The 144,179-nt window shown below is 42.5% G+C and overlaps 2 protein-coding genes across 3 annotated transcripts in view; both read right to left on the bottom strand.

Moving 5' to 3' along the window:
* Nucleotides 1-38,344: 38,344 nt before the first annotated feature.
* Nucleotides 38,345-108,376, bottom strand: FAM53A (family with sequence similarity 53 member A). 2 transcript variants are annotated; one of them, XM_054632940.2, is made up of 5 exons: nt 108,275-108,376; nt 87,564-87,808; nt 80,741-80,795; nt 76,220-77,022; nt 38,345-39,546 (listed from the first exon to the last, which is right to left on the bottom strand). In XM_054632940.2, the coding sequence occupies exons 2-5, from the start codon at nt 87,639-87,641 to the stop codon at nt 39,223-39,225; spliced, it is 1,260 nt and encodes a 419-aa protein (XP_054488915.1). In that variant the 5' UTR covers nt 87,642-87,808; nt 108,275-108,376; the 3' UTR covers nt 38,345-39,222. The 2 variants fall into 2 exon arrangements, with proteins under 2 accessions (XP_054488915.1, XP_054488914.1); XM_054632939.2 differs by lacking the exon at nt 108,275-108,376 and adding an exon at nt 100,592-100,612.
* Nucleotides 108,377-141,715: 33,339 nt separating this feature from the next.
* Nucleotides 141,716-144,179, bottom strand: part of LOC129120576 (histone RNA hairpin-binding protein-like) — a 7,723-nt gene continuing 5,259 nt past the window's right edge. The window contains exons 7-8 of the mRNA XM_054633242.2: nt 143,403-143,487; nt 141,716-142,690 (exon numbers count right to left, since the gene is read on the bottom strand). Of these exons, the coding sequence (XP_054489217.1) occupies nt 142,574-142,690; nt 143,403-143,487 (202 nt within the window). The 3' untranslated portion in view covers nt 141,716-142,573. The remainder of the gene's footprint in view (nt 142,691-143,402; nt 143,488-144,179) is intronic.

The following is a 144,179-nucleotide window of genomic DNA, read 5'->3' as shown; positions in this document are numbered from 1 at the left end:
GTTCCCGTTTCCACTTGACAAGAGTCAGAAACCAACATATTGAACTGACAAGATGTGCATGTAAATAGTTGCTTTGCTTGTGTACTTGTAGGATAGTAATTGCTGTCTGGCTTCCTATTGTAGAAATTCACTGAGTAGCTGATCCTGGCAACTTCAGGTTGAATTTCACACTCCTGAGCTTTACTATTGATTATTCAGAGGGAGTCTTTGTTTTGGTGGCCATGCAAAGGAAATATGCCTCTTTGTGCATTTGTACATGTATTTTGGGACTGGATTTATTTTTCTTATATTTTTTTTTCTAAGTGTGACGACTCCACCAGGAAACATTTCCCAGCGCAAACTTCCTGACATAAATATTTATATAATCACCTGCCTTTCCACCTGCTCCCAGCCACTGGGTCAGAGGTGGGAAGCATGGATTAAGGGCTGGGGACAAGGGGAGATGCAGCAGGGAGAGAAGCTGAGGGGGCTGAGCCTGAGACAAGGGTACCTGGGGCATGAGAAAGGCTGGAGGAGTCGAGGGAGGGCAAGGCATGGAGCCATGGGCAGGGGATTTGTAAAAATATAACATAAAAAATTTCATTTGGGGCAGGATGGAAGCAGGCTTTCATTGGCAAATCTCTTGGTGTCCATCTCTCCTCCTTCACAAAGGAAGGGTGGTTTGTGGGTGCTGGGTTTTGTGCAGGCTGTGGGTCTGTGGCTGCAGGCATTGCAAAGCAACAAAGAGCCAGATGCAGCGAGTTTGATCAGAGTCAGATGGGGTTTGGGGGAATAAAGCACCCCAAAAGAGGTGGTCATTGGAATAGAAACAAAAAGAGAAATTGTACATTGACCCTGAATTCATGTGACTGAAAAAAAGGAATAAATCCCTCATTTTTCCAGCATGAAAACCTACACAGTTTTTAGAGACTAAAAGGCCTTAGATCTTATTGCTTTGTCTTTCTTACTGCTAGTAGGGCATTCAGGCTTAAGAAACCCATTAAGGATATGCTTTCTCAGGGTATCTGAGGCTTTTTTCTCTTCAATAACAGAGGAAAAAATGAATTAATATTATTCTGTTGGTTTCACAAACTGAGAGAGTGGACTTTGAGGTTTTCCTCTTTTCTAAAAGTTTTACTTTTCAGCTCTCAACTGCACCAAAATTACCCACGTTTACTGCAGACTAGCCCTGTCAGTGTGTAGCATGTATTTGAAATATAGAGGCATGCCAGATGAAAACCAGCAGTGTGAAATCAGTGCACCAAGAGAAAAAGGCAGGGATCAGCTCAGACCCTCTGGGCTGGCTGCTGGCAAGCCTGCAGCGTGTGTGTGCTCTCCCCTCTACTCCCAGTGCCCTTGATTTCTCAGGCTGCTTTGAAAGACAAAAAGAAAGTTGGTAATCATACACTGACAGATGGTTCCTTGGTTAGTTACTCTTTATTTAGATGGAAACAACTGCGATTCATCAGCTTTTGCCTTTTTTTTTTTTTTTTATTATAGCTACATCATGGTGAACTTTCAACTCCTAATCTATTTCTAAGAAGTATTGTGTGGCAAGTGTCTATTAATAACAAACCTTGGGCTGACTGGAAATTTCCTTTTCTCTGCTCATATTCCAGTTTTTGAGATGTTTTCACCCAATTTTGTTTCACTTTTCAATGAAAGAGCGATCCAGAAAGTTTTCCAGTGAATGTCATATTAAAGATACTGCTTACATGCCTATAAACAGAACATAGATATTTCTTTCTTATTCTTGGACTTGCTTTCTTTTTCTTTATTGTGAATTGATAGCTAATGAACTGCTTGTTTCCTTTTTTGATCATTAACTATTTTGATTGATTATTTGGGGGAAATATGCTTGTATCACCTTCCTAGGCATATCAGAGTTAAGCTGTATCTGTGAATTGTCCTTTTGAGTAGTATTTTAGAAAACTCTATATGCATTTAAAGTCAAGAATGTCCAAAAATAACGTGTCTAGATGAAAGTCTGAAACAAAGATTTAGAATGATTGACTTAAATTTGAAGAGTGGCTGTCTGCAATAAATGGAAAAAACTTGTATAACATTCCTGCTCATGCCTAGAGGTTCATTTTCCTTTTGGGTTGATGTAGAATTTCACTGCACGTCTTAGACCCAATAGTGAACAGTGATTTCTCCAGGATTCACTAATTAAAGGAAAATCCTGTTTAAAAAAATCCAAACAACAAGAGATTCAGATTCATTGGGGGGTTTTGTTTCACATTTCCTACCATCCATCATTACAGGCCTGGACCAGAATTACTGCAAACAAAGCTGCAGTTGTGTCCAAATTTTCTTTTACAGATGTAGGGGAGACTTTCACTGATACATTTTTTCCAGCAGCACAAACTCAAAATATCAGAATTACTCACTTTTTCAGGTATTAAAATCAGTTGAATTAAAAAAAGATTGCTACGTTGGTCTTTCAAAAATACATTAAATTATTTTAGATTTGAAAAACAGTTACCATAAAGCACTTAATGCATCTGTGGCTATTCATTTTTTAAGGAATTCATTCTGATTTTTTTCAGGGGAAAATCTCAGGGAACTCAAATGGTAAATTTAATGTCTTTAATTCTAATAGAATGCAATCCAAGTCTGTTCTAAATTATTTTCTATTTGGACCTGATCTACCTTGAAACCAGTCCATAGCTGACCATTTTCATGTCACTCAGTGCTATGCAAGTTCAACTTGGAAATTTTTCCCTTTTTCACATGGTATTAACACTATCAAATTTTTACCTCAAGGTTTGTTCTTTAACAGGCAAAGTGAAAGGAAGAGCTCCTTTTTCAGAGGATATACCCCACTACTGGCCTTCCAGACAAGAGCTGAGTACACTGCTAACCCATGAGGAATGGCATGGTGGTAGGAGATGGGATCATCACTGGCACAATGAACAACCCCCTCCCTTGTGAATTGCTGTCTTCTTCATCTCCCTTTGGCAAAAAGCTCTCATGGATAAACCTCAGCAGGCGAGTGGGCATTCCCTCTGTGCTATCCTCAGTTCACCTGTGTCAGCCTGAGCTGGCCCAAGTGCTGCTGGAAGGCACTGGGATGATGCCATGAGAAGATTCAGTGGGAGGTCCCTTGGACAAGCCTATCCAAATGCCAGGAGCACTGTTTCAAGGATTCATTTTGTGCACATCTCCTTGCAGGAGAGCTCAAGGCAACCAGGACTGTTGACCTTCTCCAGCTCCTCGTGGTGAGGAATGGTCACGTCCCAGCACCAGCTCAGAGCCCTGCCCTGCAGGCACCTCCCCTCCCCTGACCCACAGATCCTCCAGCTGCCCTCCTTCTCCTCCTCTTCCCCTCTTTGGCACTGCTCTGAAACCCCCATGGGTCACACAGTGGGCAACGAGATTAAGACTGGGGTTTATAAAGATGATGCCTTTTTAGAGAGCTTAATAGGCCAGATGCTCAGCTGAGGATCAGGCCATCTGTCCATTCAAACCCTACCTGTACAGCAGGTTATTGCTGAGAGAGGGAGGGTGACAATTTGGGACTGCAGCCCCAAAACCCAGGGACACAGCATCCTCCTAACACAAAAAAAAAAAAATTGGAAAAGAAAATGATAGATGATGTTCCTGGCTGATAGAGGCACTAGTAAGAGGGACACAAGCCCAACTGCATGCATGGCAAAGAACTTTGCTCTTCCAGCAGATATGAAGGAGCCTGAGAGTCAGCAAAACCCATAATTATGCTCACTTAAAAATCTTTTGCTCTCCCAGAGTAGAGTGAAGGGAGCCCCCCCAGAAATGAGAGTCAGGCCCAGTCTCCAAAGCCAGCTGCTGCTTTAGTGCAGTGATCTGTCTCCATACTCCCTGATAAGCAGTCTATGCCCTGTGACTTGTAATAAAAGGGAATGATGGTCCCTGCACAAACCCAGAGAAGAGGTATTGATTTGCAAATAGTTTAAAAGAATATTCAAGGGTCATGAGCTGACCCTTTTTCAGCTCTGACATTTTATATCAGGGGGGATCCCATTGAGATGGGAATTCATATCCTAGACATTGTTTTGTCCTGTTTCATAAATAAGTTGAATAGCTTAATTGATTGACACCCACTGCACTTTCCCAGCTTCCTCAGGCTCAAAAGTACACTGCTGTTTTCTGCCATAAATAATATGAACTTTCAATCAGCTGCCAGGCACAAAAAGGAACTGAAAATTCTTCATACAATAGCTGCAATCTGGCATACGAGGCACGGCAGGTCTGAAGGGAGAGCAGTGTTTGATGTCTCCAGGTACTCATTTTTTTCCTGTGGCACCAATAGCATTTTCCTACCCAAACGACCTCAATCCTAAAGAAGAAGCACCCAGGGGCCCCTGCAAGGAGGAAGACTGGTTTGTCCTGGAGCTGATGTGTGGGTTAAGAGCCTGGTTTGCAATACTGTGAGCACAGCAGGGAACCACATGCTGGACCATCAAGTCCAGTCCCTTGGAAATGCTGGTACAGCATCCCTTCTTCTCTCTTACATTCTGATCCAACTTCATCTCAACCTGAGTGACATTATTCTCCCCCAAGGGCCCCATTTGTCCTCAGACCTCACTCCTCTGATTATTACAAGTCTCCTAATTTTCAATCAATGCTTAAACACATGCTTTGTGTTTAACTGAGATCAATCTGTTCTCATGGCAAGTTTATTTTTTTACTTAAAAAGTTCTTTTCTTCCCTGGATATTTAGTCCCCACTGCTCTTCCTCAGTCCTGGTTGCACTAAGGGAAATGAGCTACACACTTTGCATCTCTTATTTTTAATACAATTTAATGGCCTTTTCAGCAATTCTGGTGACTTTCAGAGAGCTCTTGGCTAAGATATAGCCCACACTTTCAAAAAACAGATGCAAAAAGAGTGTGAAAGTGTTGAGGACTTCCTCTCAGGGAAGGAAGGTGTGGATGTAAGCACTTACCTTCAGTTGCCCAAGATGGAAAATGTTAGCTTCTGACCTCCCTATGCTTTAATTTCCTCATCTGTAAAACAGAAAGAACAACACAGACCTCAAAGGGCAGTAATTAAGTTTTCCAAAGTGCTCCAAGATCTTCAAGTGAAAAGTTCAGTTCTAAATGTGAAGCTCTTTAGTCTGTTGTTCTTCACTTGTTACTTCTCAAGCAGTGCAAACCCTGGAGTGAGGGCACTGAGCCAGACTAAAGCCAAGGCAAGTTCCTCCCTTGATTGCAGTGGGAACCCTTTATGCCAAAGGTTTCATAAGGGGCAACAGGCTGCTAAGACAGAGCAATAAACACTGGGAGAAAAAGAACACTGACTGAAACCATTGCAAGGCCAAGTGAGATCAGTAGTTTTTCTTTAGAAATAGCAGCAAACAGTTAAATCTATTTTTCTTGCTTTGCTTCAGCAGAAATTTTGCCAAGGATGATCACCATACTGCACCCTCATCTGTAATTAATAAATGTTTGGAAGGACACTTTCCCACTCAACATATGAAATTATAGATGATCCCTTAATTCCCCAGACATTTGCAAGCCTTGTCTTGTCAGAATTGAATTTACTACAGCTGATTACCCTGAGAATGCACTGACCTTCTTAGCTCCTGCTGTGGTCTTTATTTTTTCCATGGCAGATAATATGGAGACCAGAAACTGGGGACTTGGTAGTAGGGATTATATGATACTAATGAGACAAAGCTTATTGTTGATGTTAACTGTTATTACCACTAAAAAAAAGTGCACAACTCCAGACAGATGGACTTCACTTTGTTACACCAGGAGGGAGCGAATGCATTTTGACAGTAGTAGCATCTATTTAAAATCTGGACCACATCTGGTGCCTCTCTGAAGCAGACCATATCTGATCAATCAGAATTATGGCTCTTCAGTCTCCAGACGAGTTAGAAGAAATTCATTATCTGTTTTGAAGCCTGCTTCTCTTTCATCTATTAAAAAAAAATGAATTGTCATCAGATCCATTTAGCTAAAGAAGGAAAGAAAAAAAAATGACAGTAATTAAACTAACTAGCAAGCTCCACATCTGAAGATATGATTAATTCTTTGAAACACAGTGCATGTAGGTACTTGGCTCATGCTAGGCTTCAGTCAACAGTTTCTTAGCTGATGAAATAGATAGGCCTAGGACTTATCTCCATTTCTGGTTAATTCATAAACTCTTGGAAATACCCACATGAATTTCTCCAAACTCTGTCAGAAGTCAATATTTGTCTTTCAGTAACATTTAGCCCCTGGGCATGGGGCTTGAAAGTCACCACCTGGGGACAGCAGTGTCTCCATGGCCTCCTGCTCCCAGAGATGTCACCCCCCTCTCCTGTGTCCCCCTCCTGGACCAGCAGTTTCAAATGCTGAGAATTGACACTAAATGCTGTGAATTCTTCTGTGTGTGGTCTGCTGAACCCAGAGGTGGTGAGAGCCTGGGCTTAGCAATAAGCAGAAGCAGAGTGCAAAAGGATCCTGCTCTGGATCACTTTAATTCCTTCAGTTTTTTCTGATTACAGAATTTCTTCTTGCCTTTGCTGATGAACACAATCATCACACCAACTGGAACTCGGCCTCTGAAGTTATCACTGCTTCCATCCTTACCATGTTTTAATAGCACAGTTCAGAAAGAAGCCTTGTGAAAGCAATTGACTTCTATCTACCTCATTCACAGCTTTTCAAACAAAGCTTTATTAAAAGCTAAAGCATTTTATAGGTGTTATAACTGAAGTTAGTGAGAGGGTGGGGAAGCACAGGTTTCATGTGCAAAAGTATGGCCTTGGAAGAACAATTTAAAATGCTCATCAACATTTGTGAATTATCTCAAAATTCTTTGTCAAACTGTTGGTTTTAATTCCTGCTAATGAGACCTAGTGAAATTATCTACTTTTTTGAGTGAGGTGGAGGCAGTGATTGTAACCTTCCAGAGCAGCATCAGGTGTGCAAAAGAGACCAAGGCTGGCATTAATTTCTTCTGTAGTAATGATAGCTCAGGAACAAATGATTTTGACTGCTTGTTGATCACGTCCAGATGGGTAAAGCACAAAATGAGGTTATAATAGCTGCCTGCCTCAATGCTAAACCACCCTCAAAATTAAGTGGGGCAGCTCCAAAGCCATTTATCTACCATGGGTGCAGGACTGTCATAGGAAAATTGACTCAGGATGATAGATATCAAAATCTCCTGCTGGCAGTAGTAACTCCTCTGGAATTTCTACAAATCATGGATGACAATTTTCTAACCAAGAAATAAAAGCTAACGGTAACTAAGGTGGAAATGATTATGTTGGAGCCCTGTCTGAGCCAGTTAAAAACACATGGTCTTGAACACAACCAGGTTCACAAAGCTGAAACAAGTACAAGCCAGTTGTAAGGAAGGACTGGAGACTAAATGTGATATGTGATGCATGCAATGAATAGTTTAAAATTATTTAGCTAGATGTAAAAATAACAACAACAAAATGAGACTAAAACTGTAAGTAAGGAAGCAAGCATGGTCCAAAAATCTGGAATAGAAAAGGATGCAAAGCAAGTAATAATAATTGATGGATGTTTATAAAACAGATGTTGTAAACACTGAAAATACATCCTGGAGCTATACAAAATTAATAAGGAAGCAAAGGGATGCAAGGAAATATATGTGAACAAAAAGAAAAAAAAAGAAGACAGTAAGGAGCAGATGTTTGAGTCCATTGGGACCAAGAGTAACCCTACAAATACTGAAAGCCCATGAATAGTAAGAGCACCAGAATAGTCAGTAATAATGCAGAAAATCAGAAGTGTTTAACAAATATATTCCTTCCCTTCCCAGGAATAATCCAGGACATGTTCATATCATAAGAAAAGCATGAATATTTTCTACTCAGGCCATAATAAAAATGGAAAGAAAACAGTCACTACTAAAGTAACTTTTTAACAACCAGATATGTGGCACCAGGACTACTAAAAGTGCAGGTTAGCAAGTTCCTCTGGATGCTGATTTTAGTAATTCAGGCCCAGCAGTGGCAGAAACATGAGAGAAAGCAAATACTATTGCAATGTTTGGATAGGGTGAAGGAAATGATCAAATAAGTATAAATCTGTCATCCTGGCACTCACTAAGGGTTGCAATAACAGAAAATTTTTACAAGACTTAACTACTACAGATTTCAAGTAGGTATTCTAAATATTTTGCAATTTATGGAAAACCAAGCTTCTAAAATTTGCTGTTATAATCACTGCCAAAGACAGAGACAAATAAGACCTGTTGATTTCACTTGTTCTCATCTCCAGAAAAGATGGGAAATATTCTGCATATTCACCAAGTAGGAAATATTTGGGGTTTAGAAAAATGTGACACAAAATACAGACTTACTTTATTTGAAAAATAATTGTTATCAATCTCAGAAGGATGAAGGAGGTCCTAATTTGTGCTTGTACAATTTGACCTAATTTTTTATTTAAAATTCCCAGCTGTAATCTGTAAAATTTCTATTTGGTTGTGGTGATGAAGTAATAGTTTTTTGTCACTATACTGTTTTCAGAATGGTTTAAGGCTTTAAGGCAGTGCAATCCAAAACACCTGTAGACATCCACAGCTGATACAAAATACTCTTCTCTCTATTGTTACATAGGCTTCAGTAATTAACCTCTGATATAAAGAAATAAAGAATTTGTGAAAGCAGTGGAAAACAGTCAATTCCATCTAATTTCCACCCAAGTCAGAAACAGACATGAAGCATGGTCTCCAAAAATAACTGAAATGCTTCCTTTTTTTTTTCTTTCTTTCTTTTAAATCTGTCATTTCTTTGCTGAAATAAGGCATATCAATTCCTAGAGGTGAAGAGATAAATTCCCTTTTTGTCCTGAACTTTCTGAAATAATCCCTCTCCCAGATGGAGTGTGCAAAGGCAGGTTATGGAGTTCAGGGGATTCTGTGCCTCGAGCTGCCGATCGCTTCCCGCCGCGATTTCTGCCTTTCCCAACAGCCCTTTCACCATATGGAGAGGAAACTCACTTTCAGTCTCTGAACCATCACACCTGCTCTGAAACTGTCTGTGACTTGAGGGGTGGGATTGAGATCCAAGATTAGGACACGGGACCACAGCAAGGTGCCTAAATTTCCATTGTGGTCGGTGGAAATGGAATCGACACAGTCTGAGAGCTATTTTCCTGTAGAAGGCACTCACTCTTATCAGCAGGTTAAATTCCACACAAGTCCCTTTAACATCTAATTTTTTTCAGAGAAATTGATCCAGTGTTTTGCAGCAGGACAACAGAGCCCTCTTTTCCAAGGCAATACTTCAATCTATGTTTCTCTTTAATACAATTTCTCCCTGGAGTCATAGGGAAGACACTGCTTGCTTCTTTAAAGGAAATGCTCTTTTAAAGACCCCATAGTTCCTCAGCTTTTATAAACTCCTCTGCTTCACAGCTCTGTCCTCTCAAATCTTGGTGTCAGAGGTGCAGGTACACCAAGATTTTTGCAAGCACCATTCAAGAATTAGTAAAAACAAAGCTTTGCATTGATATCAGCCTGCTTTTAGTTCTCTATGAGAATTCATTCCTCCTTAACTCTAGATGTGTCCACTGACTCTCTTGAAGGGAGGCAAAGGACAGCCTCCTCCCAAATGCTGAGTGTGCCATTCCACCTCCAGCTGGGGAATAACAGCACTGGAGCCAGGCTGGCAGGGGCTGAAAATCCCTTGCACCAGGAGGGATTTGCTTCCTTCCTCAGACAGACCAAGCACAGCCACCCCTGTCCTGCAGCAGAGAGCCTGGCAATGACAGCAGGCTGTGCTCAGGTCACAGCCTGAGCTATCATAACCTTCAGTGTGAGCTCCCCCACTTCCAGGAGCAGGGTGGGAGATGCATGAGAATGCCTGAGGGAAGGAGGCACATTTGCACCACATCTCTGATCATCAAGATAAGCCGCCAGGAGACTGTTTATGGGTACTCGGTTATTGCATTGTGATTTGCAATATTCCAAAATACAGTATAAAAGAAGACCCCAGCCTGAGACAATGCCCCACAGCACCAACTCTGATGGTAGAAACAGATTTTCCACACCTGCTAGCTTCACACCCAAACCCATGTCTGTTTAATAAACAGTAGCAGGAATAAAAAATACCAGCTCTGGAGTTTCATCAACAATTAGAGTAAACTTGTTGTTATGTCCACAATCAGCTATTTTTGCTTGATGACTGTCACACACATTCACAGGAGAATGTTTCTGAGTTGTTCTTATTTGGGGCAAGGGCATGATACAGGTGACATTTTGAAAGCACTCAGATAACATGACATGGATTGCTCTTAAAGGACTCTCATGGTGGAACTCAGACACAAAGTTATCTTGCTCATACATGTGGTATCAGCATATTTTCATCTCTGATTGAGTTTGAATTTTAAAGTTAATTACATTAAGTTAGACAGGGTGAGGAGATTTTTAAGTGTGCTGACAGTCTTTTTGCTTTGCAAGCCATGCCAAATGCCAGTGACTAGCACCTTACAATCTTCTCATCTTCATTCCCAACATTTTTCTTCAAAGTCTTGTATTTCAAATTCTTTAGGTATTCTACAGAGCCCTACCTAATCTTCCCATATAATGTTGTTCACTCACCTTCCACACATGCCAAGCATTACAATGCTTGTTGACTTACTTAGCAATGCAGCCTTGCAAGACCCCGACACACTTGTCATAACAAGGTTTAGAATGAAAATACTCCATGGAAGAAAAAAGAAAACACTTGTATTTCTTTTTTCTTTCATTTTGCTGAAATACTTAATTTTAATTTGTTTATTTAAAAAAGTATTAAACACAAAATGTTAGCAGTTTTTATGGCTCACACAAGAATAAACATATTAAAGCAAGACACTGAGCTAGACCAAGTGTGCAACAAAGCATTCTAGTCCTAATTCCTAAAACCAAGTAAAAATTCAATATTGTGGAAGGAGTCAAGGTTCCTCCAGCTGATCATTACAGATTTCAGTAATCTGGGAACTGTAATGAACCTAGCCCAAACCCTTCAGCTGTTAAATCAGCCTACAAAAGAGAACCCCTTTGCCAGGGTCCCCACTGGAGCATGTCTGCCATCAGCTGTGGACACGTCCTGCTGGGCCCCAGCACTGCTGGGATGTGCTCCCCTTTCAAAGCCAGCCAAATCCATTTGTGTCACATGCTCTGCCTGCCCAGTACCATCCCCTTTCTGCCCCTGTGCCCATTTGGCAGGGCCCCCAGCCCTGCCTCCAGCCCATGCTCCTGTCACACACACAGATTGCAGCCTGAGCACGGATTTGGCACCTCAAATGCACAACACCTGTTTTGAAGGTTAACAGATAGTGACAAGTATAATCACAGCTTCTGCTGAGTTTGAGCCTGCCAGACAGCCAATTATGCTATTATTTTCAATAGTTTTTTTCTCCCTACACACAAAACCCATCACTTTTTCAAGGCAGTGCTACAGGCAGCTGCAAAATGCTCTGTTTTGGAAAGGTGGTCACCTTTCCTTAGACTCCTTCCTGAGGTCCAGCAGCTCTCAATGCCATTCCCCACCATGCCATGGCACTGCTCTGGGATGTTGTTCCTCAAAGGTCACAGTACGAGGATGCTCCAGCAGCTTTTCCCACCTCGTGTCCATCAGGTGAGGTCATGTCTGGAGCTCTGTCCTCACATTTCACCTTTGGGGCCCTGGGGTCCGTGGCCAAGAGCAGTCACGAGCTGCCCCAGTTGTGGTCACGCTGCAGGACTGGGACTGGAGCTGGGGTCACTGCCAGGGCAGGAGGGGGAGGCTCATATATCCTTGTCTAAAGGTTCCCACGGCCAGAGAGTTCCTCATCATCTCAGCACAGGGGGCTTTCATTTGTCAGCAAGCATGATTTGACAGAGGTCTTCTCCCCAGGCAGGCAGCTGGGCTTGTCTCTTGTGCAGGGAGGAAGAGAGGGAAAAGGGACTTAAAAACTGGGAGTGCAGTAACACCCCCAGCTCCCCCAGTGCACTGGAATTCAGCCCTGCAGCCTCAGTGAGGACACAATTCCTGGCCATTACAGTGTGAACAAAAACGCTGTCCTAAACCTTCATATTTTCAGCATTAGGCTTCCAAAAACTTCAGACTAGAAGCAATTATTCATTTTGCAGTGCACCATTTTGATTTCATCTTGGCACAGAGAGGAGAGACCAAGCGTTCTCCTTCCTTTCCTGGAAGAAGGTCTAAAGATACCAGCAACACGTCCAAGGTCCATTTCAAGGTCCATCTGTACTGCAAGCCCTGCTGACCTGAGCTGAGCAGCACAGACACAAGTGAGGATTCTTTCTTCAGGGTGCTTAGCACACTCTGCAATTGAATACCTGGGCAGAAAACAAACACTGGGCATGGTAGATGTAGCCTGGAAGGACAGGGGATGAAAACCAGGTTGTTACTTCATAAAACAGGGACACACAACTTTTTGAAAAGACCTTTATTTTTTCCAATTAAACTGAAAAATAAAAGAAGCTTTAAGTACTAATTTGAGGGGTCATTAATTCTGTCACCAAAAAAAAAAAAAAAAAAACAAATATAGCAGCATGGAAAACAGCCATGATGAGATGGCAGTCTGCAGCACTCCTCTCCAGTGGAACCCATTGCTTGTTTCCACAGGAGCTGATGTGCTTTCTGTAGGACTACACAAAATAGACAGTCCTATCCCCATCCCATGAGTGGGGACAACAGCCATGGTTAGCAGGTTTGCAGATGGTAACAGGGACAGTACTGGCATTTTCCTTGTGAAAGTCAGAGGCTCAGGATGTAGCAAGGAAAAAATTACATTACTGGAGCTTATGATGTGCCAGCATAGGGAAACTCAGAGGACTATTTCCTTTGGGGTGGGAAGGATGGATAGGGAATAAGGTTTTTCTCTTTGTTTTCTTCCCTTCTACCTGGGGTGCAGATGAGCATGGCATTCTCCTAGTTTTGGGGAAAGTAATGTTTCCCCTGTAACTTTCTGGCAAAATACCAGTTTGGGGGAATCCACAATTTCCCTGCAGACAGGAAGCTGATGGCAGCACAGTTTCCATTGCCCCCCTTACTTGCTGTGAGTTAGAAAGTTCACAGACCTGCATAGAGGGGGTGGTTGTGGGGGACCTGGAGTCATCAGATGCCAAAACCTCGTGCCAGCTTTTCCTGACCTGAGGTTGCACTGGGGATACTTGGAGGCATCATATCCCAGAAGACAAGCAGAGGGGCTTGGCATGGGAAGTGGAGCTGAGGAGATAAACAGCTGTCAACAACAAGCCCAGATCCCACCTGCCCTGGGCAGTGAGAGGGCTGGGAGAGAGCAAGGAGAACAGGAAGCTGGGATCAGCTCCTGTGTATTCCAGAGTGGCCTCATGGTGCAGTTGGCTTCAAGAGATGGGACATGGGCCTGTCTTACCTGGTGTATCTCCTACCTGGACCACAGGGTGGGAGGGGAATCATGGAACATACCCAGGATTGCAGATGGTGGTTGCCTGAGGAGGTTCACAGCAGTTCATGATCCACCTGCTTCTGGTGTGGGACTTCCCCTCTCCATGTGCTAAAATGTTGGCCACTATTGTGGATGCTAAGAAACAGAACAGCTCAGCAAAACAGTCTGCAGGAGGGAAGAGGTTATTTAAAGGGTGTTTGCCCAGGCTCTGCACCAGCAATGCTGCAGCCCTACTGGGGGGAGCAGTACGAGGTGAGGAGTTAAGTGCCAAGTTCTCATCAGCCTTTTCCAACCACAACACTGCAGCTAAATTTAAACAAAATCTGTTCCAGTCCATTCTGCCTGCTGTGCTCTCCCCTGTCACACACACAGAGACCTGAATTTGATACAGCCCCCCAGGCACTTATTTATTTATTTATTTATTTATTTTCAACCTGTTCACCTGGTGACCACCCATCCCTCCAGAACACCCCATGACCTCTGGAGCAGAGAGTGTGCCAGGGGCACCCATCCACCACTGCATGGGAAAGGACAGAAAAATGCAATAAATCTGCTGATGAGGTCACAGTCTCCAGAAATTGTTAAGGACCTGCAGGTTGTCCAGCTCTCAGGTACCTTGGGCAACCATGGGGTACCTTCTCCCCTAAGAGTAGGGCTTACAAAATCCAAACAGCTTAAACCAAAGCTGTTCCCAGAGAGAGGATAAGCTCACAAATGTGGTTTGGTTTTTTTTTTTTTCTGAGTGCAGATATCCTTGGCAAATGCTTTTCCTTTTTCTGAGAGAGACAGAGGAAATGTCTGCTCAGACCTCCTGTGTCCTCAGCTGCAGGACAGGTCAGTGCAGAGCAATGAAGCAGCCCATCAGCTGAGCCCCTGCTATTAAATTCAAACCAGTGATGCCACACAAGTTTTCCCCGTATCACATAATCAAATAAAACTGAAATTTCCATTCCTTTTCCATCCTGCAGTAATGCCACTGGAATGATGTGTAGGATAACACCAGGAAAGTTACTGGTGCAAAGTAATTAAGTTTTTAATTTGCACACTGCATGGGCTGGGGATTGTTACCCATTTAATACATTTCCTTTGTCATGTATCAGAGGCAGAACTTTGGAGAATAAAATCTGTTTACATACTGCCTATAACTAACACTGCTAATTAAAATATTTTGTGGTATATTGTTGATAGGATACCAGAAAAGCCCAAAACAGGAAGAACAACATTAACAAAAACATAAAGCATGTCCTCAGCAGAAGGAAGAGACAAAACACACCCATATTCCACAATGGTATCCAAAATTTTTCCATTTGGCAAAGACAAAATATTATCCTGAACACAGTACTTTTGAATTAAACCCAAGATGGGTGGGTGGGAAAATGCCAGACCCTTTTATTTTTTCTTCAAAAATTTCTGAAAGGAAATAATAATTTATGAAACCTTTCTTATTGGTAATAAATGGAAAGGGGAAAGGAAAGGAAAGGAAAGGAAAGGAAAGGAAAGGAAAGGAAAGGAAAGGAAAGGAAAGGAAAGGAAAGGAAAGGAAAGGAAAGGAAAGGAAAGGAAAGGAAAGGAAAGGAAAGGAAAGGAAAGGAAAGGAAAGGAAAGGAAAGGAAAGGAAAGGAAAGGAAAGGAAAGGAAAGGAAAGGAAAGGAAAGGAAAGGAAAGGAAAGGAAAGGAAAGGAACAGCAAAAATTCCTTATGATCCTGCCAAAGCAATTTTTGTAGTTACTAGCCCAGGAGAGACCTAGGTTATGAGTGGGGTTTCTCAGTGAGTAATTAATTAAAGTAATACATAACAACATTAAAGAACTTGTTTGTTTTGCCATGGTCAGTTATGACCTTACATGGGACCTGTGACCAAACTACCAGGACTTTCTTGTGTCTGGTCCTGTTGTGCTGGGATTTGGTTTTTATTAAGTAACTGCACAGTGTACAAGTGCTCTCCAAACAAAACCAAGGCTGTGAGCATTCAGTGCCACTGAGCACAATCCCCCTGATGTGCCCAACAGCTCCCAAACACACACCTGGCCCAACCCCTTCCCCAGAGATGACATGAGGACTCACCAGTTTTAGCTGGTTACATTTAAAAATAAAGAGGCTATTTGCTTTTCATAACTTCATTTTAGAGTCTACATAATCTCATAGACAGCAATGGTGGGCTCTGGGAAGATTTTAAAAAATCTCCTCCTGCTTTGGAAGTCAGAAGGGAGACTCTTTGGCACTACACATGCAGGTGTGCAGAGAATCCCTTTGATAGCTGGACCCAACCTCTTCTGCATCTCTACTTAACTGAAACTAATCAGCTAAATAATTACTGATTAATGCTGCTGTGTCAACCTACAAATGATCTATAGGAGCTACACAAGACACATGACCAAAGCCTTTACCCTGGAATAATCTGGAAGAAGGCTCATATTTCTGATTCAATATCTGTTTTTGCCACAGAGGATAAATTATTTCTGCAATACAGACTTGGAGACAGCTCTGCTGATGATAACTTGTCAACAGGGTAGCAGAAAGGCAAAGGCATTTGCCTTTCAGTCCCTGTGTATGGAAATGTGGATGGATTTCTGGGCTGCTGCTCAAGCCCAAATACCAGCTCTGCACTGTGTTTGGAGCACCAGATAAATAAAGCCACCTACATCACTTATGAATAACCAAAAATGGTGGACAGCAGGGAGCACATCCTCAGGCCTTCAGGCAATGGCCACAGCTGAGCTGAGGGCAGAGTCTGCTCCCTGGCACATGGCTGAGAGCACTCCCACAGCCCTGAGTCATTCCAGGGAAGTGGAATCCACCCCTGGTGACTTCCCAGGACGAGGTGACTCCAGCATGGGAGGTGGCACAGGGGGAGCATCCAGTTCATTGACTCTTCCCTGCACAACACTTTGCACCACAGAGCAGCACTGTGGGAGACACCAGCCCTGCTCTGAGGTGCAGCATCTTCCCCAGTCCCCAGCCATGGCTCTGCAGGGCCAGGCCTGCCCACAGCCACTCAGCACAAGGACACCTCACACACATTTATGTCAAACATAGAGAGGTGATCCTCTCCAGCGTGCAGCTCAGTGATGCTCAGCCAATTAGATTGATCCGAGAGTCCTCAGTGGGATATAGTCAGCATTTAAGTAGATCATTGACAAAAATAGAAAATCAGGAGGACCTAGGAGCTATTTTGGTCTAGCCTTTGACTGTAAATGGTGTGGCTGATAGCTGAGATGACTGGCTCCATTACAAGTAAAAGACCCATCTAGAGTAAACAGATGAACTGACTCAGACCAGCTTCTGTTTTTACATTTTTTAAAGCCTTTTCCTATGAGAAGTACTCTTAACAAGGTCTGCAGTGCCTTATCCCAAGGTCCCTTACAAGTGAAACAATTAACCCCTACTCTCACCAAATACCTTCTCTTTTTCAAGTGTATCCAGTTATTGATGTGCACAAACATTTTTAGATGACACCTTTTCATGCAGAACAACAATATCCATACATGAAAATACAGCTCCTATCTTCCAGTGCTATCAGAGAATTTAGTTTCTAGTAGATAAGATTGCTGCACTAAACCATGTTTGGGAATGCAATATCCAGCCTCTCATCTTTGACTGCTTTAATATTGGCTTCCCACTGTAGCATTTGAGAAATGTTAATGGTCTCTTTTTTTGAACAGCCAACACCTGTGAGAGGGAGGGAAGTGGAAATATCTCTGTTTTACAGAGGATCACTATTAGCAGAAACAAGCAAAGGTCAAGGTTATCTGCAATGTCTACAGCCCAGCCACAAATAGTTCTTCTGGGTTCTATGGAGGGTATTGAAAAGGTGAGAAAGTTGGTCAAAATATTTCTTGGAAACCAAACTTACCCTGGCAGTAGAAGAATGCTTAATCCAGAAAGAAATAAAACAAAACAAAAACCAGCAAATGAAAACAAATCACCAACACAAACCCAGAGGGTGGAAGCCAAATTAAAGCACTGAAATAGAGAGTATTTTTCCCAGCTGTGAGGATAACCTTACCACGATCTCCCAAAAATGGGGTACTTCAGCCCTTCATTTAAGAGTTTTAATTCATTGGAATCATTGAGCTTGATACAAAATGATGTTGTGTGGTTGAACCATGGGGGAGGTCAGACTGAAAGAACATCACAGTCCCTTCCAGCCTGAAAGTCTGTGACAGATCAGTGTCTTTCATATGGATAGCTCTTGCTCCAGGCAGATGTTGAATTATTTCAGCATTTAAGTGTTTTGCTGCTGGCTCTGATAGGATTCTGTGCTCCTACATTCTGCTGTCCAGCTCTTTATCTTCAGGAGAATGCCCTGCTGGTAAGGGCTGACATGAGCCTTGTCTTCCAGACACCATGTTATTATAAAAAGTTCCAGATCTAGAAATGGACTGACAATCCAAGATAAGAGAGTGGCAAAATATCAATTTACAGCTTCTTGCTGAAGACAGTCACGTCCCAGAAACACGAACAGGACACATGGACAGACTGCTTGTCACATTGCTCCACCATGCCAAGGATTCTCAAGTCTACGTGCCTGGAAGATTTCCAACAGTACCTGGGATGCCAGAACTGTGCTTTAGTAGATGACACCTCCTAGTATGTCACCTTGGACTGATGTCTCTTGTGGAGGAACCTACTAGAGTTCAGCCTAATTTCAAAATCATGAAATAATTTAGGATGTAAGGCACCTCTGGAGACCCCTATGCCAACCCTTGTTTGAAATAGGGTCACCTTCAGAGCTGTCTGCTCCACTTTTAAGTATCTTCAAGGATGGAGAATCCAAAAACTGAAACTATTGAAAGAAGAGCCATCAGTAATGGAAACAAACTCTTGCCAGTGGTAGAGGGTAGAACAAGAGGCAGTAATAAAGGGGAGCACAGGAGGTTCCCAGCTGCAGCTCAAGGCTCAGATTGGCAGCTTTGGGACCTGCAACTGGAGATGGGGTGTAAACTCCACCCTTGGAGGTTTTCCAGAGCAGGTGGCACAAAGGCTGTGCTGGCCTCACCTCTTATGGCCTGCTTTGGATAGAGGTTGGATTAGAGATCACCAGAGGTCCCTCCCAACCAGTGTGTCTGTGATTCTGTCAACAAATTGTTCAATGGATCCATCAATCAATGGAAGCAAACATGGTTTTTGCAAAGTTGTACCTCAAAATTCTATCAGATATTTTGGAAGGATTGCTAACCATGAGGGACAGAGCAGCTGGGTTGATTCACTGCACCTGGTTTTGAAAAACACTGATTATTGGTAAAGTCTCCAAATAATTTATTGTCATGGGCTATAATAAACTCACACCAGATAAAAACATAGGAAGTTAAAAGAAGAATAAAGGATGGTATGAATGCACACATACACATATGGCTCCATATTTTTGCATATATTTGTACATTCTGACATATATAACAGAAGAAGAGTTCTTGGAAAGCCCCCCAACACCTTGTAACCTGTGCTGGAATTTCAGGTGATTAGTGCAATCACAGTCATCTGGAAAGAGAATGAGTGAGGGGGGAAATGACCAATGATCAAGTATTAAAAAATTATCCAAGGTTTTCTGATCTAAGCCTGAATGGGAGTTATGGTGGAAATATGACAATGAATAGCCAGGCAATGAAGCCACAGTTAAAAGTCAGTATCAATAAACACAGATTAATTTATGTGGGAGAAATCATCCTCGCCATACACAGAAAGAGAACTTACATAATTCTGAATAATTGTCTGAAAATTCCAGGCCAGAGGCTTTGAAAAAGAGAGTGATAGCATTTATCAGGAGAGGGCAGAGAACAAAATTAAAAGTCCATTGCACACCCTCAAATTTTGTGGAGGGAAATGCTGATCAGAGACCTGGAGTGGCATTTGTGTGCCAAGTGACTGCATGAGCTCTGCAGCCTGCAAAGAGCTGATGGTGGGGTGTGTCCCCACATGCACTGACACCAGAAACTGGCTGCTCCATCTGTGGGTTGGCTTCCCCCTGACCTTGGCACAGGTTCCTTGCAAAAAGCATAACTATGCACAATTCATACCCAGGTGCACCCAGGTGCCACCCATAACATGTGCAGAAGACAGGACAATTAGCAGCCTGACACCACTTAAATATTTCATTCTGCATGGCCAAATTTCAAATGGGACAAGGTCCAGCAGAAACCCCCCAATTTCAGCCTGCAGAGGGACAGTGAGAGAAGGGAGGGAAGCAAGAGACAGACCTCTGACTCACAAGTGCTCAAGTGTGATAAGAATAAAAGAGAAATGGCTCAACATAAGTGGCTCAACATCTTTCACACCCACAGGCTCCATGATGGGACTGTAACAACCATGTAGTCTTCAAGTGGCATCAGGGACAGCAGGGATTCCAGTTCAAGGCCACTACTGTCTACTTATTAATAGTATCAGTGGGTGGAAACTCCTATTTCCAGTTTTGTAAGAGAACTAATTGCTCTAGAAATCTCTGCTCTCTGCAGAAAAAATAGTGTCAGGGGCTGTGGCAGGTTCAACAACCTGGAGGACAAGGCCTGGGCACACTATATTCCATGGGCCAAATCATGCCTGGTGCACAAAATTTGACTCACCTGTAACTGTTCCCAGGTAATGAGTCCAGGGAAAGAAAAGCTGTCTGCCTCTTGGATCATGAAGAACTTTCTCTATCTCTGGGCCACATGTTGCCCTAAGAGGCAGAGACCTGAACTGCCAAGTGTTTTTCTGAACAAATTTGTGTCTGATGGACAGCCCTTTCTAGAAAGATTTTCAATACAAAGTGCTTATATATACTGGAAGTTTTACAATGTAGGTTATTAAGAGCTAGGATGTCAAAATGGTCAGGCTTAGAGCTCCCACCCATTCTCAAACCCAGATTTCCAGACACTTTGTACAGACCCTTGAGCTCTTGGTGTGACAACCATCTTCCAGATGGATTTGGGCTTCTGCTCCTAGTATAACCAATGTGTAATCATGGATGCAGTAGTATTTTTGGCAGTGGTATTTTGACTTCTACTTCTTACAGAATGCTGTTACGGAGTCCTGCAAACCCAAGCAATGCCACTTCTGCGTTTTAGTTGTGCCTGACAGGTTTCAGAAACCAAAACTCAACCCCACAAAGTTTTGCAAGCAGAGAGTGTGACAGGAAAGTTGGCTGGCACCCAAGCCCATCCTGACAGGGGAAACTGGCTCAGCTGTTTCTGAAAACACCTACTCAGGTTCACCCATGCAGTGAGCAGTTTTACAAGTTAGTCATTAACCACCTCACCCCCACTGAGTATAACAGCCTTGGCTCTCTGCAGCCAAGTGTCTTGCAGATGTGTAATGGACCCAAATCCTCACACACTCTTTTGGAGTCTTGGGCAGGAGGAAAAGAAGGGGTCTTGGAAGGAAGGTCCCTTCATGGTTTCAGTGGGACTCCAGCTGATAGAGGAGTCAGGAGTCTCTGTGGGTGCAGAGCCAGGTGCTGGAGGTGAGTTACAGAAAGTCAGCTGAAACATTACAGAACCTGAGAAGCTGCAAGCTGCATTGTGTGACACTGCTTGCTGGCAGGAGCTTAGCTAGGGCATGAGAAAAGAGCTCTTCTTCCACCTGGAAAAGGCTCAAAGCCCCATGGTGCTTGGAAGATGTCTCAGAGACAGGGTCAGGGCATGTACCCTCACAGGAGGGAGCTGTGGGGATAGAGAGGGGCCAGGTGGAGAGAAATGAGACCTGGTAATTCAGGCATGCAGCAGAGCCCTCACTCCCACTTCTTGCTCACAACTTAAGGATATAAAAGTTGTGTATCCTTATCACTATCCCATGCCTCCAGTCTCCAGGAAAAATTCAGTACCACAGAATTTTCTCATCCATTCATATTTTCAGAGGCCAGTTAAATCTGGAAGGGATGGAACAGATCACACAGATCACACAGATCACACCTTTTTGCTCAATTTTGAAGAGAGTTACTTTGAGAGATCTGCTTCCTGCCATGAATCTTTGTCCCCTCAGAGCAGGACAAGCCTCATTAGCACAGGGGAAGGTTTCCTGACCACCTTCTGGTGCTCTGGGACATTGCAGTGAAATGCTGGAGAGAACATTTCATAAACAAAAGGCTTCCCTCCCCTTCACATCAGCAACATCACGGAAGGAAACGAAACAAAAAGTGACAGTGGGCTGAGATCCTGCCCAAAACCCCTCAGTGGCTGTGGGGGTACTGACAGACAGTGGCTGTGGGGGATGCTGACAGTCTGTCCTCTCCTGAGTGTGCCATTGCAGCCAGGCTGTGGCTGGCATGTCCCGTGTCCCCAGCTGGAAATGGGGTCCCACAGCCATGCAGGGAGCTGAGCCCCCCAAGCCTCCTGCTCACCTCAGGCCTTGCTGAGCCCCACCAGGAGCTCTGAAGGAAGGAGGAGTTCCACTTCCATCACTTCCACCTGGCAGCTCTCGGAGCAACAAATCAAGCAACACCTTGTTAGCTTGGAGACAAAAGGGGAGGGGAAGAACAAAAGGTCAGAGCAGGACTGATTTCCATCTTGTGGGCCTCCCTGTGGGTCTTTCCTGTTTATTGTTTATTTCTGAGGGCTATGGGTGAGCCTCCAGTGCAACCTCTGATCCAGAGAGCCTCAAGAATTTGGGAGAAGAAAATGACTCCGAACTTGGCAGCACAAGGCCCAGGTTTGCTGGAGTGTCCTGCCCTTCTCTGGGGGACAGAAAGGCAAACACCTCAGAGGATGCTTTCAGGGCACAGCTTTTTGCCACAGGCCTCCAAGCAAAGGCAAACACCCACTGAAACTGTGGCTCTTAAAAGGATGCAGGCGGCTCCTGTGTCCAGCAGAGTCATGGCTGTCGAGGAGCCAACAGCACATCTAGAAATGAGGCCCCTCTGCCATGGGATCACACGGGGTTTCTCATGAAAGTGACTCCAAGGGAATGAAGATCTCACCCCTCAAGGCTGCTGAGTTTGCTTGTCATGCTCATCTGTGAACACTTTTAGCCTACAAACCTCAGGCATGTGGCCAAATAGTTATGGAAAGACATTGCCCTGTCCAGATTGCATTGGCAAGGAGGCAGCATTTGCTGTGGCACTTGCAGAGCCCTTGTTCCTGCAGTAATGCTTGTAGGGCTCTTGTTTAAGATGATTTCTTTTTAAATAGGAGCCAAATCTCAGTTTGCAAACACAAGATCCACTTTTCCCTTGAAACAGGCAAATGTGGTTGTGAGGCCTAGCTTAGGAGCACAAGTGCAGATCCTACAAAGATAAGAGAAATAATCAGAGGAGACCCTGCAGGTTCAAGTGCTGTGTGCCCAAAGCATCCTGCAAAGGAAGGAGCTCATCCTTGCTGGTCTCACAGGCACACAGAGATTCCTCTCAAAAGGGGACAGAGTTACAGCTGCACTGCATGAAAGATGTCCTTTCCCTAATCAGCTTTTCAGGCTAATTCCTCCTTTAATTGAACCTCTTCCCCAGTCCTGGGCATTCAGAGGCTGCTGCCTTGTGGGGCTCTTCCCTCCCATGGTCAAGTCCCTCTCTGGCCAGAGGAGCAGCCTCCAGAGCAGCTGAGAGCTGGCACCTCATGGGCAGCAAGGCTCCCCTGGCACAGCCCAGCTTGTGCCACCCAGCCCAGGGAGGTGACACAGCCACAGAAGGGCAGAGTGTCCTTGTTCCCCAAAAAGGCAAACCCCAAAGGTGTCTCCTGTGGGCAGGTCAGTGCCAAGGGACCCTCTTGAGCTGGGGTGATATGTCCCACGTGGGCAGTGGCCTCCAGCCCTGCCAATGTGCTACAGGTGGCCACAGCAACTGCAAGCTGTCCTGAAACTGGAGCCTTTACAACTAGTTAAATAACAGATATGGTCCATTAGTTTGGCAGGCCGACAGGCCCCCGTGCCAAAAAGCCCATCTCTACTCAAAAGGGACACTGTTAACAGTAACTCAAGAGGATGCAACAGAAGAAAATAAACAACAGTTGAGGCAGTTGGTGTAATTGGCCAGCAGACGAAAATAAATTTATGCCAGCTTGTGAATACAGCTGCTGAGCATGATTCAGTGAGTAAATCGTGTGGCACAGAGCACAGGGCAGGCAGGAATAAAATTAAGGAAGAGACAAAAGCCAGGCTGCCTCTTGGAGAATATCACCCCTCCAAGCACCCAGCTTTTCCCATTTCTGCCCATTTCACTCTCATGTGTCCCTCATGTTATTAATGTATGGGTTTCCCAGCCAGCCATAACGTTTTTCAGGAGGGACATATGCTTGAACCACTGCTAAAACAAATACCCAAACCCCACAAAACCCAAGCAGAATTAAAAAAAAAAAAAAAAAAAGAAAATGTTCAGCAGAAAATCCCAACCATTTCAAGTGCTCTTTGAGCACCATACATGAATAACAAAGAGTGAGCCTGCCATTTATTCCTTTGCGGATCACTTTTAAGATCAGCTTTTGTTCTGTGCTTTTTAGAGCAACTCAAGTCCAATGGACAAAAATTCCATTCCCAGGAGCACACAAGAAAGAACTGGGAGCCCTGGGCTGCACATTTCACCTTTACTTTTTCATTCTATACTATAAATGTTCAGCATGGTCTTAACAAACTGAGCCGGCGTCTTCCTTTATGCAGTGGGGCTGACAGCTTGGAAACTGGAATTCTGCAAGCAGGAGAGGAGGATGGAGGCTGTGGATGATGTGAATCACCTAGAAAAAAGGAGACCTCAGCCAGAGTGGATGGGACCCTACCAAACATTAACATAACCTCTACTTTGCAGATGTTGCTTCCTGATTTTACAGCCAGCAGAAAAAAGAGCTCCCCTTTTCTCATCCTGGCCTGGATATGCAGAAGGCATTTTAAGACACCTGTTTATCTCCACTTGCTCTTATCAGCTCTCTCTGTGAAACACCAGCCTGCTTCTTTTTTTTCTTTTTTTTTTTTTTTTTTTTTTTTTTTTTTTCCCAGAGAAGCTGCAGTTCTCACTGGCACAAAGATGGCTTCAAAGGCAGCAGAACCCCAATGCTCATGCTGTCTTCCACCTTTAAAGCTTGTTGCCAGCTCAAGCCCATCCTTTGCAGACAGCTAAGGGTTCTCCTTCTTACAGAAACAAGCTCTTAGAAAGAGTTTTTCTTGTCTTTTTCCTCCAACTGATGGACTGCTTGTTTCCCCCTGGTTTATTCACTCTATCTTTTTCAAAACAGCCAACCAAATCACAGTGCAAAGCAATGAGGTCACTATAAACTCCACAGAAGATGTTATCACTGGTATCTTATGATTCCCTCAGTCTTTGCTTTGACTGCCTTGTTTTCCTGAGCCATATGGGAGGATAGTGCCTCTCAGCAAAATATAGACGTGAGAAGTCTCAAGGGCTCTGCCTCAGATAACAAAGACACCAGCATTTCCTTGACAATTATAACTCCAAGAAATACAATTTTTCCTCTTTTTAGTTATAGAAGAAATATTTGGGCCATATTTTCAAAGTGTATTTTAAATCTAAGGTAGGCACAGCAAATAAACAGCCTGGATTTTTCTCTAGATCCAAGAGGCTCTTTGAAAAATCAGGTTATAAAAGTGAGAGTGGAATCAGCTGATGGCAAAGACCTTCTACCAAACCTTGCCCTAAACAGCTTCCTGTGCCTACAGTCACTTCACTTTTCTGCCTCCCATGGAGCTTGGGAAATAATGTCACACTGGCAGCATCAAACAGCTGCAGGGGGCAGGGACCTCTGAAGTTAATGTTGTTAGGTACAGGTGACACATTTAAGCAGATATATTTTCATGCTCTTATAGGATGAAACCAAGGCCAGGAAGACCCACAGCAGGTGTCCAGCCTGGATTTGTATGCCCAGTACAAAAACCATTTCCTTTTTTTGAATATGACAAACACATCTGTAGGGTGGGCATCGTAGGGTGAGGTTAAATAATTAACAGTGGGCTGTGTTTGGTGCACATTCAGAACCACAACATTCCTTTAGGAAAGCTGTTGGTGGGCACGTGGGGCTGTGCACAGACACGGGAAGGCACTGGCTGCTGCTGCTCCTCAGCAAGGAGGCTCTGAAGCCTTTGTACTGCAGAGTCACTCATCCAAAGTCCTCCAACTGCCTTGCAAACATTAATTGTGCACTCCTGTGGTGGGGATGCAGGTAAAGATCAACTGCCCTGTTTTACAGACAGGTCGACTGTTGCATAATCTCAGCTGATGTCATTCAGAAACTAAAACCAAAAGGTCATTTTCTGTTCTAAGGACTGTATCCCTTTCCCTGCATAGCGCAATATTTCTTCATGTTATATAACCACTTTTTCCTGGTATTTTACATGTGTGTCTATTCTAAATTCTGCTGCCTTCCATGATTGTCTGTTCTGCAACCACAGATAAATGTCCAGCTTATTTATTGAAGATATTCCTTATCTGCAGGCTTTCATCACATGTTGGAGTCCCCAGCAGCTCCCAGCCCCACAGAGCAGCCCCAAGCCCCATGGGCAGGAACTCAGGGGGGCTGTCTGGACCCAAACCCTGACAGATCTCATTGAGGCAGCCTGTGAACCAGACACTCATATAGCTAATGACTGTCTAGACACATCTGGAAATCTGAAATCCTGCATCCAGCCTGGGTGGGAGGCACATCTGCCCAAGTAACAACTGGCAAATTTAAGCTGTCTCTGGAGGCTAATTCTCAGGGTTTGGCACACAAATTCCCCCTTTATTTGGAGAAATGCCAGAGTGATCAGAGGATATTCAACTCCCCAGACCTCCCTAGGGTGGTGGGTGTGTTAAACCACACCTCATAAAGGGAAAAGTTGTGATCTCAGGACAGACAGCTACTGCAGAGTGACACAATCACAGGGATGCATACCTCAGTTGTGGGGCAATTTCTGCTTGTATTATTGGGACCTTCTGCTGCTGCTTCATTATTGAAGTGTGCAATGACAACCAGCTTCAGAATAGCCTTGTTTGCAACAGGTGCAGCTCCAGATTTCATATCTCCAAGTTCATCTTTTGTTTGCTTTTCTCTTGTTGGCCAAACTTCTGGTAGAGCTCTGCTCAGGGTGACAGCACCCAGTTACAAAAGCTGGGTAGATAAGGAGCAGGAAATGAGTTTCTCTAATGGATGCAAAATTCAACATCCAGATATCAAGGTCAAGCAGAAAATGAGATTTTTTTCCCCCTCCATTTTTTTTTAAACAGGGTGAAACAAGAGTGATGTTCTTGTCACAACTGCAATGTAGCTGGTGATGAGAGACATGAGAGGCTGTACTTGACTCTCTGGTTTCCCATGGAGGATGTCCACAGGAAAAGAACTACCTTGAAGAAGACTCTGACAAAATATGCAGCCCAGGATGATCACCATGGGAGCAGCAGGAATGATTTCCCAAGGAAAGCCGTGGTCTGACCTAACTCACCCATCCACCTCTGTCATTGTCTTGTTCCCCTTGGACTGGGGCAAGCAGGCCTCACATTTCCTCTGCCCCCACACTGCACAAAGTTATTTTGTCATTCAAAATAACCAGGCAAGACACCAAGCAGCCTTTGCATCTTAGCATTCATTATGGAAGTTCCATTTTCATGCCACCATAGTGGTGGATCAGGCATTTGAACCCATATCTACCAACCCAATAGCTTGGTTCATATCTACCATATCTACCAACCCAACAGATGGTGCTTGAGGCTAAACCATCATCTTTTGGGCAAGTTAAATTCAGCTTTAAACTGATTCCTCTCCCATAAGGACAACATGATGTTCTGATGACAATGACCTAGAAAGGACCACAGTTCAGTACAAGTAAGATGAAGACTTGGTACCACTTAGGAAAGGTGCTCTCCCTGCCCAGCAGCAGTTAAAGTTACACAGCACCTTCTAGGTTTCCCAAAGGACCCTTTTACTCTTAGACAGGCCCTTGAACTTTTTTCTTTTTCTTTTATGCTGCACAGAAGGGAAAAACACCAGCCTTGCTGATTGAAAACTGTGTTTCAAGCAGTAAAAGCTGGCAATACAGAGAAGAAACATAAGCTCAAGGAGGAATTGTGCTCCAACGAGTGCCCTGTTGTGAGATAAGTTTTTCTTTTTCATGACGAATCAACATAATAATCCATCTGTAACACTAGATGTGTCTGCCTCTACTACAGCAAAGGGCCATCTGCCCATCTGCATATATGTTCAAAATGGTGCTGGGACAACCACGATGGTCTCTTAATGAAAGGCACTTGGCAATTAGTACTTCAGTGAAATCGTGCCTGGGTGGCTCCGAACCCTCATTTGTCCTGCCCACTCCAATGCAACAAGTGTCTGTAACTTTTTCCCTTTGTTTTTATTCCAGCAATTTCTCTTTAAAGCCCGGTGGGGAGGGGTGGACACGTTCTGATGCCTGCAACAGCAGGAGCTGAGGCGAGCTGTAATCAACATATGTCCTGTGTGAGCCGCGTGGCCATGAATTAGCGGGACAAACCGCTCCTGGTTTCCAAAATACCCACCTGCTCGGGGGCCAGGCTGCAGCACAGCCATCCACTGCGGGGCTCCATCTGTCTGACAAACAGCCTGCACATTTGCTGAAAACCGAGTCATTTTGCCTCTATTTACTTCCTTTCTTTTCCCCCCTCTTCTCTCCCCCGCTCTTCTAATTGGGGCTGGTTTGAAAGGTGCAGACACCCACAAAAACAATGCAAGCACAATGAGGCCAGGGCTGACGTTCGTTAAACTGCTCCAACTGAAATCCGCTGGGGCTGAGCGGGCAGAAAGGAGACAGACCTTGTCAGCCTCCAGCCAGAGCGGGAAAATTAAAAAATAAAATAGTCAGGCTACAAAACAGTGCAGAAAATCCATCAGGGAAGGCTTGAGTTACAGTTAGAGAAAGTGGCTGCAGCCAGGATGCCGAGGGTGCTGTGGGTCCTGCTGGGAGAGCCAGGGGAGAGAAAATGTCAGGTGTTAAAAGTGCTGAGGACCAGCTCTGCAGCACCACTCAGCAGCACAGGGGAGACTGAAGCAGCCTTGAGTCTGCCCCCAGCTCTGCTGCAGGCTCTGTCAGCAGTGTACAGTCCCAGGGTGTACAAGAAAATATTGAAAATTGTGTGCACTGGCATTGCAGTGTCTAAGCAGGCACAACCAGGAAAGCACAGCCTCTTGGAGGAGATCTTCCCTTGGTGTCCACAGCCAAGAATCATCCTGACAGTCCTGGGGTCAGAAAAATAAGCATATTTCTATCCCAGCTGCAAAAAAACAAATGATGGCCAGGAGGCTGAATTGCTCCCAGCCTGGAAAGCACAGACTGCTGCATGGAGCTTGTAGGCCAGGACATACTGTGGTCATGAATTTCCTTCATCTAATCACTTAACCTCATTAGGGAAAGGACAGATTTCTCCACTAATCAGACCTTCCATTTCACTTACAAAGGAAAGACTGAAAAAGGGAACTAATTGTGATTCTGAAAGACCTTTTACTAAAAATTTTCAACAATCTACCAGGCAGTAAAGACACATAATTTTCCCAGTGGTCTGGACTATCTCCAGAGTAATCTGTTGTGCTTTCAGATGGACTACTCACAAAATGCATTAAAATTAGACTGTAAAAGCCATTTGCAAGGATTATCATTGGTAGAAGCACCAACTTTCTGGTGAGAAAGTGAGACATGGAGAATGAGTCAGGTTTCAAACAAGGTTTTGACAAGTCAAAAAGGGTGTTTCTGGGGAAAGCACCTACCCTTTACAGATGATGGGGAGATTTTTATTCATTCTTTTCCATCACCTCATTGGATTCCTCCCTAGCACGGCACAGTGAGGATCTGAAAGATGCATCCAGTTAATATTTAGGACAGGAAGACTGTGGGAGAACAAGGTTCACTACACATCTGAAAGTGTTGATACATGCAGCTGATATTGCTGCCAAGCCCAGTAAATTCTCTGTGGCTTGCACTGCTCAAACCTGGCTCAATGTCCTTAGAGGTGGAACTCTTCCATGCTTTCTGCCTATGATTCACTCTTTTCCTGTGGCCTTGGAAACCCACATACTGACCCATCCAAGACAACCTTCCTTCCCCACAGACATCTCCCCACGATGAGCAGCCTTGCTCCAGCCCCCCATGAGCCCCCACTGTCTGTCTGTCCCTCCTGATTCCCTCTCTCCAAGCAATGCCATTTATCATTCAAGGACCCAACAACTTGCATGCCAAATTGCAGTTCAAAGTTTGCAGGAATGGATTTCAACACCTGAAACGGTGCTTGGCCTTCAGCCAGGTGAATTGTTGATCCTATTTTCCCAGCCTTCCTCCCACCTCTGCCCAAAAGGAGGGTGCTGAATTCCCTGCATCCATGTGCCTGGTGCCCTGGCTGCCCTGAGGGCAGAGCATCCCTGCCCCTGTCATCCATTGAACCCTGATGGGGGTTTGATGTCACTGTTGGACACATGGAGGGCTTTCCAGGAACAATTCTGCAGGAGTGTGTGTTGTGCAACCACTCACGTGCAATACAAAGGCAGAGGTGCTGCTGCAGCTCCTCCACTCCCAGGGGGCAGCTCTGGGGAGATTTGGTTTTATGGCTTCAGTGGGGAGAGATCCCAGGCACTGCTGTGTGTTTGCCAAGGGATGAGAAACACAATGACTGACAGGGAAGAGGGAAGGGGCCCAGCCCTCTGTAAAAGGTCTGTGAGGGATCCTGACCCTGCCTCAGCCCAGCCCAAGGCCGCCAGTCCCTGTCCCAGTGATGCTGTAGGGTGCCAGACCACAGCTCCTCACCAGGGACACTGGAGCCAGGACAGTCATGCAGGCTGGGGTCCTGTCCCATCCAGCCCTGTGCCTGGGCTGCCCCACTCCCTGCCTGGGGTCATCCAGCCCTTGTCCCCAGCACTGATGTCCAAGCCTGACCCCATTGCACAGCCCAGCACGGGGATGCAGCTGCAGATTCCCACACTGGAATCCCCCATTCCCCATTCCCTGTGGGAGCTGAGCTCAGATGGCACAACCCACCCACTCAGCTGTCTCCCAAGCCTGGAGCTTTCCAGCTCACTGCAGAACAAATCTGACACCAGGGCAAGGAGGAGAGGTGGGAAGAGCACCCCAGGAACCTGAGAGGGATTAAAACAGGGGTAATGTTATGGATGGATAATGAGGTGATTGGCTCTCGCAATTAAAAGATAACTATTGTGTGAATAGTAATAAAAGCTTTAGTGATGCATAGTTATGTTATTGTAGTTTAAATGTTCTCTGTTCTCCTCATAGTTCCCCTTTTCCCCCCTGTATTGTTGCCATCAGACAGCCTGGGCTGTCCAGGACAGGTACAAAGAAGCTGCACAGGTGTCCCTCGCATGGGGCAGGTGGGAATGGAAAAGCTTGGGGGTGCTGAGGGGGTGAGGCATGGCAACACCTGAGCTCCAATCCAGTTACAAGAAAGCAGTTTCCACTGATAAATGGCACAGAAGAGCTGACTGACAGACTTTGGGAGGGGTCAGGGCTGGCTGAGGCAACCCTCAGGTTATAAAAGCCTGAGCATCCAGCTTGAAGATGAACTGGCCACATGGTATCCACAAGGGCAGTTCCCAGCACTGCAGCTTTTTCCTTATGTAGTCCTTTGTTGTATTTTTGTTAAGGTTTAATAAACCTCTTTAAATGTTCAAAGTGAACAGTTGTTTCTCACAGCTAATAACAACATGGGACAAGCCAACTCGCTGTGGCAGAGCCTGGATGCTTGCTGAAACATCACAATTTTTCACAGCCCTGTGCCTAGTTTCAAACAAAACTTTTCTCATGAAAGAAAAAAAAAAACCTTTTGCATGGAAGAGATGAGGCTGGGAGGGAGGAGCAGGGGGAGTCACCCAGCCTGCTCTACCAAAGCAGGGCATCCAGCCTTGGGAATCCAGCATTCCTCCCCTGAACAACTGGAGTGTGGGGTATGCTGAAGGTAAACTCTCAGCAGGCAAACGGCAAAGCTCATCCCAAAGCACACAGAGCGGCCTGGCTAGGGAGCAGGCTCAGGATACAAATCCCAGCCTCCAGCCTCAGCCCTGGTCCAGCTGCCTCCCTGTGCCCTCTCCATTTGCATGACTATCCACGGGAGGAGCGGGGCAGCCCCGCAGCCGAACAGCTGGCCATTGGCAAAATGGATTATTTCACCCTTTTGTCCCCATGTCTGGCTCTCCCCGTTTGCATATTCAAGCTTTTTTCCCCCACCCCGGCATCTCCTGTGCCGGGAACTCCAAGTGCTCCCTCCCAGCTCAGGCTCTCTGCAGCGATTCAGTTTGTTCGGGAATACAAATATCCCAGTGGGGAGGATGGAAACATCCACTGGGACAGAGGGAAGCTGGGAGCATGGAAATGAGGTTGGATGTTACCCTTTACAAGTGGATTTAGAACAGGTGTAACTCTGAATACTGGAACCTCTGAAAAAGCAGCACTGCACAAATTAGACAAAAAGGTCAATTTTGAAGTTGCTCTTTTCCTGCCTGAGAGTCACTGCTACCATTCTGAACAGCTCGTGCTGTGCAAGATACAGGTGTCTTCAGGAGTTCAAGGTCTCGACAGCTTTGTGTATGCACAAATAAAATGAACAGTCCCAGTGCTTTCCTGCCTATGGGCTAAATTCACATTCTTTTTCTCAAGGGCAATAGTTTTAGGAAACTTCTCTTGGCAAGAACTCAAAGAAATTGGTGCCTAAAGACTATCCCAGCCATTCCCACTAGCCCTGAGTAAGGCTGACTTAAACAAATTCCTTCCTTTAGAATGAATGTGTGCTTCAGACCAAAAATATGCTGGGTACAATTTGCTACAGTTCAAACATTGTGCCACAACCCTTTTGGTTTAAATTATGATTGCCTATACTGGAATTTTTTCCTATTCAAATCTTGCTATTTCTGTTGAATTTTGTGGGTTTTCCCTCTTTGTTTCTGTCACCATTTTCTCATCTGCCTAGACTCCAGTATAATGACATTTAAAAGCAGAACATCCACATCAGACAGGCAAGTCAAACATACTCACCCTGCCCAACATGATGGAGAGGAGCTCCCAGAGCAACAACATTTTTATTACAAGATCCTGATTTTAGAGTTGTTTCCAATGACTTAAAGGTGTTCAGGCTGAAGTTCTTCCATGACAGGTATTTGCTTTGGATTAATTCCTTCCATTTGTTGGAAAAAAGCTAAACTGGTTCAGTTTGGTTCACCAAAACCAAAAAAAACCACCAACCATCTAGGTAAGAAGCCTTGGAATCTGTAGGGACTCACATTCCTCTGATCATCACAACACTCATGTTACAAATCAAGCATTTGTGATTCCTATAAAGTTTCATCCAATTTTGACCTTTCCTTGGAGGTGTAGAAACACAGCAGTTTGTAAACTCTCATTTGAGACTGGAAATTTCAGCATCTCAGCTCTCTAAACATTTCACATGGGATGGGCACACACCTGCTGTCCCAGCTCTCTCACTGCCCAGGTAGCCCACACACCACCCAAATCCATCCAACAAACCAGCTCTGGACATAATTTTCCAAACTGAGAGAAAATAATGGATGTAACTGAGCAGTACAGAGGATAGAACAGAATAATGGGAATGGGGAGGCACTAGGGACTCTTATGAGTCAGAGGGGAAAACCAGAACTAGATCATCTTGTAATAGCCAGACTAAATTCCAGAGTAAATCCTTAGCTCCCTAGGCATGGACATTGCTCTCTTGGCAAGTAAAAAGCTATGAAGACATCTGCAAAACACGTCTCTTATTTCCTCTCTGGTGGATCCATTCTATCAGACAATAAACTCAGTAATCTTGGGCTGTATGTTTGCATAGAGACTGACTCTGATGTGGCCACACAGAATGACACAGGGTCATTTGGGTTGGAGAAAACCTCCAGGGTTGTTGAATCCAACCTTCTGACCAACCTTCCCCTTGTCAACTGGACCACAGCACTGACTGCCATGGTCGGTCATTTCTGGGACACCTCCAGGGACAGTGACTCCACCACCTCCCTGGACAGTCTGTTCCAAGGCTTAGCAACTCTTTTTATGAAGAAATTTTTCCTGATGTCTAAACTGAACCTCCCCTGGAGCAGCTTGAGGCTCTGTCCTCTCATCCTCTCTCTGGTTGTCTGGGGGAAGAGGGTGGTCCCCACCTGGCTCTGACCTCCTTACAGGGAGTTGTGGAGTGACAAGGTCTCTCTTCAGCCTCTCTGTCTCCAGGCCTTTTCTCTCCAGCTCCCTCAGCTGCTCCTCACAGGACTTACAAAGGTCATGACAATGCTGATGACCAAGTCTGCACAATTAGCATATTTTCCTGTCTTGTTTCAGTGGAGGATTTATATCACATAATGTTTTAAAAACTGTGCTAGAGGTAGATGAACATTGAAAAGTCCCTCAGAATTAGCAAACAGCAGAGTCAAGGCTGCCTACAAACTCACAGTTTGCTCTCATGCACCTTTCTGCATTATGCAAGATTGTCCATTCATGTAACAACATGGTCCATTTTCCATGGGAACACATCTCAGTGCATGGAAAGAGCTTTGGGAGAACAGAGCAAAGCCATGCAGCAAAATCACAAGCAAGGGCTACAGCAGTGACCTTTCCCTTGGTGTTCCCACCTCCTCATGAGCTCTGACACTTCCAGAAGCCTGTTCAGACAGTGTCCCCAAAGCCTCACCTGATGCAGAGTAGCTGTGAGAGGAAGCAAGGAAGAGAAAAAAAGAAAAAAAAAATTTAAAAAAACCCAAACCTAACAAAAAAATGTGGAGCTGTGGCAGCTGAACACCATCCCAGCCCATACCTGAGTGCTCTGGGAGTACATCCTCACTCCATGTTGCTGCAGGGAGCTCAGCCAAGACTGTTTGGGAAAGTGGGACATAAGTTTTGAGTCCTCTACAGAACCTCACTTCCAAGTCACATCACTGCTCACATCACACAAGCTTACCTGAATGAGGAGACCACAGCTCTTCATCCAAACTGAGCCATCATGAAAGATTTAAACTTATGGTTTGGGCTTTAAAGAGTTTAAGAAATGAAATGCTGCTCTGAGGAAGTTTGAAACTTGTTTCCATGGAGTTCATGCCATACTTCCCTGGCTCAAAGCACTCACAGAGTAGATCTCAAAGGCATTTTACAGCAGCAAAAATCCATAAAAGCAGTGCTGCTGATGGGTCCAAGAAGCTGCAGAGAGTTAAAGCAGCCTCATTTTCTCCTGGTAAATACCCAGCATTTCAGCATGCCAGTGACTGTTGTGATGGCCAGATGGTGGTGGGAGCAGTAAGTTGGATGATGTTAGCTGCACACAAACTCCAAAACAACTGATGTCCAAACTCATTTTGCAAACACACCTGATTGGGCTGCTCAGCATATGGCAGCAACGCTCCACTGAAACTGCATTTTGTGTCCTTTAAACAATTAACAAGCTCCACCAAGGGGTCCAAGGACGAGCAAGCAGGGCCCCAGATCCCAACTATTTGATGCTCATCCCTTTATAATGGTGATGAAAAGGTGCAGAGGTGTGCTGGAAGTGTCAGCCTGCAGCTCCTGGACCACATTCAGGTAAGAGGAGCACGTGTCACACATGCCACCAGTGCAGCTGGGTCACCTCTTCTAATGAGAGTACCTTGAAGGGAACATCCCAGGTGATCTGCTGAGCAGCACTGGATGATTCCTAATGAAAGGATGAGCCCTGCTGTGAGAGCCCAATTGCAAGCACACAGATCGAGTCTCGGGTACTTTTGAAAACAAACAATGCAAAATAAACACAGTGAACAGATTGAGAAAAATTATTCTGGCATCTGCCAACCTCCACTGAGGCTTTACAACAAACCTGTGGGTTTCCAGAGGAATGGCAGAGGCCATCTCTACACCAGCAGGTAAGCAGCAACTTCACCCATGATTTGAAAGCAAAGGTAAATTCACTAGGCACCACCCCTCAGAATGGACCTGCATACACAAAAATACATACTTATGTTTTTCTGAGATGATTTAGCCCAACTTTACTCCACAGAGGCCTATATTCTAACAGTGTCAGCACTGAGCAAGATCCACAGATCCCAGCTGCATGCATGGGAGCTCCTTCCTTTCTGCTCCAGAATGCTCTCCTTGCCACCTTATTTTCAGGTGCTCTTCCTCCAGCAGTTATTTACCTTGAAACACCAAGGCTTGCTTGGAGATGCAAACTGCACAGATCCAGAGGGAAACAGGACAGGATCCAGAGGAAAAGAACTGTGGAAAGTCAGCCAGCCATGTCCCCTGCCCCAAAGCAAGCTGTAGCACAGCTATTGCTGCTGACAGATGCTTGCTCTTAACAGATCCCCATTTGTGGAACAGCTACTACTGGCTCCCCACACATCTGTTCAGTGACTCTCTACCCTTTTTTTTATACTCAGCCTTAGAAGAAACTACCACTCATCCTAGCTACAATTTAAGCCCCATGTACCATATGATTCCAAGCCCAGTCCTTCCACTGCATCCTCACAAGTGCCTTTTCCCACATTTTCAGGGTATCAGTGACACCACTCTCCACTGCCATTTCCTGCCCTATGTGCAGTGTCTCAAGTTGCACCTCTACAGTACAGGATTATCTTGGATCTCACCAAATGCACTACCATTTGTGAACCCCAGCCTGAAGCTTTTCTAGCACCAGTAGGACCAGCTTTATCTGAAACAGTGCTTGCAAGCTGTCACAACTCTGAATTTGTGCAGCTGTTTTACCCTACCTAAATTTAGTGCCTTGCTAAAAAGGATCTTGTCTTTCCCCACCATCTCCTCCCTGCTGCAACTATTTCTACAAGATTATTTTGAATTCTAATGCTATCTTATCTTTCACATCTGTCCAGTTTCCTGTTGACTGTAGATTTAATGTGCATGCTACTTTGTTATCCAGGTTGTAATAAAAATGAAAGATAAGTGACCTGGAGCTACTCCCTCAGCCCGACGCAACACAGCCTTCCGTTCTGACACTGGGTGCAAGATGGAAGGAAACCACTCCCAGAGCTGCTTACAGCCCACTCAGCTGCTTCCAAGCACAACTCAGTCTCTGAAACCACTTTTCCTTCTTGCAAACCATCCTCTGTTGGCTCAACAGCCTCCACACCATCCTGTAGGCAAGAGCAAAGGGGCCATGTTCAGCATCTGTGATTTCGTTTTAGAGCAGGACTTCTGATCTCACGGGGTGGATGCCAAGTCCAAGCCTGCCCCATCTGAAGGAAGTTTCAACCAACAATTCCTTGTGCTGTTGGTTCTCATGGGGGATTACACTGGAATCTGCAGACAAAGTGCACAGATTCCTTCCAGCAGATTTCTTCATTTGCCAGTGTCACTGCACAGCTGTTCAACTGCTTATTTTCCTGTCACCGACTAATACAAGCCTAAACTAGATAATTACTACTTCCTACTGTCATGAAATTCATTCTTCAGTATCCAAATCCACTCCTTTCTGTTTGCTTCCATGAAAGGGCTTTTTAGAGTTTTAACAGCTGGCTTAGCAGGAGACTGAGTCCTGTGTTACCACGAGCAAATGTATCTGTAACTTCCCTTGGGAAGCCCCTTCCTACTCCAAGGACGGGGTAGGAATGTGGCTTTGTGTTGACTGAAAACAGCACACCTACAAAAGCAATTCATCAACACCACAGGCAGGCTTATTTCAAAGCTAGAACAAATATTATCTGGTTGTCTACCCTTGCCTTTGCTTTATCACCATTTTATTGATAGCTTCAGCTTTTGTTATTTTTTCATTGACAGTGCACATCTTAACCTCCTTCTATCTGTGTCCTCTGAGGCATTTTCTTCTTTTACTTCTTCCAGAAGCTTGTCTTCCTTGGGGGAGGAAGAGCTAAATGGATTGCCACATTAGCTTTCTCATTCCATGCCATTACACTTTTAACTAGTGCTTTCAAATAAGTAAATTAGCTTTTAAGTGATCCCAGTTGTACCACTGGCCTTTGCTACAATCCTGCATTAAAGCTGATTCACTTTTACTTACCTCTATTGCTCAATTAAGAGTACTGAGAGAGGAAAAGCAGTTCTGCAGCCAGCAACTGCAGTCCAGGAGTGAGCTGGGCTGTTCCATCACCCACAGTGTCCCATCACTACACTGCAGCATTTCCCCATCTACAATGAGGGTTCTGGCTGTACCTCACTCACTGTTTCTGGAGGAAAAGCACCAAGAATAGTGATCCTCCATCACACAGGATTATTCCAATGGCTGCCTGTGCCAGCACCTGTGTGCTCTGTGCTGCCCCACAGCAAGCACCTGCAGGGTGAGGCATTCCCAACAGGAGCTTCTGAAGGAAATCAAGTCTTTGCTCCAACAGCAACTCCTTTATTTACTCATCTAGAAAAAGGAGAATGATTTTCATCAACAGAGAGAGGCTTCACTGCTCCCACACAATATGCAGGAACACACCAAGAACCTGGCAAGTCTCTGCAGTTTTCTTGCACCTCACTACACACACATGCCAGTATCAATAGCACAGACCATTGCCACTTGCAGTGGGAGCTGTAAAAGAAAAAAGCTTAGAGCATCTCACTGAATTTTAAAATTTTGGTGAGATTCTGAGTTATGTGCACTTGTTCAGTAATTAAGGGCCAATCCCTTTATGATCAAAGGCTGACCCCAATCACGTGGCTGGATCCTGTATCATACCTTGACACAGACTTTGACACATCACTCAAGATATTTTTTCATATTTTAATCATATTCTATTAGCTCACTGGTTGCTATATTTTGGTTTTATGGCACAAGTTCCAGTAGGAGTTGGCTCATTTAAGCACACTAACATGATGGACTCAAATACCATTATCTGAGTTTCCTACCCCATTAAACCATTTGGAGAATAATTTCCCCCTTGTTGAGGAAGTTCCTTATTGTAGCTGAACTAAAAAGTATGTGTTGCAATAGTCTGCAATGAGTGCAGTGTGACATTTGAGATTATTCCAGTGTATGTAATCATTGAGACACTTTTGGGATCCAGCATGAGTTATTTCACAGAGCTCCAGACAAACCTGACATCACTTTTGTTTCAGATGACCAGAAATCTGCCCTTCCCCTCCACCAAATTCCATGCATAAATAGCCCATTACAGAATCTACCACATTTTTCACCAGTAAAATCCATGAGCAGACACAAGTGCAAAGCAAAATGTCATTTTATTTAATTCAAGGACTATTTTCCTTCTAGTATTGCTGAAGGGATCACCTCCTGGGGAATTGATCATTACAAAGTCCCTGTCTAAAAGTTCAAGTGCTCTTGTTGTACATTCTTTTGAAACACAGAAAACATAATGACCAAATAGGTGGGCAGCTACTTGCAGTTTTGGCCCACCTAAATTAGCATTGCTTCAGGCTAGAAAACAATTCAAGTAGTAAAATAATGAAAAATGTTAACCTTTAAGGTCACTACCATATTTTGATCAAAAAAGTCCTGAATGTATGAAAAGAACATTTGTACATGTTATGAAGTTGTTTTTTAACCAGACACTGTCAAAGATGGCAGTTAAATATTTTGGACCAGTTGTCAACCAGATATTTAAGAGTTCTATCTGAAGGTTTATTACCAATTTCATTATGCAATTCACTTTTCACATTAAGCTCTTTAACAAAAGCAACATAGACCCGCACCAGAATCACTGTAGACAGATTTAGTTTTATAGAATGCCCTTCTGAAAATTCATTTCAAAATAGAGATGCTTTTTCTCCAGAACTGTAAAAGCCATAAAAATGCAAAATATTTGTTAGGAAATTTTTAATCAAAATTATTCCTTAATGTTCAAAATAACATTTAACCTCCTACTATTTTTTTTTTGTTGTTGTTGTCATCCACATATTGACCAATAGACTAAACAGGTAACAATGGTTCACGTTTTTCCCCCACCTGAAACATTTCTTCTAACACAGCCCCAAAGATAGGCAATACAGAGATTCAGGGACATGGATTATGCATGGCAAAGGTAATCCTCTATCACTTTAATTTAGAACAATTCTGATTCTAGCACACAACTTGGGAGTCTCAGTTGTTTTCAATCTGCTCCAGGTCCAAGTCCCCACAGTCTAGAGGGAAGATTCCTTCCTCAGTGCTCTCACAATCGCTCGTGTCCTCGTCGCTTTCGCACACCGCGTCTGCTTTCTTATAATCCCTTGTTTTGAAGCCACCTTGGCACGACCCGTGGTGCCTCCCTTCATCCAGCTGCTCTTTCATCGGGCTGGAGCCAGGGGTGATGATGTTCATAAGATCATTTGAGTCACATGGGGATGACACAATTGTCTTCATTTGTGTGTCATCATCATCATCTTCATAGTCAAGGGAGCAAAGACTTTTGGAATTTTTTAAAGTCTGCAATTAAAAAAAAAAGAAAGAGAAACCATGACTACATTAAACATGACTGGACAGGAGGAACAGAATAAATTCTTGACATTCTTGAATGGTTTGAGTGTATGTACTCAAGAGTGCCACGTGTTTAAAGTAATCCTCGAAATGAGAGGCATGAAGGAAGAGGAAGAATGGTATTTACTTACTACACAGTCAGGCTTTGCATGGATATTTTGCCTAGATTCCCATCTGTGAGAAAAACAGTCCTCTTTTTTATGCAGGAAGAGCCAAAACCCTACCCTTGGTCAACTACACAAGGAAAGAGAGACACGCACCCAGTTTGCTGTATTGGGTTTCTGGCAAATCCAGAGCAGAGCATTTGGTGACACCAGCATTTAGGTCAGACAGCTGCCTTGCAGCCTGGTCAACAATTAATATCCCCTGCAGACAATGAGCCCTCAGGCGTCCCCTCAGAGACTGCCAGGACAACTGGCACATTTGGGTAGTCTCAAACAGAAGAAACCCAAGCCTCTACTGGGAGCATCCTGCTTAGTTAGTCTTTCAGCTGGGTACTGTCTGAACAGGAGCTCAGGAGCAATTCTGTTTAAATTCAAAGGATATTAAAACTAGAGGGGCACTCATCTTTATTTGTACAATGGCAAAAGAAAAGAAACACTCAGTAAATGTTCTACCTCTGCACCAGAGATAAAGGAAAAATGCCTGAGCTCCTCAGGCTGTAAGGGATCTTTGGCTAGAATCCAGGGAGAGCATTTAAGAAAAAACCAAATATACAGAGAGCAGAACTTAAAATTTAACAAGTGAAAAACTTCCAAATTGTGCCTCATGCAAGCACCCAGTGAGAGGAAGGTGAAACAGCCAGGGCTCCTCTGAGAAGTGGTGCAAGACAGAATAATGTCACACTCATTTTCAGTCTCTCACTGGTTAAGTGACTCCAGCCTCACAGACAGCAATCATTGTATTACAAGGAGATCCACAGGGAACAGGACCAACTTTCACACCCATTTCCAGCTTCCTCCCCCAATTTGTCATTTCTTAAGTATTTCATATTTGTTTATTTGAAATGGGAACATTGCAACATTCCTAGTATGCTGTATTCCAGATGCTCTTCCAGACAACAGTGTAATGGTTCCTGCTCCACCAATGCACACCAGCACCCACATAAGGGGGCTTCCAGCATCTTTGGGTATTTTTTTAAACAAAACTTCACAAATTCAGAGGAAATTTGAATTAGCCTTGTTTGTATACAGCTGGTTAAACAAGGAAAGCTCCCCAGGGGGAGGGGATTAGCCTGATCCCTTAGGCTGATGTAACATGTGGAACACCTTGCAGACAATCCCACTGCAAGGTCACAGAGTTCCCTGGACATACCTACATCAAATCTGCATGGAAAGTTCAGGTAAAGGGACAAAGCAGAGCACTCGAGGAGGGTTGGAGCTCAGCCACAGCACAGGCAGGCTGAGGGTGGGATGGGCAGCACTGGGATGGGATGGGATGGGATGGGGGCCCCATCACTGGTGCCCCTCCACAGGAAAGGCACTGCAGCAGCATTCCCTGAGCCTGCACCACATTTAACACACCAATGCAAAACATTTCTCCACTGGTCAGAGGTTTGTTTTGCTCTTCCCCTGCTCAAACAGCTTAAATATCTCACAACACACATTAGATGTTAGTTAAATACATTTCCAGGCAGAAAGAGCTATAAGGGATAATCTAATTTGTTTGAACAGACAAACCAGACCTCATCTAGGAGCTGATTTATGTAACTCCAAGGCCTGCATCAAAGATGAGCTCTCAGAAAAAGAAATTACTGCTAGTCATAGTTCTGTCAGGAGGAATTCAAAGTCTTTGTTAGCCATGGTTAAAGCCCATATCCAATTTTGCATGTGACTAACACCAATAAGATAAATAACCTTGCATGATCAAAAAGATTTGTATTTTCAAATTCACTCTCCTGTGAAAACAGCTTCAGTATAACATACATTCCTGCTTTCAAAATGCTTCCATACAGCTCACTTACATTTTATTCAAGTAGAAGCATTTGAGAACATTTGAGTTTCTTTCTATGACAAACAGGTGCAAATTTCCTATTTACTTAAAAGCAAACCAGTATATTTTTAAAGTAAAAAACATTTAAGTATATTTTAATCCTAAGTCTATCTCACTGCTTTGAAAAACACAAGATATGTTCTATCTCCACATAGGGGACAATATTTTCAGTTCTTTAAACTTATAGTAGGAACTGGGAAGAAAAGGAACCAAATAAAGAGAAGCTTTGAAAGTTCTGCTTTCACTGTCTTAGAAAGGAATTCCTGAGTCCCCCTTCAAAATATCTTTTATTCAGTTTACTGCAAGAAATTAATCCAACCACACAGCTGTCTCTCTAGAAGGTTTGTGTACATAAATGGAAAATTGCCTGTTAGCTGTACTGTGCTGAAACCACTTGAATGGGAACTTTTAGCTGGTTTCAACACAACAGCAAGTGCATTCAACTGGTTCTTTGTTCACCCACTTGTCACAACCTCACCAAACTAAAAATAGGTGGATTTATTATCTCGCAGCACAATCCAGCTCCTTTCACAAAGCAAAAGGTAGAAATTGCAATGCATTCAGGCCCTCTGAACTGCAGCTTTCCATGCTACACTGGTACAGTACCACACCTTTCAAGAACAATTGTGCTCAGTGGGGAGCCTGCGAGTACTTGCTCAATGGTCCTCATTTTATAAAGGATGCTGGACTAGCAAGACAAAAGAGTCCACAGTTGGCAATGGATAGAACTCAATCAGCTAGAAGTATTCTTTTGTGTGATGGGAAAAAAGGGAAAAAAAACCGCTCAGAGTTTTAAAAGAAGTGAGGCGATAAAATGTCTGAATATTAAGGAAAAAACCCCAACTTTGTACCAAAAACAATGGTGGAGAAGGAAATAAAAGAAATCTCTCTAGACCCTTGCCATACAAAGCAAACAAGAAAGGCCCAGAGCAGCTTGAAAGGAAGCTAATGTCTGTACTCTTTATTAAACCTTCACTTCAGAAACCCATAATACATCACTTTCCAAATATAAGAAGCAATAAAAAGGTTGTTTTTGTTTTACTAACAAAACTAGAGCATTTGCTACAGTAGTCAAGGGGAAAAAATAAGACATTTATGTGCATGAAAACCTAGTGTATATAATGGGAGCAGCAGTTCTCATGCTTCTCCCCCAGGCCCCCATCATCCTCCAGGTCCACCCCTTGGCTTTGAGTGGGGGTGAAGATCCAGCTGCTCTGAAGAGGTGCAGCTGCAGCAGCTGGCACTCCCTGAGGAGCAGAGGAAGCCTGAAACCACCACCAGCCCTCAGCCCATCCTATTGCTTTCTCAGCACCAGTTATCACTGATGGGCTGCTCCCTGAAGGCACAGCCTTAGGCAGAGAGGGAATTCATCAGACTAATCAGACTGGTTATGTGGTTTGCTTCCTGTCCCATCCCGAGACTTCTGCCTGCAATGGCACAAGAGATGCTGCTTTAAGAGTAGCACACAGGATTTCTTGACTGTTGAGGTGTCTCTACCAGTAATATGAAATACATGGATGGTGCAGTGGTCCTCATGAGGAAGAGATCCTGGAATTTCCTGGAGTATCAGCATCTAATCCAAGAGCAAAACACTGAAGTAGCAGAAGCCAAGCATGGAGCAACATGTGGCTTTTTTGTTCCTTCCCTGTATCTAGCCACTTGATGGAGAAGGGGCAAGTCAGATGGGCTGCACTTCTCCCTTTCAGAGCTTCATGGGTCCTCACTTCACTTCCTTGAATTGGGTTTCCTGTAGATTAGTGAGACTGGCTCCAAAAATGCCTTAACTGATGGTAACTCATAGTTAAACTTCAGATCAGAAGCACCACAAACAGCACAATGCACTTGTGTCTCAGACCAACCTGTCCCCAAAGAGGTCACAGCTGAGTCTCAGCAGCAACAAAACCCAACCATGGAACAAATTTGTTTTTTGAAGAGATTCCATTCAGCAAAGCAAAGGGGGAGGCTTAAGGAAGGACTTTGTCAGAACTGACACAAAAGCCTGGTGCTGAGCAGGGCTCAATCACACAGAACAAACCATCACCTGGCTGACATCACAGCCAACCACACACAGATGTGTCCCTCCCTCCTGTAAACTGAATTTGCACTTCAAGCACCTAATTACATTAGTACCTTCACCTGTGACAATTCAAGTTGGAGATATCTACAATGTCTATTGTAAACAATTAGAAATGTCAACTTGTTGTACAGATTAAAAAATATCCCATCACAGTCCTAATCCCTGCATCTTCTACTATGCATGAAGTGAAAAACAGTAATAAAAATGCTGTGTTTGTGTAACAAACTAATAATCTTTCTGTAGAATAAATCTCTTGACATTTGACTCTGACTTTTCTGTTTTGAATTGCACTGAGCATTTTGTGAACACTCCAGTGTTTGCAGATAACCTTAGCATTCAAGAAACATGCAGCTGAGCAGAAATGCTGCTTCACTGGTACAAAGTGGTGCTGACAGGAAGAAAACAATATAGTATTCTCCATGATGTCATGTGCTTGAGGCTTGCTAATGCACTACAAGTTAAACCCCTAAGTGGGAAAGAATCTCCCCCTGTTCAAACAACAAATTAAAAGGTGTAGAAATAAATTAGATTTTATAATTCAAGTGTCTAGGAAAATACTTCAGGACCAAAACCACTGCAGATTTTTAAGTTGTGCATTTGAAGTAAATCAAAAGACCCATAATTATTTTTCTTGTACCAGGTTAAAAAACAAGTACTGAACAAAACAATTTCTGATGTACTTATTTATGTATAATGTGGAAGCCATCAAATCCCAAGAAAATTCCTGACACCTTCATGGGCAAAATCAAGTTCAAACTGATTTGGGAACCAAAGATGCTGTTCTCTTTGTTTTAAATCTGCAGTTATCCCTCATTTTCCTGGAAATTTGACATGTACTTTTATATATTAAAAATGTCATGTTTATGTCATCATCTATAGCTAGTAATCAGAAAAAAAACTGGAATACTGGATATGAATGAGAAAGAGCAAACAGCCTCTAACATTCTGCCATGTAAATAGACACTGAACTATAATAACCATTCCTTCCAGCAGAGAAAGAATTACTGCTGCAATTCTTGTAGTCAAATAAGGTAAAACTCTATTTGCAATGCCAAAGACCCAGTTAAAACTCAGTACAAGCTGACAGCAATACACAGCAATATGGCTGTGACTTGAAATGACAACTGTTCAGTGCTTTGTCTGTGCTGTATCTTCAAAGATGATTTCAATTTTTTTAGATGTAGGTGCCCAGGGAGGGAAGGAAACTGCCATCAACTCATTTCACATCAGATGCTAAACAGCATCATGATGTAACAGGCTTTCATCTCCCACTAGCCAGACTGTTCTAGATTTAAGTGTGCAGTTTTCTGGTGTAGTCTACCATGAAAGTTGATCTATTTATTGGCCTAGATATTCTTATAAGTTTTGTTTATAAGCTGCAAGAACCTGTGATTTAATTTGGCTTTCTATTTAGTGCTATTAGTTGAAAAAAATTGTATGTCTGAAAGAAATATTTAAGTGAAATGCTGAATGTACATAATTATGCTCAGATATGCCAGAATACAAGGCTGTTCATTGTGTAAACTGAGAGAAACCACTGGAAGAGGTAAAGTCTCCAAGTGAAAAACATTAAAATGCACAAAGCCAGGGGGACAGGAGGGGAAATCAGGGTGCAGTTGCCTGACTGAACCTCACTGCATCCACACAGGGTGCCCAGCACTGGTGAGGGGCTCTCAAACTCAGGCACTGCAGCCCTCAGAGCTGTGAAGCAGCCTACTCACCTAGCCAGGAAACTTGTAGGACCCAGTTAACATCACTGCTATCACACCACAATCCAAACAGCCAAGTTGGAGGCATGAGAGATCCCAAATAAATCAGGAATTACAAACAGCATGGACTGAGTTCAACCCAAATACCTACTGCCCCCTGCCCCAAACTCAGACCTAAAAATCATCCATCATGGGCACTGCACATACAATAGTGAATTTCACACTCTAAATATCCCCTCAAACAAAGCATCTTTTCCTTTTAGTGGTTTGCAAAGATGATCTGAAGAACTGAGAGCATCCCCAGCCCCCCTCAGAGCTATCAGCTCACCCCTCTCATGGCTTACATGCACTCAGGGAAGTCTCAACATCAAGTAACATAAGAAACTAAGGAATTTAAGCAGATTAGTTTATCAGCCTAAAATTGTTTAAAAACTGAATTTAAGCAGCCAAACTACTACTGTAATTTTGTAGTTATTCCTTTAAAAATTAAATTTTGGTCAGATGGGGCAATTTAGTGCAGGAAACTTCATGCTGGGGTTTAGCAGCATCTGCAAGTTCAGGACCATTCATCTCAGGGGTTAACTTTTGTTTGCTTTTAAAGACAAATTGAAAGCTAAGCAAGTTAATGCAGTACTTAATGTAATACAGTCAAGAATATGATTCAACACTACTGCTAACATGGAGAGAGTGAACATATATAGCAATTCTCCCTTTTATAAAGCCCAAACCAACATTAAACCACATTTTTAAAAGTTTACAGTATGGAGTTTTAATCAAGATGTTAGATTTTCTAATTCAGTGGATTTGTGAACTGCAACCTTTTACCTTCTCTGTCTGAGTATAAATCATGCAAGCTTTTATTGTAAGAATGTGGCATTGCACTCTACAAACATCAGGCCTACCTATTTCACCTGCATGTAATTAAGCAGAGAAAGTTTCAGCTGTTCTTAGGCCCAGTCCAGCAGGCACCTACAGATGCTATGAATTATGGCATTAGCTCCAACACAGGGGGCTCACACAGAGGATTTAACTCTTCTGAAGTGACCAATAATCAATACAGTGCCAAAGTGGAACACAGGGGCATTGCTTTGTTCAGCTGCCTAACACAGCACAAGGCCTGGGCCAGGGAGGAGGAGGTTTAAGCCAAATAGGACAATTCCTGGATACAGCAGCAGTGCTCATCTGAAATGCACCCATGCATTAAAACAGAGCTTTCTTCAAAAGCAAAGAAGCAACACAGGGAAAAAAAGTTATTCCAAAGGGCACTGAAAGAGCAGGGAAAGGGCCTGGATGAGGGGTTCTTGCTCCAGCAAGAGCTGCTGTCAGGGGTCTCTGCAGTGCCACAGAAATTCTTCTGCCTGAAGGTAAACCACTGTCTTTGCACACCTTTACCCAGATTCTTACTACTCAGTGCTTGACCCTAAGCATATCTCTATTATAGATAGTGAATTTATGGACAGTCTGAAGAGCTGGATAATATGGAACTGGGCCTCTACTGTGCTTGAGCTGCATAAGCTCAAGAGGCTTTGGTCTGGCAAATCCAATCAGCCAACAGCACTAATGAGCAATGGTGTGATGAACAAACAGCTGCACCACTTGTGTGCATACAGGGATGATAAACACATCTGGTTTTGTAGGAGAAGGACACAGAGGGAAACAATGTAAGCACATGCTCTCTCCCAGCAGAAGTGATTCATGCTTTGCCAGAGTTGTTCCCTCATTTCCTATTCAAGAACTATTACCTTTCCTTTCAGAAAGAAAACAGGCTGCAGAAGCAAGAAACAAACTGTGTATTACCATCTTCTGTAGTAATATGATAAAATAATTTTATGAAGACTTAGTTAAACCAAATCTAATTAATACAGGTGAAAGATGGATCTATTTTTCCACATTTCAGACTGGGAAATAAGAAGGCACACACACACATCATTAACATGAGCTACACACACATCCCCAAACAGAAACACAGGCACAAAAGGAGCAGCACAAGAAAACTGCTTAACAAGACTCTGATTGCTTGCAGTACCATCTCTCAGTGTTCAGCATTCAGGATCCAAAAACAAAGACCACCCTGGGTAGTCAAAGCCTTCTGATGTATTATTCCTCTGACAGAAGAATTAACAGACTACAATCAGCTCTGAAACAACATAAACAAAAAAGTTACCTCCAACCCCAGGAGTTTTAATAAGTTTCTCAGTTTCTAACTAGGCACATTTAGACAAGAGAAAAGGCTCTACCTGTGCTTCCACAAATTTCCAAATAAAAAGTGACATTTCAAAGTTTGCTTTGCCACGCCAGAATCTGCTCTCAAGTAACAAGGTTTAAGTTGACTGATTATGCACTGGAGTAACACAGGACAGGATTTGACCCTTGTGGCTTCAAAACATGACCATATTGGCTTCATTTCCTGCCATTTATGTGTCATCTATTTTTATAGAGAAGTTCTATTCCTGAGAAGTTTAGCCAAGGTCTTATTCCTTCATGACTTTGCTATGAACTGCAAACAATTACTTTAACAACTGAATCACATATGCACCAATTGCTGCAGTGTACATCCATGTACCAACTTCTCTTCAAATTCCTGCATGTTCCCTTTTCATTTCATTTTTCTCCTCAGGTCCAATATTAAGTTGATGTGATGGGTCAAACTTAGGAGAAATTAGAGAAGTAAACCCCAAATCCTGATTGCAATGCTGCCCTCATTAGTTACTGACAGATGTCAGACTCACCTATATTATTGCGTTATGCTGGAGCTCCATCATAACTAGCATTTTAAGGGATTCCATAATTGGGCCATAAAGTTCACTTCTGCCAGGGCAGGGGGATGGAGAAAAAAAAAGGGAAAACTACCCCATCAGCTTGGGAACAGTTCCCCCTTCTTCAACCAATTTTCCACAACAGAAATACTTGTCCAAAACAAAGCCCTAAGATCTTGCTATGCAAGTGCACAGAGGGACACACGGGCACAGACACACAGACAAAGCACAAGTGCTGCTATGAATCTTTTGCTCAGCTCAATGCAAAACCCACAACTTCACAGTAAATTCTTCCAGGAGTATTAATTCAAACTGTAGGTGGACCTTTACCACTAATTATTTCCAGGGACAAGTTAAATTGAACACAATGAGTTTAAGAATTAGTGCCAGGGATTGAAGGTGAATGGTGCAAGGACTGCATTTTTCTAACTCAGTATCTGATTCTGGACTATTTGAACTTTTGAAATATGGTTCAGGAAGTGATCTTGATATTAAGAGAGAAGACTGCTATATATTTTTCATACTTCGTCAGCTTGTACCAAAACTTCTATTTGCTAAATAAAAATTCAGTCAAGTTGTTTATTGGTTCAAATACCAAAGCTGACAACATGTCAGCAGCTGATGCTCAGTATGTTTTTTGTAAACTCAGGAAACCATATATGTGGTCCTTTATCCTTCAGTGCAATACATGTTTTAAAACACATCATGCCAAGTCAGAGGAGAAGCAAAGCAAACACAACTTGTGTAAGGCAGAATCAACACTCACATTCCCAACACACCGAGGTAACACTAAAACTGAGCTCAACCTCTCACTGCATGGCCTCAGTTTTCCTCTGTTGTGTAGTAAACCCAGAGTTTGCATGAAAAAGCTGCAACATTCAAAAAACCTGTACATTCAATTACTACATGTGCTTTGTTTTAAAGATGAGGATCTGTTTATGCTACCCCAGCTTGCAAACTTCCTAGCATTCCTTTTGAGTGTTAGTCACATGGTTACTAATACAATGAAAACTGGAATCAGGAAACTCATCAGAAGTCTCATCTATTTAAAACTCCTTTTCTGCTAATACTTAAGTTTTATTGCAAAGCACATGTCATCAGAATAAAAATAAATGAGTACTTTCAAATACAGAAACAGATGAGCTATTAGATTATCTGCAGCTCACCTTAACACTAAACCATCACCTCCCAGATCACTTATGCAGAAAACATCTCCTTATTAACTATATCCCATTAGAAGTTGCATCTAACAGCAACTTAAGAACAGAACAAACTTCAATTTTTATGTACTGGAAAACACATGTAAACAAGTCAATATTTCCCACCCTACTGGAAAAGTTGACATCACTAAGTGATGTAGAGAAATTCCCATCAGTTCATTTTCACAGGTTTGAGATGTCTGTTCTGCTTTTATCACACCTAGGCACCAGTGCATACATGCAGCAAGAACTGATCAGTGCAATGCAAGTCTAACAAAAGACCAAGTGACAGTTAAGTTTAAGACTTTTCCAAGTGATTTTAAGAAACTCCTCTGCAGAGAAAAGCCTCAGATGAATCAACTTGGTTTAAGGTCTCCTTTAGATGATGATGCATCAAATCAGAAAGTGACTGTCAAAAAGCAAGGGAAGCTTCACAACAGATAACAGAGTATGGAAGAACAGAGTCTAGTTTCAGAGTTAAGTCCTTACATTCAAGTACCACAAAAATGTACTAATCTATTAATTTGATTAACATGTTATGATAAAAATACTGACTATTTAAAGAGCCCTCTCCCTGAATTACCCTGACTTAAATTCAAAGATGTACAACTTCTTTTTCTAATAAATTTTAGAAATTGCACTGGGATTTCATTTGTTGCCAAAAAATCTGGGAAAAGTTCCTGTATCGATGATGAAACACTACTCAACACTTCTGCTAGCCATCATCTCTTGCAATTTAGAGCACAGGGGAAAAAAATAACTTAATCCTCTGCCACCTGCCAAAACCCAGATGGTAAAACCTGAGAAAAGTGCTCTCACCTCTCTTTAAACCCTCTGGTGCAGCTTAGGCACATTAACTGTAAGTACTCTATATTTAACACTGAACCATGGCTCTTAACTCAGTATTGCATTGTTTTCCAAACAACATCACCAATAATTTTAGCATAATCCAATTTTCTGATGGGATAAGTAATAATTAAAAATGAAATGTCCACTGCTGGCTGAAACCTGGCATGGGAGTCAATAGATGGCCCCTTTCTTTTCTCATAATGTCAAATGCAGCTGGTCTGGTACTCATTAGCTCTTTCAGCAACAAATACTTATTGTACACACAGGAACTTGCAAAAAAGAAAAAGCAACTCTGCAGCAGATACTGAGCTGCCTCCTCTTCTTCTGAGCACGTTACTTACAGGAAAGTACCATTAAAGATCCATGCAGAGCTGGCTGCAGGTATCAGCTCAGTGATGAGCAGCTCTGGGGATCTGCAAGATATTTGTTACAGAATCCATTCACAAAAGAGGGGGGAAACTTCCATCCCTAATGAGATTTCCTTTTCTTCACTCTCCTCGGGGCTTATGCTCCCTCTCTGTCAGAGCACAGGGAACCTCCAGCACAAGGGCTCACTTCATTAAATGCCATTTTGGGCCTAATTTCACATTGTGAGCCACTGTGCCGAGGCAAAGAAAGCAAAACGCCAGATGCTCTCTGTGCCTGCCACCTCAGCAGCGTTTCATTCACTGCTCCCAAAAACTTCCAGGCATCCATTCAAAACCAAGTACCCCCAGCCTGGTCTGTCCTGTCACAGGACAAAGTGCTGGCTTGTCTTCAACTCACTTTTGATGCTTGCCTATCATCTCCCAGCCCAGCCTACTCCTATCTCCTTTCCTTCTTCCCAAGCCTGCTGGAATTTGAACTTTAAATGGACGCCCTCCATGGCAACAATAGATAAAAAAGGAGCCTTTGATTGTTCATGCGTTGCAGAAAAGAAAGGAGGAGATTCATCCTGGCTGTGACCTAGCAGAAACTCATCAAGCACAGCTCCCCTTCCATTGCAATGGGATGCCTGAGCCTGGAGCCACTCATTCAAGCTCCCTGTGTCTATGTTTCCATTCAAAGAGGATGAATTCTTCAGGTTTCCCCCGTTAAGGAATTAAATGTTGATCCTCAGAATGAAGGGCAACACCAAGCTTGGAAAGCTGCCAAAAGGTTCTGTAACACTCAGCAGTTTGGAGTTAATTCAATACTTATTGATACCTAGCAGGATTTATAGCTGCATTATTTATAAGGGGGGGGAATCACAGAGCCATATTTAGACCTTAGTAATAAACTATTTTTAGCACCATCTGTTTTTCTAGCTTGTTCCCTTGCTTAGGCAAGAGCATACTTTTATCCAGCTCTCTCTTCCTTGCCCATTTAAAAGAATCCACGGAGTCTAAACTGAAACATGAGTTAGGATCACTCAGAATATTTACTGTGCAGCAATCCTCCTAATCATGTTCTGCAAATCAAGCCTGCTGACTAAGGACAGTCTTGGGCTGATGTAACACTATATATGTTGTCTTCACAGAAGAGAGCAGATTTTTTTAATGTAAGGGGCAATGTGTTTCACACAAAGGAGGTTACTATCTGGAAAGAAACAACTGATCATTAACTGCATTAAGCCATCTGAAAAGTGGTTCACAACTCCTGGCAGTGCTTTTCTGGGACGTGGTTGCCAAGTTTCACCCTCATTAAACACATAGATTTTTTTCTTTTGGTCACAAGTACATTCTGCCAGGCCAGGCTGCTGTTAGAAGGGGAGAGAAATCGTAAGCAGCTGCTGCAAGCACCTTGTTTCAGAGATGAGTTTCAAGCTGCAGCTGTTACCCACTCAAAAACTCCCCCAAACCTCTTATTACCTTTTTGAGTTTACATTGATATTCTGCTTTTAGCATGTGACACAACACTGGTGGCCTCTGCAGCATGACAAGGGACAGAATGAAGGGATTGCTGGTTCCTTGAACTCTGAGAGAAGCAAGGCTTTGGGTACTTCATGCAGATTAAATTCTCAGAAATGCACTTGATAGCAGCAATATATTCATCTTAATCTCTTGGCTCATAAAAGTTTTGTTTTTATCCAAACAGCAGCACAGATATTCAAAAGTTTTGCTGTTGTGTCAGATTAAGAAATTTTCCTGTAGAGCCAGGCAGAAAACTCATGTAAAATATGAGCTCATAGGGTTCTTTTTTGTTACAAAGGGCAGCAGCATTAAGGGTTGCAAGCTGGTTTCCTAGGCCTTGCAGCACAGGTCAGGCATTCCTAGGAAGCAGACTGTGTGCAGCAGAAAACCAAAAAAATTCCCAGCATGTAGTACACAGGTCAAAATTAAATTCTACAAATGCACAACAGAAACATGCAGCCACTTTAATGGGTTCCAACAAAGTCTTGAGGGCTTTGAAACTTCAAGCAATCAGTATTATTAATAGAACATTCACTTGGCACTGGCATTATGCAACAATAATTTCAGTGTGAAGGAAATACAGCAGTGCTGCCCACCCAGCAGCCCCTGGGACGTTTCCTTCCACTTCACTGCCTTTTTTTTCCCCCCCAGTGGAGGGAACAGGACACAGCACTCCTAAGAGCCAGTACAGCACACTGCCAGGTACATGGAAAGGCTCCTTGGCAGCAGAACACATGGAGAGGCCATTCCCAGGATCAGAGCCAGGATGCTGAAGTCTGCTCCTGCTGAGAAGCATCTCCACAAGCCCCAGCAGCAACCACTGTGTCCCATCTGCCAAAGCTCCCCACTCTGTGACAAGTGCTCTGCCCCTCTCCAGGGGGAAAGAAAGCTCCAACCCAGTGCTGCTTGGAGAGGACACCTCTCAAAGAACAGTCTGCCTCAGCTGGGAGAGCTCAATGAAAGCCATTCCAAGGACAGAATCAGTCTGCAGCACTTTGAGTGGCCACACAAAGCACATGGACAAAAGCCAGCACATACAGTAACTGTCGCAATAAATTTAAGATTTATTGCCAAGTATGTTTAAGAGTAAAAACTAAGATTACAACTTGTAGTTCAATTCTCTAAGGCTGTTGCATAACCTGCAACTATATTACAACATGAGAGCAAACTAATACTGGTGATTAACCAGGAATATAATCAGAGGATCTGGAAATCTTCAAAAATGCAGCTTGTTGCAAGCCTTACAGCAAAGCATCTGACTTTCATGGGGGCAAGGATGCTTGCTTGCACACAGACACTTTTGTGAAGATTTGGAAGGTGTAACCTCCCTGATTCCTTTTACAAAGCTGACACCTTATTTGCTACTACATATGCATATTTAGTATGATTCTGCATTCAGACAGTACTATAGGGACAGATGAATCACAGTCTCAGAAAGCAGCTGGAGAAGATGATGGCAAAAAGATCCAGGATCAGGCTCACCAGGATCTGCCCATCCACCCTTCCCTTCCACACCAGATGGCTCTGGAAAGGCAACAGTTATCTGTCCTTAAAAATCAGTGATCACAAAGAAAAGGCCTGGTGATTAACTCTCAAGTCCATACCCATTTGAGAGGTGGCTGTGTGCCAGTGAAAGGAACTGTGGCAAGCCAGAAGAATCTGTACAAACTCCATTTCTATCCTAGTCCATTCAGGGATCTCTCCCCTCCATCCCAGTGACTAAGGGATCTGAGCAACTGGGACCCACAACTCCAACACTGAAACCCTCTCTCAGTCAATATTCTTGCATATCAAGCCTATGTGAAATTGATCTACAGCTGGTTCTAACTGTATCAAATTATATATTGGCAAAAACCAGGAACCATTAGATTTGTATTTTACCCTACTGAAGTAGCTAATAACCTATAAGCAAAGTCTGATCTTACAAATCTTGAACTTCTAATTTTAAAATAATGCTCCAAAAGCACTGAGGTAGTTTGAACAAAATGTGACTTTTTTTAAAAAGTCATACAATACATGTATTTTTTAAACCTCAGTAAGTTTGTTACCACTACTCAGCATTTTGAACAGTATTACTTCAGTTCTCATGATGATCATTATTCAGCAACATGTTTCCATGTCAAGGCCTCCAATGGCAGAGCACAGTGAAAAAAGTTACAGAAAGGCCTTTTAATATATAAATGAATTGTGTATGTGCCCTGTAAGCAGCCACAAACTAATCTCTGTCTCCTCACACTAGTCAGAATAAACACATCAATACTAGCCTGCAAGGTCACCAACATTAACTTATTCAGTGTTAACTCCTCCTGATTTGGAGTAGTAACACCCTTGCTCCTCCTAGTAGAAACATTTTATCCTGACAGGTACACAAAATTCCCTGGCAATATCCAAGAGTTCACCATTTTCTAGAATGGCTGTATTTACACAAGGACACACTGGCTTGTGTCCCTTGCCAATGTCTGCAGGCCATCTGAACCAGTCTATGCTACACTTCACTCGAGCTAAAGGTGGGAACCCAACTCTAGTTGTTAAGATTTAAGAAGTGGATACACACTTCAGGTATTACAAGTATGCATTACAAAGGACTCCTCCTTCCTCCATCAAACAGATAATAACATATTTACCAGATTAACCACAGCCTAAAGTTTAATCTAATTATTTTTGAATCAGACTGTATCACTACAAGATGCAAAAAACCACTATGCTTGACATGCAGGCACCCCATAGACTTGAGGACTCATTTCTCTTAAAATTGAATTCTTTCTGCTGCCCACTCTTGGAGGGAGAGGACACCTCCTGCAGAGCTCAACCACCCCAGAACAGAGGTAAAATAAACTGAATTTGAACCAGGGTTCTGTCCAAAGGATATGAAAACAACCAGACAGTTTGGATGTCCAAGAGCTTAGTGGTGTCTCAAAAGATGGGAATCAATTAAGTTCTTTCCAGTATACTGAAGCTATTCAAGATGATTAATGACCACCTAACTACTCAGGTCCATGCTTTCCACTGTTAAAGGACCTTAGGCTCAGTGACAGAAAATACAGAAAATTCTCATTTCTTCTTGGTTATCCAAACTCTCCACGAGGTGTCCTCTCCCAAGGAGAGCAGAAAGAATTCAGTTCTTTTAGAATATCAATACCAGAGAATAGTATTTTTCAACATGGAGCATATATTTACATTAGTTATAAGTCTGAGGTGAGTCTGGAAGTGAAACACACTCCACTGCAAAGTTAAGTATTTCTGTTCATAATAAATTCCATTATTACACTCCTACTCACCTGACAAAGTACTTCTATTTAACAAGCTTAAGGGCCATTTACCAACCCAACTGCACACTTGCATGCCCTGAAAACACACCTTACTGTGCCAACTATGTGAGCTTTTCAAAATTGAAAAAAGCAAGCTTATTGCTCTGGGACATGCAATTTTAACAAGCCTTGGAAATCCAACTAAAAAAATGTTTTTGGTTCTATAGTAACACAGGCTCAAGTTACAAGAGTTACACAACCAAAATAATATTAAATGTTTAACACAATGGCCTGTGCATTGAGCACTTCAGGACAGTACACTTTGAAATCCCTGAAACCTTCAAGTCCATGTTTTTATTCAGGAAAGTATCCTTAAAGCAAGTATGAAGAGTAAGATTCTCAAAAACAAAAACCTGCTAGGCAAGCTATTATGCAAAAGTAAATTCTTAAGTAAATGCTGAAAGGAGAGAAGTGAAAAAAAAAAACCCACACTAAGTTTATATTTGAGGGGTTTGGAGCACATCAAGAGTCTCAGCCTCTGGATCAATTTTGGTTTTGTGCACTAATGAAGAATTTCAGTGAGGCTCTGTGTTGACTATGCTTCAAGCACATCTGATTTCTGCCACTCTCAGCACACACTAGAGCAGTTACAAGTAACCTTGGAGCTCTACAAAATAGGACATGACAGTTAAGCCACAAGCACCTGTCATATGTGTTTTAAGATCTTTCATACTATTTGCACATCATAACGCTACTTCATATCACTTCTTTTAACCCACCAGTTCCAACTTAAATACCCTTGTAAAAGGGATGATTTTCAGCACACTGGCTGGGAGGAGTTACCCAGTATCAGCTGAAGCTCAGAAAACTTTCAGTCCTGCTAAGCAATTTATACCACATTATTCTTGTTCCAATACTGCCAAGACCACAAAGTCCTCCTGCTCTTTACTGGTCATGTGAATTAGTCTAGAAGACAAGCAAAGCACACACTGATCAACGTAAAACAGAACTGAAAACTGAGATAGTTAAAATATAACTAGACAAATGAAAAAAGTCTCATACAGTATCAAAAGCCACACCTGAAGAATACTGGGAATATGCAAAAGCCTTTCCCAGAAGGACAGTATCTTTGCAGAGCTAAATTGCTCAACCTCTGGTCTTAAAGGCTCTTTTAAACTCTGCATTTGTAAAACCTTTGGAGGCCCAAGCAATCATATACAGAGCTTTTGAGTTGTGACAAACTAGTCTACCTCTTGCATGAGAAAAAGGACCCCATAGGCTACATCCCTTCCAGTTTTACTCTTCAGGCTTGGCTGAGAGAAGGCAGGAGCTAGAAATGTTACTAAGGGTGGTAGGTACTGCAGCCCCCTGCTGCATGCATCCTTCCTGGGTAAGGTGGAAGGAGGAGAAGCTCGACCTACAGCAGGCACCAGTGACCCCAGGAGGGACACACTGAGCCAGGCCTTGGCTCTAATGCAGACCAAGAGTGAGATCCACCACTTCTCCTTCCACTGACAGGCACAGGATGTTGATCTCCTATTGCACTAGAACATCGTGTCCTTTTGAAAATGAAATAGTTGCAAACAAAAAAAAAATCTGCAAGTAGAATTTCAACACTTTGATATTTCTGATCGAGGCACACCGTGCAGTGATGCCTAGAACACCAGGGTACTGCAAATAGTGAATGGTAAAAATTTTCAACAGGCCTCAAATATAGCTCAGTATTTTATCGCACTGAAACACATCATGAAAACACTTTTGTGCTGGAGATACTTCATGTTCAAAAAAATTCTACTGACTGACCAAGAGGGCCCACTTCTGCAACCCCCAAAATACCAACATATGCCTCTTCTTTTTTAGGGGAAAACTGAAGTTATGAAGGGCTGGCATTTACAAAGAATGAACTGGGAATAAACATTACACTAAGAAGAGTGTCTGCATTCAGCTATTCTACAATTGTCATTGTCCTTCACACTTCACACCCTTCTCACTTGGTAACTGCTACATAGGCAAGCTTCAGCTCATACATGGGGCCTTCCTACAACTTGTCCCTTCAAAGTAACAAGTTGTCAACTTGGTGCTATGATTAGGAAAAAAAATTAAGTCCAGGCTTCCTTTGGTAATATTGCAAAATAATTAATGTGAAAAAATGTTAGTGCTGTTTTCAAATTAAAACCAGAGGGTGTTTCCCTACTACAGGAGAAACATATTTGACAGAATGAAGATAATCCTTGTCAAATCACCCTGTATACCTTGCATTCATAAAGCACAGTTGAATTAAACATAAGTACAGTTCAGATGAGTACACTGCATTTCATGCAGCTGGAAGCAATGGTATTTGGTCAGAGAAAGACAAATTTGTACAAACATCTGCAAAAAAAGTTCAGTGAGTTGATCCTCTCTCCTTTCCCAGTTTCCAAAGTACTCTGCATTTTTGTTTCCCCAAACATCCTTCTTTATAATGCCTATAAGAAAGAACATTCTTTTGGATCAAAAAAAAACCCAAACTGCCAAGACTAGCTGTAAAATGTTTCAGTTACACTTGACAAAGCAGTTGTTGAAATTGTTTTAGTTTACATCAGTTGATCAGTTTCTATATCTAATTTGAGTACTTGAGTACTTAGTCACTTGGTTGAAGTTTAAAAGGTTGCCACATTAATAACTGAGTTATCAGCACACTGCTGGCTGCTCAGGCTCAGCAGAACTGGAAGCAAGCAGAAGCAGTTGCATTTAAGAAGTGAGGATGCATTTGCTGTTTTCTCAAAAGCAAAGGACGACAGTTAAAATGGAAATGCTGCTAAGCAAACATCCGGATCGATGGAACAGTCATTTCACAGAGCACTGAATGAACCAAGTTATTTTTTAACTACTGCAAGTTCAAGATTCTTAAAAAAGGCTGTTGGGCGGATGAAGTGTGTCACAGCAGTATTGCAACAAGAACAACTAATGGAAAACTACCCAGGCTCCTGCTCCACACAGGCTGCTGCAGCTCAGACTCCAAAGGTTTGGGCTAAGAAAAGCTCTTCACATTTCTACCATTTTATTGTTGAAGTCAGAGCCTTTTATCCACTCCAGGTTTTTAAAAACACCCTGTCAGCAAGATACACCTGTTGACATAGCAAACTTAAGTTTAACACAAAAGGACCTATCTACTACTTATCCAATTGATGACTTACACTAGAAATTTTATTTAATCCCTTTTTACCTTCTACTGCATGTCAGAGTTAAGAACTCCTGCTCAGGAGCTTCATTTTGTTCTCTATAGTTTCATTATTACAACAGACCTAATCTCCAAGGTACCACCTAATTTCCCAGCTAATGCAAATATTTACTTGAACTATTTAATTGCATTTTTAAACCAGACAGGTGATGTCTGATCAAAGTATTTTCCTGAAAGTCAGATACACAACACAGCAGATGTGTTCACGTGGCAAAGCAACCTCAAAATCTGTGGTGGGATCTCCAACACTGGGAACGGTGCAGAGAAACTATAACCATGACAACAGCAAATCACCTACAGAAAAAGGCTGCAACACCTCCTGATACTAAAACAACATGAGTCCTAACTTCATCCTGCATTGCCCAAACACAAGCAGTGTTTTTCACTCCCAACAGACACTTTCAATCTTGATCTCAGGGGCAAATGTGAAACCAGCTCCTTCTGCTACACATAAATGAGTAATTTATATAAATAAAAGTGAATCAATTTAGAGAATTATTCAAAAACAAAGAAAACCAAATACTCCAGGACCTAGAGAAAAGCATGTTAAAATAAGTCATTTTTTCATCTTTGCTTGCATAGAAAGTTGGACAACTCCAAACATCTGGATACAACGAAACTAGCAAGATTTGAAAGAAAATTAGTCTCATTTAGTCTTGATTTTCTTTAGACTCACCTGAAAGTAACTGTACTAACTTCTGCCATAAATAATTTTTGTCATTCAACAAAACATTCTTTAATCTTTTGCATTCCTCATTCACCTCACCACTTGAATGCTGGTAAATCCCCACAGAAATTCCAAAACATTCCAAATCCACACCAGAGGACGTCCCACCAGCACTGAGTGACCTTCCTGTGGCTCCCTCCCTTCAACCATACCAAAAAAGTCCCCAGATTTTAGAGGCTTCTGGGCACTGTCTATTCCTGGGTAATTCTTCAAAAACAGACAAGGTTCCTCTTGCTTTTTGCAATCTTAAACCATTCTCATTTCAAAATGGACATTCTCTCCTACACACATGCACACAAGTTCTCAGCCTTGTAATTTTTGCAACAAAAGCTCATTTCACATCAGGATTGCAGCTGCATTTGCTGGAAGCCAATTTTCTTCCTTCACTGAAAATCCCCAGCAGTCATTACACTCAAGTAATCTTACAGATACAAGTTTGAAGCACGTTATTTTCCTTAATATGTTTATATACCACACTGAATTTAAAAAGTCTTTTTGAACATCAAAAACTCCACAGAAGATGAGTCTTCTGCAGTAATTCAGCTTAAACCTAGTACTTTCTTATCTTCTTGTGTGCACTGATCTCACAGGAAGTTTCTTGGGTGGAGACTTGAGAAAGTTTTCAAAAGCCTCTGAACTGTATCTGAATTACTAGTTTGGTTTTATTCCACATGCCCACTTTCTACTATCCAAACTGACCTTAAACCAGAATATAGTTCCAGAGAAAAACCTCTGCCCTGGCATATCTTCATGCCCTTAGAGCTGAGATCACACACCCCACTCAGCAGAGCAACCAATGTCATATTCTACTTACCCTTACTGACATAATCAAAGCAGGTTAAAAGACTTTTCCACAAATAAGACAAGTCAGGGAGCTGAGTTACCAGAATCCAGTCCAAGGGAGCCCAGAACAGCAGCATGACATAACTACTCTTGGAAGTTACACCTTGTCCCAAAAGGAGAGGGTTGAGTTATTCAAAACCATGCTATGACACAGCTCTTGGAATAAAAAGTCAAGTTATAGTCTGTACTAAAGGCCTTAAGAGCAGCAAACTTGCACTGCCTACAAAAAAAAATAAACTAAACATTGATTCAATTGCTTACCCCAGCAAAGTACACAGAAAGACAAGTCCAGAAGAGAATAATTGTTACTTCATCATGACCAGACAGTTTTCTAAGAACTTTATCTCTTCCAGCTTTATGTACTTAAGAGCACTGGTATATTTATCTCAAGTGTGGTACACAAGCCTGCTCCCAACTCTAATGCTCCTCCATGACCAGCTAAATCATCATTTTTGAGTTCTGCAAGACACAGAGCAGCAATACTGAGAACCTCATACAGAGCAGAAATCTAATCAACACACAAAACAACTGCTCAAAGATGGAGGTGGTAATACAGCTTTGTGACAATGCATCTGAAGACTGCTTAGAAAAAGGGAAATAATGTGCCCCAAAGAGTACATTATATTAACATTCTTCAGGAGTTCAAGCTGAGTGACATCAGCCACATAAGGGAAGGCTGGAATATTCATGAACTTGACTGAAATGATATCATGGGCACATTTATAGAAAAGCACAAGGTCACACCATCAAACTGCATCACGAGGAATTCATCAGTTGGAAGGGTCAGAGCAGGACAAGAAAAACAAGTGACTGCAGTCACCAACACAAAAGAGCCGTAAAAGGAGAGAGAATAAAAGCAAACAGAAAAAATAATAGTCAGAGGTAGGCAAGGTTCACAGTCTGCTTCAGCAGAGCCTGGTTTAATACTTAGCATGGCAAAAGAGACAATCAGCAATAACTTTGTCTAAGCAGGCACAGTGCAGAGGGATCAGCTGGAAGGAAGAGCTCAAGAATCAGCTCCAGGACACAAACACACTTGATAAGGACACGTGATATAATCAGCCAGAAGAAAGTTTGAGGAATCACTCACAACCTTCTTCTTCATGGCAGTTTTCTAACATAAACCAACCATGTTGGGAATCAACAATAAAATCCAGCTCCAATTAAATCAATGTTATGGTGCTCATGTGCTAATCCTAAAGTAAAATGAAACAAACCACAGCAACTTCTGCAATATTCACTTTTTATAGGCTATTGAAGCCCAGGAACCTGTGCAATCTCTTTCAACAAGAGACTTCAGCTTGGCCATACATCTGACAGTTTGTACTTCTTGGAAATTGATGCTCCCACAATATGTAAGCCTAACAAAGAAGGTTAAGGAAGAGAAACTAGCAGGGTGGGGAATGTTACACAAGAACAAATTTATCATAAATCTCAGGACATATTTAAATAGATCACAGAAAAATATTTTGACCACAAGCTGGCCAGTGAAGTGTGAAAGTAGCCTCATTCTGTGTACACAAAACCTTTTCAGATGGAGAGAAGAAAAAACTCAAAGTAGGTATGAGTCACAAAGAATTTAAATATGACTGCTTTGGAATTGACACGTAGAAGGGGAAGGAGGTTTAAAGCAGAGGGAGTTTACAGCAGCACTCATAGTTCACTAACAGTTCCACTGAGGTTTGTTCTTACAGATTAGAGGTTATTACAAGTACGACTGTTTCACTAAAAATGCATTTCAACATCCTGTCCCTCCTTCATTTCCTCTCTGTAATCCTTTGGTTTACAGTTTCCAAACATGAACTTCAAGGGTGAAGTTATTTCTGCTGTAACCCAAAGGTAAAACCACTAAGATGCATTACAAACCATATTACCATTACAAAACTGGACTTGACCCTCAGTCTGAATGAATATAGATCAAATGATCCCCCATGGAAGACCTGATGAAGTCTGTTTCACAGCAAGGGAAAGGCTTCACCACAACAGAAAAAACCACCCAGTATGACAGCAGCTAAATCAGCCACGCAGTACTGCTTGCAACATCTCCTGTAAGATATCAAAGCAAGAAAAGGTTGTTTTGTTTTGTTTTTAGATAAACAGAGGAGAAACTCAAAGTGTCCCAAACCTGTCACTTGTTACACTCTGCAGACAATATGTTGTAGCACTAGTTTGAATCTCCTTTCTATTTAGGTCACAGTTCCTGCTACTCCCACAAGTTACACTGTAGGACAGAGAAACTCCTCATATTGCTGCTATTACTTGCAGTGAATGTGGCAGTATATTGATTTTTGCTTTGTGTAACTGGCACTTGGTTTCATCACTACTCAGGAGAACAGGAATCATAACTGAAGTTATTTCACAGGTGCATGAGAAACTCCTAAAGCAGAAGATCCAGCATATATCAGTAGACTCATACCAGAAGAAAAAAACAGCATTTATGCCTAAACAGACATTCGAAACCAAAGGCCATCTCAAGAACACCAGCTTTACAAATAGTGCTGCTCAGGGAATTAATAATTGGAAGAGACAGGCATTGAGAGCTATTCATAGACCTAGAAAGGTTGCAGAGGACACTCCTTCCTTCCCCCTCAAACTCTGGCATCCCCTCCTCAAGTACACATGCTTTTTTTAACCCATAGCTTTAAGGCACCAACTTCCAGACTATCAAACTGCTGACAGTGGCAATGAAAAAAAAGGATATTCCCCAAATTCTGCTTGGGAACAGACCTTTTGGGCAGTTTCACCCTTTTGCCACCATCCTCTAGCTGCTGACTGCCACACATGAAACTTATCTCATGGTTCCCCAGAGGTCTTCAAATTTTTCAGAATATGTATTAAGACAGAAAAAGCCAGAACTATGCTAAGAGGATTTCAATTTAATATGGTAATGTTAAAGATTCAAAACCACAGTCATTGATTGCAGAAGCAGATTCACTAAAAAAAAATACAAGTGCAAGCCATAAAAAGAGTTGATCACATTAGCAGAAGGATGTCCTGTGTGTCTGAGAGCAAAGAGAGGACAGAGACATGTTTGAGTGAGTTCACATGGCTTCACAGATGCTGGATACTCTCAGCCCAGGCTCTCAGATTTGCCATGGCTACAACATCCAGCACACATCAGGGTCACTAGATCCCAAGCAGACCTAGTCAGGCAATGTTTTGTATAAGGCAGCAGCCTAAGAATAGCTCAGTGTATTTATATAGGACTGTGGGTCATGCCACCACACAAGAGGATCAGCAGAACTCAGTTCCACTGGATCTTTCTGCTACAAGTCACAGAATATTCCTCACTGCCATAATGAAAGTGGAGCAGGACTAAGGGATGCTCAGCACCAGGAAGGACAGCTGGTTTTCTGGACAGTTATTCTCCACAAGGATCTAAACAGGATTTTGACACCAGACCAAAGAACTTAAAAAAATCCCTAAACAGAAAGCAGCAGAGCAGAGCTGCAAAAATAACTCAGAACAAAGCCAAAGGGACTCACAGAACAGCAATGTACATGAAGCAGAACCTGAGGAATGGCAAGCTGTGTAAACTATTTAATTCTGCACATGTCCTGTTCTCACACAGCAATAGACAAAGAATCACTCTCACTTCCAACATTCAGTTCTGCTGTCCTTCCTCCAAAAGAAAGAGAGCTTACAGCAGCAAGTAACAGTCCATAACATCCTTATAAAACAAGCACATACAGGAACACACAGATACAGTAATAGGGAAAGAAGCTGGCAACATTTAGGAAGAAAAAAGTTTTTAGACCATGTGAAATTAGCCATCAGACATCATGCTGGGTTGCCAATTCCCAGTAAACACAATCATGCATTTTGTAAAGATGCTTAAATGCCATCTGAAAAAAAATACTGACTCCTGGTAGAACAGTTCCACACTTTAGGTTTGTACCATGTAAGATTTATCCTAGAGGAAAAAGCCTTATGTGCAGACAAAGGTTTCCTTTTTCAAGGCCTGTTACTGAAGGAGCTTTTCAAGTTCAAGAATCTTACTTTTTTTTCAGAACACAGCTGGGCAGAATAGCATCCAAATTCAACAGTATCAGAGGCAGGGACTAGAGGTTCTCCAAACTGTGTCAAACCAGACTAACCCCTTCAGGCAACAATGTTTAAGGTAAGAAAAACAGTCATCTGTCTTTGAAAAATAACTAGGTCAAGAAAATACTCTGCTGTGGTTAGAAAAAAACCCACAAGGCCATTTCTTGACAAACTCTATGACCCACGTAACTCCAGTTTGGAATGTAGTTATCAGTTATGTTTCAGCACAGGAAATTCAAATCTGTTAGTGACAGCAAGATCATTTTAAGGAGCAAGACTGGAAAAAAGATGTTCCCCCCCTAACACTGCTCAACCTAAAAAAGATTTTTTAATAAATTAAGGACTCCATTAATTAGAAATTACAGCTGTAAGTAAAGGACTTTTTTCATCATAATGAAGGGGGGAATTACCCAAGATCTGGATTAGCCAAGCTCAGATGCATCTGAAATTGAGACCTAGATGGAGAGCAATTCCTAGCCCCCTTCCCTCCCCTTATTTAAGCTACCTAGATATTCATCTTGTTCATGGCAGGAAGAGGTAAAAGCATCAAATTAAATCTGACATTATCTCAAACAACTTGGCAAACTGCAGATTAATCCTCAGGTTACATTGATACCAGAGTACATCGAGTCTCAGTTAACTGGGCCTATTTACTAAAACAGGACTGAAAAAATTAAAAGCATGTTTAAATTGAAGCCTTGTAGAAGCTGAAGGTATTAGGACAGGACCTGCTGGTCCTGCCTGAAGGATCTGTCATCAATATGAACAGTTCCTCCCCATAAGTCTGAGACTATACAAGAAGCCTCAGATGTGCCCTGGAGCTCTTAGGAAAAGCTTTCCTGTTCTACAACACCTACTTTGAAAGGCTTTCCTTCTCAAAAATGGCTGTTCCTTGGACAAGGTACAAAGACTAACAGCTCTAGTGTCAAAAAACTATCAATAACCAAAGGAACTCCACTAGTTTTGTACCAGGCACAGAGCTATAGATGAACAGCATCAGATGCACTGAAATAGCAGGGATTTGGAGACCACTGATGTTCAGCAGATACCAAATGCTATGGGCAGGACTCTCCCACGAGTGTGAGCTCTGATGATTAAGTGCCCCAGGCTACTCTCAGAAGCAGCCAAATACTTCTGGGCAACTGGAAACTTCTAGGTTACTGAAGTAATTATTTGTAGTACTTTGAACTAAGCTAAAAATACATAGTCTTTGATATATCAAGGATCCTTCTCATCTAAATCAGTATGAAGCTAGCACTACATGCACACTAATAGAGGCAAAATATATCACTTGTCCCCCTCACTATAACAATAATTACTTTTTAATAGACTACAATTTCATTTTTAATAGATTCTAGCTTAATCTGTGATGGCCTAAAACGTACCCACAAAAACTAGGCAAATAAAAAAAAAACTAGAAGGTAACCCTGTGATATCAATTCATATTGGTTTTGTACTATGGTATAAAAAGCTAGCATTTAAAGGTTTCAAATATTAGATCAAATTATAAACTGGGTAGAGAATGTTCCTCTAAACCACCCCACTGAAAGTAAAAATACCTGTCAGGTGCTAAAGCTTAGCAGGACCAGGACACTAATTATCCATGATTCATTAGCCATCCTACAAATCTGTTACTGCTTCCTCATATGGAAAGTTCTTAAGGACTGTCATATTCTGAAGCCTGGCAGTCCAGAAGATGACTCACTCACTTTGAGACAAAACATTATTACCAAAATATAATGCCTGTTTCATACAGACATTGTAATCACCATTGTATTTGAAAGAGGAAAACAAGGAAAAGGAATTCAGCTTCCCTTCCTCTGAGTCCTCCTCATACAAAACTCAAACCACAGGGGTGGCAAGGGGAGGGGAGTGAGGAAGGGAAAAACAAATGCTAAAGTGGTTTCCACAACCAAACCCTCCATAATTTCAAAGCATGTATGACATGAACATGCTGCAGAGTGACCACAGGAAAGCACAGCTTCAGGGCAGATAATGCCTTACACCAGTGCCTTGAATGCTGCCATTTGCTTAAGGACATCCTTAAACAACAAAAGCTCAAGTAGCTGGAGAGCCCAAACTTAAAATTACACAATAAAGGTTGTAAATAGAAGTGTTTCACAGTTAGCACATCATCTACATAAAACAAAAGACAAGAAAATTAAAGCAGCAAGTGATGAAGGTCTGTAATTCAGAACAAGAAAGGATACAGTTTAAAGTTACTTTTTTTTCCACCCACAGAACTTACCTGAAAAAATTCATTCAAGTTCCCAATAAACACTTTATTGGATGAGGCAGGGACAGTCTCAATTACAACCCAGATTCAAAAAGAACTGGGAGGAAGTTGAGAAGCAGTTGCTTCAACATCTCATTTCATACTTAATTACTCATGCCCTTTTCTCTAGCTTCATTCAGTTGTAGAATTATCTGAACTGTTAAGTTCAAGAAATTGATAGAGCAAACATTATTTGCTATCAGAGATGCTTCCACTTGAGTTAAAAAGTTGCATTTTAAGGAAAATCAAAAGTACTGAAAACCTTGAAATCCAAGCACCCCTCTCACAGTTTAATTGATTTTTGTACCATCAAGCATTGAGCACCCACACTCATCACTCCAGTCTGCTGCTACAGAGTCTCCTACATCTCCCTCTTGCAGTTTCTGCATTCTAAAGGCAGCCCTGCTCTGGCTTACACCACCTGCACAGGTACTGCAGCCACAAAGGTGCACACAGACTGCTCAAAAGCAAAGTGAATTCCACAGGGCACTGTCTCTGACAATGAAATCCACTTGGAGCTGAGCTACATGATACTTGGAGAGAGCCCACAAGTTCTACATGAAAAGCTCACACAAGTCAGTTCAGTACACACCATTGACACCATCTGGGTTCTTAGGCCCTACAAGATTCACTGATAATTTATGACCTGTTCTGCCTTTCTTATAGGCAGATACTGGAAGGTTTATACAATGTTTGTCTCCTTCTGAAAAAAATCCATTAGATTAGGTACTATTCTTCATTAACAAACTGTTCTCACTTGCACAAAAATTCATCACAACACATTAAAGAACTAAAAATCACACTTAAATCTGTGCACCTCCTCAGGAGCAGAGAAAGTTCCTAATGTTTGCTCCCCCAAAGGCCCTTTAAAGTCAGTCATGGCACAAGTGTTGCCCTTAGGCACTTCTGCTACACACATTTTGGTGAAAATTCTCAGTTCTTTGTACAAGAGCATGTCTGTTTTCACCTGGTACAGTGCCTGAACTTATTTAAAAAATTAAAGCTTAATTTGCTGTGTTGCTTTGCTGGCTATTAAGCATAATACCCAGCTTAAAAAATAAAGATTTTAACATGCTTCACATTAAAAACCATCTGAGAAAGAATGGAAAATGAACATCAGCTTTGCAACACCACAGTGTTAATAGGAACTGTGTAATTATAGATAAGCCTTTTAACTGATGTTAACAAAGTCACTCTTGAAATAGAAAAATTTAGAGACCTCCTACGTTACTTTCACACAACAGATGTGCAGTTCATCTATTTAGGATTAGAAGGATGAAAGAGCTGTACAACTATGCCTGAAATGACAAAATCCAACTCAAAACTGATTGTCAGATAGTAACATAACGCTCAGTGGAAAAAACAGATTTTTGACAAGGTTAAAAAGCTGTCTTTAAGCTTAAGTCAACTACTTATGCCACAAATGCATACTCTAAAAATAGTTTCATACTCCTCTGAAAATACTACTGTTATTTAAACAAATTCCTGCTCAAACAATGGACACAGCAAAGAGACAAGTACTAGCTGCTACATATGATTAAGAAGTTCAGAAGAATCCTATACTGATTTATAATGGCATAAAATAAAGTTGTGATGGGAAGGTGCTGTTTTGGTTGTTTGGGGTTTCTTTTAACTATTTGGAGCCTAAACCCACTTACAGGCTTTTTATTCTGACACAATACACGTTAAAGAATTTTTTTATTTTTTTTTTTTAGTTTTGAAACCAGCAGTTGAGTATTTCTAACCGAAGTATTCCAATATAGGAAGTAGCATCTGTATAACACCTTATACAAGTAGGGTAAATAAAGCTTAAGATGACTGAAAAAGGTTCATCAGTTTCTACACAATATTCATTTCATTAATGTATTTTCTAGAGTACTTTGAAGAGGCTTAAATCAAGAGACCTAACTATTAGGGAAAGGAATAGTCTAAATGACTGGAAATGGAGATCAAGCTGAACACATCACCTGGCCCTACTCAAGTCCTTGAAGCTCTGCAAGAAGCTCTCATCCCTGGCTATTATTTCTCAGAGCAAAAACTCCTGCTCATGTGTAATTCTGTAACTCATGGAAAAAAAAATATTCCAGGCCAAGAAAGCAGAGTCATTCATAAATTTTTCACAAAGCAGAGAAGTGTAGCTGGATACAGGCTCCCAGGCTCTAGGTACCACATTTAATATCTGCTATTCCTCCTCTTGCTCCTGCAGGAGTTGTTTTCAAATGGAGATTGAGACATCTCACATGTTTTTATTAACTAGAGGATGAGGAAGATTAAAGTTTTATTTCCATGAAATATTATCATGACAGTAGGAAAGAGATCCAAGAATACATGACACTATCTTAAGTGAGTCTGAATAACTTTTACAGCTTAGGCAAAACTGCCCCTGCTTCCCACAAAATACTCTTTTATCTGCTAAGGAAACCACATCCCTGGAGGCATTTAAAAGCCTACAGTAGACCAAATACTAGAAAAATATATATTGTGGGAAGTATTCATGCATGAACAGAGAATGAAACAGGATGATTTAGGACATCTTTCCTCAGCCATGATTTCCACAATTGTTTTTTACAGATTGATAGCCAAATGTAAATAGCTACTCACACAGAATTTGATTCAAACTGCTTTACACAATTTTTTATTTAATTTGAGATTATGGGAGGTTTCATCACAGTACATAGCAGATGCATATTGCTTAACTTCAGAGAGGCAAGTTTAACATACAGTCTAAGTCAAAAATACTTGGAAATTTATTAGACATCTGTTGTGCAGAGAGGTGCAGAGCTCAGGCATACCTGTGCTCTTCCAGCAGTCAGTGGTGCTGGGACTGCCAGCGGTCATCACTGAAGTTGGCTCAAGAAGGAAATGCCACAGGAGGAGGCATCTCAAGAAACTGCTCCCACCTTGCTCTCCAAGGAGAATTTCTTCCTGATCTTAGCCATTCTCTGGCCTGTTAACTGATTGATGTCAGACAAATATAGCTTGACCAACTTCTAGCAGATTGAAGCCAACTTGCACTTCATTGTTCAAACTCCTGCAGGCATAGCAGGAGTTTATCTTAGCTCTACTGAAGCTTAAAGAACCTGCAAGTACCTTACTGTACTCACTTTCATTCAGACATTTGTCCTCCAAGACAAGATTACTCTTAAAGAAAAACTACACTGAAATATTGAAGTCTTTAGCCTCTTGCACATAGGGGGATGCTGCATGGGCAAAGAGTAGAAAAATTCTCCTTGAGGTTCACTGCTCACAATTTATTTCCAGCTATAAATTATGTTTATGCCTAGATTACACAAAATGAATTTAAAACACTGTTTTACTTAGCTGGGCAATTTTGATACAATGTTGATATTTGAAATACAAATCATGTTATCTTTTGCTTTCTTGGTTTATGATCACTTACAGAAATTACCACCACAGGAAGAAAAAAAAAGCCCAACAAGTCCCCAAGTGTTTTTCAAAGCAAAGGCAGGCCAGGATTAGTTCTATTTTTCAAATGTGAAGTTAAAGGCTCCCCTGGTAATAGGCATTTCATTTTTAAAAAAGAACTAAAATTCTGTTCCTGGCTCAAGTACTTCATTCATAGCTGTTCTTTTTGGTCTCAATCTTATACAAGGGAAAACTACTACTGTTATACATCTATGTTTGCCACCATTTCATTGACCCCAATCAACCCCAGCCCAATCCTTCTGTACATATTACTCATCTGTATTGTATTTTCCACAAACCATATTCGAAAACCCAAGGGCACTGAGGGTGCCCTGCAGCATAAGATACCCACACAGAGTGTAAGGACATGTACCACCCACTCCATCTGAGCAGTGCTGCACCATCCCTGCACCACTGAACTGCAACATGTCAGACACAGGTGGAAAAGCCAGACCTACATTCTGACCATGAGGTGCTGTAGCACATCTTGCAAGTGAATCACAGGAGCTGAAGTAATGAAGTGCTGCAGTTGTAATTAAAGACCTTCCCCAAATCACACTGCACTCGTGCGCAGGGCACAGAGCAGCCTTTGCTGACTCCACAAGCAGAACTGCCATCTACCCCAAATAACCTGTTTGTTCCCATTTAGACAGGAGGCTACGAGAGACAGGCTTTACATAAGCATCTCAAGCTATTTAAAGCAACATGTTTACTATTTCCAGAACGCAATCTGAATGAACTTCATGAGCCAGCACTTAACCTACTTGAGCCAGTGCAGCCCTGACTCACAGGGCAGGCACCCTGTGAGCTTAGTGAGGGACTTGATATCACTTCTTTATCTGGTACAAGCTAAAGCAGCAACCTGGGAGAGAGCTTAACAAAAGGGAGCAGCTCCTTCACTACACTAATCACAACAAGAATTCAAAGAATTAAAAAGAATGCTTCTACATTTGCTTAAACTTAGTGAGGTCACAGTATGGCTAATGCATAAACCTGTCCCCATACTAACCATTACAGTAACCTCAAAGATCAAAACCCAGCCATTGCCTGGTAGTTCTCAGACTGCAACCACACATTTTGTTACCCTGGCTTATATAACTCAATAAAATAATTGGTATTATAGCTCACCCTTGTAGCTATTTACAATGGCTTCTACAAACTGGCCCACCCAAATGAACCAAGTAAGTGGATGTAGAGATTGCACAACAGAGATCAGGAGTTACCAGGAAAGCCTCTGTAATAAAAGCAGCAGCAATCTGACCCATCTGACCCAAGTTCAGTTGCAACACTGCTGATGTGCTGTGCCTTTTATTAAGTACTGCCTTCTCCTCCCACCCTTCACAAATCCACCCCCAAAATTCACCTCTGCTTCTGTGTATGTTTTTAAACAGCTGTTTCAACCAACTGCTGTTGAAATCACTACCAACTAGTCCTGCTGCTTATTCTGACATGTAACTGATACTAATTTTGCTGTTTTGGTCAAAGTTGATGTATTTGACTCATTTGTTCACACCCACCCTGTGAGAAACCCTCATTCCTATACAGAGCCTTTACACCACTGCTACCTGCAGCATAAAGGCAGTAGTCATATAGCAATTTTAACTCAATTTACTTTAAGGATCAAAGTTATTCAAATGTTTTGCCTACTGTTGAGCTGAAACTTCAAGGAAGACTAACTCAAGCATTCAGGTGTTGCAGGTGATGAACAACTGCTTACAAAAATTAGATTGTTGCCTAACACCATGCAGGTCCAAGATACGGGATTTAAAAAGCTGATTATCAATAGAAAATAGCTCTATCAGCAGTTGTCAGAGTTTGAACCACTGATGCACACTCTGAAAGCCCCAAGATGCACACTGGCAGGAGCCAGGCCATGCTGGAGGAAGTATCACATTGCACATTCATTGTTCCTGCATCCCTCAAAGCAGCTGCTCTGGCTGGGCAGGGTGCCAGCTGCAGCTTTGACCTGACCTGGTGTGGCACTTAGGAGCTCTCAGTACCAAGAAAACCCAGTAGTAGAAAATCCAGATGACTTTCAAGCATTTCTAAGAAAAGAAGCACCCTGTACTAGGAAAGTACAGCTTCAGTCCTGAGTTATTTGACTGTTTAGAAACCCCTAAAACTCTTCATTGTGTTGTCTTATCACCCTAATGTTAATTAATGCATGAGGTGCCCCAGGATTCAATAGTTGAAACTATTACTTATGTGGATAAAGCCAGGTATTTGGTGTTAACTATTTAAACAGACCAAGCACCACTTCACAGAAAACACAAACAGTTTGGGATTTTAAAGTATGCTACCAGGATTATTACTCTCTGGAACCTCATGCCACCACACTGGGGGAGGAGTAACACAAGAATGTTGAACACCAGAAAGACTTCAAACTACAGTGTGTTGTTTGATCTAAAACAGAATTAAATCTCACTGTCACAGTAAAACTTGCTTACACACCAAAAAACATGTGCAACCTCTTGGCTGCTCTTGCCTTGTCGCACCTCAGGATCAACTGACATAACTCACAAAGCAGAAAACTGGAAAAAACTCAGCAGTTTCCACTTCAGTAAAGAAACATTTCTCTCCTCATACTGCAGTTAGCAGTCTAAACACCACCTTGACTCATTCAGTGGCAGCCTCTGAGACAGAGTGGATTTGCTGCAGGAGAGCACAAGCCCGGAGAGGCTCTTGGCCACACTCAGGCATCTCCAAACAGCAGGGTGACACAATGTCTGCTGCCAGGGAGGAGGGCTGGCACTGCTCGCTGCAGCCAGCTTCTCCTCTCATTCTTCTTTCTGATTTGCTTGTGAACAAGTGCTCAGAGGGCACAGACACAGCGTTCTGCTGCGCTACAACTCCTACAGCTCTCCTTGCACACAAAACTGAATGGAGAAAGTAATTTTGAGCCTTCGGGGGCTGGAAACAGCTCTTGCTTTTGTTATCTTTTCCTACAGTCTTTTCCACTTGTTTTTACAGCTGTCTTCGTGTCCTAGGTCTGATGTTTCACAAGTTTGAATTTTCAGCTTCTAGTGCAGGAAAAGATCCTTCCCAAATTTAGCATTATGTGAGAGCTAAGCAGGCCTGAACAGAAATCTGCCTGAACACTTCAATCTCTTTCTACATACATGAATCACTTTACTGGATATTAATGCAGCATTTTCCATGAGAATTGAAGGTATGGCATATTCCTTCCCAAGAGGGCATGAAAACCTAAACCAGAGGGGGAGTGCAGTGAAGTGTGAAGGTCTGTGGAAGAATAAAACAAAGTACATAGAAATAAACAGTTTATGGTATTCAGAGCTGCCCAATTTCTTTACCTCTTCTAAATAAAGGCGTAAATCAGAATATTAAAGATGCAACAGTGGAAGGAGCAAGCCAGGAACAAGGACAGAAATTAAGAACAGGCATGGATAAATTAATAATCTGAATTTTCTCATCAATGAATTCTGAACTTAAAAAGCAATGACAATGGAAACTTTGCTTTCAGAATTAGACTTTTGATTTTCTAGCACTAACATTTATTAAATTAATAGGAACTGAAACAACAATCAACAAGATTGTACGTTTTCAGAACTCAACTAGCAAAAAAAAAAACAGTTCAGTAGTGAAAAGAAGTCCAAAACACAAAAAGCCAATACCAAAACAAAAACAAGAAAATAAAACACATCAAACCAAAACACACCTTTCATCCCCTTCTGCCTCTAAAGCTTCACCCAACCACAGCTATTCAAGATCTTCATTGAGATGTAAGAGCCTTTGCTTCAAGCTGAAGTAATTATTTAGTGCTGATAAATACTGATTTGAGAGAATTCCTTGCTGAGAAGACTTCTGCAACTTTAGCAGGTGTTTGTGTAAACCTCTCAGGACACCAGAGCATTGGCAGAAATGTCTGCAGCCCCAAAACTTTCATCTTCAAGCAGTTGTGGCTCCAATATACCACCTTCAGATCTATCATAAATCATATCTGCCCTATGTAAAGTTCTCCACAAGCACTATTATCTAACTGCTGACCTGGTTTTGAGCAACTATTTGGTAAGTTGAGCTTTTTAGGAAGACTGGAGAACATCAAAATATTTGCAGTAAAGCTTAAAACAAAAATCCTTACAAGTGCTTGTTTTCAACAGAGGTCTTTCATAAACTGACTTGGAAGTGAATTTGAAATCACAGAAAAGGTATTTTTGGAAACAATAAGGAGCCATCAAGATACATGAAAGGAAGGACTTACTGAACTTTCCCTAATGGTAGCCTGATCTTCACTGAGCTCTATGCAGATATAGGACACCTTGTATGACACTTCAAAACAAGCTTTCTGTAGTATTAGCTCATGACATTGTGCACAGCAGTAATTTTGCTGAAGACCACAATGTAAATTTCAAAGCATATACATCTGCTAGGATTTGGGGCATGCAGAGAAGGTAAGATAAGACTTCTAAAATAAAATGGGTAAGCCAGCTGACATTCTAAAAAACCCTGATATTCCTTGGAAACTTAATTTTTGCTTCAAATGTTTCCAGTAATTGTCTCATTTTTCAACAGACGCTTTCATTAAGGTTTAGCGTGTTTGGAAATTGATGTATTTCCAAGCTATAGTTTGTGCCTTGGAATAAAAACACAGTAGTATCTTAATAGGAAGATTCTACTGAAATGGCTGGAAAGAAAGCATCAGGTCTTGACACTGCATAATAAACTACTCATCATGAAATCATCACTTCAAAATAGTCTTACAGGAAAAGCAGTCAAGACTGGATAAATATTAGTGCATATACAATTCTGCAGCAATTCTAACAGCCAAAAAAACTTCCTATAGACATGGGCTGTAACAGGTTTCCTCCATTCACACTGATGTATGGATTATTTAAAAAGGTGCAAGATCTGAGAAACTGAAGCTATTCAGTAGCCTGAAATATTGCATCTCACCTCCAGAGCTTGAAGAATGCAAGCACTGAGCCTAGCCAAAAAAGGGGCAGGTTTTCAATTTTATATAAAGAAACCTGCATTAGACCACACAGGCAGTTGAAAGGCAAATCCAATAATACTTCTGGTCTAGATTAGCAAACTAATCCCAACAGTGATTAACACAGAGAAACAGGTAAAATCTGATTAGCTAACTAGTAAACTTGCATCTTAGCCAAAACTCAGAACACTGTCTAGTCATACCTAGAACAGAATTGATTATCAATCTTATCAGTAACTACACAGATTGCTTTACCCCCACAGCTCCACCAAAAATATTATATTTTTAAAGAGGAAAATCCTTTAAGATATAAGGAAGTCGTTTCCAAAAGTAAAAGGGAAGGACAGTTGTCACCACAGACTTTTACCCAAGTGGATATAAATCAGTTAGCATCAGATAGTTCCAGTATCTATCTTACTGGTATTTTGATGTAAAGCCTACTAATACTGGGGTACCAAAAACTGCATGTTTTAGCCAACACTGTGTCCTATTCTATTTCTTTTTCTTTCTATTTTCTTTTGCACAGTGTATCACATACAGACACTGGTGCACAACTATGTCCCTTCCTTACAATTTTACTGCTACTTTTGCAAACTGCCTCCTCACCAGTGGTCATAACAGAGCTATCACACAAACCTTCCAACTCTGGTATCTACTGAAGGCAGTAGGGTTATATTCACAAGCACAAAGTGTTCTCTGACCATAATGTTAGATTCAGTTTTACACTTTCAACTGTAGCACTCAACTCTGCTGACCAAGAAACTCCAAAGAAGCGAGTTCTGTTACATGCATTTGCATTACATACAAAGTATAGGCATGAACTGAAGTTTTCTAGCTCTTGAATCAGCACCTCTACTCTATGAGGAGGGAAGTAGAACTCTAAATAAAATTCTGGAGGAAAACACCTCTCCATTGAGCTAGAGCACGTGTAGTTGCCATATTAGAATACTATCTCTTTCCAACTGCTTATTTGAAGCTTCTTTAGTTAATCCATTTATACAGAGGTTTGCTTGTTCTTATTTAGCTTCATAGAATTACTCAAACCAAGGGAAGGCCTGATCAAACAGATTTACAGGAAGATTACTCCGAAATCATTGCACTGGGGAACACTGTCAACTTTTTGCTACCATGTCTACTGCATTCCCCATGGCCTCCTTGCTTTTCAAAAAGCAAGCTATTTTTCTGTGGTCTCTGCTTTTAAGCATCTTTTCAGAGCTCTCAACATTCTATATGAAGTAGAATGCACTTCAAGAACTGGGTCCCACAGGCAGAACCTAAGTAGCATTAGGGTATAGCGCAAGCAACCTGCTCTCCTGCCAAAGGTGACAGACCCAGGGCACAAGCAAACCTGCAACACCTACAAATCAGTGCTGCTGATCTAGAAACAACCTTTCTGCAAAAGAGCACCCTTCCCACACTGAGCAAAGCAAAATCTCACCCGTGTCATTTTAAAAAAGTCTAAGGATGGCCTGTTCCATCGTACATCCTCCTCCCGTCTGCGCTTCAGCCGGCTTTTCTTCTCGTTCAGCACGCAGGGCTGCGAGCGGCACCTGAGCAGGCCCTGCCGCCGGCTGAGCTCGGGTGTGGAGGTGGGAGTGCTGCTGGCTGAAGGCAAGAGATTCCCCGTCTCGGTGATGTGCTCCTGGGAGAGGGACAGGCGGCGCCTTGGGTTAAAGTCACAAGGGCCTCCGGAATTCCAGCGGGTGCTGGAGCTCGTGCTGCCCTCGCTGCTGTCCACAAACCCGCTGCTGGCAGAGGAAGGCCTGGGTACTGGAGAGGTGTTGAAGCTGGTGATGGTGAAGACGTTGTTGAGGGACAGGATGTTCTGTGGCAGGCTGATGCTTGTGCTTCTCTGCAAGGTGGCACTTCCGTGGCTGTTGCAGCGCTGCAAGGTAGCGCTGCCACCGCTGTTACAGCGTCTCTTTGACACAGGAGTCCAAACCTTGGAGCTGCCGGGCTTCCAGGGGGAGCGGCAGCGCGCCAGCTCGTCCGGCTCCGACAGCGAGCGGCAGTGGCGCTTGGTGGGCGGCGCCAGGGGCTGGCCCGAGTTCTCGTTCAGGTTCAGCTCGCTGATCCATCCCGACACCATGGACGTGCTGGAGGGCTCCTGCTGCCACGGCAGGCTGCCATTGCTGGCAGCGCCGGTGCTGAACGGGCACACTGGGAAAGGGTAAGCTGAGCTCCTGGTGGTGTCAGGCTGGATTGGGTAACCCCCATTTAAAGCTTTCCAAGGACTGTCTTCTGAAAGCAAGAGAAGATACAGGTGAGAGGTGAAAGGAGAAAAAAAACTAGGCTTAACACAAATCGTTCCATGTAAAGCCATCAAAATCATCTTTAGAAGGATGAGCCATAAGTACTCAGTTCCTAATCAAAATTTCACACTATAAAAAAAAGTAGAAAATTCAAAAACACAAAGACCAAAGTATTTAATCAGGAACCAATCCAGGCATTCCTTGTTAATACATTTTCCTTTACACTGAATAACCACAATGGGTTGTTTTTTTTTCAGTGAGCAACAGGAAAGGTTCCTAGTGCACAGCACACACTACAATTAAATCAGACTAGTGAACAAGCTCAGGTACAACCAAAACAGATTAACAACACAAGAAGCTGTTGAGACATGGATTCTTGCAAGAAGCCATCAGGGAACTTTTTATTTTTTTATGCAAGAGCTGGATAATCACTTCAAACTGCTGTTCTTCATTTAGCTCTTATGCTTTTCTATTAAAAACACCTTATTAAAGAAAACTTCCAAAGGGTGTTCACATTCTCTGCTCTAAAAAACTTTAAATTAGAAACAGTATAAAGTTAAATCATGAAGACTGTTGCTTCCCCCCTTACACTCTGACTACAAGAAAAAACCCCAAATCTTAATTTAATGCATAAAATAAAGTATCCCTTAAAAACCTCCTGCAAGTCTTACTGTGAATGCAGACATAGTGCACAACTTCTCATCTGAAGTGGCAATGCTGGGTTAAAAGCAGTCTGCCAGTGCAGCCTCTCACTCTTTTGTGAAGTGTTTCTTTGAGAACATTCTGCACATTTTACAGCTGTTCCTCCACATTATACAATGAAGTGTAAGAAGAACTACAGCAGACTTTGGATTTGCAAATTGAAAAGCAGCAAAACTGTTGGCCAGCTAACAGTGCTTCATGCTTGGTTAGAAAATTTGCTAATTTAAACCAATTAGCCAAATAAGTTTCACTTATCCTGGCTTTAAAGAAAGAACATTTAAAATACCCATTTTTTCCCATACACCTACTTTAAGAACCTAGATAGAGCCTAAACATTGAATACTAGTATATTCCTATGGTTGATTTTCTAAACTAAGTTTTAGAGTAATAAACAGCTAAAAGACTTGCTGAGTAGCTTTAAAAGTTGCAAACCCAAATAGTTGTACATGTTCCATGCCCAAAGTATGTCATGGATTATCCTGTTTATTTGGATCTTATTTAAAGAACACCCTATTGTCTCAAAATCATTTAACTGTGCAGACAGCTGGCCTATTCAAACATGTTTTATTAGAATTCCTCTGTCCTTCCTCCTCCATTCTTTCAGATGGGTACAACCACATACTGTGCTTTGCCTTAAGCATGCAAGCTCTTCAAGGCAGGGACCATCCATAATTCAATGCAAGTAAAAGAGCCAACACAATAGGGTCCAGCTAATGTATAAAACTCCTAGCATCTACTGTAGGACAATTTCCTAGCTGGAACTCACCTGATTTTTTAAAATCCTTCAGAAGCTTTCTTCCAGGCTAGGAGACTTATTTAAAAGTTTAATGTAAAAATAAAAATGCCAAGAATCTGTGTTTTAATTGTTTACATGGCAGAAGCACCTAATAATTTAGTCTGGAAAACAGCTCTAAGATCAGAGTCCAATCATTAACTTAAATCCACCAAGTCCACCACTAAACCATGTTCTAGGTGCCACATCTACATGTGTTTTAAATACCTGCAGGGATGGTGACTCCACCACTGCCCTGGGCAGCCAGTTTCCATACTTGACAACCCTTCCAGTGAATAAATGTTTCCTAACATCCAATCTAGGCCTCCCCTGGTGCAACTTGAGGCCATTTCCTCTTGTCCTGTCACCTGCTATTCATGAGAAGCCTTTCCCTCATGCACAGGAGAGGTCACCTCGTTAGAGAAGGAGACTGAGTTGGTTAAGCAGGACCTGCCTTTCATAAAGCCCACACTGACAGGCCTGTAGCTCCCAGATCCTCCTCCAGGCCCTGCTGGTAGATGAGTGCCACATTTGGTGACCTCCAGTCACCTAGGACCTCCCCAGAGAACCAGGACTGCTGGTAAATGCCAGAGTGGCTCAGTGAGCCCACCCATGACTCCCTCAGTCCTCCTGGGTGGATCCCATGCAGCCCCACAGACCTGTGTGGGTCCAAGTGATGCAGCAGCTCTCTGACCATTTTCCCTTGGATTATGGGGGCTTCATTCTGCTCCCCATCCCTGTCTCCCACCTCAAGGGGCTGAGCACCCAGAGAACAACTGGTCTTACTGTTCAAGACTGTGGCAAAGAAGGCATTAAGCACCTCAGCTTGTATCAGCCTTGCATCCAGTAAAGGATGGACATTCTCCTTAGCCCTCCTTCTGTTGCTGAAGCATTTACAGAGACATTTTTAATTGTGTTTTATGGCAGTAGCCAGATCAGCTTCTTGTTGAACTCTGGCCCTTCTAATTGTCTCCCTGCATAACCTGACAACATCCTTATAGTCCTCCTGAGTTGCCTTCCCCTCCCTCCAAAGGTCACCTCTCCTGGCTTTTTTTCCTTAGCGTTGAGCTCCAACCAAAGCTCTCTGTTTAATCAGGGCAATCATCTTCCCCACTGGCTCATCTTTCAACAGCCTGCACCTTTAACATTTCCTTCTTAAAGCACATCCAGCCTTCCTGGACTCCTCTGCCATTCAGGACTGCCTCCCAAAGGATTCTGCCAACCAGCCTCCTACTTCTGCCCTCCAGAAGTTCCAGGTGGCAGCTCTCCTAATGCCTGCCTGCTCCTTTCTCCAAGGATCAAACCCCAGGCAGCCTCTGATCACCACCAGTCCTTCCCTGTTTGAAACCAGCAGGGTCTCTCTCCCCAGGCTGAGCTCACCCCTCAGCTGCATCAGGGAGTTTTCTTCCACAAAGTCCAGGAACCTCCTGGACTGCTTCCTCTCTGCTGTATTGTATTTCCAGCAGACATCTGGCGAGTTGAAGTCCCCCATGACAACAAGGGCCAGCAATTGTGAGGCTTCTCCCAGCTGCTTGCAGAGTATTTTGTCTGCCTCTCTTGATCCTGGTTGGGTGGTCTATAACAGACTCCCACCAGGATACCTGCCTAGTTGGTAATGTTATTTAGACAAAGCACCATTTGAAACTTCTCACAAACCAAGATTCACATTTTATGAGGAATCCCACTGAGCAAATAAAAGTCCTCCTTGCTCAGAGAAAACATAACATGCAAAATTTCAACTCCACACCTTAATAAGGCAGTACAAAGTTCACATATCAATAACTGGAACTCTTCTTTTTGCTAGATGAAGCTTATTCTAATAGGACCAAGGGGGAATAAAAGCAAATAACACTTCTATGAGGGCACTGGACTTCAGCTTCAGGTTTGCATCATGCTGGATGGTCTGTGTGGCAAAGAATATAATAAGGTGTACAAAGATTTCTACTAGCTGAGGAATCTGAAGATGCTTAACATGAAAAACAGCATTAGTGTGCTTCTGCAGACCAAGGCAGATAATGAACAAAAAAAAAGTTACACGGGCTTTTTACTATGCAAAGCAGATCACAAGTACAAAACTAACAACCAGCTATTCCCAGTATTGTTCAAAGACCAGCTTAAACCAGCAGGCTCTACAGCAGCATGCTCCATCCCCCTCACCTTATTTACAAAAGAAAGGCTGCTTGCTATACCAATTACCTCAGTAAAACACAGCTAAGGTTTCTGAAGAACTTACCATTGATTTCGAAAGGGAACAAGCTGCCACTTTTGTTCAGCTTCTCAGATGAGTACTGAAATCAATCAGAAAAAAAAGTTTTAACTGTGGAAAGAGTCAGCATTCACTTCAAGGAATGTGCATGCAGTTTTTAGTTTTCCTATATGTGCAGCTAACAATGCCTTTAAAAAATGGGGTTTTCCAATGTAACTTGAAGAAATTCCTGAACAGCTGATCTTTATAAATAAGCCTCTGGCACCTAATTATTTGTAATGTTTTCTGATATATTGCTAAGTATCAAACTGTTTCAAGAGTTACAACATTAGCCCATGTGAATAAACTGGAAAATTAAGAGTGATAATTCATCCTTAATAAAAGAGCTTTGATCCAATTCTCATTTCAGCAGAGAGGAAATTACAATCTGGCAGTTGGGTTTCCATTTTCAATCTTAAGGCTAGAAGGCTAAACACTTCATCTTCAACTAAGGGATAGGAATAGCTTTATCTAAATTAAATATACAAGGTCTTGAAGTTCCCCACCATGAACACTGTTCCAATCAGGCTTTATTAGTATTTTACATTTTCTTACAATCAATGAAGTAGTAAAAAGAAAAAACATGCAAAGTAGAAAAGCCATTGAAAAATACCTTTTCTATCATCAAAACATCTTTAGCAGACTGACTGCTTTTTAAATCTCAGCTTATTGGTGGAAAACAACATGACAGCCATGCTTAAAACAAGGTCTGTGTGTAAAGGCCTTCAATTAAGCCTCATCAGTAGCATCTACACAGTAAGACAAGTTTGTAACTAATTTACCTAAAAAAATATTACTACAAAGGCATTCTTAATGGTCTAGATTTCTGAGACAAAGCACAGAGCCTGCAAATCCAGCATCCTATAAAGGAGCTATAAATAAGTGGCTCATAGCTCCATCAAGCCAAGGGTCATTATTCACTCCCCCACCACCACCTCAGGATGGAGAGGAAGATTGCTTTAAAAAACAGCAACACACTTTATGTGAACATTGTTCTTTGTGTATAGCCAAAGAAGATAGCATTGTACATACACTTCCTTTCCAGATACAAAGTCAATTTTTAAACAAACATCCTTGGGCTACAAAGCCTTTTCTTTTTTTTTCTGTACAGCAGCACATAGTGCTAGTGACAACTTTATATCCTTGAGCCCCACAGAGACAAACACTGAGCTGTGGTAATATTCCCTTGGTGTTATTGTTTCACAGGTAGGAAATAACAGAACACATTAAAGGATAGGACAGCAATGAGATTTTTGATCTTATTTTTTAATCAGCACCTGCATTATAAGACAAACCATTTCATTTTTACTTTGTAAACACATTTATAACCTCCTTCTAAAGAAGCTACTCTAAGTAAACAGCAGAACCCCAAGTTTAAATCTCCATTGGATCTGCTGTTAATTAGTCCAAACCATTTGAAGTCTGCAACTTGCCAGTTGCATAGAATTCACATTTAAAAAGCCAGTACCCATCTTCAATTTAATCAGGCACCAGCTTCATGTGAAACATAGGACCACATTAAGGTAACAGTAGTTACATTTCAGCTGTCCCTAAAGGGAAAATGGACAAATTAGAGACTTAAAGATAAGATCTTCCAACAAATTCTTCCTTTCCATCATTCCCCAAATAAAAGGCAATATCAACCTATTCAACTATCAGACAGTAGCTACAGAAAATGTGTTTTCATAACAAAACTCTGTGTCAAAAAGTCTTATTTATCCTGAGCCAGATGAAAAGAGTAACAAGATGAGTTAATATGGGCATAATAGTTAGGGCTATTTAAAAGACTATTTATTCACACAGGCCAAGATATTCAATACCCATAAGGAAAAGAATCTCAAGGACAATCCTACATGGCAGCTGATACTTAAGTTTTTACAGTTTTCAGCCAAATGCATCTTTTAAAAGCTTCTCTTCATGAATGTCCAAGTTATTTGATTACCTGTACTTTTACCACCTTAAAAAGCCTTGTCCATCAATTAGACTAAACTACTTTATCTTTGACAACTGCAGAGCACTGGAGCCATTTGTCAGGGGCACCATGGAAACAGCAGGATCACATACACACAGACTCTGTGTCCTCCAGAGAACTGCAATGTTCCCTAACTCAGACAGCAACCTTGTCCTTCCAGCTATTTCTGACCAGGTTCTGGAGAAGTCAGTGCTCAGTTCCATTACAAAGCAGATACATCTCCTCTGCAACTTGGCATCTCTTACACAGAATCCTGCTAAGTCACAAATTTGCTAATTCTTTGGAGATTCAGACCAAAAACTCTAAGAACATGACATGTGACATCACATGCTGAAAGGGAGAGTAAGCTGCACTATTTCTATCAAAAGCTCAAGGCACTGAAATAAGGGTTGAGTGACTAAGAGAACAGCAAGTAACAAATCTCCTTTACAATATATGCTTGGCTTTCTACAACTGAAAGAAAAATACTTGGAAACAGTGTCTGCTGGTGTGTTTTAACTACCTCTGGAAGCCTAAACTTGAGAAGACCCTGTCAGGCTGTAAATTTTTATAGGAGGGAGGATTTCTTTATTTAATCTATACAGCACATGGCACAAGTCCCACTAGATAGATATTACTGTAACAGGGCACTGAACCAGTTTATCAGCCCTCCTGGGCTGGCCACGCTCTACCCTCCCCCAGTCATTCCCTTTGTGCTAGGAGCTACCTGAAGCTTCCTCAATTCAGACTTTATTTTGTGATTATGCCTGAAAAGTGCTTGCAATTGCTGAGAACCTTGACAGGGAAGTCTGCTACCCCTCTGTGTGAAGGAAATTTTCCTTAGAATAAGGCCAAATTATTCAACAAGGTCACTTTCCTGAAGAGGAAACACATCCATCTTGCAACTACTGCTTTTTGAATAGATGATAAAACATCCACAGAGATCTCATGCCTTTGGAGAATTTATTAGGGAAATAATGGCATATTTTAAGATAAACACATAAAACAATGAAACTACAAGTTTCACCTGAGGTTAGAATTGTTTGCTTCATGCCAAGAAGTGGATCTACTTGGAAATGCTTGTTCATAAATAGAATCTCTTTTGTGCAGCTGGACAGACTGTGTCCAAAAGGAAAGGAAAGGTGTGGTACAACATCTAGGACAGTGCTGCAAGTTTCAGTTGGTTTTCTGAATCTTAACAGCTGTTCTTTCATTAAAATACTCACTCAAAAAGACACCTAGTCTGAACTAAGTGGAAGAGCTGTGCAAGTGAGGCTGACAATGAATTATAATTTACATCACTAATTTTAAGTGTTCTTTGCTAGCAGAAGCCAACTGTAACAAAAATAATTCTGGCTATTCTTCTACACTCCAATGTGCTGCATTAAGGACTTCACAGCCTGTGCTATCTCTCCTCATTATACTCAGAATGACAACTTCATCTTCATACTTTTAAAATTAATGACTTTAATTTCAAGGCATTTTTTCCAGTTTCCAAGTATATTTGAGTTCCTCCAATTTATCAGCATCCTTTCCAAACCACAGGGAAGCCATTGTTTATCATTCAAATACTAATTTAACCACCACCATACAGATGTGACTCAGTCTGAATAAGTCATGCCAGACCTCTGTCTCTCTACCAAATGTCCTCCAAATATGACTGGATATGAAATAGTGAGGAGGAACACTTTGACCTTTTCTCAGGATGCAAAGAAGTGATTAAGTCAAGTAGTCTGACAGTGGCTTTTCCTCTGAGGAAGAGAGTCTAATTCTACATCTTTTAACATAAATAAGACTCAAAAATTAAAAATGACAAACTCCCCCCACATGCCTGCAAGGGGTTTTACAGCAAAACTTGTTCCTTTCACAAATCCTTGACTGGCAGTGCTCATGTTTCCTTACTACCACACCTTGAAGTCTTACAGCTCACATACTGTTACTTCACAAACCAACATGTGATTCTATACAGCAATATGAAAAAGATACAAGTTTAGTCAGAATACAGACAAATCCAAGACTTTTGAATTCTAAAAAAGTTTTGAGAGTTCAAGGGACTAGAAACCAACTATTTGATTTAGTGCTGCTGTCAACTCATGAAAGCCACAATGTGCTCACAGAACTTCTCACTTCTTTTGTGAGGTAGAGTTGAGCAACCAGGGACACTACTTTGTGAGCTACAATACCCAAATTGAGGAAAAAAGCTTGGGACAACCTTCCTGCTTCTACAGCAAGTCACTCAGTCATTTTCCTGAAGGCAGGTGCAGGACAAGGCTGTACAACATCACTGAGCATGCACTGTCTGAATTACACCAGCTTGGAAAATTAGCATGCCATTTAACAGAGCAGTAAAAAGCTGCAGCCAGTATTTTACAACATAAAAGAGAGGTACTTGGTCACCACACAGCTTACACAAATGAAAAAGTGTACTCTGTCCTATACATGTTGTCTTTGTGCCCAGCTCGGCTGCACAGTACATGGCTTTGAAAGAGCCATTCTTTCTTCTTTTATAACCCTCATTCATGAGCTGTATAACAGAATAGCTTTTCCCCAGCTATTTTATCTACTTGTGCCCAGACACTTGTGCAGATGCACAGTAAAAGGTATCACAAAACTGATAAGGTTTAACTATATTAACCCAGGCAAGAAAAGTTGGTCTTAATCCTCAATCAGCTCACAATGAGGTTCACCACATGGTGTCACAGAACTTTGTGCCAGCACAAGTAACAAAAGGTCCAGCCAAGATCACTTCAGAATTGCTCCAAACTGCTGCTATTAGAAGAAACTACAGCATTAACCTGAACTTCTTGCCAAAAAGCCTAAATGTGCTAGCAGTGATACCAAACCATCACCAGCAGCCTTTTTCTCTTAGTGACATTTAGCAATTGCCTTCACCAGTGGAAAAAGCACATTTTTTATCATCTTAGGTTCTCATTTTAGTCAGGAAGTCATTATTTGCTTCCATGAATCCTTTTTAGTAGGGAGCAACCTACTTGCACACTTTTATTCACACTTGCTTCTCTACTTCCACACCTCACTATGCAATTTCCACACTTTTTCAGGGTGCCATTGTGTACAAACAGAACCTGTTCCTGTCCTCAGAACCTATTTTCTGTAAGAACTACAGCACTTACAAAACCAATTACTTGACAGATAAAAGGAGGAGAGGAACAGGAGAAGGCTGAGGACGAAACAACTGATGAGACATCATGTGCCATTTTCCGCTCTACTTGTTCTTTTTCATGCTTTTTTAAAAGTCCAGATAAGGAGAGGAATAAAAAGCAACCAACCTGCAACACATTACAGCCAAAACACTCCTGTGCAGACTCCACACAGTGTAAAAGCAGTAATATGTCCTTCTCTGCTATTAGAGTCTGTGGTCCAAACTTTCAGTGACTTTTGGTAAAAAGACTGGAAAGTACAAGGTGCTGCTACATGTTTGTCACTAAACACTGCTACTGGCTGTAAGTCATTATTGGCTCACAATTAGGCCCCAGAGTTTAGTTACAAATTATGACACTGCCAGTTCACAGATACAGCAGATTCTCCTACAAACTGCATGACCCAAATGCTTCGTCAAACCAGACAAAATAAATGCAAGCTAAGTATGCACTTCTCCTGAGAGAGAACATCATTTTAACACCTTAAATCTGTCTTTCAAGAATAGCACATATCTAAGGGGCAGGTGAAATAAAAGTAAAATCAATTATTGTAAGAACTCTAAATGGACCTGCTACAGTTTTGAAAATAAAACTGTTTGATTAATGTCCACTGTTACATATCCTTACTGGACAGGGAACTGCATACATGAGAATTGCAGGTGCTTGTGCACAAATTCCACCACATTCAAGGTATACTTCACTTGCTTTGGGCCCTTGAAATCAATAAGGAAGCAGTTCAGTTGTTTAAATAAGTTACAACACAGAATTTAAAAGTAACTGACATACTTCAGGTCCAATATTTGATTATTTTAAAAAGTAACAAGACTTGAGTTGAGCAACACCTTGACATTCAGTTAAGTTCTTTTGTGTCCCACTGGAACATTGAAGTTTGACTTACAGAAGGGTGCCACTGTAATTAAAGTCAGCAAAACAAAATTAGTGCATTCCATACAGAACATGGTTTCAGGGTTCTCAGGTAGGCACCTGGAAGTGACAAGAGACTTTTCTGCATTACTCACTCTGGAGTAGCTATTTCATTCACAAGAGAGATGTGAAGAGAACAGACTCCTTCATGCCTGAACTGCATGCTTGAACCACATAATGCACCCAGAGATTAAACCAGCAAGAATAACACTATAAACTACAAAGTTTTTCAGAGCACCAGACATCTGAGACACTGAAAAAGCCAGGATCCACTCTACCAGGAACAACAACAGTCTGGTAGCAACCTGACTTTTGGGTTAACTGTATTTGCTTGATGATCTGTTTTCCTTCTGCCCAATGCTGATAGTTACTTATGTGGTAGTGAAAGATTTTCAGATATAAAGCTATCAAGCACCTGGACTGTATGGACACATTTCTATGGGTTGAAGTTTTCATTTTGCTAGTAAAAAAGGAATCCTGAGATGCTTGGATACTCCTTTTTAGTCATTAGAACACTATTTCATGAATCTGGCTTTTTGCTATTTAAAATGAAGTAGCAAGTTTTAAAAGATCATTAAAGTAAGAAAGCATCACTTCAGAAACAGACTAAACACTGAAGATCCACTTTTCCTTCCCATTACAACTCTCAACCAACCTTGCAAATCAATGCTAACTCAAATAGCTGAATTCTGGCTGATCTGCATTCTCAAATCTGTTATGCATTTGTGAGTTACTTGGCATTTCACATTTATTTCATGTTGTTTTGGTAGATCCTTACCAGATTAATATTGTATGTTTTACAGGTCAGATCATCCAAGCTCTGGTTCTGCAGCTTTTCTGTTATTAGTGTTACCATGGTAGTTGTTCCTTTTCCACTGCTCACACAAGTGTTGGAGGCTCTTCAGTCTCTTCTTTCAATACTCATGAGCCATTTCTGTTTTGGTCTAGAATCTTGAGATTTATGCTTCCATCTTACTGCCAAAGTTAATTTCCAAATGCTGTCAGTGTATCATGTCTGCTTTCCTGTAAAATTGGATTAGAAAAAAAGGAAAAAGTCAGAAAAATTCTTGCATATATAATAATTAGTATTGTAATAACACAACTCGTATTTGGACTATTCCCTCATGCAAATATATCACTTTGTGACCTGTGCTGATGGCCTGGCATTGCAGATTATACATCTCTCCTCATGAAAGAATACTCCTATTTGAGATTTCACTGATGAAAATTTCAGAAAGGAGATGAGACTCATTAATGATGCAGATCAGAGTATATGGTTTGGCTGTTTCCTGCTACTGAACTGCTTCTACCTCGGAGTTTAATCCAAGGCAGAGGGAAATCTTCCCCTCATTTAAACTACTGAAGCCTAAGCCAGGTATATTGGAACAGCACATGACAGGCACTTACCCACCAAACTGTTCTGCATGTTTAACACTATTTGGCATGTTAAAGCAGTCTACATTACTTTTTCATCACTAATCCCCTCTTAAAAACAAAAGTGAAACAGTGGGTAATAAACACTATACACACTTCCAAAACCCTCAGCTACTTTTAATATCTTGCCCTGTGGTTTTTTCAGCTTTTTCTTTAAAGGTTACATAATTGTTACCTGTCAGCAAACACCAGATCTGGTAACCAGGACAGATTCCCATACACACAAAAGCATCACAGACAACAGCTTTGATATCTTTATTCTGTGAGCAGTCATCTAAATCAAAAGCACTAGGTTCATCAGCTGCCTCTTCTTATCTTAAAAATCCTCTACATATTTTCTCTCTCTAGTGGCCTGCATTAACCATTCTTGATGATTTAAGCTGGCCAAGCATGCTCAGGGACCACTTATGGAATCTAAAGTGAGAAGAGATCTTCTTAGAGGTATTTCCAAATTTAAACATGAGGCTTTGGGAAGGAACATTGATGCCACCAGGACCATAAGCTTACTTACATTTTCTAGTTTTAACATCTACAGTTTAAAAAAAAGGCAGAAAATTATTCTCAAATAACATTTCCATAAAATATTGCCTCTTCTACACTATTAATTAGCTGTTTAAATAACCAGTAGTAGCAAGCAAAAAAAGCAACTTGAGGCTGAGTCAAGTTAAACCCACTTAAATCTAAGATATTAATATTAGTAATGGTGATGTTAGACTATCTTTCAAACCTGTTGCCTTTAAGTACATCCTCAGATATGCTTTTCATATGCTAACCATGCACTATTTGACCTTCACAGCAGTCTGTTACACACCAGCCTCCCTCAGCCTGAGAGCTATCCCATAAATGTAACTTCTACCCAACTTTTGGCCTTGTTCCTATATCTATCTATATCATTTTTTTTTGCTGTAAGATAGAATGCTTAGAAATGCTCTTCCACCACAAATAATGCTACCCAGATAGCTGGGAATTCAGCTGGTCTGTTTTTACTTCATGTGTCCTATCTTTAAGAAAAGCACATGACTTGAAATATTTACATCATGTTCTGAAATTACACCAGGTCAAATATTAAAAAACCCTCAAGTTCACACACTCACTGGTAAAGGTGGCACCTACACTGCTCAATGTGAGCAGTCAAAGCAAATTGTGGCTCATGAAGTACTGAAGCCAAGTTTGAGGGCAAGCATGTGAACACAGCAGTATCCAAGGCAGCACAATCAAATGTTGCTGTGCCCCTTCCAAACCTGGTGGAGTTTAAAGTAAATCAGGAAATCCAGAATAGAAGTCACAAGAAAGGCTGACTGGAGGTCAGATGTTGTTCCTTTACAGGTTGAAAACATACTGAAGAACTTCATTACTGGTGCAAGACTTTCAGATCCATGTTAAGGACAAATGGTTCCACTGCTAAGAACCAGCTGAAAAGTTCAGCAGATGTTTAATTACTTCTATTAGGAAGAGCCATAGAAGAATTTGTAGGTTTTTATTTCCCTCAAGCAAAAAAATCAAAATCCAATAAAGCTACCAAAGATGGGAGAAAAACTAATCTGTAATCAGTTAATTATATTTTGCTTAGTACTTCAAATGTTTCACTGCAATTTTAAGTCAGCTTAATACAAGCTAAAGTAAGGAGAGACTAGACAGAATGACATTAGACTTTAGTTAATGAACCAATTGAATCCAAGGATAAGGGGAAAGCAAATGAAATCACAGAAGCACAGCACTTTCAGAATCATGCTGAACTGTAGTTACCCACATTCATAAATCCTACCAGCTACTGAAATTAGTATTTGGGCACTGCAACCATTCAGGCCCTTTCTGACAGCATGGGACCCAATCAGCTCTGAAACACAGGCAATGTGGAAACCCCCCCAGAAAGTTTCATTTTAGCAGCTCACACTTACTATAATAATTTTTCAAATGGAGACATGCTCCACTGACAAAGTTTTATTTTTAAGCATGGGGCAGGGACAAAAAGGTGCTATTAGCCTGAAAAGCCTTCATCGAGCTGCTCCCACTTTCTCCTGCTCCCCAGCACAAGTAAATTCCATTTCTCAATTTGAAACCCAACCCTGATAGCAGGGCTTGTAGTTCAGATCAGAAGCACACTTCACAAGTGAATTACCTTCTCACCCTTCTTAAATGTGCTTGATCAGTACATTGGTATTAACTGTTTTACACCAGAAATCTGTTCTTACTGGGCACTCCTTGTTAAGGATGACACAACAAACGTTTCAAGTGGTCAAAATGTCACCATCACACTCCTACCACTGAAATGTCACCATCACACTCCTACCACTGAAAGCCATTCTAGGTTGCAGTTTGATGTACCTCAGCTGCCAACACATTCTCTTCCCTGGCTATTTGTGGCCCACAGCAGAGTGCCAGCACAAGTGTTTCTGCTCATCACAGAGAACTAGATCAAGGAATTTTTATAGCTGGGTGAAACCAAAACACTTCCTTTTGTTTCTGGGAAATGTTGTTTTCCAGCTGGATCAGCTCCCCAGAGTGGTTTGCCATGAACTGGACACAAATGTTTGTGTGGGAGCATTGTGGGATGCTGACACTGCCTGTCCAAGTACCTGTCCAACCACAGTGTCAGAAAGAAAACAAATCCCCCACACAAGAAAGCCAGCAGAAATCAGCATTTCCTGCACTGAGGCACACATATTCTACTTCAATTAGAAATTAGATACCTCCTCCTGAAACATGGTTTGAACGTGTTTTGCTCCCATCTTCCTTTCCCAATTTGGACTCTTTTGACTGGTCAAACTTACCAGCTCAAAGGGGTCTGAAATCCTCCCTGCAGCCTCAGCAGCTTCACTCAGTGACCAAACTCCTGGTTCACTCTGGTTGAACTATGTATACTCTACAAGGAATTGTTTCCCTCATCTTTGCTAATTAATATTGGCTGCCAGGAGACAAGAGATTTTCAGAATGACTTATCTATGGTCATTTTAAATCTTTGTTATTATGTATTTGTAAGCTTTTTGTCCCTCAGTACCTCCTAGAGAGAAGCGCCTCACTTAATTTTCCTATTTTGAGGGTTTAGTTTATTTATTTTGAGACTCTCTGCTATGGTATGTGTTTAATGGATCCACAGAGAGAGAGAAAGGAAACTGTTTACTTTATGCACTTTTTCCACCATGCTATTTTTCTAGAGCTGCTTAAAGGCAGCCAACTTTATTTTTCAGTCTCTCCTTATCATACTCTTCATGCTTATCAGGCTGAATCCCTCTCAAACTGCTCAGCACTTCACACTAATTGGATTTTCAGTACTATGAACCATTTGACCATCCCTGTTAGGGCAATGAGGATGCTGCTGAATTCACATGTTTTCAGCTGCCTCATGGCAGAGATCTTGGCACAATGCAGTCCTGCCCTGGCCTCCAGGGAGCCTGCAAGGACAGCCCACAGGTGACACACCTCTGCTGTCACCACAGGCAGCAGCAGCAGCAGAGCCAGGGGCTGCCAGTTCAAACAGGAACATCCTCCAAGCCTCGAGCTGATAACAATAGGCCTTGGAGCTCCAAGTTGGATGCAGTCCTACAAGATTATGGCCATCCTTCCCTGAGCACCCCATCCTTTGTGGAGCCTGATTAGGTAGGACAGTGAGCAAGCTGAGACCTCCAAGATAAACACACACAACAAAAGATGTTACTCAGTCTCTGTCCTGGGAGAGCCTTAATCTTCCTACGATCTCCTTGAGCTGGGGGGCAGAGGTGAGAGGTGGGGAGGAAGAGAAGATTTTTTTGTTGTTGTCGAAAGGCAGACTAATCAAAAGGAATAAATGGAATATAAAATTCAAACTCCAAATGCAAGCCAAAGCTAACATTCCTCAAAGCTGGAGAATGAGCTGTGATGGAATCAGTATCACCACTGTCTCTGATTTAAAGTTCTTTTCTATTCATTCTGAAGGCTGAGAAAGGTAAAGATTCATTATTATATCTCTATAGTACTACTAAAGGAGAGAGCAAGTTCAGCTACAAGTAGTAATGACTTGTAAAATCTCTGCCAAAATTAACAGTGGAGATAGAACAGAAGTGCTCATGTCACAAATTCTGTATCTTCTCAGTGACATCACTAGTGTCTTTTTTGGGGAAGACTACTAAAAATACAGATTATCCAACCTCCCAGTCAATTAAAGGATGTCAGAAGCTCATTCAGTTTGACAAGCTACTTTCAAAGAGATGAAGAGTCCTGATGAAGAACACAAAGCCAACACAAAAAAAAAATCTCTCCTTGGCTCTAAGAAAGTAAGGCAGCCAGACTCATTTCCAACCCACTCCTCCTCCTCCTCTGCATCCTGCAGGACAAAATGTTCCAGCAACAGCTCATCTCAATGGGAAAATTTACATTTGTTTGAAACACTTCTAACAATTTCTTCTCTGTTTCTGGAAGTTCTATCTTGGATAAAGAAGAAGAGATCACAAGATTTTTAGATGATTTCCCCATAACACAAATGTAGGTGTTTCTTGGTGATCACTGTTCCATTCTTTTTCTGCCCATGGCATTAAAATGACCTGTGAGAACACAGAGAGTTGCTCCCTCTGTGACTTCACATTATTTTCCACTCTTTGCTCTAAGTGCTGCATGGAAACTTTATTACCAACAATCCCATACATGCACTTAGCTTGCTCCCAGCAGAAGAAAAGGATTAGCTGGAGTCAAAATTCCAATTGGGATAAGCAGCTCCTTTAAAATATTATCTCTGCTTCAGCAAGCCAAAGGAGCTAATCACTGCAGCAGTACTAGCTCCAGGTCTAGGTGATCTTGCTACTAGACTCTAGATCAAAGGTGATGGGATTTTTTTGCCTCCTGGCACTTTCTGCAGCATCCAAGAATTGAAACACCAGATAAAACTGATCAAGTTTTAACTGAGCATCATCTGTCCCATCCCACTTATGCTTGAACCAACTCTAAGCTGGAAGACCAGCTTTTCAGAAACTGCTAAGCTAATACTTTATGCCATCTGACAACAAGCTACAAAATTTCTAAGTTTCCTGCAATGCAAAATTCCAAATTCCAAAAGGGAAGAGAATATTCTATTTCTAAAAATACATATTTACTACAGTGCTAAGAAGTTCATAGAGAGGCTAAGCATTCCTTACAACATAAGTCTATTATTAATAACTTTTAGCCCAGAAAAGTTGTTGAGAGCAGGCACTTAAAAGAGAATTATTTGGATTCTATCCTTTCCAGCATTAATCTGCAGTGTGGTTATTCAGCAAACCTTCCAAAATTCCACATCAAGTAAAAAAAAAAAATCTGTTTTAATTAGAAAGCTTCCTACAGCTGTAAAGTTATCAATTAACATTTTGGGGGATTGGTACTAAAAAGGGACACCTCCATTTCCAACTTATTATACTTCAGGCATCCCCTCAATGCCATTAACTAGCACCCCTTTATTTTCTGAGGTTCTTTACAAAGAGGTTTTTAACAGTACATCAAAATAACAGTTTCTGACCAAAAGGGACAAAGAGAAAGGGGTTTATAATCCTAGTCTGTATTCTGTAGAAACTGTTTCACAACATCTAAAAAATGCTGTTTAAATTGTAGTTGTTCTCCCTGAAGGGTCCAGATGTGACAAAATAAAGCCTTAACACCACACTCTACACATTCTAGAACTCTCAACAAACAAACCAAAGAACCCAGTTTGCAATTTAGAGTTTCTCTAAAAGGACTGAAGGCAGATTCCAGGAGTTACAGAACCTCTTCTCTTACTCCATGAAGTGCTTTCATAAACCAGTTTTTATTAGAAGGAAATTTCAGTATTATGAAGTGTTCAAAGCTTGGATTCAGGTTGACACAACTCCAGCACAGAACACCAAGAAGGGACAAGAAAAATAGGCTAGAAGACGTCCTTTACATCAAGTTATGGCCACTGGAGACAAATTTCAGATATTCCACAGGCTCTAAAGCACAAGGAATATCAAGAGCTCAGAACTGTCTGCTGAAGAATATACACCATTAATGTGCAAGGCAGGACTACAGATCACCACTCTGAGGTTAAAATTAGGGTTTGGGTTGTTAATGCCCCCAGAGACAGACAAGACTAAATATTAGGTCCACTTACCTCAAATGCAGAAAAATCACTATTGAGCCCAGAATTTTACTGTTTGACCCTACAGCATCATCACTAAGACCAGTTGATCACTAAGGCAGTTGAGACAAAATATAAACTGTTACTAAAATAAAGCTGCATCCTACACACTCACTTCTACTCCACCTCCCACACTTCAGATCCAAGAGCTCCTAATGAGAAGGAAGGGAAGCCTCAACCATCACCCACAGCCTCTGGATCCCACTTTACTTCAAAAAGACAGGTGATATGCTGGAAAGAAGTTAAAGGTATCACCTTACTTTGGTATTACCTTTGATGGTATGGTTTCCCATCCTTAGCTGTACATTTCACCCAGCTTGGCTGAGGAACACATACAAAACAAAGCCCTAAAATAATTTAATACATTTTGAATTAGAACCAAAATATTTTACATGATGAACTGTTGTCTGTAATAAATACACCCCTTTTACTTCTCAAGTTACTGTCAGTAGTTTGGGTTTGGCTTTAAAGCAAGATGAGAGTGACCTTCCAGAAAGAAAAAAGAGGGGTGGAAATAGGCAATGTTCAACCTTTGTCACAGTTTATAAAGTACACTTCTCAAAGCAACAGAAGTGGTGAACTAAGCTCAAGAGACTTTTTCCAGGTCATACCTAATTAAAGCAGGGAATATATCACTACAGAAAACTAGGGCTAAGAACTCAACTCAGCCAGAGGTTAAAGCATTTCTTATTGCCAACTCATAGCAGTAAGAAGTCAGTCTCTCAGGTTTAAACCTGTCTTTCAGCCCTGATGAAGGCCAAATACTCATATCACAGTCAAGTCATCCTGCATCTTTTAAAGTATCTTTGTCAGACAGGCCAACAGATGAGCTGTGCCTTGTGTCTGATGCTGTAGAAAGATGCTGTTCCAAGATGCTTGTGTTACTTACACTCTTGCCTAAAATAATTCACCACAATGACAAGGCAAGGATTTCATTAATTTTGCTGAAGAATATTTACATCTACTCTGTTTGGAGTTCCATTTGAATGAGCCATCAGTGCTGGCCCATGACCAGTCACCTCCCTGCAATGTGAGATTTGGACACTCTCCTCAGCCCTACTGCAGAAAGCCCAAGGCTACAATGAAACGTTGAGGAACAGAATCTGATCTACTGAGGCTTGAACACATGAACAGCAAGCCCTTGGCTTTTGCTGTAATTATGAACTAAATGAACTAACAGTCATTATTTCAACACTGAACTACTCAAACCAAGAGCTATTGCCTGTTTAAGCAATTCAGAACAGAACCTAGTGGGCAATCTCCACCTTTTTTACTGTAACCTTCAGTGAATATTAGTAAAAGCTTAAAGCTCAAGTCCTACACAAATTACTTTCACCTCCACATCCTGGTTTTATAAATATGCTATTTAAAACCAATGGAAGTATTTACTTCATAGACTCAAATAGTAATTCATACTGATAATATTAGTGTTTGGAGAAATCTACCAGATTTTCACTAAAGCAAGTGATCCAGACTGTACAAGACTCATAAGATTTTTTTTCTAGGGCTTCAAGAATGAAAAAATAGATCAACTGGCCCTACTGCCAAGATAGTTGCTTCACTTCACCATTTAGAAAAGCCAGAGAGGATAAAAAAATAATAATGAGTAGTATCACCTACTTTTGCTTAGTGTTTGCCCTTAAAACTGGAAGTAAAACAGACACATATGCATAGTTCATAAATACCCAGGACTGAAAAAAACAAAGGAATGACCCTTCACTTGTATGGCAGTGACAATGATTACCCCACATACATCCTGCTTCCCTGTGACAGAATGGAACAACACCAGCACTGAAGTGCTGTTCTATTACCAAAGCCTATGGGCTTGGAGCTGAGGGATTACACAAATCTCTTCCATACATCCTGCTCCCAAAACACACACAGCTAATAAACCTCCTCCTGTTTGCCTTCAGGTTCATTCTGAGGAGTTTCAGACATCTGGTTGGCTTGTTTAAAATAAAAAGCCCAAATAGTAGGTTTGTTTTTATGATCCCAAGTGTGAAATGTTCTTGCTGGAGGCCTCAGGCCAGGTGAAAAACACTTATGTTAAGATGCTACTTCATGGCATTTCAGGGATCTAATGAGCTATATAATCTGCACACAGGGAAGTCTCCCTTCATTAGCTTGCATACAACTATGGAAATTAAAAATGAGGAACCTATGGTAGTCCAAATATTCTTCAGTAAATAGTACAGCTGGTGAACTGCAGATAGCACTAAATTTATAACTCAAGTTCTGAGCAGTATTCTGTAAATATCCATACATCTCAATGCTTACAGCAACGTGAAGCACATTTCTCCAAGCCTCACTGTACTTATTTTTCATACTATGAGTAATATTTCCTTCTCATGACCAAGTATTATGCCCAATTTAGCAGCTTAAGAAAAGTGTGTCTTTGTCTCAAAATTGGAACTCTCCAGAAGATCACTGTACAACTATACTGAATGAGCATATGGATGTGTGTACCCTTATTTTAGCAGTTCACTGTTTACATATTTTCATATAAAAACCTAAAGAAAGCAAATTACAGGAAGAGTTTACACAACAGTAAAGTCTATGGAGGCTTCCATAAAAATAGTTAAAGCTTGCTGCTACATTATCTGTGTGGAAAGAGCATGGAAATGCATTGAACAGATATGAAATATGGTGTGCAGCTGACAACCAAGTTCCATCTCATGGCCCAAACTTGTTCTCTATCACGGCTCACCATCTGCAATTTGTCACTGAAGAAACCCTACCTCATGTGGCAGGGGATACCTCCTCAAGAGGTGGCACACAAAGATCCCAAGTTCTACAACACCCATCTAGTCACCAGATCCACTAGAACCCAGAATATAGAACTCAAGTACCACACAGCAAAATTTTCTTTTAAATAAAGAGGTCTCAGTATCACACTACAAATAGCAAAACTGAGTGGTGGTTTAAAGAATTTCTTGTTGCTTTGCTAAACTATGGTTCCTATTAACTTAGTTGGTTTCCAACTTGTGTTTTGCACATACCACAAGTTTTTGAATGGCGAAGTCTCTGAAGGGATCTGCACTACATATAATCTGCTCTACATGTGACCTCTCAGTCCACAAATGACCCAAGTATGAGAAGACCACAAATTAAAGCCCATTAAAATAATGGAATCAAATACAAAGACAAAGGCAGTACACATCAATACCGTGTGTGCTCTCAGCATTCAATTCAGACATTACTTCAAGTGTCACCAGGGACATCCCTCTTGCCAGACCTATTAAAGGTACTTCAATAAAAATTAGTTCAGTTGAGCTGTGCAGCTCTGACTAGTTCACTAGACTATTTGAAAAGCCAGGTAACTACTTTGTCTCAATGCAGTCAGCCTTGAGCAGCACAGTGAACAGCTGGATCCAGGAAATGCTGTGGTAGAGGTCAGGACACAAACCAAGGGCTACACACTGCAGTAGGTATCTAGAAAAAGCACTTGTAACAATTACATCAACTAGTGAAATTTCATGAGACAAAGTTACACCATGTCAGAGAAGGGAAAAAAAAGTGAACTACTTTAGCTACATTATTATGATTGTTTTTTCTTTAAATACTGGAAGAACGCCTTTGCTTGATGGAACAGCTCAGTATTTTCTGTGTGCTACCCCAACACTACCTGACGTTCAATGAACAGCTCATTACTTCTAGCAGCAAATTCTATGGAAAGATTTACTTGTCAAAGGGGAGCCACAGAAGTCACCAAAACTCCAAATTACAAAGTTCACTCACAGAGGATGGGCTACAAAGCCTTAATGTAAAACCATGGCCCTGATACAGGAAGCAAACAGGCACGAGGTGCCAATTAGTACACAAAGACTATAGGCCATACTTCAGTCAGTATAAACCAAAATAACTATTTTATTTGAGCACAAAAATGCCAGTAGAAAAATGAGTGTTGAGGAAGGCCTTCACTTTTAACCTTCCCTGAGTGGGACAGAAATGTAGCAGCTTTGAATGGCACAAGTTAAGTCACCTGGCAAGTCCAGCACATAACATTCACCAACAGCAACTGTGCAAAGGAGAACAGGACCAAGAGTGTTAGAGGAGAAATGGAACCTCCCACTTGGGCAGGTACCTTTACAGCATTCTGACAAGATCAACTTTGGTAACCAAAGCTGAAGCACAAAACAGTAAAGATTTATCTGATGGAGTCAACAGTACCAGAGATGTGGTCTTTCAAATGATCTTTCAATGCTGACAAAAAGTGCACCCATCTAAGCTTCCTTTAAACTAAACCTCTGAAATTACACCTGGGTTCCTGGTATCTTCACACATGCAAAGGTTAAATCACTCTAATCTGCAAAAAGTGGTGACATCTTTTCTGCTGAAGATCTGAAACAAACAACTGTGTTGGGGAAGTCACTGGCTGAGCACCTGGACTCAAGAAGAACTGAAGTGATAAACAAAGTTCTGACAGCTGCAGCCTTTTCTGCAGGTGCAACAGGCATTTACTTCATGGCAGTTTGGCTCAGTTCAACAGCCAGTTCAGAACTCAGAAATAGGTTTGGTATTATTTGATCAGCTTGTGCTCCAGTGAGAAAAGAACAAAGGGAAGGTTCCCCCCAAACTAGTTCCAAAGTTTAAAACTGTCTATTTAACAGGACTATAAAGTTTAATCTCAAGAACACATGGAATTTTGCAGCCAACTATATTAGCAAAATTGGAGTATCACACTTTACACAGAAAAACCTGCCACAGCCATGAACACACCTTGAAAGAGCTTTTCTGAACACAGCCTCCCCATAATCCTGTTTAAGGTCTAACACTTACAAACAACTATTAACCTAAAGTACACTCTGCACAAATTTCACCATCCACATTGCCTTTAACTTCCCAACACCAGCTGATGCTGCCTTGCTGCTCTGGTAAGATTCTGTGGGCTCAGAGTGGTCACTGAGGTAATCCCATCTAACAAACACTCAATATCTTTAGCAAAGGACTATCAGACTTTCTAAACCTCTGCTCAATTTAACACTGCAGCATGGTTTCAAAGTGTATCTGTCCATCTCCTTAGAGCATCCAGTGGAAAGAATGAGTGGAAGACTCATTATTCCAGCCTATAGCCAGGCACAATAAAACTTCTAACTACACTCAAATACATGTGTGATGAGAGAGAATAAACTGCTACACATGCAAGGACTATAAATAAGGCAATGATAAGAGCAAGTCTAAGGGAATTCTTGAATGGCAGAGATGTAAAGAAAGTTTAGAGAAGGAGGTGCTGGAGAAAAACCAACAAATAGCACTTACAGAACTGTGTCAAACAACCCCAACAGAGACAGGGCTCAGAAAAATCCATTTCTATGCAGCACAAGATTTATTATGTGCATCAAGTTTGACAGGGGAGATAATATGAGAACTAAGATTTCAAACAGAGAAAATTGCACCTATAGAGACGTCAAGAAATACTTACAAATACAAATCCAAGAAAAATACTTTAAAGAAAAGCTCTTCCAAATAGTGGAGCTTATCCTTTGACACACAGCTTGCAATGAAAGAGCAATTTCATCTCAAGAATGGACAGCTTCAAAGAACTCTAACTACTGATGACTTCAGTCACTCTGTAACACCTGGGATTATTTGCAAGGTACTAGATTCAGGCTGTTATGTGATATATTTAAATACAGACAGAAACAGGACATGGTTGGGGCTTTCTTAAAACAAACAAACAAGGGTTTGGACATCAGTTTGAGGTTAGGCCTGTCTTCATTCTATGCCTGCATTAAGAAAAAGGTCAAAATTCATGCAATAAGTCTTTAATTCTCCCACATTGAAGCAGAACCTCTGGGAAGAGTGGGAACTTTTTGTGAGCACTGCAGGTGTGCAGCACCCACCTGGCTCACTGGGACATCAGTGCAGCAGGGGTTAGGGGCAGGGAGGAACCTGTGAGCTCACACACCTACATTGTACAGCCTTGTGCTGCTGGGAGGTAAGCAAAGGCATCCTTGGGGGACAATCACAGCCAGAGAGCAGCTGCCAGTGGTGTGTGGGAGAATCCAGAGCAGGAACCCAGCTCAGTTCCATTTCTGTGCTTCCTGTGATCTGCTGCTGGCACAGGAGCCTTGTTCTATGTAGGAGAACAGCAGGAAGGACTGCAAGACAGCCTTAAAATCCTGCATAACTCTGACAAGTTTGAAAACTGTTCTGCAATAATAATGGGATACAAGTGAGTTCTGAAAGGCACACTCAGACAGGATTAAATTAACAAACAGGAAGGCAGGTTCTTCAGAAGAGGGCTGTGAGCTAGGTGAGATCAACAGGCTGACCTTGAAATGAGTGTTAAGCTGGTGTAAAAAAGTCCAGTGTATGGGGATGCATAAACAGGAATATCAGCTCCAGGGCACATGGAACCACTTTTTCACTCCACTCAGCACAGAAAGTCTCCACTGCAGTACAGACTTGGGTTTTGAGCACCACACTTGAAGCCCAACGTGGACTAACCTGAGAGAACAACAGGAATGATCAGAGCTGAAAAAACATGATGTCTCAGGAAGACCTGAACACACTAGTTTTACTTAGAACAAATGTATCACGAGGGTGGAGGGCAAGACAAGGAAATAGGAACATTGCAAATAACAATTCAAATATTTTTAAAGAGGACTTACTACTGGGGAAGGAATAGCTGTCCCTTATGTCCAGGGAATTTGGCAATAAGCTTGACCTGCAGGAAGGAAGATGTCTGGTTTCATATTCAGAACAAGTTTTAATACTGAGGACAGCAAACCACTGGACTAAAGAGAAAGAAGAGCTGCTCAAGCTTCTGTTATCAATCACATCAGATGTGCAATACCAGTATGGGGCAGGAGACTCCCTACCAGCCTACACCTTTCACAGCCCTACTTTGTTTTTTAATGACAAACTCAGTTTCAAGCCCCTGTAATGTTTTTGCTTATCCTCCTACAATGTTTTTTGAGTTTCAATGAACTAGAAGTTACTTTTCTGATTGTTCACATTAAAACTTGAGGACTTGCACAATCAGGTTATTGTATTATTACCAAAGAAAGTCACACCTGCCCCACACTTTCTCCACACAGAAATCAATCCCCTCCTCTGGCAGCATGCAAGTTTCAGCAATATTACAGTATCCTGCTGCATCCCTCTTGTGACGAAGAGAAGCCAGAAGCCCATTACTTCAGAAAGACAGGCGTGCTCTGCCTTCTAACAACCCAGCAGGGTGATGTAATGGATTTCACTGATGTGGTGTCAAGGCACTGTCACACAAACATGTGTGTGCACCTTTTACTGCACTGCCTTAGGCTGGTTTAGGACTTCCTGAGGATGGAAAATGCTGCACACAGCAGCCAAATACTCCAAAACAAAAATTAAGATATGCAGCATTTTACAGATGGGGAGTGGAAGCAAAGAGCATTAGTTACAGCCAGAGGTCACATTTAAACTGCAAAATCCAAAGTCACTAAAGCACAGAGGAATTAACTCTTAAGAGGTCAAGAATAAATAGGCCACCTAAAAAGCATAAAACAAGACAAAGCACTATCCTTTTTCATCCTCTGTAATAGTTTGGTGCTACAAGTATTTATCCAGGTACTTCTCTGCTTTATTAAAGGACATTCTTCTGATTTGTGAAGCATGAAAACAGAAGAGCAGCAGCAGTCCACCTTACCCTCCCACAGTTCAGCAATTTCTTATCCAAACATTGAAGCAGAAAAGTCTGGTCAGGATGGGGTGCTAATGGAAGAGAAGGATGAAGTCAGCAGGCACATATGCAGCCAAGCTCAAGCAGACTACTGTGCATCCTGAGAAGGGAACAGGCCAGGTACCAGGCTGGCATTGGAACATGCTGGCTCACATTCCAGTGCCAGCAACACCCCTGTTGTTGTCTCCTCACCTTTGGGAGCCTCTTACAACAGGCAGCAGCACTTCAGCTCAGCCTCCAAGCTACTCACACATCTCAAACTCATCAAGGTTCAACTCTGTTTCATTTCATGTTTCATTTTTAAGAAATGAAAACATGAAGTGCTGGGTACTTGTTCCTTTCTCCCTTCCCACTACAAGAAATACATGATGTACTTTAGTCAATTCATGTAAGTAGTTCTTGAATGCTGTTTTCATTACCCCTCTCCCCTCTCATTTACTAAATACTGCATCAGATGACACTCTGAAGCACTAATCTGGAGGCATGCTCACACACCAGTACCCTCCATTCTAACTGATAGCAATGAATCACTTGCCACTACTATCACACTGGGATAATTAGGCAAAGAGGTTCCTTTTTTTTTTAAACCAGGATTGTAAATTTAACTGTCAGTTCATTAAAAACATTGTACAAACATACAAATAGGTCTCAGGTATCTAAATGGAGACCGGCACTTAAAAAAATCAATAAATCACACCCTCAAACAATCCACAGATCAGAAGTTTGCTGTGTTATGGAAACATAACAAGGTACAAAAACCACCTGCAACCTCAATGGCCCTTTACATACTGACTAAGAAATGCTGAGCTGCAGAAGGCAGAACCTCAGTTCCAGACCCATCATCCTGTCCCAGCCTTGTTCCCACAATTCTGTTTCATAACCTGCATAGCACCTGAGGCTCCAAACCTTCACCTCTCCCATATTCTGTGTACTTCTCTTGGAAAGTGGCAGCTGATAATGCCACAGGGTTTGACACACAGCTTTTGTCACTTGCCCCCTTCCTTAAACACAATAAACTTTCATCCCTCTAAAACCAAAGGAGGTCACATAAACAGAAACCTTGAAGGAAGACAGAGAAGTGCATTTTTCATTGGGGAGTTGAAGGAAAAAACTTATTTTAAAAAAAGCATTTTCATTCTAAACAAACTTTTGAGAGCAGAATAAAGAACAAAAATATCATAGGGTATCTAGTAGTAAGTGTATGAGATGGATGAATACTTAACCAAGACAAATCTAAAGCCACAATTAAGAAGGTGAAACATAACACATGTGCACAGCACTGAAGGAATGATTTAGAGCCACTGACATCAACACAAGCTGTGCAGAGCAAAAATTAAACACACTGCAATAATAATCTGAACTGCCCAATTAGGTTAAAAAATACATTTACCCTACAAATTAAAAAACCTCCCAAACCCCTCGAAGGCATTAATGCTGTTCACAATGTTATTTGAGATGCAAATTAGGGACCTAAAGTTAATATAACACCAACAGAAGTTTCTATTATTCCTGTTAATGGCTAAAGGGGAGGTGACAGTAGAAGAAAAGCCACAGCCCTGTTACATGAGGTCTTATTAGGACAGCACACATTTTCCTTAATTTTTAATACCTTCACTTTAATGCAGAACTGGGCAAGTTAAAAATGTGATCTTTTATAACCCAAGAAAACTGGAGTGAATTAAGTAAATAGCAAGTTGGCTGACAAGGGTGGCTGGATGAGGGGTGTCTTAAGGAGAAACAGGTATTCCTTTAAAAAAATGAAATTCATATCCTGTCTTCCAGCATCACAGATCTCAGGCTAAAGCACAAAAGTGAAGGTACAGACAGTGATGCTGCAGTTGTTTCTTCAACTATTTCCTGTACCAGCTGGGTGCTCCAATTCTGAAGCTCAGCAAATGCAGGAACAGCTTTCTTGCAGCTCAAACACAATGATGTGTAGGTCTTGGTACACAGAGTCACTTTTGCTAATGACACTTGCAGTGAAAGCTCCAGGCCAAATAAAAAGCTGCAGTTTGATTTCACACCCTTGGCTCTGCACAGACAGACTCACACACATTGAAGGGCAGCTGCCATCACTGGCACTGGGTGTCCCCAGCTCTGGGCTGATCCATCACTGACAACTCTCCCCAGTGCTCTCCTACAGTTGAATTCTCACAGGAACTCAAACCAGTGATGTCATATCAGGTTCAGAGCAATGATGGGAACACCAGCTGATCAGAACAATTGTTCTTACTGTTAACACCCAACCTGCAAAGCATAGCTGCATTTCACCAGAATGCACTCAAGTTCAAACAGCAGAAAGCCAATTATATTAATTTTGTTTTTATAACTCAGTAAATATCCTAACTGAAACATTTCCTATTACCTTAAAGCATAATATTCAACTGCTTGCTTAAAAAAAGTGCTGTCAGTAAACTGAGAGCCATAACCCAGATAATGTATTTAGTAACAACCCTGCCTACTTCCTCCCCTCAACCTAAAAATTAGCAGCAACATGGCCTTCAGAAGTTATTTACACCCACTGCAAAGCATTAGCAGTTAGCTGAGCAGCTTCTTGCCAGCTTGCTAATGATATTATTCCCCAAAACAACCAAAAAAGACAAAAAGCACCAAATGTAGAAAGGGCTATGTTAAGAGTTGACAGTTACCTTGATTTCAGATTTCTCTATACTTAACAGTACCAAAATATCCAGCTGGATAGTCACAAAAAAAAATGTAGAGCAGCCTAGAAAGGAGTTAAAAATATGCCACACCCCTCCCTTTCTTTTTTACAGGCCTCCTCTTGAGTGAGAAGAAAATCCTTAAAGAAAACCATTTTCTGAAAAATGACTGTCTCAATTCCCCTAACAGAGTTTATAATTAAGAGAAATCAAAGTGAAGGTGGTTTTTGTTTTTTTTTTTTTAAAGACTCATCACTGGATTGCATTTCTTCAGTGCTAAGATCTCCTTAAGAACACAAACTTTGTGACAACCAAAAAGCAGATTGTCCATATCAAGGGCTCCCTCACAGGTGTGCAGGGTCAAGAGATTAAAATTTACCTACCAAGAAAGTATCAGACACTGCACTGACTCCAAGTACCTGCATTTCTATGAATTTCATGAATTCTATTCATGAACAGGGCTTCCTTGTGCTGATGAGCCCCTCCTTCAGGGGTGCTCATAAAGCCCTTCACAGGTTTTTGTGAGTAGCTGCACCCCCGCCATAAGGTTATGTTACAATATCTAAAGTAAAAGTTGGAGATAATCCCACAATGGATAGAAATCTCTCACAGTTAAAAACAGAGTACCTGCAACATCTGGTAACTACCAGATCTCAAGAATGTAGTAATAAAAAAGTCCAAGAAGCTTATTTAACAAAAATAAAAATTACAGTTTAAAGCAAGCAAAGTTTTGTCTAAAAAGAAAGCACAGAGCTTGTGAGCTTGCAGGGGAGAGAGAGAAGCTCCCTGTTGCCAAAATACAAAATTTCTGTTTATATTATGACCATCAACATACACAAAAAGAAATGCAAATCATAACATAAATACTAATATTTTCCACTAAAGGCTTAAGGAGACTTCTTACTAGTTTTTAAGACAACTCAAAGCAGAACCACAGAGGACAAATTTTTAGAACAAAAACTCAAAGCCAGCATCAAAAAAGTGGAGGAGCAAGGAAAGAATTGTGTTTGGAAAGTTTTAAGTACACCATGATTCTAAAGGGAATAATCTATCAAACCACAGGAGGTGACTAGAACTGCCATCATCACTGCTAACACAAAGGAATGTAGATTGGGGGGAGGCAACAGAGGAAGGGGGAGAAAGCACAGAGAAGGGAAAAGAAGGAACTAAAAAAAGGGAGCCACAGTAATGGCTACCAGACTCTCAAGGAATTCCTAAAGGAAAGAATAAATCCTTCAAGGTTTTGTTTTAAATAAAGCAATCCATGCAATAAATTGCAGTCTTCTCAGCACAGTCAGGCTTTCAGTTTATCTGCCCACCATATTTTCATAAATATACTTTTACACCTCTACTAAACTTCCAAAGCTTAACACAATGGTTGCAAATATAAATATTTCTTCTTTCTGCCTCCTCATTCTTCTGAATCATAGTACCCTGCAGAAAAACAGCTTTTTGAAAGGAAGTAGGGAAGTTTAACCATCCTGACCTTAAAATAACCCTTTACAATCGTTTAACCAACTTTAATTCCCCAGTCAGAGAGACAATAACCATGGGTTAGGCACTGGCAGGTAAAGGCCACTAGAGGACTGCCAGATTACCACAGGAACATCCCAAAAAGGTATCATATCATTAAGGGGCTGATCTTGCAGATCACTGTCTGGAGTTTGTGTCTAACAGGCAACATTTACTTCCATATGATGAAGAGTAGCATCTTGCTACTGATGCAAAAAAATAGGGCTCATTAAAAATAGCAGACATGTTAATATGAACAGCATTTCAAGGAAATTCAAAGTCACTGAGTAGTGAACCCATTTTCTAGTTCAGAGTTCCACCAGCTTGTGTAGAGCTACTTAAAATGTATGGGTTTTTTGTCTGAGAGCAATTCTTCCAGACATTTTTGGAAGCTCAGTAACTGTAAGGATACAAGCTCTTTGGGCTTGAACAAGCACACTGCACCTCCAATAAAACCAGATCAAGTAACATGCTTCATCAGGAAAGTTTTTGCTATTCAGCAAGCATTGTGCTCCACATTTCATAAGCCCCACTAGAAGCAAGCAGACCATTCACAATTAAAACACACCCAGAAACATTTCAGCTTGCCACAAGAGATACAAACTTACTGGTTCTTGCCAAAAATGGCAAATTTTTCTGACAAAAATATTTGCTATCAGTCGGGGAGGCAATGCAACAGCATTGGCTCTAATAACTGTTCTCAGGAGCTAATTTTAAGGTAGGCATAGCAAACCAGAAAATGGATTTGACCAGCTGGCTCAACCCATCCCAGGCAGAGGACTTGGTGAAAGCCAGGGACAGATTCACCCAGTCCCTCTCAACCCTGCAACCCCAAAGCTGGGGTGCTGCTGCAAAACTTCTGAATGCTGGCATGGGGATGTCTTTCCCTAAAGGGGAAAAGGCCTGAACTCTTCCATCCCAGCCCCAGGAGTTCAGATCCCTGAACACCAATCCTCAGAAGCCGCCACAGCGGGTGCCTGCTCTGTCTCATAGGACCTAAAGAGACCTCCTGAAAGAGCACCCAGAATTTCAAGCACACATTTCTATCCAGCCTTCCAGCAGGCCAGAAGACATCTAATAAGCCAAATAACCAGAACAAAGCCATGTTACTGCCCTTAGAAAAGCTGGGATAACACAAAGAGCCCATTCACTCGCCCACTGAGCCCAACTGGTCCCTAAACTTCGGGGCCATAAACTAGAAATCAACTTTCCTATTGCTGAGGGGAGGGGAAGGAAGAAAATAGCCACTGTTTCCACCCTGGAATCATTATGGAAGGCAGCTATTGTGGAAAAACAGGCATCTCCACAGAGGTAACTCTATCCTTGAGCCAGACAGGGGGGAATCGCCTCAAAATCGCCGGGGTACGTGCCTGCAGACATGTGTTTCCAGGGCAGCGGCACAAAGGAATGTCCGAGCCCCGCCGCGGCCGGGCACCTTCCCTTCCTTTCCCCGCACGGCCGGGCCGGGCCAGGCCCGGGGAGACCCGGCAGGGCCGCGCAGCCGGCCCGGATGGCGCCCAGCAGCGCCCGGGAACGCCGGTAACTTCACCGGGGGCTCCGGGCTCGCTGCCTCCCGGCGGGGCGGCCGCTCCAGCTCCCAGCGGGCGCACAGCGGCGGCCCCGGCAGTGCGGGGGGAGCGCGGCCCGGGCCGAGCACGGACAATGACAGCAAAGCGCACGATCCGATCTGCACAGCGCTTTACCTATGTGCCGAGGTAAGCGGAGCGATGAGCAGCCCGCAGCCCTGCGGCAGCGGGAGGTGACGCTGCGGGGAAGCGCAGCCTCGGGGTGACACCCCCGCCCCGGAGGGTCCCCCGGGCCGCGCTCGCCGCCCCGCCCGCCCGGAGCTACGCGGTGCGTACGGCCTCCCGAGCTCCGCCAAGGGCTGCGAGGATGGTCGGGCCGCCTCCCCTGTGCCTCGCACTGCCTGCGGGCCGACAGCGGGGCTGCTGCCTGTGCGGCTGCTGCCTGCAGGGCTGTTATTGCCTACAGGTCTGTTATTACCTGTTCGGCTGTTGCCTACACGGCTGTTACCTGTTACCCGCACGACTGTTGTTACCTGCCGGCCGCGCTCGTTGCCCCCCCCGCCCCGCTCTCCCCCCCACCACGGCAGCCGCCGGTACCTGAGCGGCCGCGCCGCCTCCCCCGTGCGTATGGACCGGGCTGCTCAATGGCAACCGAACAAAACACCGCCGGCCACGCCCCCTCCACCGCCCGCCCGCGCCCATTGGCCGCGCCGCCCGCCCGCCGAACCTTGACCCGCTCTGCCATTGGCCGGCGGCGCTGTCGGGCCCCGCCCACAAAGGGGCGGGGGGCGGGCGCTGCCCCGGTCGCGGCAGGGACGCGCAGCTGTGGTGCCGGGTGGGGTGGGGGACGCGCGTTGGACTACAGCCCCCAGCAGGCCTTGCGGCGACACGGCGCTGTCATTGGCTGAGCAGCGCGCGTGCGGAGGGGCGAGGGGGCGCCAAGGGGAAGACGCGCTTTGCGCGCGGGGGTGATGACGTCATCGCGTGCCCGGATAGAGCCGCAAGGGGGATGCGCACCCTCCTCCTCCTTTTCCTTTTTCTTATCTTCCTTCTCTTCTTCCTCCTTTTCCTCTTCCTCCTTCTCTTCCTCTTCCTCCTCTTCCGATTGCTCTTCCTCCTCCTTGTGGCTCTTGGCACCCTTTCTGCCCTTGCTCACCTAGCTCCTGGCCCAGCTGTGGGCTCTGGTGCATGGGAAGTTGTAGCTCATCTGCTTCCACCGATCCTTGTCCGTATCCTTCGCAGGGATTCGGCTCCATCCTTGTTATCACTTTTTTGTTCGCAGAATTTCCCATTGAAAACAACTCACCCCCTGAAGCGTTTCATTGCTAAATCCTATCCAAATTTAGATTTTTTTTTTCTTTTAAGTAAGAGTGAAGTCATGATAATGTGTTTCCCTGTCACAAGCAGGCCGAGGTGCGACGGGATCCCCCGGCCCGAGCCGCTCCCGCTGTCGCTGCGGCCGTGCCTGGGGCCGGCGCTGCCGGCGCTGTGTCCGTGTGCCTACACTGCCCTCTGCTTGCCCGCTCCCTGCTCCCGCCCTCAGCGCCGGGAATTCTGCCCCAGAGAGAGCGGGGGCTGAACGACGCCCCACAGAGAGTAGGGGGCAGAACGCCGCCTCAGAGCGGGGGGCAGAACGCCGCCCCACAGAGAGTAGGGGGCAGAACGCCGCCCCAGAGCGGGGGGCTGAACGCCGCCCCACAGAGAGCGGGGGGCAGAACGCCGCCCCAGAGCGGGGGGCTGAACGCCGCCCCAGAGCGGGGGGCAGAACGCCGCCTCAGAGCGGGGCTGAAGGCTGCCTCAGAGCGGGGGGCTGAACGCCGCCCCACAGAGAGTAGGGGGCTGAAGGCCGCCCCAGAGCGGGGACAGAAAGCTGCCCCACAGCTGCCGCCCGCCCCACAGAGCCGCTCCGATGGGAGCTTCCCCGTGAGTCAGGCGGAGCGAGGAAGTGGGATGTGTTTGGACAACAATTACACCGTGCGCTTGTCGGGGCAGAGGCTGCTTTATGTGGGTGCATAATCCTTAACGTCATGAGAAACCAAACCCTGATTTACTGCTGCCCACAGGCCCAACATTACCGCGGTGCAGGTATTTCTTATCCACGGTAACTGTTATCTAGCTATTCTTGTGCCTGTGACAACCATCTGTTGTTTCAGCCTTCTGCGACCTGTTCTCCCGAGTTTGCACATGGAGTTGTATTTCACTCACCTTTCCTTCGACCCACGAGTTTTTCAGCTGAATTTACCTTATTTCCCTGGGAAATTTTGCTGAATTACAGGACAATGCTGCAAGAGATATCCAAGTTAATGTTGCAATGAAGGGTGCAAACCAAAGTTGTCTTTCTGGGAAATGCTTACTTTGGCTAGCTTACTTTCAAATTTGAAACTTAAGAGACCAATAAATTAAACCAATTTTTATTTTAAACAACATTACCAGGTTTTACTGCTGGTCTTCATCACTCTCCTCCCATCTTTTACACTCTGTACAACCCCACAGTACTTTTTTCACATAGTTTTCCAAGATTCCTTCCCCTGGTTATACAATGAATATTTAAATCAGTGTTCTAGTTCTCTGTAAGATCAACACATACCTCTCTTCAGAAAGATCTTGCAAGTGATTACAGGTACACAGAAAAAAGTACACAGCTTTCTCCCATTGCTCAGTCCTGGCTCTTGAAATGCTTTGTGATTGTGCTCATTTTGCTCCTGGCCCAGTTGTGGATTCTGGTGCATGGGAAAATGTAGCTCATCTGCTTCCATGATCCTGTTTGTATCCTTGGCAGGGATTTGGCTCCATCCTGTAATCAGTTTTTGTTCTCAGAATTCCCCATTGAAAACAACTTATCCCTGAAGCATTTAGTTGCTAAATCCATATCCAAATTTAGAATTGACAATTTTTTTTTGTGCTTGTTTTTAAATGAAGTCATGATATAATTTGTCTTTCACAACCATTATAACTATTCCACTGGAACAGAGCATCTCAGATGTGAGATTTTGAGGTAAACCTGGTTTTCCTTTACCTATGACTTTAACCATTTCCATAGTTTGCAAACATTTGTGTCTCCATGATACTTTCCTCCAGACTCCTATTTCTGTTTCAAAACCAGGGTGAACTCTGTGTATCTGAAATTGAAGTTTCTTGATTGCAACTGTTCAGTCACAGCCGTGGCTGCAGTGTTGGGGGAGGCAGGTGAAAGGGGCACAGCTGCACTTCCCCAGCAGCCAGGGCTGCTGCTCTCAGCTTCCACAGGCTGGATATTCCCATCTAGGAGGAACTTTGCAGGAGTTAAACTATCTTATGCATTAGATAAATCCCTGAACTTCTTTCTTGTTTTCTGTAATGCCCCCCTGTAATTTCTCCCCTGATTTATCACTTTCCATTCTCCTCTTCAACTTTATCTGCTTCTTTCCCAATGTGATGATGGCTCTGTATTGGCTTCTTTTGGGATAAAACTGCTTTTACCTCTCTGTAGTCCAAAACCACGTGGGAAGATGAGTCTTTAACAAGAGATGTTACAGAGGTGGTACCTGCAATGATCCCAAAACTTATCAGATGGGGAAACCAGGTACAATGGTCAACAAAAACTACAGGATGGAGTGGGAGAGAGGAGTGAGTGATCATGTCTGAGACAGGGCAGGTGGTAGCTCTAATCAATGTCACTCAGTATTCCACCAAAGCCTTCTTTCATTTTATACCCAAGAGTAAAGCCCTGGCAGGGATCCAGTTCATAATTCAGATCTTGGTAAACACAGACCTAAATTTCCCTCATGACAAGGTTTGATAGTAATTGTCTAGCACTTTAAATATCTAATTACAAACATGCTACCACATGGTAAAGTGGTCTGTGTCTGTTCACTCAACTGTGTGTCTTCAGGAAGGGCCATCTGTTTCCAGCAAAACAGTGAGACACGAATGTAGGCAGGTTTCTAAATTAAAAATAAAAAAAAAAAAAAAATAGAGAGGAGGAAGAAAACAAACTAAAGAGAGACACAAAGCTGTCTTTACAATAAAGCACAAGCTGAAATAGGTGCAATCAGAATGAACCTCAGGAGGCAGTTTTCACCTAGGGAGCCAATGGGTGGCATGGCTTCTCTAGGATGTCCTTCTGAATATTATTTTATGCACCTAAACTGCTGCATTAAGAATATGGAAGTCTTCACTACAGGAGGAGTTTGGTCCATCTTCACCCCCATGTTCCATAAAGAAATAGCAGCTCCTCTAACCTCCTGTCTCCACATCCAGGTCATGGATCCAGGTATTCAAGAAAGGGAATGTTTTCCTTTTCCCCTCCTTAGAGCATGGCACATAGACATGAGTGACACTTTGGCATTGTCTCTTGGGCAAAAACAACAGACAGACCTGAATGCTCTGGGTGTGTGTCACAAGGAAGCTGCTGCCTATCTAGGCAAATTACCACCTAAAATCAGGAAGGGAAGCAGAGGGGACTGTGCAACTCAGTTCTTTTTTTGTTATTATTTTCATATTGTTTGTAGACAAGTAGCCCAGCAGCTATTTGATGTAAGGTCATGAAGTGCAAAAATAGTTGAGACGCTCTGTAACATGCACAACTGCTCTTAAAGGTCAGATGAGCATTTCCAGCACTGTTTCAAACTGATTGCAAAGTGTTTGCTGTGGACACTGATTAGGTCAACATTAGTATGCCAAAACTTAGTGTATTTACTGCATAAAAGTGTTCTTTTAACAGTGAATTCCAAAAGCAAGACAAGCAGGTTGGGATAGCAAGTCTTAGGTAAATTTACCCCAAACCATGCTATTTCTCTTCTTGCAGCAACCACTGTTGACCATTCATCTGCTTCCCCATAAAATATAGATATATAGTGGCAAAGGGGCCTCTGTTTTAAAAGACACATTTATGAAGGCTTGTCAGAAAGAGTCCAGATCCAATAAAATCCTTCACTGATCCTGTTTCCGTCAGGGTCACTTTGCACTCCCTTGAGGAGCCCCTGAGGAATCCAACATGGATTCCATCTCCCAGCCCAGGGAGTCCCCCACACAGGGGGTGGGGAAAGACATTGGATGATTCTGGAGTCTGACACAGAGCAGGTACAGGCCTGGCTGTTGAGTTTGCTGTGATGTTCTTCCTGTTTTGAGGGGATGTTTGAGCGTGGCTGAGCCCCATCAAAGCTGCTTTTCACACTTCACCATTCTCTCTGTTGAGTGGTTTCACAGATTCTGGGCACAAGAGGAAGTTCTGCCACTACTTGTATGTATCAGTTGGTGGGTTTAATGCAGACCTTGCTCAGACTGCTCAAACAGATGAAGTTCTTGTACAAGGTACTTTTCCTTAATTATGTTCACAAACTTGCTATAAATGAGATAGAGCAATAAGAATGCTAAATAAATAAACTGGAACTGAGAAGCGGAGCAGTGTTCAGCTCTGAAACAAGAGCTGAACACTGTTTCAAAATCTGAAACAAGCAGAGGGCTGACATCCAGGGATATTAGAGTTAGGGGTCTCCCACATACCACTATGAGCTGGCTAGATATTATGTTCCTTGTGAAGTCTTAGAAGGATTTTGAAAATGTTGAGTTAATCATGACCAGATCAGTTTTATTAGATTTCATGGGTGGGTGACTCCACCCCATGCCCCCTGCACACTTTTCCTACACCCAGCCTTTACCTCCATTACCTGTTATTCCAGCTACACACTTGCCTGTTTCTTAAATCGAGCCAACTGGCCAGGATATATTTCCTTTTTCAGGGTATGAATTAGCCACCAGCTTTCCAAAAGGGCCAAGCAAGCTCCATGTGCTGAGCCAATACAGGACTGCTCAGTTTTCACTGCAGTCCCTGAGGAACAGCCCAACTCTGAGAACTCTGAACCACTATGAGTTCAGCCACAGCATCTTCTGCCTCCTCAAGTTTCTAATCCTTCCTACATACATTTCCAAGTGCCTTGTTCTTTTTGCTGTGTACAGCACTTTCCAACACTTGTCTGCTTTTCCAAACAGCTTTTTCATCTCTTGACTGAGCTTTTTCTCAGCCCAGAACTTTTCCCCAGTTTGTGTCTCCTTGGAAAACCAGGTGCAGCACAGGTACATCAGGCACCTGCATCTTGCTGTGGAGTTCTCAGGTTTGCAGTTTTTCCTCTAGGACATGGCTTGCAGAGCTCCTGCAAAATCCTCTAGTGATTTCCAATGCCAGGCATAGGGAAGGCATATAACTAACAAAGAAATTTGGTTCATCAGCCCTGTTACTTAAAGCCCACTCTGCCCAAGATATCACACTTGTTATGGTTTGTTATGGTTCACTATCCTCAATATAGAATTTCTGTATGAGCCATTTCATCTGCTTCTCATTTTTTATGAGTTGAGGTTGGGGGTTTTTTTGTTTGGTTTGGGCTGATTTTGGTTGGTTTTCCTTCATTTTGATTTTGCTTTTTTGTTGTTTTGGGGTTTTTGTGGGTTTTTTTTCTGTTTTGTTGTTGTTATTGGGCAGATTTTTGTTTGTTTTGTTTCATTTTGGTTTTTGTTTCAAGGAGATGGTAGTTAGCACTGTTATGGTACTTTTCTGCTTTTACTTACCCAGGAACCTGAGAGAGCAATTAGCAAATTAATTTTCCTGTGGAAACACACTGGATAAATATTTGGTTAATGTTAGAATTGTTTATACCTGCATGGGTATTACTTTTATTCTGCCTCAAGCTTGGCTGTCAGGTGGTAGAAGATGTGCAGTGGGCAGTGTCACAGTGTCAGGCCTTAATATCTTTTACCATTTCTCAGGAAAAAAAGATCTTTCAAATGTGAATCTTCACTGGGGAACAAAGTGATTGCAAGCCAATAATATCTGTATGTCACTTCATCTCATTCCTAAATTGACTGTGGTTAGATAAAGCAGGGACTATTTTAATCCTCAAATCAAGACAGGAGTATAGGGATGAATTTTCCTTGTGTTTCAGCCAAGCAGATATGTACCCAAGATTTTAACCATGAATTCTTCACATAGATTTGTGAAGGGGGATCATGGGGATATTCAAGTATTGAAGGGTTTTCTCTTACATCTTGTATTTCTGGATAATTTCCCATGCAGAAAGCAGTTCAAACACCACATTTCTACTCATGCTCCCAGACCTGCCAGCTCTGCTCCAGCTGAAATCCCAGCCTGTCAGAAATCCTGTCCCTGACACACGGGAGATTGAGCTCACTATGACTCAAACAGAACTTTTCATTTTCTCTCCGTTTTCCCCTCAGCCAACACAATCTCATCCCCTCCAGACCCACTCTCTGCTGCTGCAGTGTCTGTCTGGCCATGTCCTTTAGCCACATGAGCCTCCTCCTAACTCTGGTGGCTCTGGTTTTGTGCTCTGCTTTAGCTGTACCAACCACAAACTCCCCATCTTTTCATTCAAAGCCCTTCACAGCCTGTTGTGCCTCTGTCTATGTTCCACTAAAGCAAAGGCTGTTCTGCCTCTCGAGCCCCCAGACACTGAAGTGCACCAGTGTGACCTCTGCTTACCTCAGGCCTTTCCATTTAACAAAGGTACTCATATATTAAGCCCAAAGGTTTCAATTAAACTAAAGCATTTTCATTCTCAGGAGGGTAACCTGTGTTTCACAAGCAGAAAACAAGAGTGATCACCATGACCTGAGGCTTTTTTATGATGACCTGACTGATTCAGGAGGTCAGCCAGTCAGCTGGCTGTAGAGGAAAGGGATAAAAAAAGACAAATGAATCTTCATGTCCCTCCTTCCCTGACTGGGAGGGAAATGTCTTCCTGACCCCCAATCAACCCTGTGCAAGGGAGCAAGAGACATCCATCAGTCCTGCAGCAAGAGGGGTTTCCTCATCACCTCCAAGCACTCACATAAACTGTTCTGTGTTTTGAAATATGGGGCATCTAGGATGTTTCTGAAGAAGGGAGGAGATAATGCTGGAACCAGTACATTTTAAGATCTGTTTTAATGAAACTTGGTGTCTTTTGAATGTATTTCAAGGCTGACTGACTAAGATGCAAGTCCTGGCTGAAACTTTTTCTGCACTTGGGGTAGGAGAAAACCTCACAAATTTGGGGTTTTTTTTTCAGTGTTCTCTGTTGTCTGAGACCACAGGAGCTTGTCTTCAGTAGAATACTTGTGGGGTGTTTTCTATTCAGTTGAGTATTTCCATGAATTTTGTGCAATCTCCAGAAGGTCTCTAAACCTCTACCAAGTTCAGTTGAAGTTGCCCAACTGGTTTTAAATCTGTTACATCGTGTACAGATATGCAGAGACAGGCACAGATAACACGCAACAGTGCCTGTGTGTTATCACAGAAGCACAGAATGGCTTGGCTTGGAAGGGACCCCTAAAGGCCATCTAGTTCTGCCCTACAGTGATCAGGGATGTCTTCAACTTGCTCAGATTGCTCAGAGCTCCAGCCCACCTGGCCTTGAATGTGTCCAGAGATGGGGCATCCCCCTCTGGGTAACCTGTGCTCCAGCAGCCTCATCATAAAAAATTCTTATTTATATCTAGTGTAAATCTACTTGTGGAAACCCAGGGCACCAGGAATATTTCTCTGTCTGCTCTGGGATGTCCTGACCCCCAGGGCATCACTGACTTTGACACCCATCCATGGAGAAAGTTTCCTAAACTTCAAAATAGACTAGAATCCACAAAAGTGTGAAATAGATTATAGAGAGTAGTGTAGGTGTATCACTTGGTGAGAAATTTAGGTTTTGGGATTTTAGTATGTTGTGGATGGAAGCAAGATGGAGGGCACAGGGTGTCACCCTGGGTTTCCCCTTCATGCTTCTTCTTCCTTCTTTTTCATGGGTTTGGGTGGCATTTTGTAATTGGGCAGAAGAGTCTGCATTGTGGGCTCTGTGGGATCAGTTATTGGGTTAAAAGGGAAAATAATTTAGGTGTCCTTTCTTAATTGGATAGTTTAGTCTTAAAAGACCTTGTAACAAGAGATTGTTGGCCATTTTGTGCCTTCTGATGAAAGGCTGCAGAACTCACAGCAGTGAGACTGTTTTACTGATAAGAAATAACAAACACTTGAGTCCAAACATCAACTACTGTCTCAAGTGCCTCCCACCCAGACCCAGAAAAACCAGTGACTGGTACCCCCACATCTACTCTTTTTTCCTCCCTCATCTCTAATTCTGTTGGTTAAAAGTAGAAGATTCAATTATAGTTGTTATCTGAATACTGAACAGGAGTTGTTACAAGTCCAGCAGAGGCTGCCCACAAAGAGTTACTCTCAGAAGGAGGGAACTGAGCAGGAGTGTGGCACAGCTACTGGGCTCAGAAAGCAGCAGTGAAACCCTCCAGCTCCAAACCTGTTACCCACAGGGCGAGGCTCCATGGTTTCCTCTTGAAGCTAATGAAGCATCTCATGGCTTAGTTTAAATCAAAGGCAAGTGCACTGCATTGCTGTGTAAGCAGCAATAATTATTTAAAATCACAAGAAAACGTCTGGTTTCAAACTGCAATGGATCAACAGAGTGAGGACTACAAGAATTATAATAAAGATCAGCATCAGCGATGGTACCTCTGTCTTCTTTTTAAACTACAAAAAGGCACCTCTGGGCTTCTGTGTGCCTCTTGGCAAGGATTATGCACTAATTCTGTGGTGGTGCACTGCTCAGCACAACAGGGACCTGCACCATCCCAAGAGTTCCTAGGTACTTTGGGTAGATAAATAATAATGGTAACCTGCAAACAAGAAATTGTTTTGAGGGTTCAGGGCAATGGAGTGTTTTCTGTGAAGCAAAAAAGGTAATTTGTCCTCCCAGAAAAATCACTTAAAATACTCTGCATGCAGATCTGTAGATCCCAAATGCAGGGAGGCACTTTAAACAGCTAAAAGAATTCCTCTCTCCCCACCCCAAGAACTATCATCAAATATGTATTTTGAGGAAGAAGAATCATCTTTGAGTATATTTTTTCTGTTTCAGTTCTTTTTTAATGTTCTAAAGACAGTGGGTACTTATTTAAAATAAGCATCTCAAACTTTGTCATTAAAATAGCTGTTCTGATTTTTTTACATTTTTTAACTCATTATGTATGTCTGTATGCTGAGGCCTTCTGTGAAAAAAATTAAAGGCAAGCTTCTTGAGAGCAATGTATTTTTTTCCTGGTTACCAATCTTGTACAAATTAAAAGCACATTAGCCACTTTGAAAATAAATCCAACTGCAGTTCAACCTCTTTGGAGTTTTAGTTTGAAGATAGCAGTGGCATTCCTCTGACTAAGCCACTTGAGTGAATTTCCTGATTTTGCTTAGTTGCTTAATTTCCTGTTGGGCTCACATTTTGCCTAATTCAAGACAAAAAGACCCCTATAAATGGGATAAATGATTGAAATTGCAGAGCTGGACATAGTAATTTGATTGCAGTTCAGCATGTGCCTCTCTGAACAGAGGTAGAATTTCTGAGACATGCATATAAGTAACTTTAAAAATGCCTTTAATTCAGCATTTTCTCCCCTTATTGAATTACCCATTTCTGTATCTGAATATCTGTTATCAAAGGTCTTCTCCTTGTGTCCAGGCTTTAATGTGTGTCCATGACAAGTTTCCCCCTGTTATGACATCACTCTTGAGGCTCTAAAACAGGACAAAATGTAAAACAATAGGAAGTGCTGTGGTCTGTTCTTCATAAAAGCTCTCTAGCAGTAATTAGGAGTACATTTAAAGCAGATCTCCTTCTCTGCCTCATTTTTGCAGTGATAGGCTTTAACTTTTAAATGCTCAGGACTGTGAATGGGACTAAATAATGCCTTAGCCATAGCTTATAAATCATGGCTATATAACACATAGAATTTAATTCTCTAACCTGATGGTTCCACACACCATTCCTTTATGTATTTCCTACATGCTGTACAAAATTACTGGACTAAAAAACCATAAAGTAAAACTGTTGGCTTTTTTCCTTGCTTCCTTCCTCAGTGAAGACCACTGCCGGTGTGGGTTTATGTATCAGTTAGATCAGGGGAGGACTTTGTGAATTTCAAAATGCACTTTGCAGCTTTCCCTGAGCACCATCAGCCTGGGCTAAGGTGGATGGTTTCTGGGAAGGCTTTCCAGGCAGCTCTCCCTGGGAACACATTCTTTCCACAGCCCTAGCCATGGTCCAGGAGCTCCCAGCTTGTCACCTGTGTGGGGCTGGAAGCTTCAGGAATTTCAACCCTTTATCGAGGCTAAACTAAAATAATTGCAACACCCCATTACAAGGTCAGTTTCTGTAATATCTGTTCTTCAAGTATCTTTTAGGTCAAGAACTTGGTGGTGGATTGAGTACCAAATTAATGGAGTTGAAATGAACTCTCATATTTGTTAAACTAAAATATTAGCTTGGCTTTGGATGCTTGAGCCTGATGATTCTGAAAGGGATGATTCTGCAATGTGAACCACATTTCCAGCAGCCTGATTTGCTTCAAAGGTGACAGACAAATCCTTCAGGAAATGAAAATGCTGTGTCTTCTTTCCTGAATAATAATAATAATAATGGTTATTATTGTTGTTATTATTATTTATTGCTCTTGTATCTGTCTTTATCAGATGGTCTCTTGGATGCAGGGATCTTCTCACTATGTTAAACATCTGGATAATGGCCTAGGACTTCATCACTGTTTACAGATATTTCCAACAGGAACTGAGATCAAAGATCAAGTTAATGGAAGAAAGAACAGTGAAAGATGAGAGCCAGTGCTCTTTTAGGAGGGACCAGATTCTGCCCTTGTAGAGCTTTGTCTGATAGGTATTTTTCCATCTCTGATGACTGTAAGCCAGATCCTGTGATCTTTATATTGACCAGCTTTGTGTTTAAAACTACATCGATAAGACTGCATTTAATTTGGGCACATTTTTAACACACTTTCGCTTCTGAAAAATCCGTTTTATCTAGCAAGAGCTATGTAATTCTGCCTCTAAAAATACTGTGCCTGGACATCCTTAGGGCTGTGAACCAAGGGTACAGGCTTTTTTGTGGTTGTGGGATTGGTGTGAAGGTTGCATTACCTTCTGGGTTCTTGCAAACAGAAGAATGTAGGTTGAGACAGGGAAATAATTTCTCAGAAGAACCAACTACACATGGATCCAATGGCCTCTTGAAACTTTACAAACTAGGTAGTTCTGAGAGTGGGCTTCAGGTTTCCATTTATACAGGAGCAAATTTAACTATATATATATATATATATATATATATAAGAGACCAAGATACTATGACTGATTTGGGTGGTTCTGTTTTTATGTTATTTTATTTTTAAGCTTGGTGGGAGCAGACATGGTTTAAATTAAACCCAACACTTCCACATAATTGAAGAGGGATTTACAGAAGATGCAGACGCTTTTCATGCCAAATGTTGTGCACGTACAGAACAAGAACCAACCATTACAGTAAATTTCTGAGCCCATGTTCTGTACCCAAAAAGCAGCAATATGCCTCCTTAGCACAACAAATGCATGGGGGAAGGGGTTTTATAGGGGGTTGTGCATTTTTTTCAATGCTGTCAGAACCTGGGAGTTGTGAAATGCCTCGGATTTCTTTCACATGCGTTTGTCCAGGCTGGCAGGAGAGCCTGCAGGCTGGGACAGCGAAGGGCCCGGCAGCATCCGAGGGCTCCAAGTGCAAGTCACGGCAGACAAAAGCAGCGCCTGCTGCATTCCACCTGTTATCTCCGGGAGGCAGCAGCGCTGCCTTCCCCCTCCAGCCCCGGCAAGCCCTGGCAGCGCCCAGATAACATTCGGTTCAAGATCTGCTCCTGCCAGGTTATCGATAGGAGGAGGAAAACGAATACCTGGCGGGAGCGAGGCCAGGCCTTCAGTTTGCTTAATTTATGGGCCAAGTCTCGCCTGGTACAATGGGAGTCCCGCTGTCAGTGCTTTCACCAGCTTTTACAGGATGTCATTTTGGGACATGAAAGGAGGTTTGAAGAACACTTTGCAGTGATGATGGCTGACCTACTGCATTTCTGGTTACAATTAACAGCACATTCTCACCCACTCTCTCTGATTCTGCTTGTTCACAGGCCCGGGGGCAACCGGAATATCTTTCTTTTGTCCCACACTCCTTCATCACCATGGCAACAAATGGGCAAATATTATAGTGTTTTTTTTAATTTGCAAGTAGACTGGTGAGTTTTCGAGACCACACACACAGACACACAGTACGTGTAGCTCAAACTCGGGGATTAGCACATTAAAACCTTGGGTTTAACCAGTAACTTGGGCTGTGGTCTGGCTCCCGGCCAATGCCCACTGGAAAACGTCCTCACAAAGTCACACAGCACAGTGGTGACAACACAAGAATGTGGGCCACGTCCAGGCTGGCCTGTGGTTGTTGTCACCAGCAATTACAGGGAGGCTGAGGTCTCCCCAGGACCACCCTGAGTCCACCCTCATTGTGCCACTGGTGGAAACAAAGGGCAGCTCCTGTGCAGGGGTTTAAGGGTTGAACTTGCAGCCCCAAGGGGACACTGCAGCCCAGAGCCCGCGGGGACACTGCAGTCACTATCACTGCGGCCTGGGAATCAAAGCCACCATCTGCTTTAATAAGGGCTGTCCCCAAATGAAGGGGCAAAAGGGGTGACGCCAGGAGTTCATCTCCACTGGGAATTGAGGGAGGGGATGCAGCTCTGCCTCTGTGCCCACCCAAACCCCTGTGTCACCAGGAACCCCCCGGCAATGCTCGTCCATGCAGCAGTGAATTACAGCGCTGGGGCTAAAGGCACACGGGGAGCTCCAGTTTTTGGTTTGGAGTCTGGGAAGAGATCCTTGCCAGCTACAGCTGCTGGAAGGTGCCATGCCTTGGCATGGCCATTGGGCTGATGGATCATCTGGTATCCGACCCGAGGGAGCTGGAAGGCTCTGATCTGCAGCCTCTGGATGCAGAAGCCAGCCAGAAGCGCTGAGTCTTTCCCTACCCCGCGGTTCCTTAAGCACCCTGCAACATCTGTATCACTTGGGTATTTAATGGGAAAGTTTCCTTTTTGTTGGTTACGTGTTGCTGCTTGCACATGTTTTTTTCCCCCGTGTATCTCGACCATCTATTCTTTTCAAGTGACAGATACTAAAAGTAGTAAGCTGTAAAAACATGTACCACCAGAGCTATAAAGAAAATCTCTTGGGAGATGGTAAAACAAACCCAGTCCCAAACACCCTCCCCTGGCCCACGTTGCCAAACCACCTCCTTTTCTACCGCCCTGCCAACAACTCAATTCTTCCACAATACCTACAGGGAGGGAGGCGGTAGCAGATTAAAAAGCCAGGTTCCTCCCTCGTGAGGTTTCCCAGCACGTATGTCCAGCCTGGGGAATTCGGGGGAAGGGCAGAGGAAAGGCTGGCTCTGCCCTGCCTAGGGCCGTGCAAGTTTCCAGCCGTATAAAATCCATGAAGTCCCGATGCTGCTGGAGCCGGTGTTGAAGGATTTCAGCGAGGCCAGCCCTTGACCTTTGGCAGACAATAGCCCCGGCCCTAATTGGGAGCGCTCATTGTGCGGCCTCAGCTGCGCTGAACGGGCGCGTTTCATGCTCATTCCCCCGTGCGCCCAGGTCTGCGGCTGCGGCCGAGCTTCGGGCATCCCCGATTGTTCTATAATGCCACCTGCTGACTCGAGGGCGGCGGCAGCCAGTGTATCAAAAGTCCTTTCACGGAGCCCTGCTTTTAACTTTAGTGCTATTTATATTAATGGGATCATTCAATGCGCTTCACTCATGTCCTGATTTAGAGTCCAAGGACAGCCCCGAGTTACAAATCCTGAGTGAGCACCGTAAGATATATTGGACACGAACTATGCTGGCTTTTTGTGCTTCAGCTGGGCTGCCACTACGAAATATAATGAGGAGGTGATTGAAAAGGTCCTGAAACTCAAAATATTAACATGCCTGTTTATACCACACTACGCTGGTTCGTGACTGAAGCAAGATCAAGCGTCCGTGTGCCAGCACTGTACTGTGTCTTCACCAAGGTGGTAGGAGGGGGCAGACACGAGGGGCTGTTTTGTCTGGGAGGCACAGATCTTGCTCCAGCTACGGGAATCCACAGCAATTCCTGAAAGGATACACAGATTAAGGAGGCTCCCACCCAGAAAAGGGCTCTGTACCATCTACTTTGAAAAGCCTGGGAAAGTGCAAACACAGACCTGGAGTAGACGAAAAACTGAACAAACTGAAAAATCATGGCCCTTTTATCTGACAAAATTTGCACTTCCTGAACTCATCTGATTATGCCAGTGAGTCCTTGTTCTTCACTTCTGTGTCTAGACCTAAATTCACAAGAATGAATTTCACCTCCATCTCTGGGTGAATCCTTTTACTGAAGGATCATCTCCATTGTAGGGTGTATGTGCTCCCAGCACACATCAGCTACTCCTGTGCTCTCCTTGTCCCCTCATATCCATTCTGGTTCTCTTTCCCTAAGGTCTAACTCTCCTTTTGCTCCTGGCACCAGCCTTATTTATCAGCTCCATACATAACTGTTCATCCAGGTCTCTACCAGCACCTGCAGCAAATCTTTGTGTGTTTCTCATGAGGTCCCAGCTGACACTCAGGGTACAATTTTCAGAGGGCTTCTGACACGGCCAGCTTGGTGCTGCTCTCCAGCACAGCAGAGACAGGCACTGCAAGGCTTTTGCACCACTCCCCTCCTTCTGGCACCTTTTTGGGGTCTCATTTTTTGTGCTGGCCTCCCACACACTTCATAAAAAGCGCACATTCAGGCAGGCTTTGTGCCCGGAACGCAATTAAGCATCCAACTGTCCCATCTGTGTGGCCAAACCCTCGGCGTTCCTGGGGCTCCTCAGGTGCAGGTTCACACTGGTTCATCAGGTTTCCATAGGGGGGAGGAAATGTAATTTAGCTCTTTCAGTCTTAGTCATTGAAAATAAAAGGGGAGTAACTGAAGCTTGTCTCTGGCTATAGGAATGGCAAACAAACCAGCCGTGATTCTTTATCTTAAAGTGAAATTTGCAAGTGAACAAGGCATTATAATTGATGCAGATTTAAAGATTTAAGGTGAGGCTATTCTGTGTTTTGTTTGAATGACAAACCTTATCTCACTTTTCCCATCCCCTCCCTTTTTCTTCCCTTGCACGGCAAAATGCTTAACAATAATTCTTCAGGCCCAGTCCTCAGAATTGCCATTCCCTACAACTTCATCATGTTTTTTTAGGAGCTGGAGGTGTTTAGCAAGCCTGAAAAAATCCCTCCATCAAACCTCTCTTTCATCACAGGCTGAGCACAGAAATGTCACAATACCTGTGATGAGCTGTGTGCTCTGGGTCAGTCAGTACCACTAACAAAACATTACATGTGATGAATTCGACCCAAAATCACATCACAGAAAATAACTATCATCTCTACTGAAGATGGATCAGGTGTGTTTAATTCCAGAACCAAATCAAACTTAAGCTCTGGACTATTATCCACCCTACTAATCTGGCAGTGCCTTTCATCATAAAGCTGTGCCCTGTGCCCCTCCCAGAGAATGCCTGGCATGGCCTGGGGAATAGCAGCCATTCCTAAAGGGCAGTATGGACAGAACAGGGCCAGCTCTGGCTCCCTCCATGCTCCTCCAGCACTGGCTGAGCAGCCTTTGCATCCTCAGGGATGTCTGGTCCCTCCTCATGCTGCACACCAGGGCTCACCACACTCACACCTGCAGTTCCACCCTGTGAAACATCCGCCCATCTGGATGGGATGCACAGCACAGGCAGGGATTTTTGGACACTTTGTGCCTTAGGCCTAAAGGCCCAGAGGAAACCACAGCACCACAGACCTTCTGTACATATCTGGCTGTGCCGCTTTTCTTTGGGGCTGAACATAGCTGAAACCTGGAAAGGAACATTTTCACCTCCTAGGACTTACCAGAGGGCAAAGTCTGAATCTAAAACACTAGAAAACACAGTGTAAGACTTGGTCTCTTCTGTTGGTTGAGGCAGAGAGAACAGGGAGGTTAGAAGATGGATAGGAATGGCTGATGGCACAAAAGTATCAAAAAGTAAAAAAAAAAAATTAAAAAAATTATAACACTGCTAGTAAATGACAGAGAGCCATTAGCCTACTGATGCCCTGTGTGATTACTGTGTGAGGGATGTTCCTCATCCACCCAGAGCTGGATTGGTCTGGAGATGGATTGTAGCCTTTCTCTCTGTCACACCAGTTCCTTGGCATCCACTTGGGCACTGCATTGCCTCTGCCCCTCAGCTGAACCAGGCAAGGAAAAATAAAGTGTGCAAAGGAATAAAAGCTGCAAAACCACTCAGACTTCAATCAAAGCAGGAGACCACAGGAGCTCTGGTGCTCCCGTTTTGATTTGCATTTTCCAACTACTGCAGAGGAAAATGAGATCTCATCTGACCAACACTGGCCACTGCAACAGAGCCACGGATGAGCCTTTGATGGATTAGCTCAGGTTTGAAAGAGGTACACAAAGAGGGAAACAACACATTGGAGAACAAATGGAAGATAAGTACACCTTGGCAAACTGAGCTCTAGGGGGTTTTTCTTATAACTAGGAATTATTGAAGTTTCTCTGAAAATGCTCTGTTGTATATAATAAAAGTACAATTTCACTAACTGAGTGGGCCAGCCTTACTAGGTTATACACCTTAAGAGTAAGAAAGGCCCAAATTACAAGATTTAAAACAATCCATCCAGGAAAAGTCCTTACTTTTGGTCAGTACATTCAGTGAAAAACAATTCCTATTGCACAAGAGCAGGAGGAGGTGGAAGTGAAAAACAGTCAATGAGGAAAGCATGTTTCCCATTTTTTAAAAAGCTGCCAGCCTCTGCAAGGATGCCCAGGAGCTGAACTCAGTTCCTCACTGTTTCTCCAGCTTGCAGTTTTCCAAATGACTGTCATCTTCCTCCTTGCTCTGCCCTCCATGGCTGTTGGAAGCCCATTCTGTCTCATTTTTCTACCCCCTTAAATGTCCCTTTTGCCCTCTCATTTACCCAGAAATATCACCAGCAGGTCTTTTCTCCACTCCTCTACATGCTTAATACTGCCAAGTAAACCACATAAACCAAGTGCAGCATCCTCACTGTCAGAAGCTCTGAAACACCAGGCCTGGGTGTCTGAAGTGTTATAGGACAATTATACCACAGAAACATAGAAAATAAATACCAGACTGTAAAGATTTTAAGTAATTCCAATGTAAAAACTAAAATTTTTAAACTCTGGCATGCCTCTGTACAGCTGTTTAGTATTAGCTGTTAAACTGTGTGATACAAAATGCAAACATTAATTTGGTTTAGTGGGCAGATCTCTTCTGAGTAAATCAGAAGGTTGTAGGTTTAATAAAGAGTCAGTTTTTAATTATGTTTTCTATTTCCTTTGTTATATATTTATTGTGTTTTCAATGCTTGAAATGAGAGTGAGAGAAAACATGAGGAAAACCTGGTTTGGGTGTTTATCTGAAGAACCAAAAGTATGAAAACACATTTTGAACTAACCTTCGCAGAAGTTCTGCCCAGTCTTTCAGCTGCTAAGATTATTCATGCAAATTAAAGCAATACTGATATTTTCATCCCAGTTTGAAAATAAAGGCTGGATGAGGAGTCCCTTTAGAGACCAAAAATAGCCAGCTACTGTTTGCAGCAAACACTAGATGGGATGTTTTTCTGAGAAAAGGGGAAGCAGCAGTACAGGACAGCTTGCTCATGGTCTGGTTTAGAGCAATCTCAAGCCTTTGCACGCTGATAATCTTCCCAACTCCACTCCAGATGTTAAGGCTGGCTGGCTGGAGGGAGGAAGGGAAGATATGGAGAAGAAAATGCACCAGATATCCAAGATTAGAAGTTATGCAGTCTCAGGCATTCATAAAAGATGGGAGCCTGCCAGCTCCTCCACATATGGGATGGAGATTGGGAAGGGGGAAACAGCTGCTCTTGTCCTGTGCTCCCTCCCAGGCCATGGAATTTGTGCCTGTGGCCCAGCACAGCCAGAGATGGACCAAGACCCCAGTGCAGAAACCCAGCTGGAGGGTGGAGTTGGAGGAGAATAGAGAGAGAGGACAATCTCATCCAGGAGAATCATCCCTGACCACCAGACCACATCTGACCCCTGCCAGTGACTGCTGGGCTCCTGTAGCACCACTGGGGTGGTGCCAGCCACCTTCTGGGGAAGCAGTGATATGTAAAACCCTCGTGTGACTGTCACACTGTCACATTCCTTACAGCAAGAGTTTCCTGAGTCCCCCTGTGTGACTGATCAGGTTTTACATTTCCCCAGACGTCTCCAGAGGGAACGTGGGCCTTCGTCCTGCTGCAGTCCCATCTCCCAGCTCATTTCACAGGCAGCTCAGGCTGTTACTGTCTGCAACCCCGGGATGCTGAAATCCTGCACCACACACTGCACTTTGATGTGGCATTGGCAAAGGGAGGATGCTCCCCTCCAGCCATGAGCAGAGTGAAACCCTGCAGTGAAATGCCGAGTCCAGGCAGGGTCAGGACAGATTCCACGGCTTCGGTGCTGCCTCCTCCTCACTTTTCCCTTCCTGTAGCAATTATTGCTCATCAGCACAGAGTAACAATTGCACAAGAAACCCTCAGAACAAATGAAATCAGGGCTGAGGGCCAATCTTAGTCAGTGGAGCTCTGCCACTGACTTTAAATGGGATTGGGATTTAGCCCTGCAGCCTTTCCCTGCATTTCCTCTTTTTCCCCATTCATGTGCTGCACATGTGTAGCTCTCTGGCAGCTCCTCTGGCTTTGTTTGGGATGAGGCACTCACAGGTACGAGCTCCAAAAGCTGCACCCATAACCTTCTGGCATTCTCCACCCACCCTCTGGCCCCGGCTGTCTGCTAAGAGTTGTTCCAGCCATTTTATGATGTCTTTTAAAAGGTAGGAGAATAAAGACAAAAATAGCTCGCACCCCATTCATACGGGTTTCTGCTGGGCTGTGAATAATTTAAAGGTCTTCTCACCTCATCTCTTGTTTATCTCGTAGCCTCAGGCCTCATCTACATGAAAGAGTTGCACCCATTCAAGTAGATGTTAATTTAAACCAATTCATTAACCTAATACAAACCCCGGAGCAGAGGGAGGGATGCTCCCGTGCTAAACCCAGGGCTCCTATCGGTTTGCTTTAATCTGGTGAGAAACTAAACCAAAGGAAGGAGCGCCCATGGACAGGTTTGCTCTGGTTTCACAGAGCACATGGAACAGAGCAATGCAAATCATGCCAGGCAGTTCTCACTGGCAGAGCTCTGCTGCTCACTCCCTGCAGGGACAAGCTCAGACATTCAGCAGAGATTGGAACCACCAAAAAAAAACCAAAATCGTCGTGAGCCTCCAACATGCACCCAGGGCCATGAGCTGGGCTGTGTCCTGGGGCTGCCACACCTCTCACCCAACCCAGGGACTCTGCTGAAGGTCTGCACTCTCTGGCCAGTGTCCCCCCAGGAGGTCATGAAGCCACACCAGTGCTTCCATACCATGGTTAACAGGGGCTATGTAAGGAGCCAGGTAAAGTGCAGGTCACCTGAAAAAACTGCAATGTCAGCAGGAGCCAAAAAATGAAAGAATTGCAAGGAACACCATCCCAAAGTCACAGAGAAAATCAGTATTCAATGAAAATGAGCCCAGAAAGAAAAGAGGCGAGGGATGGGACTGGAACATTTTTGTTTCACGGTTCTGCCCTCTTTTCAGTGAGTGGAAAGGACTAAATCACCTGTTGTCAGTCTTGATGAGGACTACAAAGAACATGGAATAGATTCCTCTCATGTATGCCTGGGGGAGGATGAGAGGCAGCAGATCCAGTCTCCATCAGCAAAATTCCAATCAATATTAAGCAGTTACTTAATGATGGGAGCAGTTAAAGCAGAGGAGACCAGAGAGATGGTGGTATCTCCATCCATGGAGGTAATCAAAACTAAACCATACAAGGCACCAAACAGCCTGATCTAATGTAGAAGCTATCTGTCTTCTCAGTAGGGTGAAGGTTTGATCTGGTGACTTTAAGTCCCTGTCAATTTATTCTGATTTATTCAAGTAAAATACAGCAGAAAATTCTTTTTGAAGCCAGCTTTCCTGATGTTCCAAAGTCACACAGCTGGTAAATTCACCTGGCCATTACCCAGTTGTTCACTCTTCCTGAAGAGAGACGGCAGAAAGAAAATATTAAGAGACCTGTGTATCTGCAAAGTGGTGCCAGGTGGTGCAGTACAATTCCATGGGCCACACAGAAGATTTTCCATCAGGAAAGTGCAAGTGGGACACTGGAAGCCTACAGAAATTCTTAGCATCCACCTGCTTGCTGAGTGGGTCCTGGGCTTGGGAAGTTACTGGAAGTTTTGCTGGTGGTGATGGTACAATTTGGCTTTTCCCTGCCTTGGTGAGCACTGGGAGCTGGGGTGTAGGTGGCTGCTGGCTGCCTCTGGCAAAGCTACACCTGTAGCACCACAGCAAGGTGCCTACACCTCTAGCAGCAGCCACAGCTCCTGAATTTCCATCACTGTGAGTGCTCACAGCAGGAAGAGAGACAGAGTCACTGTTAATATGGGCAAAACCCCTTAGGCCATGTAGGGGCAGCATAAATAGAACAAAATCCTCATTATTTCAGTGAAGAGAAAAGCAGAGGAATGATTGTGCAAGAGGTGCATAGATTTTACCAATACTTGAATATTTTTGGATTTGTCTTGATTTATATATATACACACATTCTAGGAAAAACATTTGTGTTGTTGACATGAATTTTTCATCATACTGGAGAAGTCCTTCAAGATCTGTTTTTATATCACTGTGGTTCTTTTCATCCAAAGATCTTTTATCGATTATCATGCTGAAGCTTTCATGGATTTAAAGACATGAAAACTAAATTTCCAGGAGGAAGGCATGCCAAGGGCCACGAAACACAAAAGCATGATGTCAAACTCAGGAGGCCCTTAAGCCATGGATAGCTGGGAAGTGGGATTGTGTACAGAGAAATCCCAGCCTGCAGTGCTGTGCTTGTCTTCTGTTCCAGCACCCAGCACAGAAGGGACACTGGCTGTGTGCTGCCTTCATGTTCTCAGCCTGATCCTCACTGATCTGACACCTACAAGTGATGGTACAAAAATAGCAGGGCCCTGTGGTTGTCTTGAGGTCTCCTCCAGCCTTTAATGATGTTGGGCATTACTTAGACCTTGTTGCAGCTGTTGAATTTGACTCTTCCACCCCACTCCCCAAACCAGATGTGGTGGTAAATCATAGCCAGACTATAAGGATCAGTGAAGAGCATAAGAAAGCAAGAGCAAATATCAGGTTGTAAATTCTGTTGGGTTGTGACTTACGTTAACAGTTTTCAAGTGGCTCTGACCTTCAGCACAGCACAGCACAGCCCTGAGTGTGTGTGCAACATGGGCAGAGCTGGGATCTGCTCTGCTGCACTTCCTTGACAATCCAAGGTGAAGGATGCAGGAGCAAGTGCCCATGGATCTCACAGAGCTTCCCACAGTCTGCTGACAATTGCTGGGAATGCATCACAGCCATGCCCACCTCGGCCCTGGCTGTGCATGGGAGATGCTAAAGCCAATCAGGTCACAACCACAGATGCAAGAATTCAAATCTCAGCCCCCAGATGGGCCAGGGGGGTGCCTGGTGAAGCCCTTGTGTTCAGAAACCACACTCAGTAAGTCCACAGAAAAGCAGCCCAGCACAGTTAACACACTGCTATAGCCTGGAGTGAGAAGTCAGACAGAGGCAGGAAACCTGGCATAGCATCACCTGAATTACTTGTGTGTCACAGGTGGTGTTTGTGGCCTTCCCAAACACCTCATCTGGGAGCCACCTGAAGTCAGTGGGGTTTTCCATTTACTGCAGATCTCATATCAGACCAGTTATCTAAAAAGCCTTGGGATACCAATCAGTATCTTTCAGTTCTTGAAGTCTGTAGAACTTGCTGCCTTGGTCGAATTTGCACAGATGTTAAGCTGATTTCTAGTTTGATGTCTAGGCATAGTTGAAGGGAGAGAGTGCTTAGAGAAGGAATCTTAATAAAATGACTTTTAAAAGTATAAAAGTGATTCTCCTATAGCCAGGAAAATCATAGTTTTTTGAACTCCATTGGTCTGAAGACCAGTTTTTATTCTCTGAGAAATGCTGCAGAAAGTTGACAGAGGCTCTAAGAAATTATGCTGAAACAGGTAGTGTAGTTGTCACTGGATTGTCTTTTGTTTGGTTAGAGATCAGAACTCAGGCAGTGGTAAGCTTTGCATGGCAAAGAAACTTCAGATTTCCAGTCACAAGAGACCTCTCTGTATTTCATTCAGGTATTATATATGCCCACCCCAATACAATTTATTAAATCCTTGGACACAGAAGATAAAATATATTTCATTTGTATTTAATATATGGTGAAGCTATTGCATACTCACAGCTGTAAAATAAAGAAAATAAATAACAATATAAAAAGTTTCTTCCAGTCACATGCTGACAAAACAAGAACCTCTATCTCACCTTGTTTGGACAGCAGGGGAAAGCTGAGAGGGGGGCAGCCAGAGCAGCTGCAAATAACTATGTCTGTTTCTAATTCAGAACCAATCATCTTCTTGGTGTAATTTCTGACAAATAATTTTCTTGTCCAACAATTTTTATGTTGATCTTGCAGGACTGCTGGGATAATCACCCTGACACTGCAGATAACAGGATTGTGATCATAAATCTTAAGATTCAAGTACATTCACCATGGTTGAGTGACCCCCAGCATTTTGAGGGAATCAGAATATTTTTCCCCTAAAAAGATGATGGCATGAAGAGCACGTATGCAGAAAGTGAATCCTCAGAAATACAGAACAATGCATCATTTTTATTTCAATTTGCCATGCACTCCTTATCATTTCACCCACACTCTGCCCACTAATCAAGGGGAAGAGGCTTGGCTGGTGCAACTGGTTCTGGATAGATCTATTTGTGCCTGTTGCTATTGCAGCAACAGCAAAAGTGTGTTTTTTATAGAAGAATCTAGGCTCTGTCACAGAACATAAGTGACTTATTCTGTGAACAATTATTTTTATCTACAGAGTGAAAGAACCTTTACATCAGGCTGGTGTTGTGTGGGGCTATTCCAGTTGTGCACATGTAAGTGATGAAGGGAAATTCACTTATTTTCCTTATTTGGCCCTGCTTGGTACAAGTCTGCCTTTTCTGCATGGAAGGGGAGAAATCAGGTACTTTAGTAATATTAATATTACAGAGGTATGGAGCTGGGGTTTTTTGCCTTTTAAAGATAGTTTGTCTTCTGCAAGCAAAATGAGAAAAAAAGTACAAAATAGCACTGAGTTGTTTATCAATATAAAACACTCAGCAGATGAGATGCACTAACCCACAGCCAAACCCTGGATAAAGGCCCAGCTGACTCCTATTTAAGCCACCACCTTACTCCACAGCTTTTATATGTCAAAACCCTGACAGTACCTACAATTTGAGCCAATTCCACAGTTAACCACAGCCCTGCATATCCATGGTGATCAAACAAATGCTCACCTTCTAAACTGTGAGGAATGTGACATTAATAAAGGCATGTTGCTCCCTGCTAGGCCATGCACGATCCTCCAGACAGGCCACATTGCATCACTTGCAAACTGGCAGCATCACATGGCAGGAGTGTTAACTGGGATACTGCTGTGAGAAGGGCATGTCTGGATTTACTTTCTTCCCCAAGGACCTTCCCAGCAGCCAGCATCTTCTCCATTGCACATAATTCTCTTTTACTAAAAATGCCTGGTAGGTCTCGTAATTCCTGTCCTCCTGTGCTCTCCCCTCTCACATCACTGTCCTCAAGCTACACAAGACACCATCTTCAAAACAAGACAGAAAGAACCAGAAGAGGTGGAAGCAGATGACTCCCTAAAAAGCAGAGCAAGGCTATAAGCTGTGCTGCAGCCTCAGCCAACTCCTCACAGGGAGTCCCCCTTTGTTTCCATTTCCCCTGGACTGCAGGCTGCTGGTAAAGCAAACAGACCTCTACAAACAAAGCACTGCTGCTGCACTGGATGCCCAAGTTTCTCTGGAAAAAGTTGGTTAAGTCAATGAGTTAACAATGTGTTCCAACTACAAGGACAGTGCCCTGGAGTACAGCAAAAGCTTCTTACCTTCCTCTCTGCAATTGCAAAGCTCATGCACCAGGACCCTCATACCCTTGCTGCATGGTTTGTATATTCTGTGTGTGTGGGAGTGAGAGCTCAAGGATTTGGGAAGGGAGGGAGAAAGGGGGAAGTCCAAACAGAACATTTAAATGTAATTCCTTTGATAGAGCAGCTGTGAGAGGGCAGCTGAGATGATTTTGCTGTATTTCAGAAGCTCCAGAGTTTTCCTGTCCTTTATTAATTAGAAATCAAGTTTCCACGGTCAGGCTCTTCTCAAGTCCATCTCTCCTACCTGCACAGCAGACCTCAGTTCTAAATTCCCACACAACAAGAACTGATGCTTCATTTTCCCCCTTCTTATGACCCCATCTCCCACCTTCTCTCCTAAACATGGCATACCAGGAACATTTCCTAACCACTGCAAACAAAACAGCACAAATGAACCCAATTTGCTTTGTGAGAAAACAGCAGAATAGCACCCAGATAGGAACAATGAGCTAGGGCACTAGGATCCCAAGTGGCTTCCAGGTTGATTCCCAATTCCTTGGGTGTAGGGGGATAGAATATAAGTAATCTTACCCCCTAAAGAGTTGCAGCTGAGCCAATTATTAAGGATTAGGAGTAGGCCTGATGTTAAGAGGCCACACCTGTAGCCAATAAGAAGAGTGTTATAAAAGAGAGGATTGGTGAGGAGTGGAGTTTGTTGGCTGCTGTGAGAACATGGAAGACTCAGTGCCTGGAGGAGCTGCTTCAAGAAACATCAAGGAGGTATGAAATTCTGGCAATATGGAACCTTTGCAATGAAATGACATTAGAACTCTTGCACTATAGTGACAACACTTGAGGTGCTTGTACACCCCTTTACATGGTGCCATGAATCCTGGCCTCCAAGCACAAGGAGCAGGGAGTAGAGCCAGCTCAGGGTGGCCCAGCAGCATCAGGAGCTGTGGCATTGCAGTGGGTACCACAGCCCTGCTCCTGATCCGTGTGGCTCCTCCAGGAGTGCAGATCCCTGATGGCTTCAGCACCTCCACCCCAGGCTTTGGCATGGAGCAGGGACCTCCGTGCCTGCTCTGTCCAACACTGTCCCTGTCAGACAGGAGCAATGGCACTAGGTGACTCCACAGGGGATATTTTCACAGCAGAACACACTGCAAGGCAGTTCCTGTGCTCCAGCCTTGCCTTCCTTGATCCTGCAGCCCCCAGCTCACAAGCCACCAGCCATTTCCCTCTACCGTTGGTTAATCAGGAGCTGAGGTGACATGGTGCTGCAGCACTGGGCTGGTGCCACTGGACAGCAGATAAATGACCACAGACAAGGCAAGGAGTCAGCAACTGCAGTGTTCCATTACAGCAGCTGGGGGAGGGTTGGAATTCTGTTTTACCCTCCACATTTGACAACATCCATGAAGGTTTTTCAATCCCTCTTCCAGAATAAAGAGTGCAGCTGAGCCTTTCCTGGAAGTGATGCCAAGATTTTTTTTCCTTTTCTTTTATATACTTTTTATATTACTTTTATGTATCCTCAGTATTCTTAGCATGCATACTTGTAATTCCTTAAGTGTGGTAACTTAGTATTTTGTTACACCAGGAGACCAAACATCCTAAGGGCCTCATAGTAGGAGGCTGGAAAACCCCACACTATCTTGGGAAACCAAGGTCCTCTCTAGAACATATCCTGTAAACTAGAGATTTGGCCCATCCAGGGGGGGAATTCCTTGAATGGAGAATATCATGCCATTCATCCTCCTCCCATTGGGGTATCCTTGTTAGATAAGCTAATTTGTAAGCTCTATAAATTGTATAGACAGTCTGTCGTGTGTGTGTGCACAGTGGCACATCCCACCTTAGCAAAGTGGTGCACCAGTAAGAATCCTTATTAAAATACCAAGGTAAAAACCCCTTATCCCTTAACTCTCAATTTTTAAGACCAGGAAAAAGCATCAGAAGGGCTAAACCATTCAGAGAGAGCAAAGAAAGGAGAGGCTGCAGATGCATCTCCTCAACTGCAGACAAGCAGTGGCCTGACAGGCCTGGCATGATTATGGAGCACAAGCTGGACGCCCTCCCTCCCAAACCATTCATCCTCATCTTCCCAGCCCAGCACCTGGCTCCCTGGCTGGGCTCCCCAGCACCTCTGTTATGTGCATGGTTACTCTCACGTCTGTGGAAACAAGAAACTTGTGTCACACTGGGAGCTGCATCTCGGAGCATCCCGAGGCGGGGGGCAGGGAGGGACAGTGTTACCTAGGAGCTCCGGGATTTTCTCCGAGAGACTTGGTTCATTTTCTCTGAGGCTTCTGTGTTCTCTTTTTTTCCCCTTTCGCCCCACTTCTCTCAATGGTCTGGTGCCCTCAGAGAGTCCAGGAGCAGACACCAGCTGGCCCTAGCAAAGGCCACATCCCCCACTGCCTGTGTTGTTCTCCCCAGCTTGCCTATGTGGATCCCTTAATTGCATGCATGTCTTTCAGGCTATTCTCCATGCATGAGCTGTCAGCAAAACCTTGCTGGAAACACTGGAATTTCACATTTTTCATGGAGATTTTCCATATCAAATGGGCAGTTTCACATTTTCCATGAAATTCCTAATGACTACAAAAAAAATACAGCCCCAGTGTTTGGTAGGGCTTGCTCAGCTTGCCTTCGGGCACCGCTTGCGTGTTAAATGCATGTGTGTGAATTTACTTAGCATATCATTTCAGGGATGGGATTGGAATTTTTTTTTTTTTTTTTTTTTTGTTGCAGATGACAGGAGAGAAGCATGCATTCATCCATTCATTCATAAACCCAACTTGTGGCACGGCATGCTGGGGAAGGGATCTTTCGCATCATTTTTAAAACAGAGAGAGTGCAAAGCCCTGTCAACTGACAATATCCATCCAAGCTGTCATTGCCAATCACTTGAATGGACTGCAGCAGAGAGTATTTTCCACAATGAGATACCAATGGGGGTGACCATTAGGTCAGGAATCTTATTTTCTCAGCTCACCAACCCCTGCAAATAAATTCTCACCAAAAGGAGAGAAAAGCCTCATTGATTTGACAAGCGATCAGACACTGCAGTTGTCATTTTCCCAGCAGTTGCTGGCATATTTTTTTGCCTGGTGTGTGAGATATGAATTTTGTGACTTAACCTATCAAACTCTTAAAGGGATCATCCCTTTTTCATCTGCATCCTCATGAAAAGCAGAACTCACAGCAGCAAGACTCTGAAAGCAAAATACTGTTCTCAGCTTTAATATATTATTAGGTGATTTACAACAAAGTTCATGCGGGGGCTCTACTTTGTTCTTAATAGTCAGACATACTTATTTGACCAGCAAGAATGTGGATTTTTTTTCCCCATATCAATACCCATTTTAATTTGTAAAACACATTTTTCCAAAGCTGCTGGTATTGTTCCCTTATGAATGCATCACAGCCAAACCAAGAAAGGCTATGAAAGCAAGAAAAACGACATTCTTCAATGAAAGAAGTCCCATTTCCTTGAAGTTCTTAGAGACACAAGTTTTCATAACTTTTTAAAATACTGCATTAATGTAAAACAAACAAACAACTTTATGCTGAATTTCAGCAAACAGCCTAAATTCTAACTGTGGATCCAGTGAAACAGATTTGTGCTGGCAGACAAAGTGTATCTTCTTCCACACTGCTCAAATCTACTTCACCTCTTCGAATTAGAGATTGAAAATTCATCTCAGATGAATTTGGAGTTTTTCTGAGGCAATATCTTAGCAGAAATAATTCATTAACTGATGTAAAAACATAGAATTGGTGATGTATTTACAGGCAGCTAATTTACAGGCTTTGGGAATATTTTCTGACCATGAGGAGACCCTGGTCCCCAGCTAAGAACTTAGCTGATTTCCTTCCACAGTGATAGTTTTGCTTTTTTCATTAAAATCAGAAGTTTTGTCTGTATATATTTTTTACACCATGAGAAAGTTGTCCCTGCCCAGTTGCAGACATTTTCTGAGGAGCTCACCATCTGCTTGGACATACCTACTTCAACCACACTGGATTATGATTTGCAAAACTTGCAATTCCATCCATCCAGCCCTTCAGTTCCCAACAGCAAAACTGCACTAGATCTCACTTAGCCTATGGCATTATTATAATTCAGAGAAATCATGGGATCCACTCCTAGTGGAAGCACTTCTATCAACAATTCAGAAATTTTAAAATATTACATATATCTGTATCTATTATATATATATATTTAAATTCCAATAATTGATGTATTTAATTTACTATTGGGAGGACAACGTGATCAAATCAGAATGTTTCTTTACAAGTATTCTAAGGAATGGTCAGAATGCATTAAAAATAGATTAAGAATCAGGTTAAGCCTCACCCCTGTGCCTTACTTGTGGTTTAGCATCAAGATTGTTGCTGCCAGTTTAGTTTCTCCAGTAAGAATGAGAGGAAGGAGTTTTATTCTCAAATGTCAGAAGAATAATAATTTATTATTTTGGTAAATTGACAGCTCACTAAGTATCAAATTCTTCTAGGCACTATCAGGCCATTCTTTGTTAATCAATACTGCACATTTCTTACTAGTCTTATCATTGGAGTACATTGTTCCAGAAATTTTAGCAGCATATTGAGGCCTGAGTCTGCTTCCAGATAAGCCTGGCTGGCTGAATTTTTTGTCTTTTTCATTTCAAGATAAGTGCTGTAGTGCAGGGGCCCACCAAAACGACATTTTATTCCTGATACACCTATCAATTCCATATCCTTTGCCATATCCTTGCAATTCAGCATTCAGCTGCTCAGCTATGGGCAGTCTCTAGGAGGGACTGACTCTCTCTCTGTTCCTTTTTCTGATGTTTTTTCCTGTGCAAACACGTGGTAACCTCACCAACAGCTCCTTTCAGTGCTGCAAATTCCCTGCTACGATTTCACATCCAACACTCCAGCTACAAGGGGGAATTTTAGCTCAGACAGCAATAGTTTCAGAGCAGTGAGGGCTTGGGAGACAAACTCTTTGTAACACATGTCAAGGAATATGGATTCAATATCCAAGAATATTCTGAAACTAGTCAGCTGTGGATAAAATCCTGAAATTAATTTTCCCTGGGAAAATCTTTACTCCTCAGGAAAAAATAGTTTTTCTGTTCTTCACAAAAGTGAAGCTCAAACAACTTAAATAAGCATTTTCAGATACTTCCACTGTAGGATTTTAAATGCAAGCAGGCTCATACTGTCTGTCAGGAGAACTTTTTCTCCCCCCCTGAAGTCCATTTTTCCTCTGTCTGCTGTTAAGTTACTATTATCTTCCATTCTTTGTAATAATGGGCTTAAGATCAAGTGAAACTGGAAATGGAAAGAACAGTGAAAGATGACAGACTTGAAGGGGCTTTATTGGGACTATGGGTTGCTCCTGAGGTCAGAATCAGTAAGTATAATTAGATTCCTGGCATTTACAACAAATGTAAAGCAACTCAGAGCTCCCTTTTGTGTGCCTGTAATTAAACATGCACTTTTACTGCCCTCTGCAGTGCTCCAAAGTATCTTTGATTCCAGCACATGAAAGTGGAATGAAAGAGCAGGCCCAAATCTTCATCTCTATATGGCACTCATATTTCTGAAAACAAAGTATTTCTGAGCAGAAATGGAACAGCCCCTTTCTAAAGAAACACAAAAGGGAACGTTGTTTTTGCTAATAATTAGAGGCACTCCTGTACCTCCCAGAAACTTTCTCAATACACTTGGACAGACAGAAAGGTCCCAACACAGAGAGCTGGGCCCCACTCTAACCCACAAAACAAGTTCTAAATTTCCACTCCAAGTGAAGTTATTTCTTGAGTGTATGAATCAGCATTTTTTGGATAAATTACTTTCCTCTCGTGCTTGAACACAGTCCAAGAGGTAAGTGACAAGCTCAGAGTGAACAGGACTGGTAATCAAAAAATACAGTGGGGGCCAGCAGTGGCAGTTGCTAAATCTTGGTTCCTTGCATGCTTTGCATTTAGGTATTATCCCAATGCCACAAAACTCAACAGTGCACAACTGGAGTAAATTCTGCTTAGCATTATCACTTTCTCTAACTAAAGTGTATATAGTACATTCTAACTACACTGTTTTCCTTGAAAGTAAAATGGATTTTTGACACTTCACAAAGTAACTTCAATCTCTTAACTATTTATATAATATTTTGGCAAATTTATCCCTAGTTGTCAGGAAGCACTCAAACTTAGTATTCAACAGCTAGCAACCAATCTTCTCACATTATGAGAAACCATATAGAAGAAAATAGAAGAGCAAGAACTTCTAGTAAGGTCAAAATTCTTTTAAAAGGGGTCTTTTACTAGCCCAGTTTTGATAAAGAAGTGCCTGATCCCCCAGGTTTCCATACAGACCCATCCTCAGGTATATGCAGTTACTCTTACTTACACTAGGAACACCATAAAACAGATAATCCTGAAAATAACTCCAGTAAATACCTGCATGAAGAGAAGTTGTTTGAATGGTATTTTGGACTTAAAAATGGATTCATGGAAGAAAGCTGATTTTAGCTTGGCTTCCTTAAGAGCATTAAATTGTTGTACTGGCAAATCTTTTCCAAAATCTCTGTCCTGTCACTTCTAATTTTTGAACTGGCTGTCCAGGTACTGAACAGAAAGGTAAATATGTTCCCTTATGGTTTATATGACAACAGCTGAGTGATGAAGGAAGACCCAGTTAATGCCCAAGTGAAGGACAAGCTGGGGCAGCTCAGCTCTTTCATGTTCTGCTTGCCACCCTACCCACACTCGTGTACCAATGGCCCAGCCAAAACAGATGGAGCTTTAAATTAGCCACAGCCAGGGCTGCTGTCAGCCAGGCATGGCATGAGGATGCTGAGAGGGGACAGGGCTTGGTGTGAAGGGAGTAAGAGAAACACAAACCAGAAGGCACAGGTCTATAAAAAGCAGGGTTGACAGGTTCTGCTGCCTACAGAACAACCTGCTCAGTTTTATTTTTAGAGGAATTTAACCTAATAAGGCTAAAATTTGACAGCAGTACTTGCTGGTTCTCCATCTGAAGCAAACTCCACTGCATGCAACTATGCACAACTGAACATATGGACATTGTTTTTCCATAAGATTCCTCTGTTACCAGATACTGCCCTAAATGGATGGGTTAGCCCACATTTAACCACTAGAGGGCTTAATTCTATTGCAAAAACTCTGGGTCCTTTTACAATTTGGTGTTCAGGAGCTTTGGAAAAACATCCAAACTGAGTGCCCTCTTTAAATACCAGCCACAAAAACTAAGTGATCTAAGTAACTGAGACAAAGGGGAATTGTTGTAGTGAAGACATTGCTGTGCATGGCCAGCTCCTTCAGGAAAAAGCAAAAATCTGAGCCTGTTTCACAAACAGCTACTGAACACAGACCAGCTACACTTCTAGTCTGGATCACACCCACCTGGTTCCTGGGTGAGTGTGCTGCACAGAGCTGAAATCTGAACAGCACCTCAGATTGCTTCTAATGAGATCAACACTATTAACATACCTGTAAGCAAGCTGGAGCACACCACAGGAAAACAAGGGATAAACTAGCCAAAAAAACTCCCAAAAACAGTGACATAGAATGTTACAGTCTGAAGCAGAAGTGACAGAGCACACTGAAAGGTGACAGAATAGAGCAGAGATGGAACAGAGTGGGCACAGTGAGAAGCAACACCCACCACAGCAGGGCAGGGTCATGCACAGGAGGGCACAGGCAGTGCAGGAGGGTCATGTCCCAAGGCCTGTGCTGGGAACCTTGTCTGAGTAGTAGCAGGTTAGTTGGATTAATCTCCAATTATATACCACATTATGGACTAACCCCTGAGAAGTTACTCTGCAGAAATTTAAAAGCACCTTAAGCCATTTGCCAAAGGAGAATTATTTGTTGTGTTCTCCATTATAACAGAGAAGTGCATCCCAGTTGTTTGCCTGAACCCTGCCCAGGGATTAGTGCTCTTCACAAGGTTTTCCCCACATTCCAGCCCAGAGCTGGATGCAGCACTCAAGGTGGGGTCTCACAGAGGGGCAGAGTCCTTGCCCTGGTGGCCAGGCTGCTCTTGGTGCAGCCCAGGACACAGCTGCCTTTCTGGGCTGTGAGTGCACATGGCTGAGTCACTTCAAATTTCTCATCCACCCACCACCATCCCCAGGTCCTTCCCCTCAGGGCTGCTCTCCATCTGTTCATCCCCCAGCCTGCATTTGTGCTCAAGAGATTGTCCCAACCATGTCCTTCCTTATTTCAAAACCAGGTGTAAGTAACCTTACCCCTCAGAAGCCTCTGAACAATCTCCTGAATATCCCACTGATCCAACCTGTTTGGGTAGCTACAGGATGGAAAAACTTCTTTTAAATAAACCAATTCTAGTGGCAGTTCTGATATTCAGCTACAGACTGACACACCAAAAATACTTAAAGAACAACCAGGAACAGCGTGGCCAGAAAATGTGACATGAGAAAAGCAATCTGGGAAGGACAGAGGGTGCAGTGCAGGTAGAAGGCAATTACCATTTTATTGCCTTCTCTGGTAGAAATACATGTTAGGAAGGCTGTCTCCTTAACATCAGAGCTGAGCACCAACCTTATCCCAATGCCACTGCTTCCTTCTGGAAGCTTCCCTGATTTCAAAACAAATCAGACACATGTAAGCACTATTACTAGCTAAGGTACTCCCTTCAGTTGATGAGTTTAAGGGGTGTAACATCAACACACAGGAAATTCCATTTAAAGAGATAAAACCAGGTGAGGTGACTGTAAAAGACGTCCTGTAAGTGAAGAATTGTTCACCCAGCTCTTCTAGCAGTTTTTCCTAGAGAACAGAACTTGGCAACCAGCTAATGGACATCTACTAAATGAAATTGTCTCCAATTCACTCTGGTGGCCATGTAAATAGATTTTAAGGTCTCCTCAAAGTCAGAGGATGGTGCTAACACAAATATATCCTGGCTCAGTTCCAATATCAGACACTTGGCTTTCAGCATTTCCCTGCATTTCATTATGCACAGAGCACTGCTAGCAGGAAATGAAGAGTCATATGTAAAAGTAAAGGCAGTTCTGTTTATTTTCCAGCAACATCCCACACAAAAGCAATAGAAACACGAACTGCTCTCAGCAGAAAATCTGTACAGTTGGTAACATTTACAACAGTTTTACATTTAAAACCAGAAAACTGAAAGAATCAAGCACTTTCCCTAGACATTGTTTTCTTGACTGCATTAATAAATGACTGATGACTATTTACAAATTTCAAGTTAAGGCTACTACTTCTAAAAAAAACCCCAACATTATTGCATAGACTTTACCATGCTGACTTCCAATTTCTTGAGGGTATTAAACTTCCAATTGTTTCTGAGACATTTTTGCAAAAAAAAAGTGGTTTTTGAAGGTAAGGTAGTTAAACTTCCAGTAACTGCAGCAGATGGGCTTACTAGTACTAATCAGCCACATGCACAGCACCATGTGCTTTACTTCAGGTCAGGTGGGTTACAAGAGCCATATGTAAAAACAAGGAAGCATAAAAAAAATCCCCCAACTTGGCTCTTGATCTGCAGGTGGACAACTGAAATCATGTTCACAGTGGGGGAGGGAGTGGGGGAAATTGGTAAGATCTTGCTGTGTTATTTATAATTACTAGAGGATAGCACTGCCATTGACTAGTTTTACTATTGAAAAGTTTTATAAAAAAATCTGATATACATAAATTAAAGTTAACAAGAAGTCACACAACTTAATTGCAATTTTACATAAGTTTGGTCTGGAGAATACCTAGACCAATCACAGCTTTGAGAACAGTCTTCAACTTTGCTTAAGCTTTCTTACTATTAACAGGTTATGGATCAAGCTAACCTCTCAAATTTAAAAGAAACTTTCTCTAAAACAGGTTGCACAAGACTATTTAACTCACAGTATCAAATTCTTTCAGTGGCTCACTCAAACACACTTCCAAGTCAAATTCTCCTTCTGCTTGATAGTCAACATGTCTAACTTTGGTGGGAGTGCCAGAACAGGGATCCTGGAAGGAAAAGGCAATTAATAATTACTAGTTAAGTACAAGTTATTAATACAGGTAATTCAATTAGCTTCTGTAATTCATTTAGACCACCCTATACCAAAGGCTTACAAATGCTTTAAAACCCATAAAACCTCAATGCCAGTCTTAATATTAAAGAGATGTAGGCTTCTGCCCATCCAAGCACCTTTGGAGATACCTTGCAAGTGTTCCAAGGACCTATACATGCAAACATTAAAACATTATACAGATTTAATATTAGAAAAATAAATACAGCAAGAAAAGCATTCCTAGATCTTTAATGCTCAGCTGTACCAAGTGCTTTCTGGACATAAAAGGAGCCTACTTCTGTGTGAGAAGGAAATGTTACCCTCTTTTAATATTAGACATTGCAATCTAAAGTAGTTTTTCAACTGTACATTACAGTTCATAACTGATTTGCTTTCAGCAAATAAATTTTCCTTTGTAAGCTATGAAAAAATGGGATGTTTTTAATTTGAGATGATCACTTAAGTTCTAATTCTCTAAACCCAAGGCTAGAGACAGAATAGCTTTAGCTGGAAAATACCTGAGTTTCAAGATTGCTCAGCTTTTTAAACAGTCCCTAAACAAAGCAGATGATGGGATCTGTGAGGTATTCAGGCTGCTCTGGATATAATTCTAAGCAATGAACCAATTATCAACAAGTAGTTATGCAAATGACAGATATACTTACATCATTATCTTGACAGCTCGTTTGAGATTCAGTAGAATTGCTTCCAACAGATTCTGTCTCCATCTCACCAAGGTCAACAGGACAACTGTAAAATCATTTAGAAGAATATAGCATAAAATAAATTGATTTTTTAGTGTTAAGATGAACTTTGTTGTGCAGTCCTGAAAAAAATGGCCAGGAGAGCAAAGAGACCTGCAGAGATCACAGGGACAGTGGTGGCAAACTGGGGAGACAAAGAGAACTGCAGAACAGCTCAGTACTGCCAAAATGGCCAAGGACTGAATGAAGTCTTGAGACTGAATACTGCAACTTGTCAAAGACAAAAACCCAGTGCTAAAGAAATGCCCCAATGCAAATGCTACAGAAGAGGAATGAATTTTTTTTTCCGTTTTGCAAAGATTTAATATCCATTATACACAGCATCTGAAGGTAGCATTTTAACTCCAATGCACACAGCAGGGTTCTGGCTGAAGGACCAACTCCCCTCACACTGATAGCAACTATAGGGAAGCTGAAAGGAAGGTTTTCTTTTAGATCCTATTGCTCTGCAGTAGTTATAAAATCAGCATTCCATTAAGGAAAAACACTACTTTATTAACACAAAACTGCCTGCTGAGGAATTAAGTTCCATCTTTGTCCCCTTCGTTCTCTACTGCCAGTTTTATGTCATGTTGCTGATCAGCTGTATTGCTTTCAACAAAGGAAAATAACTAGGGCATCACTCTACATCTTCTAGAGCTTGGGATGAGTTGACAATTCTCCCTCTCTGGAGAAGAA

This window comes from Agelaius phoeniceus, chromosome 4 (assembly GCF_051311805.1).
Source record: "Agelaius phoeniceus isolate bAgePho1 chromosome 4, bAgePho1.hap1, whole genome shotgun sequence".
NCBI lineage: Eukaryota > Metazoa > Chordata > Aves > Passeriformes > Icteridae > Agelaius > Agelaius phoeniceus.
This window is presented reverse-complemented; position numbering and strand designations above follow the sequence as displayed.

What these genes read in the sequence shown, in the direction of transcription:
- FAM53A (XM_054632940.2), bottom strand. Translation starts at nt 87,641, where the DNA reads ATGGTAACACTAATAACAGAAAAGCTGCAGAACCAGAGCTTGGATGAT. An exon ending in GTTCCCTTTCGAAATCAATG is followed by an intron (nt 77,023 to 80,740) that starts GTAAGTTCTTCA and finishes TCTTGCTTTCAG; the next exon opens with AAGACAGTCCTTGGAAAGCT. An exon ending in ACTTTTTTAAAATGACACGG is followed by an intron (nt 39,547 to 76,219) that starts GTGAGATTTTGC and finishes TTTTAATTGCAG; the next exon opens with ACTTTAAAAAATTCCAAAAG.